Source organism: Panulirus ornatus, chromosome 36 (genome assembly GCF_036320965.1).
Source record: "Panulirus ornatus isolate Po-2019 chromosome 36, ASM3632096v1, whole genome shotgun sequence".
Taxonomy (NCBI): Eukaryota; Metazoa; Arthropoda; class Malacostraca; order Decapoda; family Palinuridae; genus Panulirus; species Panulirus ornatus.
This window is the reverse complement of record NC_092259.1, coordinates 9,116,367-9,260,545: the sequence shown is the minus strand read 5'-3', so window position 1 is coordinate 9,260,545 and position 144,179 is coordinate 9,116,367. Positions and strand designations below refer to the sequence as shown.

Below are 144,179 nucleotides of genomic sequence, written 5' to 3'. Positions count from 1 at the left end.
ATTTTAAAAAGTAAGGAAGTAGATGGATATGTTTGAAATGAAATGCTTAAGGAAATTATATGGTGTGAGTAGGGTTGAAATAATAAGCTGAGAGAGAGGTTTAGTAAGGAGTATGGTTAAGAGAACTGAAGAGGCTGTGTTGAAATAGTTTGGACATGCAAAAAGGATGAATAAGGAGAGGCTACCTAAGATGCTTATGTGCCAGAAGTCAAAGGGTACAAGCAGGGAAAGTGAATTGGATGTGGAGGCATGAAGCCAATGAGGTCATTGTTCATCTGCCTGTGGCACACACTCATTATGCATGAGAAGGTAATCAGTCCCCCTATTTTGATGAATATACATTTTGTCCTTTTGGTATCCATTTTATTTCATATGTCACATTTCTTTCATCCTTTTTCTTAGGTTGTTATTTAACTTATATAATTTTGGTCAAGATTATATTTAGCAACATGACAGATTTTAAAATGAACATCCAAACACCAAATCATAGTGTAAGATTATATTTAGCAACATGACAGATTTTAAAATGAGCATCCAAACACCAAATCATAGTGTCACCTCAAGTCAGGTATTCATCAAAGACTGAGCACTGGATTATTTCACTAACTGCATTACTCTCAACCCAAAAGTAGTAGTGCAAGCAATTTTCAGGGGACCTTTCCAATACACTTCCTTACTTAGATGAATAGTCATCTACCAAAAATAAAAGTTCCTTGGACTTTCTCAGTTGTAATAACTGCTTGACAGAAAGAGCTAAATGACAGAAGACTGTGTGACTGCATAGATTAAAGGCATGTCCATCATTGTTTGCCATTGCTGGATACCTCGCTTCTCACCCATTGCCATAAGGCTTTGTGAGGGACACTTTAGTCTGGCTTCTCTCACACAGCTAATCCAAAACAAACGTAATTATTACGCCCATATTGGTTAAGCTCACATGGTCACAAAAGCACTCAAGCCCCACCACCACGACAAGGCTGTCCCATGGGTGGGGATGTGAGGCCCAAGTAGATAAAGATCAATCTAATGATTGAATTTCTTATTTTATATGCTATATCAGTCAAACAAGACTTCTCTGCCTCTCTGAAAAGTCTGTCCAGACTACAAGATTTATGAAAGGCTGAATATTAACTTCAGGAATTGGTCTTTCAGTATCTGGCAAGGCACAATGTGTATATTTAAAATCCTAAGAGGAGAAATCAGCAGTAACAAGCATGTTGATGCAGAGTTTGAGAGTGGGCCAGATCACATCAAGCAGTTTTAAAGTATGAATGTTAAATTAAACAATATGGCCGAGGAAGACAAAGATTACCTTTACAATGAACAATACTAAAGGATAAAAAGTATCATGTAAACATATAATGATATTTATTGATAAAGTCAACTGATACTATTATCACATTTGTTCAGATATTTTGCCTGGATGTCCTTAGATACAGTAACAGAGGCAACCACAGCTGATCAGAAATAAATGATTTTTCACATGTAAACCTTTAAAACAATATACAATTTACTTACACTAAAAGGTGAATTAATAGTAAAGGCCTTAAATATACAATATCTTCTTAGCAGAAAAATATAAAGACCACAACTGAAGAACTTGGTTGAAGATATTGCCACCATTCAACCAATCAATAGCATCAGGTAACCTTTCGCACCTTCACTGGTCAGTACCTTCCAGCGTTGTTTTCATAACTATTGCCATGAAGAATTAACCTTCAGAGGTTTTCATAATCATTTTTCCCTTGGCCCTAAACCCTCAAACATGCAAAAAAAAAAAAAAAAAAAAAAAAAAAAAAAAAATATATATATATATAATAGCAATGGTTAATTAACATATGTAACTCAAAATGACATCACAAATAAATGTATCAGTAAAAAATCAATCAAACCTTTAGTCTCAATGATGTAAGCATCCTCTTTTAATATCTACTTTCATTGGTCAATAGTTTTCAGAAATGGAAATCAATCTAAATATGTTTCAGTCCACTTATAAAACTAAATATTGTGGATGCATGCAAGCAAAACAGTTACACAATGTTACAATTTGTTTACATCACCAAATTGGGTATTTCAGGCCTTAGCTCAATGCCAAATATCCTCCCAAACTTCTAATACCCAATTTTAAATTTTTCGTAACTAAAATCAAAGCTATTCATAGAATTATTTTAAAGCATTGGCAAAGCACCCTAAAACCCACATAATATATATATGTATATATATATGAATCGTGCCATCACTTCCACAAAAAAATATGTAATCATTCTTTATACAAGTGAAATGTGTCAGCATGCTGAGCCAAAGCTATCATTTCCACCCAAGTAATGCACATCTTAGTCATTTACACCCTACCTACTTGAGTGAAAAAGAAAAATATTTATCATGGGCAGTAAAACAGGTTCATTAGTGTTGTGATTAGAAAAACTATCAAAGTGACCCTATCACAATCATATTTGGATGGGCTGTTTGGTCAATTATACAAAGAGCTGCAATGAGGGACAGACTGCTTTAATATATCTAGATTAAATAGATTAAATACATGTGAATTAAGCATCTAAATTAGCCAAGGAGTGATGAATGATGAAAAGAAATCTCTCTTAGCAAATGCATAACTTCAAAAAAGTGTATTCTAAAGTAGGGGGTGACTTAGCAAAGGGATGGCCACAACTTAGGAATATTCGGTGGAGTTGATAAGCATCCCTGTTAGTGGGTAAGGTACGATCTAAAATGGTAAACATGTCCCATCCTCCTATACATCATATCTGATATTCGATATTATTACATCAATAATCAGATGGTTACACAAAGCTTCCATGTTGGTCACTTGGACAGAGGAGGAGATCAGGTAGGCTCACGTGTTGCGAATTTTGCCAGGCACATAATTTTTGTCAATGACTGGCTCCTGAATGAACATGTGTAGGCACTTTTCATTCTGCGCAAGAGGATGTCCTGCAATTCTGAAAGGCACACAAAAGGGAGGATAAGGTTAGTAATGGATATTCACAACATTTAATAAAGCCATCACTTGTAAATGCTTAAATCACTCTATTAGCAGTGCTTTTCAACAGGGGTTTTCCTGAAATCCAAGGGTTCCTTAAGCATTCTTCAAAATCACCAGAAATTGAAATATAAAATAGAGGCCCAGTAGTTCATAATTTATAACTGAAGCTCTTTAAACTTTACCTTGGCTAACAGTTGTCTCAGTTTTTATTCAAAACTAAAAGATTTTGCTAAAGAAAGAATGGATGGAGAAGATCTGGGTTACAGAAAATGTTAAATAATGCTTACAGGGGTCCTAAACCATTAAGGTTCAAAAACACTGCTATACATGCATTTCAATGAAGACTAATTAATTACTATTCACACATCTTATTAATATTCGCAATTTATTTATTAACAAATATGATTCATCCGGTGTCATTTAAAGGAAGCTCGAAATGGCTTTTTTAGTACTTATGCGAATAAACTCATATTCAAGAAAATCGAAAACTCCTGATTCAAGCTTACTGTATTCCATAAACTCATAAAAATCATGCATGGGTCAATAAAGAAAATACAAAATTCAATACAACTAACTTGGATACAATCCAAGATAAACTAACGTCTAGAAATGAAAAGTAGTTTTTTAACGTACTTGAAATGTGAAAAGGGGTTTATTCACTTCTGAAGTGACAGAAGGAAGATGACTACAGTATGGCGACCAAGTTCAAATTTTACTGAAAGTTCTGATACAGGATCACATGGAACTTGAGACACACAATGCTTATGTGTGTGTGAATATTTTTTTTCTTTTTTTTCATACTATTTGCCATTTCCCGCGATAGCGAGGTAGCGTTAAGAACAGAGGACTGGGCCTTTGAGGGAATATCCTCACTTGGCCCTCTTCTCTGTTCCTTCTTTTGGAGAGAGAAAAAAAAAAAAAAACGAGAGGGGAGGATTTCCATCCCCCCGCTCCCTTCCCTTTTAGTCGCCTTCTACGACACACAGGGAATACGTGGGAAGTATTCTTTCTCCCCTATCCCCAGGGAAATATATATATATATATATATATATATATATATATATATATAATTTTTTTTTTTATTTTGCTTTGTCGCTGTCTCCCGCGTTAGCGAGGTAGCGCAAGGAAACAGACGAAAGAATGGCCCAACCCACCCACATACACATGTACATACATACACGTCCACACACGCAAATATACATACCTATACATCTCAATATATACATATATATACACACACAGATATATACACGTACAATAATTCATACTGTCTGCCTTTATTCATTCCCATCGCCACCTCGCCACATATGCAATAACAACCCCCCCCTTAAGTGTGTGAGGTAGCGCAAGGAAAAGACAACAATGGCCACATTTGTTCACACTCAGTCTCTAGCTGTTATGTAATAATGCACCGAAACCACAGCTCCCTTTCCACATCCAGGCCCCACAGAGCTTTCCATGGTTTACCCCAGACGCTTCACATGCCCTGGTTCAATCCACTGACAGCACGTCGACCCCCATATACCACATCGTTCCAATTCACTCTATTCCTTGCATGCCTTTCACCCTCCAGCATGTTTAGGCCCCGATCACTTAAAATCTTTTTCACTCCATCTTTCCACCTCCAATTTGGTCTCCCACTTCTCCTCGTTCCCTCCACCTCTGACACATATATCCTCTTTGTCAATCTTTCCTCACTCATTCTCTCCATGTGACCAAACCATTTCAAAACACCCTCTTCTGCTCTCTCAACCACACTCTTTTTATTACCACACCTCTCTCTTACCCTATTATTACTTACTCGATCAAACCACCTCACCCCATATATTGTCCTCAAACATCTCATTTCCAGCACGTCCACCTTCCTCCGCACAACTCTATCCATAGCCCATGTCTCATAACCATATAACATTGTTGGAACCACTATTCCTTCAAACATACCCATATTTGCTTTCCGAGATGATGTTCTTGACTTCCACACATTCCTCAATGCTCCCAGAATTTTCGCCCCCTCCCCCACCCTATGATTCACTTCTGCTTCCATGGTTCCATCAGCTGCCAAATCCATATATGCCCCAATAGCAAACTGAGGTTCCTAGTTTATTATTGCACACTTAACCATTGCTGAAGTGGGCTGGCTACCCTTAGTTTCCCTGACAGGGTGACAAAATGATCAGAAAAAATAAGTAACCAACTACATACTGGAAAAGGTTAGTGATGAGTAATGTCTTGAGTCTGTCTCTCTACCTGTTCCCAATTGAAAATCCCTCAAGTGGGTGGCCACAGCATTAGTGCCTCCATAACTAGTGAACTCTAGTGATATGTGGTCTAATATATATGAAAAACTGGACACCTTGTCAAGCCAATTTTGTATGGTTTGTCTTATTTATAGTCACTAATATCTGAGAAATTCATATGTACCATAACTAAATATGTAGAAAACCTATTAAACTGATGTCCTGTTAACACAACAAAGAATTTATTTCTTTTAAAAGGCTACCATTACTGTATCGTATTATCCAAAACATTAAATCTCATCTTAAACTAAAAATTCCATGACAATACAGATTGAGGCTAAGTGCTTAGTATGTTTGGAGGTTATCCACATGCTTACTTTAAGGCCATATACAATGGAAAAGGTAACCATGAAAATGCTTTTTCAAATAAATGGACATGTAATCCAATTTTTCAAGCTGCAACAGGTGTTAATTCTTGAACTTGCTAAATACAAATTAGCAATGCATGGATATTGAACTTATATTTTCATCAAAAGATCGAATATTTCATGGATACTTCAAATACTTCCTGACAACCATATACTTTATGTCCTTCCTTTCCTTCATACTATTCGCCATTTCCCGCGATAGCGAGGTAGCGTTAAGAACAGAGGACTGGGCCTTTGAGGGAATATCCTCACCTGGCCCCCTTCTCTGTTCCTTCTTTTGGAAAAAAAAAAACAGTAAAAACATGACTGTCTAATACAACAGCCATTATCAGTATAGACCATCCAAAGGAAAATGCTCATTACTTGAAAAAATACTTGTTAAAGATTCTTTCTTTGTGACAAAAGATATTTAAGCTGTACTCGGGTCTTAAGCTTATGACACCCAATTACTGCCTAAATTTCATTCAACTCTTATAATTTTTATATAAAAATAATGCAAGTTACACTAGGATATTATAATTATATATACAAAATTATGAATTTATATCAAATCTACATATGCCTAATTCTGCCTGGTGTATAGTTCTTCTCGATAAATACTTCCTTGAGGAACATATGTAGGCACTTCTCATTCTGAGATAATGGATGACCTGCAACTCTGGGGAAAAGGAAAGTTGTCCACATGTTAATGTGTAAGAACTCAAAAGGTCATTACTTGAATTTCAAATCATAATTGTCTTCTTCAAAAGGTCTTTAGATCATTTCACATCCTCCAAACACTTGAAACAAGATATAATTTACAGCCTATCCCATCCCTACTGTAAATGAGGGAAATCTCACTCACCAAAAAGGTATCCACATTAACACCTATAAAGTTTTCTGTAAACCATAGCATGTTGTAAAGCAAAGAATTATAGCAGACAATCTCATCAAAGAATCTCTAAACTTACTTGTTGATGAAAACTTCAAGTCCCTTGCGTCGATCTTCAATAAATTCCTCTTCATAAATGCCATCATCTCCTCGGAATGGCAGCTGTCTCTTTAGTGCTTTACCAGGAAGTGGTGGGACCACAATCTGAGAGATTCAGATATCATATACAAGAACTTTTTTCCTATATTGACTTTAAAAGAGAAATTAAGAAAAATCAAGAAGCATCTTTGCCAAGGTCTCTGCAGGCCAAGGCTATGCTACATTTAAAGAAAAGTGATAACCTGCAAAAAGTGACTTTTCACTCATGATGTAACCTCAAGCACTCGGCTTCCAGTAACACCAAGGGCAGAGGAGGGTGTGAATAACGCATCTGACAACAACTAGTAAGAGAGGAGGAAGTAGAGATTTTTTTTCCCCCTTCTATTAATTAAGCCTGTTTTCACTCCTTACTCTTACATCATTCACAGACAAAGCACTGGTGGTAAATAACATGAATATATTTATAAATATATACTTTTAGCAATAAATATTAGTGTGTATCAGGTTGGTAGACAAGTGTGGGGATATTGGAGGATTTGTTCCTTAGTCTGAACATATAAAATTACTGTACTCTCTATTTCATGCACAGGTACAACACTGGTGTTGAATAACTATTTTTTAGAAATATTACACCATTAACTCTGCAAGTAAGAGTAAGGATAGCAAGTGGTTGGCACGCTTGGGAAGAATATTTGGAAATATTGTAGCTCGTTACATATCATCTTCTATCAAAGACCTCCATTACCCCACAGTGAAAATTTTGCACCACTTCATTGAATTTCTTCCACAAGCAAGAAGTTAGTGAGTATGACATGTGCTGACCTCCCTTCTTCACAGTAACCTTGCAAAATTCACTATGTCACTTACTATTTCATTTCTCATGTTATTATTTTACCCTCCTCACAAACTTGCATATACATATCATTTGTGTTCCTCCCCATCATTTAGGAAATCCTACAATCTGTGTGTTTTTAGTGGGATCACTGTGCATACTTGCAGATTGCCAACCATGCACTGAATACTCCTGGAGATAAGCAGATCCCTGTAGGCAACTAATTCAGGAAAAGTCAGCTGGACATTTAAACAAAGAAAGGGACACATCAACTGCTGTGGGTAATGTTCTCAAAGAGAACATTATTTGATGTGGACATATATTTAAGGGTAAAGGGTTGGTAATGAAGAAGTATGGAAAAGAAGGCATTAAAGTCATAGGTGTAAGATTAGAACTTTAGTAAATAATGAAGTAAAAACTGGAAAGTTGGAATGACATGAATGCCTCATCTGGGTGTCAGAAGACGGAGTTGCTGAAAATGTAGTAATCTCCCTCAGGACTTTTATGATGCAGAATAAGTGAATTTCATAAAAGAAGAGAGAAGAAAACTTGACTATTAGAAACCAAAGAAATAATTTAAGTATACTATGTTTAAAAGAACATGAAAAGTATTTATTGTCCAACACTAAATTGTACAGGGGCTCCTTGTTTAACATTCTTGATGCATTCTTGATGTCTTGCTCCATGTAAAGCTCCTATAAATGAGCGATCGGGGCTTGAACATACAGGAGGGTGAAAGACGTGCAAGGAGTCGAGTGAATTGGAATGATGTGGTATACCGGGGTCGACGTGCTGTCAATGGAATCAACCAGGGCATGTGAAGCATCTGGGGTAAACCATGGAAAGTTATGTGGAAAGGGAGCTGTGGTTTTGATGCATTACACAAGAGCTAGAGACTGAGTGTGAATGAATGTGGCCTTTGTTGTCTTTTCATAGTGCTACTTCGTGGGCATGCAGAAGGGGGATTGTGGTGCAATTTCATGTGTGGTGGGGTGGTGACGGGAATGGATGGGGGAAGCAAGTATGAGTGTGTACATTTGTATATATGTCTATGTCTGGGTATGTATATGCATGTATACGTTGAAATGTATAGGTATGTATATGCCAGTGTGTGGGCGTTCATGTAGATACATGTGTATGTGGGTGGGTTGGGCCATTCTTTCGTCTGTTTCCTTGTGCTACCTCACAAACACAGGAGACAGCGAATAAGTATAACAAGTAAATATAAATAAAATGAAGCAAATTATATCTTATACTTAATGTTATACAGTGATGGGAATATGTGTTCCTGGGAAACATTTCCAGAAAATTTTCCTCAAATATGCTGTTCTTTGCAATGTTTAATGACATTAAAGATTATCATAAATTTATATAGCTTTACTTATATCAACAGGACTTCACCCACCATAATGTTGCGTGGATAAATCTAGTTTTACATCATTACTTGATAAGTGGAAGATAGTGTAGAAGGTCCAACACCATAATCTTTATTTACATCAAAGAGGATGCATGGTCCGATGAATGCTATGCGAACACCACAATGTTTGCATTGGTAGGTAATTTAAAAAGTTGAGTATTTTAATGTGTTTATTAATCTCTCATTTGTGTGACTAATGGAAAAGCATGTGGTGTATGTTATAAATTAAAATACAGTAATGCATGATGTACATAAAATTTTGTGAATTGGTTGTACATTTTGTTTGTGAAAAAGAGACTGGGAAGTGTACTTAAGCTTGACACTTGATATTTATTTTCAAATTTTATCTTCAGCTACCAGAATGTCAGATGCATCTCCATGTGCGAGACAAATCTCCTTAGTTAGATTTTGATCCAATGACAGCTGTGAGAAAAAAGCTTACATAAAACAGGGTCTGTTCTTGATAATACAGCTTTAATTGATTACATTAAAGCTCAAGGTAATCATTGCTGCATTCATTTATAAACACAAGAATGCCATTTACATTAATTAAAAGTATAAAGTAATGAATTTGCAAAGTTTTAGTCTAATCCAGAGGGGCTATTTGAAAGGTAATAGCAAATAAATTTCACATCAAATTAAGCAGCATTCAAGACATTCTCTGGTAGCTTTTGAAGTGCTGAAAATATGATTATTTTCGAAGGGAAAAATTATTAAAAGACACTTTCACATTAAATATGCCCCCTTGAATTTATGATAAGGCTGAATTACAGAAACTAGCTATTTAAAAAAATTAATATGAGACATATTAAGATTGCTGCACTCAAGTGTGTGGAGTTTTGCTTACAAACAGAAAGTGGCACAGTATCATTTATAAAACAACTGGAGGAAAAAATTTCAAGGGCTAACAGAATGCATTCACACCCATGGAAGTTTGATACACAAGCCAGGCTGACTTGTTCATGCATTTCCTGCTTTGAAGCAAAGTAATCATTAGTCTGTTTTATAGTCCTGGGCTATGTTAACCTTGCTTTTCACAGGAAATGGCAACTGTCCTGGACTATGTTAACCCTGCTCTTTACAGGAAATGGCAACTGGTTTCTTATAGCCTCAGCCTATGCTATTCCAATCTGCCATGGAGAGATGCCACTGCTAGACCATAAGAAACGAGTGTAATTTCCATGCATGTTTTAGAAAGAACCTTAAGAGGTTCTGTAATCAGAACTTATTACCTGATGCACACCTGCTAACTTTATGAAAACTATTGATGGTCTTCTACAAAAACATAATACATCAAACTACACTTTACACTTATGCTTATGAAATGAAGCAATAAAAATCCCACCAGGCTAAAGCAATATACTTGTCAGTAATTTGGTTACCAAAGATCTTGCATCCTACAAATCAAAATAAGTCACATTCCCCTACCTTGCTGTCCCTTTCAAGCTCATTTCTTAACCATTCAAAATCGCTGTACCTCCTTCGCACACTTGACTCCTTCACCTTAAACACTGGAAGGTTGGTCTGGAATACAAGATACTATTTGTAAGAAAAAAATATATACATATATATATTTTTTTAATGCTGGGGGCTCCAGTCAAGGACAAAAGTCCACATTAAGGTTGAGCCTTAACTGAAATGTAGAGGTCAATGACAGGGTAGGAAAAAAAAAAATGTAGAGAGGTCACTGAAAGGGGTAAAAAAAAAAAAAAAAATGTAGAGAGGTCAATGAAAGGGTAAAGACAAAAAAAAAAAGAAAATGGAAAGTATTTAGAAATTTTGGAGGAAGTGAAATACATGTCTTAGTTACAGTGCTTTACACATGACAGGTACAGTTGCGAGCAAATGCAGCTTTCCTTCATCTGATCCTGATGCTACCTCACTAAAGTGGTAAATGTCTCTCAAGTATGGAAAAAATGTGTGTGTATATACAAGATGTTACTGTTGTTGATGTATATTCATAGGTTGTAACTACTGTTGGTTAGTTAGGATTTTTAATGTATGTATTGATCACTGTGAAGTGACTGAGGATTGGTAGCATGCATGTATAGTGCCACTATATAAAGGCAAGGGGGACACAGGTGTGTGTTCAAAACTACAGAGGTACAAGTTTGTTAATTGTACCTGATAAGTTGTATAGGAGAGTGGTGACTGAGAAGGTGAAGGCATGTACAGAGCATTAGACTGGGGAAGAACTGTGTGGTTTCAGAAGTGGTAAAGGATGTGTGGATCAGGTGTTTGCTTTAAAGAATGTGTGAGAAAGAAATGTATGTGGCATTTATGGATTTGGAGAAAGCACATGATAGGGTGGATAGATATACCTTGGGAAGGTCTTACAAATATGCGGTGTGGAAGGAAAGCTACTAGAAGCAGTGAGAAGTTTTTATTAGGAGTGTAATGAACATATTTGAGTAGGAAGGGAGAAAGACAAGTGATTTCCAGATGAAAGTGGGTCTGTGGCAGGGGTGTGTGATATCACTATGGTTGTTTCATATATTTATGAATGAAATGGTGAAGGAGGTAAATGCATGGGTCTTGGAGAGAGGGGTAAGTATGCAGTGTTTTGGGGACGAAGAAGCCTATGAAGCAAGTCAGTTGTTGTTTGCTGATGACAAGAAGCTGCAGATGGTGGTGTCTGGGCATGTGAAGGGTAGATGTGTTGGTAATGAAATGTCTAAGGACAGTATCTGGTGTTAGGTGGTTTATTGAGAATAAAAGGGTAAGAGCAAGGTGTGGTAATAAGGAACGTGTGGTTGAGAGATCTGAAGGTGTGCTAAAATGGTTTGGAAATAGGAAGAGAATGAGTAACGTGAGGTGGATCTATTTATCTTTTCCTACTTCCTTGTCTTACTTCTTACTAGACATTCATGCTGAAGCAATGCTATCCATTTTACACATCTTTCTCATTGCAAGGTAGGTAAAACAGCTGATACATCTCTTTCTTCATAACCAAACAAATCCAAAATGCATATCAAGTAAATATCTGTTTTGCATGTGATCCTTTTGTATATGGCACCTCAACTTATAGAGATGGTATGGATGTACTTATTTAAGTCATCCTTCTTTGTGTGAAGGTCAAGATAAAATATAACTAAAAAGTAGATACACTTGAACCATTTGTAAGGCTACAGGGCTTTGTGGGGGCTTCTAAATCAAACCCTCTATTCCCAGACCTGACCTTAAATGTACACTTCCAGAGGGCACATTATATTCTTAATGTTTATGATATGGAGAATCCCAAAATGGGACTTGAAAATCACGGCTTGCATAATATGCTAACACCATTAATGTCATATTTATAGTGACATACTACACATACTTAACAATGTTACCATATTGAAAAAAAATGAATCCTAAATTAGCAAACTTATCATGTATATTTATATATCATACTTTGTTGCTGTCTCGCACATTAGTGAGGTAGCACAAGGAAACAGACAAAAGATGGCCCAACCCACCCACATCCACATGTATATACATACATGCCCACACACGGACATATACATACAATCAATTATTTTCCTCATTCAAAACGTTTGGTAAGGAAAAAGAAAGCAACCATCAAAAGCAGGGTTGCATGACCATGAGAAGTGTTATGAAGCAACTGGCAACATAGGCTTTACTAGGTATGCCACAGCACTTTGTAGGCTTCTTCACCTTCTCTATACTCAGCTGCAACCTTATTGTTGACAGGATAAAAAGGAATATTTCCAAACTACTGAATAATGTCTGCACAAATGTTCCATATAATTATGATCTCTTTACTCTTATTCATCCCTTACTTATTTCTTAAATTTATTAAGTTGCCGTCATCCTTAAGAAATCATGAGAGGGGAATGATATTCCAGCATCAAAAGAATACAATGAGAAAATTCTTATGGGCTAAGAAATGTTGTTTCTATCTAGCAGCATGTATGTACAACATAGGCAATGTATCTGTGTATTGAGTTTTGGCCAAGTATCTAATATATTCTCATTTTCACTATCCCTGTTGTTTCTTACCTCTCTCTAACCCTCTACATCTGACCTATCACCATCAGAAAGCTCAATCAATTCACCCATATCAGTTTGCATCAATCTTCCCCAGAATTGTTGGTATCTTGCATTGCTGCAAGAATGCAGTGGTCTTACCCTAACTTCTAACATTTGATAAAATGATCTGTAAGGACTAAACATACAAATCTACAGTATGAAAACAATGTATGAGTGATGGCTGAATGGGAATTAGATCGTGGTTTCTAGTTTCATTGCATTATATATAACAGCTTGAGACATTGTGTGCAAATGGGGCCATTCTTCATCCATACATAATAGCTTGAGACACTGTGTACATATGAGGCCATTTTTCCTCCATCTATAATAGCTTGAGACATTGTGTCCAGATGAGGCCATTATTTCTCCATTCCTGATGCTGCCTCTGATACAGGAAAGGCAATAATGTATTCAAAATCTACAGACCATAAGATATATATTGTATTTACCTCTGCCTCCAGTGTTAGGGAAATATCCAAACAGAGTATTTCTGAAGTGCAATTGTCCAACTCTGGATTTGAGAGAATAAAAATGAAAAACAATACACTACAGCAATGTTATACAGGTACCCTTACATAGTAAATATTTCCTTCACTTTCTACATTTTACATTGCTCAGTTAATCATTTTACCCAGCAGAGGTTATTACAATCAAAACTTATAAGTCATGTGATTGATAAATTAGGAAGAAACTAGACCCAGCAGCAGTCTTATGGGAGCAATTCTCACTCGTCTTTTCGTTTCATATGTTTCCTCGACAATAAACATGCCTGAATATCTAAAAACTGTTGAATTTTACATGTATGGAGGTTTCTTTCCTCTTAAATGGTTATGTTATTCATTACTAGTTTCCTTTTACATTTTCACATCAGTTATTCACAAAAAGCATAAAATCACTGTCATAAAGGAGCATAGACTGCCTTGCACATTTCCTCCTTCCAATGTGGTACCTCACTTCCACATTATGAAACCAGTGGGAAAGTCATGATGCCTTATTATATTGATATATTGCCCCTCTGTCTCAGAAAGTCACTACTGTACTGAATTCTTGTGATAGTTTGGTTACATTTGATAGATTTTTAAAATTATACCTTTTTTTTTTTTTTTATTCTCAGCTTCAAGGCACACCCTAAACAACACCCACATTCATGACTTGCCTGAAGGTACAAAATCCTACCAGAATAATTCATATTTGCAGATGCAAAAGTCCTCAGGAAAGTCAAAAGTGGTTTACATCTGCTTTAAAGGGGACCTAAACTGACTCTAAAGTTGGTCTTAAACTTTTGTTGATGACATTCAACCCTAACAAATGTAAAAAGGATGGGACAAAGCAAAAGACAGCCTCATTATTACCTAGCCAGAAGTAAGATTCTGGGGTTACGTTCCTGGAAGACCCTGCAATTGCAAAACCGTGGTTTGCAAGGTACACAGCGTATGGGATATGGGGTTTAGAGACAGTGACCCTTGAGATACATGCCTATAATGTAAATTTCTTGGTTAAATACTATCAAGGTATAAATAAAAGACATGCCTAGGCCATAAATGTACAAAGGAATGAAGTACAACTACAGTAGCACTATGCCACTAAATGCTTGCCTTAGCAACGCTGCCTGGTTGTGATACTCCTGCCTTTCCCTAGAAATGATGGTTTGCCGGCTGGGGCCACAAGCAGCCCGCAGCCACTTCACACTTCCCCAGTGCAAAGATAAAAATTTTGATGATGCAATAGAAAACTGTGGACACAAAACTCGATGCAGTGGTTGGTATAATGGTATAGTCTAAATGCGTACATTGGAAACCGTGGTTTACAAACTCATGGCAGGCAAGGGACCTCGATATATTTACAAATATCTATTCGGTCCATGAGTGTGAAAATGGAAAGCTGGTGTATTCAGATAGAAGCAAATCACTCGCCATACATCAAGCATCAGAACCCCCACACTGTGGTTAACTTGTCGTACATAATCCCCATGCCCCTTTCTTTATATCCCTCAGGTATACTTTTATCCTGCATATTTTCTTAAAACTATTAAGAAAGCTATGAATCGTAAAATGGGTTTTCTTGGACCCAGTTATTCACAATCAACAATGGCAGCATAAAGGAAGACACATTTACAGTAAAAGTCTGAAGGTCAATTTCCGGAAATGCAAGATAATACAGCCTCGTATTTACCATGAGAACGGGAGGAAAGCTGTCAAATGATTATGTTATGTATAAGTTTAGTTAACATAAGAAAACTGTTAGCCAACAAATGGTCCTATGGCCAAAATTCGCAAATGTATACATTACCTTTAATTTTAGGAATAGCTGTTACAAACAAATGGAGAACATGGATGAAAATTAACAATTTGATACTTATGAAAATGATATACACAATTGCAAAATACGAAAACATACCCGCATCCGAACTTCGTAGTCTGTATATCTTTTGTTCCCGACGCCATGGGTGATGGGGTTCACAACATCAATTTCTAAAAAGTTGGCTGGGGCCGCATAAGCATCGTCCAAGGTTTGCTTCTTAGAGACGAGGCGACGAGTGGAGTCATTGGTCATGTCAGCCATGTTCACGGCAAGTCACAACACCGATTCCACCCACTGTCATGAATGCCATCAGAAGCATGGAGAAACATCAATGTGGAGTGGGTTTACCAATACATACCCTTTTACACCCTTGATGAAATATATTAAAATTCTCATTTATCACAAAACATTTCAAATAAATTTTTGATTATACCAGCTAAGAGAAAGTTTTACAATTTGAGACAATTAGAGTAAAGATTACTTGGTTTATCCATTATCTAACTCTCCCACCCGTATGATCCCGAGATGGCAGCACTTTCACCATCACAAACATTGGTAAAGAACTAGAAGACTGGCAGACTATGCTAAAATTGGCTAAATCGATGTTTTTCTAGTGCATGAATGTCCGCAATGACGTAATTGTGCTCTTTACTTCTACCAACGTGAGAAAGTATTGGTTAGATGTAGCAACCGCTTCTAATGTCACAGATAAGTCACACCCATTAAAGGTCTAGATTAACGTAGAGCATTGTAATGAGACATAATTCAAGACTGATTACGATGCAAATTACAGTTTGATTCCTAGAACTTCACCCAAAAGTGTATGAGCCAACCAGTGTCTCTGGTGATGATTAGTAAATGGTAATGCACTTACTTCAGTTAAGCATAAGTTTGGAATGAGTTGTCATGTATTGATTGACATTCCAACGAAAAAAGTTATTTTGTATCGAATTAATTGGCTAGCATATCTATGTTTAGTCAACTGTTTAAGACATGAGACGACTGAACAACTGTACGTAATACGAGAGTTACTCTGGATAGGGTATTTAAACAATAAAGTACTTTAAGACAAGTTGAAATATGTGGTCACGAAATGAAATATACCATTAAGTATTGAATCTCAGATCCCCTGCTATAGGTATATTTCATAATATATGCTCAAATGATACTGATGTTAAACTAGGTACCAAATAGTTGATGAATCCCCAGGGTAGTTGTACTTAGACCAGACATAGACATGTTCGTCGCATTCTTACAATACCCATCAGATATGTGAAGGAGGGTGTTGGTGTGGTTAATTATACTGTGCCTAACACAGGTGTATGTATGATACCTATAGTTACAGGCAGCACAGAGAGGAACCTTAAGGAGATTTAGAGATTCTAAACAATCAGGTGTCAGCTTAGTCTCATTACTAGTATAATGTATCATGGACATGAAAACGGAGCTCCGGTATCATTTGAGATATGAAAGTGGCATTTACTGCCCATCGGAATTCACCAAGTAAGAGGAAGATCATAGTATGCATATTAATGCACCTTGATATTCTACGAATATTCAGCAACGGTAGTATATAAAGCAATAACCAGAATTAGCAAATGGACCACCGACCACAGTGAATATATAATAAGATACATTTATTAAGTGTTTATTCCACTAATAAGTCATGGTCTAAATAAAAATATGGAATTTGTGAGAATTTTGATAATTAGACATGAGAGTGCGAGTGGAAAGAATGGTAATTAAACATTATCTGATGAGTCATCTGCCCTGCAATGGTAATAGGGGATACGATTGACTAGTTATAACAAGAAACTCTCTCTCTCTCTCTCTCTCTCTCTCTCTCTCTCTCTCTCTCTCTCTATATATATATATATATATATATATATATATATATATATATATATATATATATATATATATATATATATAGTTTAAGAGCAATAGATGAGTGGAATATGCTAAGTAATGATACTGAAAATGTTGACTATGAAAATTTTAACTTGAGACGGACGTGATCCTATGTGGCTCACACGTCTACGAATTGGGCCACATATAAGTAGGAAAATTGATTAAGCATAAACCAGGAAAGTAGTAATGTTTTAACTTGTGATATGTAGCTTCATGGTCTGGTTGCTTTTCTGACCATGACGCATATATGGGCTGCCTAGGGTTGAGCCCGTGAAGGTTACACTTCATGGTCGCAGCAGCCAGTCCACAGTTAACCCAGCTTTTCATCATTCCCCACGGTTGGTCGGTAAATTGGGTACCTAGATTTAACAGAAACCCATGTATTGCATGTTAGATCATTCTTCCTCTTTTTTTTTTCTATCTTCTGTTGAATATTTAACCACGTATGATAAAACGAAGTTTTGACCATTTGAAGAGTCTTAATTCTATTAACTTTGGCTATCATGGAGGATTTTATGGATTATGTGGCACAACGTTGAAGAGCAACCACTCAAGTCTGGATCCAAATCATCCATCACTTTCAGAGTAGACTGGAATGGGGAAAATAATAACAGACGAGGTACTTTTGATAACCAGTCATATTAGATGTTGGTCAGGGTCACCGGATACATTTCTGAAATGGACTCCCAAAGGACCATCCCGGCCAAGTTTGGTTTACATTAACCTTGTAGTTTCGAATGTAAAAGATGACGGACAGACAGACAACGAGTGGACATTAAGTGATGGCTAAGACTCAACAAGACCTTTGGTCGGGTGGGTTAAAAAGTTGTCGGATGGTACAAAAGGTCTTGGGGATGGTGCCCAACGTGTGTCGAATTCCCTCCCCCCAATACTTTACTAATATGTAATCCCGTACAAGTAAACACTGATGAACACACCCACTCAACAGAAATGTATAATACTTCATGGCCCAACCACTCCTACTGTTGACACAACTGCCCCGGGTACATCGACCTCCAGAACACCCTCAACAGGCTCGAAAACTGGACCACTGCCAACCACTTCACCAGCCAAAGACCTTAGTAATGCAAACTATTTTTTTTTATTTTCCACATATCAAAAACTCATTCAGATGCAGTGTTTCTACTATAATATGATGTCACTGCGTCACCCTCTTTACCGGAAAAAAAATCGATGTTTAGTGTCTCCTAACGAGGAAATTCTTCTATGATCGTGCCCTGCCTCAAGTCAATGTATTGCATGGTATTGCGAACCCAGTGTTTCTAGTGTTCACGGTATATCAAACTGTGGGAGGACGGTGCGCGTGTCCTAGTTGTAATGAGTGTTAGGGTTCTACCCGGGACCCTTCTGTGTCCAGTGCCATCTCATTTCTTACACAAGTGTTTGTGGCTGCTCTCGGTTTCAAGGGGAATTATTTTTATTTATATACATATACCTGCTTTTTTTTTTTTAAGTATCCGTGCATATTTTTCTGGACGGCCAACAGGAGGCAATCAGCATTCCAACTTGACAACCCTGCTGATTTTTGTAAGTGGAAAACATGAATAAAGAAAACAAAAGTCCGGATATACTGTCCACTGTCAACTTGTTCACAGCTGTGTCACAGGAATTTCCTAAAACTTAGTTGGAGGCATAGATAACAGGAGTACAACTGTTTCACAATTTGCTGCTCTGGCTTCAAAAAGTATATTTGGACAGCTTAGAAATGTTAGAGACAAGAAACACGGACCGTGATAGAAAACTTGCAGAAAATGTTTTAGTTTAAGAATTATTTTTCATTGTAAGTAAGAATATATAATTCAAAGAAAATGTTGATTATATATTGTACTTCCAAGTCAAGTGAAGGAGCGGTATGATAGGTTTAATGAAAGTGTTCATTGTGTATTTAAGAAGCAAAGTTGGAAACTCTTTTAAGTTTTTTTGTTACCAATCAAACAGAAATAAGGAACCTATAGAGAATTCAGACATTTTATACTTTGAATTAGTGGAAAGGAATGTATGAAGTATCACGAGAGGTTGAAAAAGCATAATTTGTACGGCCAAGAGAGGAGAGGGGAAAGGTACACAGCAGAAAAAAGATCTTTAAACTTTCAACGTGGTACAATATGACATAAGGACGAAACAATGAGATCATACGAACCTCTTATAGTTACTATGTGATCATTGTGAGACCTGCTGTTCACTGATGTAAATATCGTTTTTGTGCTGCTTGCACATTATAGTTTTTGCATGACAATAGATAGAGGGCATCAAGATAATTATTCTGAATATAGAAGCCTATCAAATCGGAAGAGGCAGAATCATGGAGCCGGGAGTAATACCCATGAAAATTTCAAAGAGGCATCAAAAAAGGTTATATTGAGATTCAGCGAAAAATTGAGAAAGACTTTAGTTTAAAACCAGGAGAAATAAGAGACATCTGAGGGCCATCAACTGGAAAATTTATAAGTAAATGGTGATGGCGAGACTTGATCAACTTCGGATCGCGTTTGTGTAGTTCACCAAGCATAACATGCGGTGAGGTCTACGCGTTGGTCCTGCCATCATGTCAAAACTTTTGCAGGTAGGCAGGTTGTCTGTCTCGCTCTCATTTTTACCACGACTAATATATGTAGTTAAGCCATACCTAACGAGACCCCTTTTAACAGTAAGGGCATCAGCTACCTTATCTGTCCCTGAGCTTTAGTCCAAAAACATTGGGCATTTATATAAAAAATCTAATCTTTAGTGATAAATACTTTTGTCTGACCAATTGCCATCGCGGCATGATATCGGTGGTGAGTTTATCAAAGTGTGGGTGAACATACAATGCTATCGTCTCCTATAGCGAGTCAGGCTCGTCTTTCTCAGTGTTTCCGTGCGGTGACGCTTTAGGGTCGGGATTTCCAGAGAAAAGCCGGCGTTTGCTCTGTTGTCACTTGCCATTATGGCAGCTGGCGAAAAGTTCGCTTTGCTCGCACCAACATTAATTACTTAGTCACCCGATCAACAGAATATCTTATTTCTGTGCCAATTCAGGCATCCAAGTAACCTAAATTATTTTTTTGGGTATCACCTCTTTGTAGGCCAGGGAACAAAATTAGTGGTCTTATCTGTTCTACTTTTTACTAATCATCCATCCATAGCATTTATAGGCTGATACCCAATCCTCAGATGATCATTCAGTCAAATGAAGGCTGCAGGGGCGAGATGAGGATCTAAGGCCCATCTTTCAACACCTAAGGAAGAGTTCAGGGAGAAGATAGCAGCCATCAATCTGACTACCAGAATAACTGGAGTCAGTGGGACGTTCTGTGGTATGCCATGTGACAAGATCTTTGAGTGCTGGTATGAGACAGCTGAGTCATAAAGTACTAGCAGACAGTTATATTGAAGGGGATGCGACCTGCTATCTTGTGGGAGATGCATAACAATCCTTCCTGCAGGCACATTGAGATGAAATTTAGTCTACTCTGTGAGCACTTTTGAATTGCGACAATAAAGTGAGTGGGGCATGTGCTTAGAAGGGACCATACGGGCGAGGTTGGTCTGATGGCCTGCACAGATTCAGTTGAACAAGAGAAAGTTTGAATGGACCGTCGGAAAAGGACCAAGGCCTGACGAATCTCTTTTACATCATCAACTGGACCAAGTGCTGCACCGGGGACAGTCCTGGTGGGACCTTAAACTACCAGCCTTGTTGATGTTAGTTGTAATGGTGTGTAGAGCGTGAGTCCAAAGAATTCATACCGGCAAAGATGATCAGTGGCTCGAACTGCGGCTGCCTATGGGTATCTTGAATGAAAGACCGCCTGACGTAGGAGTGCTCGGAAATGCATGGGAGTTTGAAATGGTGTTGTAGAAACTGGTGGAAGAGGTACTTCGACAGATGTACGAGATCGAAGATTTCTGAGGAGCCTCGTGCGGAGGAATGTTGCGAAGTGAGGAGCGAGTAGAAAGTGCTGAACTGTATATCCTGGAGCAGCTGCTTGATGTAATGTTTCTCCGTTGAATGACGAGCCCGAAGCAGAATGTGGTACATGCGGATTGGTTGTGGTGGTACCTAAGAACGTTCAGCGACTCTTGTGTCCGAGGGAGAGAGAGGAAGATGGAGAGAGGAATTCCTGCGTCATCCCTAGAGACGATGGTGTCATCCGCGCAGCAACGGAGATCGGTGTCGCCGAACCATCCTCAGGAGATGAAGGGTGTCATCCACTGTAGTAGAGAGGCGGTAATCGACACTTCGGAGGCCGAGACGGACGGATCGCAAGATGAGGGCGACGACAACCGGAAAATAGAAAAGTTCATCACCATCAACGACAGGATCCTTTGGGGATTTCGAGACCATGGCGAAGGAATAGACAATTCATATAGAGTAATTTAACTGCAAACAGCTATTGCAGATTTTGTCATGTGTAAAGTGTTGAAGTCAAATATCTTCGAAGGGGAGTGTTAACTACCTCCCACCGTGGATCCTATACCCGGCCGAGGGATAAGAGCACCAGTGTGGTAATTTTTTGATATCATTCCTGCTGCTTGAGGTGATAGGCTTGCAGAGCGAGCAGGACTTCATCACCCTTTTTTGTCCCCATGTTTTCTTGGGGCTTTCATACGGACGACGGTATATGAAAAGTGATACCAGTGGGGAAAAGGCGATTTTCCAGCTGGTGCTTGAATGGACGTGTAACTTTAGTCTTACCCTTGCAGACATTACAGCAGTGCCTGATTTCGCCAGGAGCCACAGTAAAATGCTGAGATTAGGAAAAGCCGGTGAGTGATTTTCCTTCCGAACTGCTGATTGTACAGCTGCTCTTTTTCATTCTGATAAAACATCGTGTGGCATATGTCTCAAATATGACTTCACTTCGACTTCAACGTACACTTGCTTCATCATGAAGATGAAAAAGTTGGACGTTCTCAGTTTCTTGGGAATTCCATGGTTAGGAGAATTATTATTATTATTATTATTATTATTATTATTATTATTATTATTATTATTATTATCATTATTATTATTATTTATATTATTATTGAAGACCAACATTTGAGTGTCCTTAGGGAAATTTTTATTATACGGAACATATGTTGACATCGTAATACTTTGTAGTAATATATATAGGTACTCATGAGGGCTGTTACTACCGTGCATATTTCTCGATTATTATGTCAACTGAACTCGGATTTCATTTTTTGTCCTTTTGTATACATTGAACGAAAAGTAGATGAATGCCTGCTGTACGCAAATGAGAACAGGAAATATAATGAAGGAAACTACATCTCATTCATTACGGCTCAGTGCTCATTATACAGCCAAACGTTTGCACACATTTAGTCTTCTGTCATTACTAAACTTTGTTGCGCTATGTTTGTGTTTATATGATTATTCTTTCATACAGCAAATTCTGGCCTAGAATAATATGGAGGAATCTCGGTAACATGAGAAGAGATAAGATATAATTCAAGATAAATGCAGAATCAGGAAAAAAAAGTGTTAAAGATAAATACGGGAAATATTTCCCTTATGACGCTGCATCCTTATGGACATGAAGAAGAAGGGACAAAATAAGGCACCCTAATATGTGAATCATTGAGAGAAAAAAAGAAAAACTAGGAAAATTACACACTATAGTCTGAAAGAAGCGCATGCGCTTTGCGCCATCCGGGGCTTTTTCACTCATCAATGAAACCGGTCAAGTACTCACAGTACAGAAATATTGCGTTAATACAAAGCCATTGCAGACTGTTACTGATTTTGCTTGCAAACATAGAACGTGATATAAAGGGGAATAAAGTAAATACGGAGTATTTCAAAGATAGATATCAATTAAATCATTTATTGTAACATTTGTTGATATAATTGTATACAATTGATATATTTGTGTTTAGAATTTATAGCTAACTTATCTTGAATTTATTTATTGTCACACTTTAGTCATATTTTATGCAGTAAAACTTATAAATAAGATAATTTTGTTGTATGGAATAATATGTTTGTCGGTAAGGTACTTGAGCCTTGTTTGTGGATCCGTCAGTTAGCGAAAACATGGCGGTGCAAGGTGATACGGGAACTAAAGATGAAATTAAAACTCAATTTACTACGATAGAAGGAGTGTACAGATTATTGCCGCTGTCAGAATATAGTAGACCTAACAGAGTAGCATATAATAACAGCGGAGGAAGTGGCACCATTCCTCCTGTTAGAGTGTCTTTCGTTAGTTTACCAGACCCAAGTGGGAGTGTTAGTTCGATAAACGGTGATAGAACCAAAATATGTTTTAATTATGGCAGAGAACTATTTGTATATACTTATAGAGGAATTAAAAAGGTATGTGCCGCCGTGTGTTGTCGCTGTGAGCCGTATGAGGGAGCTAAGTACATGTGTTAGTGGAGTTAGCCCATTTTCCAAGCGGGTTCCTGGAGCCAGTGTCACTACGGAGGCCAATGAGGTCAGTGTCACAGTGTCATTGACTTGGCATGGCCATTCACCAGTGCCTGGGAGTGAGGGTATTGCCAGGGCCGGGGTTTGGCACTGTGGTACTGGCCTCGCCACCAGGGCTAGAGTGCCACTGGGGACGTATGCTGGTCATGCTCCTGCCCCTTGACACCTGGGAAAATTAACAGCCTTTGCTCCTGGAGAAAATAAGTTTAAGTACTCATTATGCATTATGATTATTTCTAAGGGGATGATTGTTTTATAGTATGTCCGGAGTTATCAGATACACATGCAAGAATATGAGGAAATGTAAGTCAGTAATCATTAGAATGAAGTTGTGAGTAAAAGATTAGTACTTTGAATACCTGCAAACAGGAATCTTATTTTACACGAAAATGATTCATTTATATTTTGCTATCACGACTATATTGATGTTTGGAAAAAACATAATTATGCTAACAAGAAACTGGTCGTTGGTTCTAGGCAATTTGAAGTCCCATTGTACTTTGTATAGTATGTCACTCCATATTGCTGGGAAACGAGCAGCCAGTCAAATTATTTCAGATTCTATGTGACTCTTCAATCACATTCAACATATGTATCTCTTGCATTGATTTCAGAGGCTTGTTTACCTCCACAGTTGGACTGAGACCAAACTGCACCATTCCACCTCACGTTAGGCAGCTCTGTTTACCTATCACAGCCTAGTTAGTCAGGAATACTTTGTACATATTTGTCCATTATTGTCTGAAGTTCTTCACTGGGCAGTCCGTAATGTATTGAACATTTTCAATCCCTCCAGATTACTGAAAATGTTTTCTGTCCCAGTCAGACGAATTTTAGCAAAGTATAATTGGAAATATACATTCTGATGTTGGATTTCCACTCATTAAATAGGATTAATTGCATCATCGTATAATGTGTGTCTTTTTTTAGATTTAACACGAAATTTATCAATGTTCTGGTGTTGTGTACTTCAACTAGACAATATGAATGACAGCTTGTTTGTGCACGACACTCGGAACACCATTCCGTCATGGGGTTGCCACAGAAGAAAGCATAAAGTACGTAGTGTTTTGGGGAATTTACACAGTAGTTAACTGGTCATATTGAATTGCACAAGATATGACTGAAACTTTGAGAAATTCTCTTGTGAAATTCACTACGGAAAACAATGTATAACACAGTCATTGAATATTAATGTGTAATGCTTAGAAGGTCTTTCTCAGACCCTGTATATACTATGATATATTTATTATTTATTTTACTTGGTTGCTTTTTCCTATGTCAGTGAGGTAGTACCAGAAAACAAACAAAAAATGGCCCATCCACTCATTTACACACACACACACACACACACACATATATATATTTTTTTTTTTTTTTTTTTTTTTTTTTTTTTATACTTTGTCGCTGTCTCCCGCGTTTGCGAGGTAGCGCAAGGAAACAGACGAAAGAAATGGCCCAACCCCCTCCATACACATGTACATACACACGTCCACACACGCAAATATACATACCTACACAGCTTTCCATGGTTTACCCCAGACGCTTCACATGCCTTGATTCAATCCACTGACAGCACGTCAACCCCTGTATACCACATCGCTCCAATTCACTCTATTCCTTGCCCTCCTTTCACCCTCCTGCATGTTCAGGCCCCGATCACACAAAATCCTTTTCACTCCATCTTTCCACCTCCAATTTGGTCTCCCTCTTCTCCTCGTTCCCTCCACCTCCGACACATATATCCTCTTGGTCAATCTTTCCTCACTCATTCTCTCCATGTGCCCAAACCATTTCAAAACACCCTCTTCTGCTCTCTCAACCACGCTCTTTTTATTTCCACACATCTCTCTTACCCTTACGTTACTTACTCGATCAAACCACCTCACACCACACATTGTCCTCAAACATCTCATTTCCAGCACATCCATCCTCCTGCGCACAACTCTATCCACAGCCCACGCCTCGCAACCATACAACATTGTTGGAACTACTATTCCTTCAAACATACCCATTTTTGCTTTCCGGGATAATGTTCTCGACTTCCACACATTTTTCAAGGCTCCCAAAATTTTCGCCCCCTCCCCCACCCTATGATCCACTTCCGCTTCCATGGTTCCATCCGCTGACAGATCCACTCCCAGATATCTAAAACACTTCACTTCCTCCAGCCTCTCACCATTCAAACTCACCTCCCAATTGACTTGACCCTCAACCCTACTGTACCTAATAACCTTGCTCTTATTGACATTTACTCTTAACTTTCTTCTTCCACACACTTTACCAAACTCCGTCACCAGCTTCTGCAGTTTCTCACATGAATCCGCCACCAGCGCTCTATCATCAGCGAACAACAACTGACTCACTTCCCAAGCTCTCTCATCCCCAACAGACTTCATACTTGCCCCTCTTTCCAAAACTCTTGCATTTACCTCCCTAACAACCCCATCCATAAACAAATTAAACAACCATGGAGACATCACACACCCCTGCCGCAAACCTACATTCACTGAGAACCAATCACTTTCCTCTCTTCCTACACGTACACATGCCTTACATCCTCGATAAAAACTTTTCACTGCTTCTAACAACTTGCCTCCCACACCATATATTCTTAATACCTTCCACAGAGCATCTCTATCAACTCTATCATATGCCTTCTCCAGATCCATAAATGCTACATACAAATCCATTTGCTTTTCTAAGTATTTCTCACATACATTCTTCAAAGCAAACACCTGATCCACACATCCTCTACCACTTCTGAAACCACACTGCTCTTCCCCAATCTGATGCTCTGTACATGCCTTCACCCTCTCAATCAGTACCCTCCCATATAATTTACCAGGAATACTCAACAAACTTATACCTCTGTAATTTGAGCACTCACTCTTATCCCCTTTGCCTTTGTACAATGGCACTATGCAAGCATTCCGCCAATCCTCAGGCACCTCACCATGAGTCATACATACATTAAATAACCTTACCAACCAGTCAACAATACAGTCACCCCCTTTTTTAATAAATTCCACTGCAATACCATCCAAACCTGCTGCCTTGCCGGCTTTCATATATATATATATATATATATATATATATATATATATATATATATATATATATATATATATATTATTATACTTTGTCACTGTCTCCTTCGTTAGCAAGGTAGCACAAGGAAACAGACAAAAGAATGGCCCAACCCCCCACGTACACATGTATATACATATATGCACATATAATTACCTATACATTTCACTGCATACATACATATGCATACACAGACATATACATATATACACATGTACATATTCATACTTGCTGCCTTCATCCATTCCCGTCGCCACCCCGCCACACATGAAATGGCACACACACCATGTGCACGAGGTAGTCTTAGGGAAAGACAACAAAGGCCTCATTCGTTCACACTCAGTCTCTTGCTGTCGTGTTATGCACCGAAACAACAGATCCCTTTCCACATCTAGACCCAAAAAAGCTTTCCATGGTTTACTCCAGATGCATCACATGCTCTGTTTCAATCCATTGACAGCATGTCGAACCCAGTATACCATATTGTTCCAATTTACTCTATTCCTTGCACGCCTTTCTACCTCCTGTATGTTCAGGCCCTGATTGCTCAAAATCGTTTTTACTCCATCTTTCCACCTCCAACTTGGTCTCCCACTTCTCATTCCCTCCACCTTTGACATATATATCCTATTTGTCAATCTTTCCTCACTCATTCTCTCCATGTGACCAAACCATTTTTACACACCCTCTTCTGCTTTCTCAACCACACTTTTTATTTCATCATTCTCTCCATGTGACCAAACCACTTTTACACACCCTCTTCTGCTTTCTCAACCATACTCTTTTTATTTCTACACATCTCTCTTACCCTTTCATTATTTACTCGATCAGACCACCTCACACCACATATTGTCCTCAGACATCTCATTTCCAACACATCCACCCTCCTCGGTACGACCCTATCTATAGGCCATGCCTTGCAACCATATAGAATTGTTGAAACAACTATTCCTTCAAACATACCCAATTTTGCTCTCTGAGTTAATGTTCTCTACTTCCACACAATTTTCATCACTCTCAGAACCTTCACCCCCTTCCGTCACCCTATGACTTACTTTCACTTCCCTTCCTCCAATTTTTGTCCATTTAAACTTACATCCCAGTTAACTTGTCTATCAGCCTTCCTAAACTTAATAACCTTGCTCTGATTCACAAGTACTCTTAACAGTTGTTCTCACACTTGTTCATTGTTTTCTGTTTTAGAAGCAGGAACAAATGTAGAAAAGGCCTCATTCATCTGCTTCTGGCACTACCTCACTAACATGGGAAACTGTAAACAAGTATGAAAAAATATATATTGGATGTATAGGTGTTTCTGTTCTTGGCTTGCTTAAGGTTTTATGTCGCATATGTATGCAGAGTTAAGTGCGTTTGAGTGGTATCTTCTTTATGGTAGTTGCATCATGGGCATAAAGGGTTCCTGGGTATGATGAAATGTTATTCGTAGTGTTGTGGTCATGGGTGATGTACATAATGTAAGCAGGATAATGTGATTTGAGCATGTCTGAGGTGTGTGGTGTCTCGTGTGTATGTCTGGTGGGTTGAAGTTTGAATTCAGTCTTGGTTAAAAGTCAATTTTAGTTTTGCATCTTTATCAACTTTTGATATGATGATTTTTTTTTTACTGTTAGAGAATACTATAACAGTTGTGGGGCATGTATGTGAGCATAAGCTGTATCCTGTTGAATCAAATACCGATTGATTATTACAGGAGTAGGAAAAACGAGTTCAGAATCAAAAGAACCTTGAAAAATCACTTAACCTCCCTAGCCATCAATATTTATTGTAATGCTTATTTTCAAGTGGGAATACAGCATTTATATCCATGATGGAGTACCATGCAGATGGCTCTGAACGTCAGCAAACAAACAACAAAGCAAATATGAATTTTGATGAGGTTCAGTATATTTGTACTAGCTATTATTATGGTTATTAGGTGATGTCATCTTGGATTCTGTTGAGTTTTTGCAAGTGTATAACTGTACTTGTACATTAAATGAACCCCACATTTACCTGTATATACATACCCCACATTACAAATACCTTATTTGAAGTAATTTCGGAAATTTACTGATAACTAGGAGTTGCATTCAACTAAGAAAGCACAGGACAGGATCCTGCAAAGTATATGGTACCTGACTGGCAAGGATATGGTGGTTATGAACTGATAAAGTTGTGCAGTTTGATCTCAGACACCTGTACTGGTAAAAGTGAGCCACAAACATATATGCAAAGTATCCATTGATTATATTCGGGAATGCATAAAAAAATTGTAGTTAAGTGTTGTAATTTTGATGTCAGTACTGTTTATTTAGTAGCAGTTTGATAAAATGTAGATGAAATCAGTTTGTAGATTTGATGAAATTTGGAGTAAATGGACTGGGTAGAAGTAGATTGTTTCAGTGGTTAGGATGTTGCAGATAATGTGATTGGCACCCATTCTGATAGAGTAACATTACAATCAGTTTTGTAGAAATGTTTAACTCATGCAGAACCGAATGAAAGTTGACTGGGCTTGGAAAAAAGTAAGGGAGAATTGGGTTAAAGTAGGCAGTGTTGTTTGATATAAGCTTGGTTGGTTGTCAGATCTAGCTTGATTCGATTTTAATTATTATGCCTTACATTGCAAAGCCTTCATCCTTTACCTACTCTGGAACATACAAGTGAAATTCAAGTACAAGAGTTATACTTATTAGCTTATATTGTACTATTTATGGACCCTTTTGTTGATATTTTCTATGTTTAACAGATGCTGCAAAATGTTCATTAGTGAAGTGTGGTAATAGCAAATCTTTGTGCTAGTATTTTGGAATGTAGATTTGGTTTTTGAACAATAATCACATTCAGCAACAGTGTACAATGCCTCATTGTTGGGTCACCAGCTGCTGATGTATAGCTATGAATTTTTTGATGTGAAAGTGAACTTAACATAATCATCAAGAATGTTACAACCTTCACGTGTCTCTTTAGCTCTATGTGATTATAAACAAAGCTTTTGACCTCAAAAACTTTGATTTTTAGCATTAAGTTCTGAGAGAATTTTTTCTATAGCTATTATGATATGTGCTTTTCATTTTTTATGACTAAATACTGGGTATAATTTAGTCTGTAGTATGGTTCTCGGAGATCTTGTCATTTTTTGTGTTTAAATGATTTTAATGGGTTATCATAATTACCTATTTGTATCTGCTAATTATTAGAATATTGCCAAATGGCATGTGAGAAGATAGTATGAGTTAAGTGATTTTCAAGATGGTATTATTGAATTTCTGTTTTTTCTTGAAAGTCCATGTTTATTTACTTATGATCTTCAAACCTACACTTTTTATTGTCATTTGTTACTTAACACACACACACCCCCCCCCCCCCCAAAAAAAAAAAAAAAAAAAAAAAAAAAAAAAATTTGCTCAGACGAACAGAGAGAAGAACAAAAAGTCAGAGATTGGACCATTCAAAGGTGATGGTTATGTAAATGATCATAGAAGAATATGTCAGATGTTAGTTATCCAGTATAACCCAATGTTTAGTACAAGAGAGGATGAAGAAATAGATGATAAAATGATTAATGATTACAGTGAGTGTGTGCTCACAGATGTAATTTATCAGAAACAGATATAGTTGAATCAGTTGATTAACTTAAAAGAAAACTCAGCTTTTCTAGCAATCTTTCTAAAGAAGAATAAAGAAACAGTAGTTGCTGAGACAGTGCATAAACCAAACAAGTGTTGCATATATACACAATATGGCATACATAACACTAGTATGCAGAGGAGGAACCAAACTATTGTTGAAACAATGCACACCGATTAGCCTAACTTTGCGCATGATCGAAGTATCTGAAAGTGTAATAAAAATATATAATGGAACCTCTTATTTCAGCATGGTTTTGTGTCTGGTTCAAGTAGGCAGACACAATTACTAGCCCTTTATATAGTGACATCTTCAGAAATTTGATGGACAGAAAGAATGCAGTCTGTTTCTTAATTTTGCCAGAGCATTTTCTAAAATAGACTACAGAGCATTTATAAAGACAGTAGCAAGTCAAAATATAAAACGAAAAAAGAGAAATATGGATCAAAGAATTTTTAACTGAGAAAATTCTAAGCAGTTGTAAATGCAGACATACTTGAAGATGCACTGTCCAGCATACTGCACAGTACAATTGTAACTGCAGTTCTCTTTGTAATTGTGATCTCAGACATAGATAAGGAAGTAAGAGAGAGTGTAGTCAGATGTTTTGCAGATGACAGGAGAGTAAGTAAAGCAATAGAGAGCATGAAAAAAAAATCAAGAGACCTGGATGGTATCCACAGATGGGCAGATGAGATGAGAACTTAATGGAATTTGATGATGAGAAATTTGAACATGTAATTGTCGGACAGCTAATGCTATCATAGAACTTTCATAGAGAGGCCCTACAGAAAAATGAATAGAGAATGAAGCAAACATCAAAGATTTGGGAGTAATTATCCATGAAAAACCTTAATTCTAGAAACATATTGAAAAGATGTTTTCAAGACAAGTGATCAGTTGATTGACAGAATATTTGCAACAAGAGACATGGTGAAAATGTATGATATATATATATATATATATATATATATATATATATATATATATATATATATATATATATATATTTTTATACTATTCGCTATTTCCCACATTAGCGAGGTAGCGTTAAGAACAGAGGACTGAGCCACTGAGGGAACACCCCCACCCGGCCCCCTTCTCCACTCCCTCTCCTGGAAAATAAAGGAAGTAAAGATGAATTCTTCTGTGTTGTATGGTTATCAGTAAAACAGATTGGCTTTAACAAGAATGAGAGAATTCAGAAACACTGTACAGGCTAGATGAATGGAACATTCAGATTATGTTGCATGACTAAAAGAATTAGAGCTGTACACCTAGACATCAGAAGGAGAGAAGATATGATTAAATATGCGTGGAACTAAATAGAGGGACTAAAAACAATGTTCTGATTATGAAAGCAACCAATGATGATACAAAATCGTTAAGTAAAGAGTAATTCTTGGAAACATACTAGAAATGCATAAGAGAACATACATGAATGCCCAGCAAGGAAGTTGGAAAAAAAATTTTATGTGGTACTGGGTGAGGTAAAAAATTTAAGTGGAGTGACGATGAAAACATTAAAAATTAGATTACACACAGTTGAAGACTACCTAATTAACCTAGAATAGATAGCTATGCCAGAGAAGTAGCCGATGAAAGAATATGATTATACAACCACTAAAACAAGTAAAGGGGATGTGGTGAGGCAGGTAAGAGAAATGTCATTCGTGAACATACAAGTGGTGAGCACAACTTGCTAGCCTTGCCACCATGACAAATTCTTGTCATAGGTACTCATAGGTAGGTAATCATATCTTTGTGCTCCGTTAGGTGTGGTAACCAGACTTTTAGAGGCATGATCCAGTTTTGGTCTATGTGTGAACAGCTTACCAAACATTTCAACATCCATATGCATGAATGTGATTTTAACATATGCCAGCAGACACTTTTCTTGCAGGTATCAGAAACATTATGAGTTGTCCAGTGGAAAGCTTCAAGAAATCCCTAGACAGTTCCCTACAAATTGTATCAGATCTTTTAGAATTGTGTGTGGGATGGTGTGCATACATAAGCCTGTAGATTCATGTTTCAAACAGCCTGACTGATTAGAGAGGTACCAAAGAAGCTGAGTTCCAGACTGAGTTGTAGGGTTAGAGATGAGCCTCCAGTATGAACATAAGGTATAGATATTATATGATATTTTGCTTTGAATTTGGGTCTTTTCAAGAATGACTTGCCAGAACATTATGAATAAGATAGGAGTAGTTTGGATACACTAGAGCTTTCCTCATAGATTTATGTAGTGCTGGGATACATGCTCTCAAATCAATCAGAATCAGTGCCTGATATGCCTCTAGCTATACAGTAGAGTGGCAGCCCTTTAGGGTCACTTGTCTTTTTGGGAAGGAAGGTAGAGAGATGTGGTGGGTATTGAAACAGAAAGAGATTGGAGGGGATTGATAGAAAAGAGCAGGATAGTATGTTTATGTGTGTGTAAGACAGAGAAAAAAATTTATGACTTTCTGGCTACCTGAAACTCTTGAGCATGGTAGGATCTTGGGTCCAGGACTTGCCTGTGTCATTTCACTCATTAATGGTCCCTTACCTCTTAGCAGAATGGAGACCTTTGGCATGAATTATAAACGAGGACAATTATTGGCTCTCATGTTGTCACATTCTTATATTTAAGATACTTTATTAATTTTGATTCAAAGTCTGCATATAGTGTAATTCAGCATTGATGTTTGTTAGGTCTGTAGGAGATAAGAATATCATAAAAATGGCCAGTTAAATTTTATCCACAGAGCTTGCAGTTATGCAAAGATACATTTATTATATCTGTCGTCTTTTTCAAGGGCTCTTCTCTGTTCCCACAGCTGAGTCTGCAACTAAACTTCCCTGGTGAGTACTTAATCAGTTAAACTGTTGGAGGCAGAAGCCCCATGCCTGTGTATTCACTGCCAGTGCTTTGATCAGGTTTATTTAGGAGAAACTTGTCTGGTTCTTTCTCGAAGGCATTTACAGGTCTCATATTGGGGCTGCACATACTGTACATTATATGCTGGTAGTAAACTTAAGATTCTTGGACCCTAGATGTTAATGTTGTGATCTCTGATTTTTACATGTGGCACCTCTTTGTGTATTTTCACTTTCTACCATATCTCATAATCCTAAATCTTTGTGCAGATTTATGGATGGTCTTTCCTGTATTTTACATATTATTTAGTATCTTAGATTTTAGAGAAATTACCATAGTTTGCGTGTTTTTAACTTGTTCCAGTAGCTGTTGTGTTTTAACTGAATCATTGGAGGCAGTTAACTTCCTATACAATTTTCCAATTCAGCAGTTTTGCCAGCCTTAAAAGGTGATGTTAGCACTGAACATTATTCCATTTGGGAGCTCTGCACATTATTAGAATTGATTTTGAATTTTTTATTCTACAAGTTTTTAGCAAAATTTTTTTTATGCTGTATTCATCATAGGTAAAGTATTCTTTCATAATCATAACTTGATGCTTAATAGTCCCTTTTAAGCTATGGTGAGGTTTGACTGTCTTTCATACTCCATTCTGTATTTTATTTCCTATTATTTTCTGTAGCACACCAACTCTCTCATTGCAACAAATAATACTGAATTGACATTTAGAATTTAATCACTGAAATTCATATTGCCATTACATTTTGTTGTACTTTAGTATTTTTGGAAAGTTACATTTGTCTCTAGAAAATATATATATATATATATATATATATATATATATATATATATATATATATATATATATATATATATATATATATATTGCTTTTTTTCATATTGTTCGCTGTTTCACACGTTATCAAGATAGTACCAGGAACAGATGAAGAAATGGCCTCGTTCACTCACATCCACTTCTTAGCTTCACACGTCCTGGTTCAGCCCATTGATAGCACATTGCTTCCTGTATACCACAATTCACTCTATTCCGTGCATGTCTCACACCCTCTCTTGCATGTTGAGGCCCCAAATGTTATATGAATTCAGTCAAGCTAGACTATATGAATTCAGTCAAGCCAGACTTATATGAAGTCAGTCAAGCTAGACTTTACATGAACTCAGTCAAGCCAGATTTATTTCACCTCATCCTTCCACCTCACATTAACCATACACTCTACGTTCCCAATAGCCACACACCCCCTTTTCCCACCATCTTCACTTTCCCACTGGCTTTGTAGTTCCTCCTATCAGCCTTATGCTCTGTCCTCACCTCCATGATGACTTGGACATTAAAGATATTGAATACTGTGAAATACTTGAATATCTAGAGAGATTAAATCTGAACAAATCATATGGTCCAGAAGATATCTCCCCAAGAATACTGAAAGAGCTTGTTAGTTACCAATTAGTCTTCCCTATCACCAAAATATTCAAGAAATCATTGCAGAAAGGGGAAGCCCCTGACTGGAAACTAGCTAATGTAACACCAGTTTTCAAAGGTAGTGAAGGAAATATGCTCTGAACTACTACCCTATTAACCAAACTTTAGTTCTAGAAAGATGTGAAAAACAGTATTTAGAGATAAAATCATTCAATTCGTAGAAGAATAGAAATAAATAATTGACCAACAACATGGTTTCTTGAATGCAATACCAAGTTTAATGAATTAATTGACTTTTTTATCATATTTATAACAATGAGACTCAAAAATACCCTGCTATGTTATATACTTGGACTTCATAAAGCCTTTGTTACTGTACCATATAAGGGATTATAAAGTAGAATTAAAACTCATGGCATAGATCAAATTTGTGTGTAGATAGCGGGATTGGCTTTCATATCAAAAACTGAGTGTTATTAAATGGGAGAAGCAACTGAATGGTTTTATGTCTGTTAGGAGTTTAACAAGATTCATTTCTAAAACCCATACTTTTCGTCATATGCACAAATGATTTAGAATCTCAAAAATTATGGACAACACAAAATTGGGAAGTATAACCAACTCAAACGAAGAATGTTTGAAGATTCAGAAGGAATTAGAGAAAGTGATAGAGGGGACAGAGACTTTAAGATGGATTTCCATATAGGCAGATGCAAAGTTTACAGTTTGGAGCCAGAATTATCAGGCTTGGGTACAAAATGCTTGGTAAACCTCCACAAGAAGTAAGAGAAGAAAAGACCATGGAAAGATTATCAGTATTACCACAAATATGGCAGAAAAATCCTAGCTGCATACAATATAGCCATTAGGTTGTTAAGTTTGATTGTTAGAAATGTAAACTCACCCACAATGCCCTAGCTTAGACCTTGTTTAAAGTATGCCATCCGGTTTTGGTCACCCTATATGACCTGATAGTAGTGTTCAAAATCCTGAATTATTTTCATGACATATATGAAAATGTCTTTACCTTAGATGGAGACTCATTGACCAGAAGTAATGGTATGCGGATTAAAAGGAAGATGTAGTAACAATGTGGGAAAAAGATTTTTCACATTTAGAATGGTGAAGCATGGAAATAAACTTCTTCCTGACGTTGTAAATGCAAAGACTGTAATTACCTTCAAATTGAGGCTAGAGAAATATTTCACTGACATCCCTTAATAATGAAATTATATCCTCATTAATTATTCTTTGTTTTGTCAAAATCCAACTGCAGAGCAGAATGTCATCAAACTGATAGGGAACTTTTTCAGTCTTCTCTTCCCTATAGAATTTCTGTGCCATTAGTTTACCACAATACTTAGGAGAAAGTTCCGTATAATGATTTATTTTGTTGTTGATGTCTAACGTTGTTATTTAAGGAGTATTGAGGGTAGCACTATTCCTTGTGGTGCCATATATAGATAATTTTCCTTAGACTTGGTTTATTTGCTGCTACTTTGAATTTTTTTTTTTGTTTGGACCTCTTTAATCAGTCTTCCTACCTTACAAGTACCTGTAATGCTATGTTTAGCTACTTTCTTTTGCGAAATTCTGAGGTTTATTTTCTCTAATGCCTTTGCAAATTCAGCATTGTCCATTTTTTTTTTCTTGTTGCATTAAACTTTCATTGACCTCTGTGTCATTGTAATGAGCTAATAACTGGGTTTGCATGCTTTTTCCTGGTACAAATCCATGTTAACCTTGGTTTATGTAGCTTTTTTTTATCGTGTTCTATTATGTGTCCTTTTATTAGTTTTTCAAAGACTTTTATTACATGTGAAATCATGGTAACTGGTGTGCATTGTTTGGGTAAGAACAAAGATCCTTCTTTGTGTATTGCTTTTACAAGTGCCATTTTGTGAATGTCTGCAAATTTACTGTCATTCAGACTTTGCCTCAACAATAATACATCGGCTTTGTTATTACTGTCTTTCTCTTCTTAAGGAATATGTCTGGTTTCTATCAGGTACCTTAAGCTAAATTTTCTCATAGCTGGTCTATTTCTTTGATTATATGAGGTGCCCAGTGTGACAAGGGTGAGCCCACCATGGTCCAGAGAATTAGTTTTTCAGTGGAATCAGAATGCCTGTTTACTTTCTGTCATATTACACAGTCCTGTTCATGGCAGTCTACCCCTTACTGCCTGGAAATTTTCAGTGTTTTAGATGGGTGGTGGATAAATGACAAGGACGAGCCTGCCTCGGCCAGCAACCAGCTCTCTGTTGCAGTTATAGTCATCAGACAGCAGAAATTAGCTTTGAAAATGATTCAACCATAGTGGGAGATTTTAACATGGTATTATCTAGGAGGGGAGAATCCCTTTCCAGTAGCTGGGAGGCATGGGCTTAACTTAAGTCTTTGATATTGCCCTGATACAATTAGTTGAGAAGCCGAGTTGTGACAAGACTATATTAGATTTAGTTTTGGCTACAAATTAGGATTTTGTTAACAATGTTAAGTATGAGAAATGTTTGGTACAAGTGATCACTAGTAGATTACTCAAGTTAACCAGCAACATTGCATGTAATACTAGATTTTAGACTTGCATATTTTAAAGATTGCATTGATCTTGTCAGGCAAAGTTGGGATAGTATCATTAATGAAAATTATATGTATGTAGCTTGTGAGAGCATCCATAAAACATTCAGAGCACTGGAGGGAACATATGTGCCAATGCATAGTAGATGTCATTTTCTTATGCAAAACCAGTTCTCTAAGAAAGCAGCACAAAAGGAGCCCAGAGAGACCTATAACAAACATTATGGAGCAGACTATGTAAGTCTGCTTTGAGGAATTGCTTAGACAAATTATGTAAGTCTGCTTAGAGAAATTAAGAGCCTAGTATGTCAAAGTAAACATCAGGACAAAGGGTATATTGCTGAAAATAGCAAAAGAAACCCTAAGGGGCTGTATTGTTATGTCGGAAGCAAGAGAGTTGCTACCAAGTCAATTGGTCCATTGATAATGGAGAAATGATGACTTGGTTTTAGAGAATGAAGACATGGCTAAGATTTTGAATGATTTTTTTTTTTTTTTTTTTTTTGCACTTGCTTTTACAATTGAAGGCACAGTTCAAGCCCTGAAGCCAGTTCCATTTCTAGAAAAAGAAAGTGTTTTGTGATATTTTGATTTAAGATTTGAAAATTTGCTATCAGTACCATATGGAATAAAAGTATATGAAACAGCTGGTCCAGATAAGTTTTATCTGAGGACAGTGAAAGAGGGGGAAATTGAGGTAGTAGAAACCCTTGAATGCTCTTTTCAATAATTCACTTGTTATAGGGAAAGTTCCAGAGGAAAGGAAGCTGCTAATGTAATAACCTTTTTCAAAAAAAATGTCATAAATCACTTCCCAGAAATTACCATCCATTAGTGTACTGTCTGTGGTTGGTAAAATTATGGAAATGATCATGTGGGATAAAACTGTAAACCATTTAGAGGACCACCATTCATTAAAAAATTCTTAAGATGATTGTCATCGAAATTGCTCATTTCTGACAAATCTTAATTTTTTTGATGATACAGTCAACATATGATGAGAGTAAAGTAGTTGATGTCATCTATCTGACATTTCCAAAAAGCATTCAATACAGTCCCACATCAAAGGTTGCTGACAAAAGTCAAGTTACATGGGATAGATGAGGCTGTACTTTGTTGGTTTGGAAATTGGTTGATTGGCCATAAACAAGAGTTGTGGCTGTTGGTCAAGCTTCAGAATGGTTGGATGTGATTTGATGTAACAAATGTTTTACCATAAGGATCAGTCTTAGGACCAGTCCTCTTTCTCACATACATTAATGATATTGATAATGAGCTGCATTGTAAGATATCAAAATTTGCAGAACATACTTTTTTTTTAATACTTGTAAATTGTTTCTTGTATTAGTAAGGTAGCAACAGGAACAAAGAAAAGCCCTCATTCATTCACATCCATTCTCTTGCTGTCATGTGTAATGCACTGTAACCAGACAATACTAAGTTCGGAAATTAATCTACAACAGAAACTGAGCGTCTGCAACCTAAAATGGACGTAGACAAACATGAACCAGGCTCATTGGTGGCAAATGAATTTTGATATCGATAAGTGCAAAGGTTTATATATCAGCAGTAAGAATGGAAAGGCAATCTACATTATAAATTCTCTCGAACTACAAAGAGCAAATGAGAAAAAAGACTTTGGTGTAATAATCTCTGGTGATGTAAAGTCATGTAAGCAGTTCACAGGAGCCGTTGAAAGGTGAAAAGAATTCTTAGATTCATTGGTATGGCCACCAAATTTAAGTTTAGGTTAATTGTCCTCATTCATTACAAATCACTGGTGTGTCCCCAGTTTGAATGTTGCATTTAGTTTTGACAGATTCTCTGGTGCATCCCCAGAAAGAATATTATGTATAGTTTTGGTAACCTTACTTGAAAAAAAAAAATAGAATGAAGAGAATACAGAGCCAAGCTACCAAGATACCTGAACTGAGAAACAAATTATTTGAGAGCCATGTACATGACTTCAGTCTATTTAGTTTAGAAAAGTGAAGGTTAAGAAAGGATCTACTACTGGCATTCATAATTATCAAAGACTTTAGTAACCTTGATCTAACAAGCTACTTAAGGATAGTATCTGCTTCACATGCAGTAATGGTTACATACTGATGATCAAACTTTTATCCTGAATGAGGCGGAGTAATTCACTTCTGATCCGTGACTGACATTATTTGTATCTCATTAGTTACATGAATAGTTTAAAGTATTCTTATATATTAAATGTCTTACACTCTGATCTATAAGTTTCATGTCTTTTCCTGTATTGCAATCAGGCTCAAAGGGACCCAGTAATCTGTTGCTGTTTGAATTCCTATGTATTATGAGTTCTGATTGTGGTGTGCAGTCTGATGTGTCATACTACAGTTGGAAGAGCCAGAGGAATGTAAATCAATGGAAAAAGGTCAAAGCAAAGTAGAAAAAAATGATCTTTATACATCAGCTATAAGACCAAGCAACCTTTTGCTTCCCTCCTTGTGAGTCATGGTTGTACTTTTAGTACTTTTCATGAATATCATTGCATTACATGAGAGGGTTGATGATGAAGCAGCCATCAGTGTGGAGGTTTTTCCAGATGATGGTGGAGTATCAGTTGATATCATGGCTATTTACGTTTTAAAAAACTTTGATCTATGTTTACTTGAGACTGATTTGGCAAGCTATGACCTGTGTATGCTTTCAACTTAAATTTGATGGGCTATCCCTTTTTGAACATAATGCCTCCTATCATCTTCCAAGTTCACAATATCTAAGTCTTGTTACAGCAGTTCATCATTCTATTTCTCATTGCATTTTTGCTGAATACTGATTTGTATGTTGTTGTTTTGTCTTTTGGTTATGTATGTGATTAGTAAATGGGTTCCCTTCAATGTTCTATATAACTATCTGTTCATTTGTTTCCTGTCCTCTTAGGGATTACATTGTTTCTACATTTGTAATCATTGTTTTTTTATCCGTTTCTTTTTTTCTTGCCACATTCATTCATTAACTTTTCCCTTTTCATGCTCTCCTATTCATTCATGTTTTCCTCTCAAGTTGTCCTCCATTTTGCACTTTTTTCATTCTGAACATACAGGTGGGTGTGAGGTGTGCAAGGGTTAGAGCAAATTAGAGTAGTGTGGTATTACATACGGTGTCATGTACTTAGTAACCTGAACCAGGTTTTTTTTTTTAAAGTTAGGACCACCAGGTTCCTTTCCATAAACATATTTCATATCTGTCCCTTCTCTCATTTTGGTTTTATTCAGACATCCCAGTCTGAGCCTTTGAGGAGGATAGACACTCCTGGTGTGGCTCCTTTTGTTCCAACTTTAGAATTTAGAATACAAGAGGGAAGGGTTGCCAGCCCTCCTGCTCATGCCTCTCCTTATACCTTCTGTGACACACTGGGAGTACATGAGGAGTATTCTTTCTCTCCTCTATATCTCAGACACGTGTTCCCTTCAGGAACTCCATCAAGAGCATGGTCATGACAGTGTCCTCAACTGGTGAACCCCAGTGTCGCTTCTTAGCCTTTAATCCTCACCCTTAACAGGCCAGTGGCAGATGGCAATTCTAGCACTGTGTTTTCAGAGGCTTCCTCCTAATGTTCCTATCAACTACTTCTGTACTTAATGTACTTATCTACTACTTCAACCTGATGCTCCTGTCTAATGTTCTTACCTACCACTTCTGTACATTGCTCTTACCATTTTGCCAAAAGAAGCAGTGCTAGGGATAGGATTAGGGCTAGCACATAGTGCTCACCACAGGAAAATCTAGAATTACAGGGAATGACCTGTATGAGTTAAGCGTAGTTAAATGTTATGTGTGACAGGAAGATATTGTATGTTTGTGAAAAGAATTCTCCCCTCTCCTTAGGGGAGTGTGTGCATGTGTGTGGGGGTGGGTTGGGCCATTTCTTTCGTCTGTTTCCTTGCGCTACCTCGCAGGCGCAGGAGACAGCGACAAAGCAAAATAAATAAATATAAATATATATATATATATATATATATATATATATATATATATATTTATATAGGGGAGAAAGAATACTTCCCACGTATTCCCTGCGTGTCGTAGAAGGCGACTAAAAGGGAAGGGAGCGGGGGGCTGGAAATCCTCCCCTCTCGTTTTTTTTTAATTTTCCAAAAGAAGGAACAGAGAAGGGGGCCAGGTGAGGATATTCCCTCAAAGGCCCAGTCCTCTGCTCTTAACGCTACCTCGCTATCGCAGGAAATGGCGAATAGTATAGAAAAAATATATATATATGTATATGTGTATATATATATATATATATATATATATATATATTTTTTTTTTTTTTTTTTTATGCTTTGTCGCTGTCTCCCGCGTTTGCGAGGTAGCGCAAGGAAACAGACGAAAGAAATGGCCCAACCCCCCCCCATACACATGTACATACACACGTCCACACACGCAAATATACATACCTACACAGCTTTCCATGGTTTACCCCGGACGCCCCACATGCCCTGGTTCAATCCACTGACAGCACGTCAACCCCTGTATACCACATCACTCCAATTCGCTCTATTTCTTGCCCTCCTTTCACCCTCCTGCATGTTCAGGCCCCGATCACACAAAATCCTTTTCACTCCATCTTTCCACCTCCAATTTGGTCTCCCTCTTCTCCTCGTTCCCTCCACCTCCGACACATATATCCTCTTGGTCAATCTTTCCTCACTCATTCTCTCCATGTGCCCAAACCATTTCAAAACACCCTCTTCTGCTCTCTCAACCACGCTCTTTTTATTTCCACACATCTCTCTTACCCTTATATATATATATATATATATATATATATATATATATTTTTTTTTTTTTCATACTATTCGCCATTTCCCGCATTAGCGAGGTAGCGTTAAGAACAGAGGACTGGGCCTTTGAGGGAATATCCTCATATGGCCCCCTTCTCTGTTCCTTCTTTTGGAAAATTTAAAAAAAAAATGAGAGGGGAGGATTTCCAGCCCCCCGCTCCCTTCCCTTTTAGTCGCCTTCTACGACATGCAGGGAATACGTGGGAAGTATTCTTTCTCCCCTATATATATTTATCTATTTATTCTATATATATGTATATATATATATGTATATCGCTACCTCGCTAATGCGGGAAATGGCGAATAGTATGAAAGAAAAAGAAAGAATATATATATATATATATATATATATATATATATATATATATATATATATATATATATATATCCCTGGGGATAGGGGATTAAGAATACTTCCCACGTAATCCCTGCGTGTCGTAGAAGGCGACTAAAAGGGGAGGGAGCGGGGGGCTGGAAATCCTCCCCTCTCGTTTTTTTATTTTATTTTTCCAAAAGAAGGAACAGAGGGGGCCAGGTGAAGATATTCCAAAAAAGGCCCAGTCCTCTGTTCCTAACGCTACCTCGCTAACGCGGGAAATGGCGAATAGTTTAAAAGAAAAGAAAGATATATATATATATATATATATATATATATATATATATATATATATGTATATATATATATATATATATATATATATATATATATATATATATATTGAGTGGGAGATGTATAAAAGAAAGAGACAGGAGGTCAAGAGAAAGGTGCAAGAGGTGAAAAAAAGGGCAAATGAGAGTTGGGGTGAGAGAGTATCATTAAATTTTAGGGAGAATAAAAAGATGTTCTGGAAGGAGGTAAATAAAGTGCGTAAGACAAGGGAGCAAATGGGAACTTCAGTGAAGGGCGCAAATGGGGAGGTGATAACAAGTAGTGGTGATGTGAGAAGGAGATGGAGTGAGTATTTTGAAGGTTTGTTGAATGTGTTTGATGATAGAGTGGCAGATATAGGGTGTTTTGGTCGAGGTGGTGTGCAAAGTGAGAGGGTTAGGGAAAATGATTTGGTAAACAGAGAAGAGGTTGTAAAAGCTTTGCGGAAGATGAAAGCCGGCAAGGCAGCAGGTATGGATGGTATTGCAGTGGAATTTATTAAAAAAGGGGGTGACTGTATTGTTGACTGGTTGGTAAGGTTATTTAATGTATGTATGACTCATGGTGAGGTGCCTGAGGATTGGCGGAATGCATGCATAGTGCCATTGTACAAAGGCAAAGGGGATAAGAGTGAGTGCTCAAATTACAGAGGTATAAGTTTGTTGAGTATTCCTGGTAAATTATATGGGAGGATATTGAATGAGAGGGTGAAGGCATGTACAGAGCATCAGACTGGGGAAGAGCAGTGTGGTTTCAGAAGTGGTAGAGGATGTGTGGATCAGGTGTTTGCTTTGAAGAATGTATGTGAGAAATACTTAGAAAAGCAAATGGATTTGTATGTAGCAGTTATGGATCTGGAGAAGGCATATGATAGAGTTGATAGAGATGCTCTGTGGAAGGTATTAAGAATATATGGTGTGGGAGGCAAGTTGTTAGAAGCAGTGAAAAGTTTTTATCGAGGATGTAAGGCATGTGTACGTGTAGGAAGAGAGGAAAGTGATTGGTTCTCAGTGAATGTAGGTTTGCGGCAGGGGTGTGTGATGTCTCCATGGTTGTTTAATTTGTTTATGGATGGGGTGGTTAGGGAGGTGAATGCAATAGTTTGGGAAAGAGGGGCAAGTATGAAGTCTGTTGGGGATGAGAGAGCTTGGGAAGTGAGTCAGTTGTTGTTCGCTGATGATACAGCGCTGGTGGCTGATTCATGTGAGAAACTGCAGAAGCTGGTGACTGAGTTTGGTAAAGTGTGTGAAAGAAGAAAGTTAAGAGTAAATGTGAATAAGAGCAAGGTTATTAGGTACAGTAGGGTTGAGGGTCAAGTCAATTGGGAGGTGAGTTTGAATGGAGAAAAACTGGAGGAAGTAAAGTGTTTTAGATATCTGGGAGTGGATCTGGCAGCGGATGGAACCATGGAAGCGGAAGTGGATCATAGGGTGGGGGAGGGGGCGAAAATTCTGGGAGCCTTGAAGAATGTGTGGAAGTCGAGAACATTATCTCGGAAAGCAAAAATGGGTATGTTTGAAGGAATAGTGGTTCCAACAATGTTGTATGGTTGCGAGGTGTGGGCTATGGATAGAGTTGTGCGCAGGAGGATGGATGTGCTGGAAATGAGATGTTTGAGGACAATGTGTAGTGTGAGGTGGTTTGAGTAACGTAAGGGTAAGAGAGATGTGTGGAAATAAAAAGAGCGTGGTTGAGAGAGCAGAAGAGGGTGTTTTGAAGTGGTTTGGGCACATGGAGAGAATGAGTGAGGAAAAATTGACCAAGAGGATATACGTGTCGGAGGTGGAGGGAACGAGGAGAAGAGGGAGCCCAAGTTGGAGGTGGAAAGATGGAGTGAAAAAGATTTTGTGTGATCGGGGCCTGAACATGCAGGAGGGTGAAAGGAGGGCAAGGAATAGAGTGAATTGGAGCGATGTGGTATACCGGGGTTGACGTGCTGTCAGTGGATTGAATCAAGGCATGTGAAGCGTCTGGGGTAAACCATGGAAAGCTGTGTAGGTATGTATATTTGCGTGTGTGGACGTATGTATATACATGTGTATGGGGGGGGTTGGGCCATTTCTTTCGTCTGTTTCCTTGCGCTACCTCGCAAACACGGGAGACAGCGACAAAGCAAAAAAAAAAAATATATATATATATATATATATATATATATATATATATATATATATATATATATATATATGTGTGTGTGTGTGTGTGTGTGTGTCGGAGGTGGAGGGAACAAGGAGAAGTGGGAGACCAAATTGGAGGTGGAAAGATGGAATGAAAAAGATTTTGTGTGATCAGGGCCTGAACATGCAGGAGGGTGAAAGGAGGGCAAGGAATAGAGTGAATTGGATCGATGTGGTATACCGGGGTTGACGTGCTGTCAGTGGATTGAATCAGGGCATGTAAAGCGTCTGGGGTAAACCATGGAAAGTTGTGTGGGGCCTGGATGTGGAAAGGGAGCTGTGGTTTCAGGCATTATTGCATGACAGCTAGAGACTGAGTGTGAACGAATGGGGCCTTTGTTGTCTTTTCCTAGCGCTACCTCGCACACATGATGGGGGAGGGGGATGGTATTCCATGTGTGGCGAGGTGGCGATGGGAATGAATAAAGGCAGACAGTGTGAATTGTGTGCATGGGTATATATGTATGTGTCTGTGTGTGTATATATATATGTACATTGAGATGTATAGGTATGTATATTTGCGTGTGTGGACGTGTATGTATATACATGTGTATGTGGGTGGGTTGGACCATTTCTTTCGTCTGTTTCCTTGCGCTACCTCGCAAACCATAAAAAATATATATATATATATATATATATATATATATATATATATATATATGTGAGAAATACTTAGAAAAGCAAATGGATTTGTATGTAGCATTTATGGATCTGGAGAAGGCATATGATAGAGTTGATAGAGATGCTCTGTGGAAGGTATTAAGAATATATGGTGTGGGAGGAAAGTTGTTAGAAGCAGTGAAAAGTTTTTATCGAGGATGTAAGGCATGTGTACGTGTAGGAAGAGAGGAAAGTGATTGGTTCTCAGTGAATGTAGGTTTGCGGCAGGGATGTGTGATGTCTCCATGGTTGTTTAATTTGTTTATGGATGGGGTTGTAAGGGAGGTAAATGCAAGAGTCCTGGAAAGAGGGGCAAGTATGAAGTCTGTTGGGGATGAGAGAGCTTGGGAAGTGAGTCAGTTGTTGTTCACTGATGATACAGCGCTGGTGGCTGATTCATGTGAGAAACTGCAGAAGCTGGTGACTGAGTTTGGTAAAGTGTGTGGAAGAAGAAAGTTGAGAGTAAATGTGAATAAGAGCAAGGTTATTAGGTACAGTAGGGGTGAGGGTCAAGTCAATTGGGAGGTGAGTTTGAATGGAGAAAAACTGGAGGAAGTGAAGTGTTTTAGATATCTGGGAGTGGATCTGTCAGCGGATGGAACCATGGAAGCGGAAGTGGATCATAGGGTGGGGGAGGGGGCGAAAATTTTGGGAGCCTTGAAAAATGTGTGGAAGTCGAGAACATTATCTCGGAAAGCAAAAATGGGTATGTTTGAGGGAATAGTGGTTCCAACAATGTTGTATGGTTGCGAGGCGTGGGCTATGGATAGAGATGTGCGCAGGAGGATGGATGTGCTGGAAATGAGATGTTTGAGGACAATGTGTGGTGTGAGGTGGTTTGATCGAGTAAGTAACGTAAGGGTGAGAGAGATGTGTGGAAATAAAAAGAGCGTGGTTGAGAGAGCAGAAGAGGGTGTTTTGAAATGGTTTGGGCACATGGAGAGAATGAGTGAGGAGAGATTGACCAAGAGGATATATGTGTCGGAGGTGGAGGGAACGAGGAGAAGAGGGAGACCAAATTGGAGGTGGAAAGATGGAGTGAAAAAGATTTTGTGTGATCGGGGCCTGAACATGCAGGAGGGTGAAAGGAGGGCAAGAAATAGAGTGAATTGGAGTCATGTGGTATACAGGGGTTGACGTGATGTCAGTGGATTGAAGCAAGGCATGTGAAGCGTCTGGGGTAAACCATGGAAAGCTGTGTAGGTATGTATATTTGCGTGTGTGGACGAGTGTATGTACATGTGTATGGGGGGGGGGGGGGTTGGGCCATTTCTTTCGTCTGTTTCCTTGCGCTACCTCGCAAACGCGGGAGACAGCGACAAAGTATAAAAAAAAAAAAAAAAAATATATATATATATATATATATATATTTATACACACATATATATGTATATATTATCCCTGGGGATAGGGGATTAAGAATACTTCCCATGTATTCCCTGCGTGTCGTAGAAGGCGACTAAAAGGGGAGGGGGCGGGGGGCTGGAAATCCTCCCCTCTCTTTTTTTTTAATTTTCCAAAAGAAGGAACAGAGGGGGCCAGGTGAGGATATTCCAAAAAAGGCCCAGTCCTCTGTTCTTAACGCTACCTCGCTAACGCGGGAAATGGCGAATAGTTTAGAAGAATATGTATATATATTGAAAAGGATCACAATTTTGTGCATGATCAAGTATATTCTTAAGAGTCCACGGGGAAAATGAAACACGATAAGTTCCCAAGTGCACTTTCGTGTAATAATCACATCATCAGGGGAGAACACAAGAGAGAAATATAACAGTCAGTTGATATACAACAAAGAGACGTAGCTAGAACGCCATATGTTAAACATGTGTTGCCTTCATCCATTTCTGTTGCCACCCCACCCCGCAGGAAAAAGCTTTGCCATCCCCTGTGTCAGCGAGGTATCACCAGGAAAACAGACAAAAAAAAAAGGCATCATTTGCTCACACTCAGTCTGGCTGTCATGTGTAATGCGCCAAAACCACAGCTCCCTATCCACATCCAGGCCCCACAGACCTTTCCATTTCCCTGCTCTTGGAAGCAGCACAGCCTAGGAGCTACAGGATCTACTGGAAAAAAATGTTTTTGAATAACTAAGGCTCTTGAAAGAAAGTGGTCGTATGGCATAATAGATGAAGAGATATACAATAAAATGAAGACTAAAATCATCTTATCAAAAATATTGGTGATTCTTGTTTGTCTGTTCCTCTGTATCTCCTCATTTTCTGTTAATACTTTATTGAACATGGCTATTTTTGTGTTGCGTTGTGTGTAATTGTGTTTAGAGATGGGATGTGTATTGCTAGTGATTCACTAGCAATATCTGATTCCCTTCAAACTTTCTGTTGATATAAACTGCCACATCAGCCTGATTAAGTTTGTCTCCTTCAACTATAAATATTATATATTCTTCAAAATTAGCTATTTTATTTTTATTTTATTTTATCTTTTCCTTTCCATATTTCAGTTAGGTTGTTAAGTGTGATTTCACTGTCCCTTTTATAGAAAATATTTTATCTTAATTCTGGAATTGTCCATGCTTATTTATTATATTCATTGTTCCTTGCATAATATTGTTTTACATTCTCTTGTTTAGTAATTTTCTTGCCAGCTCTATCAGCATCTTTGATGAAAAATGGTTGTATTTGTCTTATTTACTGATCCCAGTTTGTCACTCTTATGCCTTCATTTGTTCTGTTTCTTGTGTTTTCTCTCTGTATTATGGAACTTAACTATCAGTATAACCCAGGACAACATGGTTTCAAGCCAGATAGATCTTATCTCTCTCTCAGTTGGTTGACCACTATGATCAGATTTTTTGTGGGTCTGGAGAGCAGACAAAATGCTGATGTCGTGTACATGGACTTTGTAAATGCATTTTATGAATGTGAATGTGGTGTCATAGCACATAAAATGTGTACGACGGGAATAACTGGAAAAACTTAGGAGATAGAAATACAACATTTTAACTAACAAATCACAATGCTTAGTTGTAAACAGGCCATTTCCAGTGCCTCCACAGTTCAGATGAACTGTACCCAAAAGAACTGGATATATTTGCACCCCCACCTGTTCCTCATTCATTTTCATATCCTTTGAAGATGATACTACATATAGAAATTACATCCTTAGAAGGTGCTGAAAGGCTACAAGGAGACATAAATGAGCTTTTCATAGGGCTGCCAAAAATAACTTGCTTTTTAGCAGAGATTAATTTCAACTCTACTGTGGGGAAAATGAAGAAATCAAAAACAGTTTGAAATAATGAATGGTTATAGACATTGTTATAAACTAATTGAATAACATGAAAGACCTTGGAGTGATAATGTGTAACATCCTAACCTTCAACAAATACAAAAAAAAGCAACAGTTCCCTTTTCCACAAGGATGGTAGGATGGATATAGCGAACTTTCTAGACAAGAGAAGAAAAACCAATGGTGATTCTTTTTAAGTTGATAATTCTCTCACAAATTGAAAATTCTTGTTTTCTAATATGACCCTACAAGGCAGGCAAAATTGTACACTAGGAAAGTTTCAAAGATTTTCCACTTCCTATGTACATACAACATGGTAAAGAAACTAAATTGCTGGGAATGGCAGAAATCATGAAGTCTTTACTCCCAAGAGTGCTGATGGGAGAGGTATGTCATTATTACTTGGAAAACTTAGATGGCATGCTTCCCAACTTATACTCAGAAATTTCTTTCTAGCATGACAGGCATGGAAGATTGTAGAATTCTGCCCCAGAAATCCAAATTCTCAAAAAGAGAGAACACTTTAAACATCCATGGCCCAAGACACTTCAGCAATCATCAGTAATGCCATGGAAAAATTTAAGAGTGCCCTGGACAATTTTTCACAAAGTGCACCAGACCAGCTAGGATATGGGATCATTGTAGATCTGTGCTGCAGCTTCCAAGAGCTTGGTTGACCAATGACCCAACCCAGCAGCTTGGGCCCAGCCTGGGATGTGGGGTCACATTTTGTATTGGCATTTACGTTGCTCTAATATAACTCTTGTTCAGCAAGAAGGATAAGTTTCTATTGAATTCATTTGATGTATGCTAATGTTTTCATTTGTGTGTTGCAAAATTGTCTTCTTGGAACCTCCCTTGTTCATTTAAGCATCTCTGGTTGATGATAAATAAGGCTGGAATCAGTGTTCTGCTGAGTGAAGTACATAATCTCTGGTTGATGATGAATAAGGGTGGAATCAGTGTTCTGCTGAGTGAAGTACATAATTACTTCAGAATATGTATAGGGCTACAGATCTCTTGTGGGTAGCCTGTAGGTTAAGATGGGCATGTTAGTGTTAAAGATTTTGCTGCCATGCCTGTGAGATTATATGGAGAGTCAACATTTGTGCTTTACTAATATTTTATGCTACAAGACTTTTGCATTTTTACAGGCAGCAGACTTAAGCAAACCCATAGACAAGAGAGCGTATAACAAAGAAGATGTGCCTACATGTCATGACTTCAATACGACAACAGCAAATGCAGATGGAGTCTCACTCCTAGTAGGACTATTAGGGGGTCAGGTACAGCTCATAGACCCCATCACAAAAGAAGTTAATAAAGCCTATAATGCAGGGGAGGTCAGTAGTGTATACATTGATTATTTTCTTTGATTGTATGATTGTCCTTATGTGTAGATGCACATATGATTATTAACATATAACTGTGTGTGATTTTTGCATGTCAGTAAATTAGGTGAGTGAATATAATTAGTTCATTCAATATCAACATATACATACACATACACATGCATATATATACATGAACATGTTCATACTTGCCTGCTTTCATCCATTCCCAGTACGACCCTGCCCCACAGGGAACAGCATTGCTCCCCAGTGCTTCAGTGAGGTAGTGCCAGGAAAACAGACAAAGAACGGCCCCTCCACTCATATACACATATATATACATCATTGCGGGAGACAGCGACAAAGTATAATAAATAAATAATATATATGAAATGACAACCCTCTCTCCCTTATGTGCACGAGGTAGCACTAGGAAAAGACAACAAAGGCCACATTCATTTACACTCAGTCTCTCACTGTCATATATAATGCACCAAAACTATTTATTTTTTATACTTTGTCGCTGTCTTCTGCATTAGCGAGGTAGTGCAAGGAAACAGACGAAAGAACGGCCCAACCCACCCACATACACATGTATATACATACACAGACAAATACATATATACACATGTACATATTCATACTTGGTGCCCTCAGCCATTCCCGTTGCTACCCCGCCACACATGAAATGGCACCCCCTCCCCCCCACACGTGTGCTAGGTAGCGCTATGAAAAGACAGCAAAGGCCACATTTGATCACACTCAGTCTCTAGCTGTCATATGTAATGCACCAAAACCACAGCTCCCTTTCCACATCTAGGCCCCACAGAACTTTCCATGGTTCACCCAGTCACTTCACAAGCCCTGGTTCAATCCATTGACAGCACATCGACCCCGGTATACTACATCATTCCAATTCACTCTATTTCTTGTACGCCTTTCACCCTCCTGCAAGTTCGGGCCCCGATCGCTCAAAATCTTTTTCACTCCATCCTTCCACCTCCAATTTGGTCTCCCACTTGTTCCCTCCACCTTTGACACATATATCCTCTTTGTCAATCTTTCCTCACTCATTCTCTCCATGTGACCAAACCATTTCAATACACCCTCTTCTGCTTTCTCAACCACTCTCTTTTTATTACCACACATCTCTCTTACCCTTTCATTACTTACTCGATCAAACCCCCTCACACCACATATTGTCCTCAACCATCTCATTTCCAACACATCCACCCTCCTCCGCACAACCCTATCAATAGCCCATGCCTTGCAGTCATATAACATTGTTGGAACCACTATTCCTTCAAACATACCCATTTTTGCTTTCCGAGATAATGTTCTCGCCTTCCACACATTCTTTAGTGCTCCCAGAACCTTCGCCCCCTCCCCCACATATACACAGATACGCACATATATACACTTGTACATATTCATACTTGCTTGCCTTCATCCATTTCTGGCGCTACCCCACCCCACAGAAAACAGCATCGTAACCCCCTGCTTCTGCCAGGGTAGCGCCAGGAAAACAGACAAAAAATGCTTGTCCGTTGTTCATGAGTCCGTCGTATTGAATCAGTTGTGTGTACTACTTAATTCTCAAATGATGACTTATAACAGCCATAGATGTTCTCTTTCAGAGCAGCAGCTGGCATGCATGGCTGCTTTGATTATTGATGTACTGTTATATCATTATTGGGCACTCTTTCCAAGTTATTATTATTTGTAAAATTTTGGCTGATGCTGCCAATGATTTTATGAATCATGATAAATTACAATAAAAAAGAATGTGAAATTTTACAAAAAAGATTTGTGGGACAAATGTTTGTAAGTGATATACAGCATTGTTTGTATTGTTTTGCATAAAACAGTATGATATAATTCCTTTCAATCAATATGTTGTTGCTCATATAAACAAAGATGTGAAGTTGAAGGCAGACATTTTAGAATGCAATAAGTTTTTTGTTATTCAGTTTCATTATGCATTTTTATTTCTTATGCATGAAAATTATGAAATTTTTCCATGTTTTTTAGTATACGATAGCTCTCCTATGCTCACACTTATGAAATATAAAAGATATCCAATTTAGAATGGAATTACGAAGAAAAATCAAAACTTAAGTTATTTTGCTTTATATATGATTGTAGTGGCATTTTTAAACTTTTATAAGTAAATGTACCATATCATGTTCCATTTTTATGACTTATTATAGTCAAAACACAGTACAGTAGCCTTGTAATTTTTTTTTTTTTTGCACCTCTAATATTTAAGGCACATCATGATGAACACTTAATTACAGAATAATTTAACTGTTGGAAATAATCCAAAGAATAACAAAACAAATTTTTAAAGTTTTTTAATATCTTGAAGTTATTGATACCAGCACTGAAAACTGGTATCACTAGTTTTAACTTTAACTGATACCATTTAAAGATCCACCTGGCATATTGTACTATTAGTATTCAGCTGAAGCCTGTACTGTTCCCAGGCAGACATACGAAAAATTCTGCTCTCCTCAGTATCCCTGTGTGCATCATTAAAGGTGCATAATCATTGCCCTGCATGTTGAGCATGTGTGGCAATCCCACCAAAAATACTTATATTGTTAGATGACCTAAGTGATGAGGGGGATCACTTATTTAACAAGAAGTGTGAAGAAATAGATGACTCAGAGAGTAATATTAGCAGGATTACATGAAAAGGGAGACAATACCTGCGTCACCCATCGCTCTAATGCTTGGCCCTTATTTGTGTATGTTAACTTCAGCATTATACAGTGGCCATTCAAAATATATTAGCTCAGTTTTATTTCCATTTCCTTTACACTTACATGTATTTCTTTCATTTTATAATTGGAAATAGAACATGTGAATGACACACACCACCAAAACCTTTCCTCCAAAATTCCTCTGGGGGATTAGTGTCATACCACAGCTGTAAGTAGTTTTTGAAAATTGATATTGAAAAACTTTCTCTCTTTGAGGTAGTGTTCCAAGGGCATATTTTACTGGTTTTATTACTCTGCCCTGAGAACTAGTGAAGATACTCAGGCAGTCAACACCAATTAATAGTTTAGACAAAAAATCCTGTTCACTGAATCCTTTATAAGAAAGTTGTAATTTCATTTTGTAATCACCTTACAAATTATTAGTGAATATCCTGTAACTTTTACTGAAAAAGGTTTTACTGTTATGTACTATATAATTTTACCTTATGATTGCTAGTGTTAAACTAGCATTGTTATTTTTCTAAATAAAGTTTTATCATCATTGGTTTTGTTCAGTTCACTACTATTGCTGCAGATATGATTCTTGTAATGCTAGGATGAGGAATCTAATATTTGATATTATATCTTTCATGGTATCTTTGTATCAAAGTATGATACATGAATCTTCTACTTATGCTTTCTCATTTTTCCAGAGATTAATAGACAAGACAAAAGTGACTTGTGTTCGATGGATACCGGGCTCTCCTAACCAGTTCCTGGCTTCCCATAGCAGTGGACATATGTACACATATAATGAAGAACTTATGTGTGGTGTCGATAGACCCCATTACCAGCTCTTCAAACAGGGCGAGGGCTACTCCGTCTATACGTGTAAAACCAAAAGTACTAGAAACCCACTTTATAGATGGGTAGTTGGTGAGGGAAGCATTAATGAGTTTGCTTTCTCACCATGCTCAAAATACTTGGCTGTGGTGTCCCAAGACGGTAACTTGAAAGTCTTTAACTTTGATACTATGGACTTAGTGGGTAGTGCTAGAAGTTACTATGGGGGCTTATTATGTGTTTGCTGGTCACCAGATGGTCGTTATGTTGTGACAGGTGGTGAGGATGACCTCATTACAGTTTGGTCATTTCATGAAAAGAGAGTTGTGGCCAGAGGGCAGGGACACAAAAGCTGGGTCACAGTGGTTGCATTTGATTCATATACAACTTTATATAGTGATATGGATGGTTTTGATGTGTGTAATGAAGATACAACCAAACATAATAGCATAGGTAATGATGTAAGAGGTAGTAAAGCAAACAATAGTGCTTCAAATTCGAGACCTAATTCAAACAGGAACTCTTTAGCCTCAGATGGACTGGGGCTATCTGTAACAAGTTATCGGCTTGGTTCAGTTGGTCAGGACACATTGCTGTGTTTGTGGGACCTCAAGGACGATGTTTTAACACAGCCTTACTTGCGGCCAAGATCAAGTACAGTTGTAAGTGGTAGTGGAAAGGGGAGTGGTACCGTGGGAACAGGTGCACTTCAGACTGGACAGCCCACAGCAAATGCCAAATGCAATAGTGTGAAAGAATCCTCTGTTGGTAGTGATTCTTCCCACCACTCTCATTCAACCAATTCATTAACTGCCAAATTGGCTAACCTCAACTTTGGTGAGAAGAAAGATAAAGAAAAGGGTGATAAGGACCATAAACGAAGCCTCAGCTTAGCATCGAAAAATTCAACACAAAACTGTAAAGGATCTGTAAATAAAAATCAAGTTGGAGGATCAACATTGCCGCCCGATGAGTCCCACAAGCCTATGGGTACTTCCCTCTGTCCACGGTTAGATGAGTGTCCTCTGTTAGAGCCCATGATATGCAAAAAAATTGGGCATGAACGGCTCTCTGGTCTTGTCTTTAGAGAAGACTGTGTGATTACCTCCTGTCAGGATGGCTGTGTACTCACCTGGTGTCGACCAGGGAAGCAGGTGAGGTACTTGTCTGTTTCCATATTATAGCCAGTATTGTTTGGTTGTTCTCTAGGTATACATCTGCAGTGATGGGTGATATCAGTAGAGATACCAGAAATTTCTGTAGGGAATAATTTTACAGGGAAGAATTCATATGGGAATGTGAATCCAAATTGAGATTTTTAGCAATTGATCAGAATAATTCCTTCTATGTAATACAAGTCATAGGACAGTAATTAGAAAATTCACCAACTTAATTGGATAATGAATTAATGGTTTGATGCTGACCTGGAAACAGATATTACATAGCATATCTAAATTAATTTTGTTTCTTAGATGACTGTGTTTTTGTAGAGGAAGGGAGATCTGTTTGCATGTTGAAGAACTGGATGTTGCAGATGGGTTTAGATATTTTAGGGAATATGTTTAATATGGAATGTAATTTGGAAAGTTGACATTGAATATAGAGTCATGCAATGGAGAAATATATGGGTGCATTTAAAACTCAGTTGAGTGGCAAAATAAATTGTGTATAGAAGAATCTAGCATAAAAAGGAGTACTGATCCCATCACTGGTATATGGATGTATCACCCAAATGCATATAGGTCAGAATAGGTCAAAGATAAGAACAGTAGAAATGGGTAACTTTTAAAGTTTATTTTAGATTAGGTGGCACTTCTGCTGAAGGAGATATGGCAGTGTATGAAGTAATATAAAGAAGTGAGCCCCAGACTGATGTGGGCAAAAGTAAAAGTACATTGCAAGAGATGGATTGTTGTTAGTGTTTATATATCTAGTAATGAGAGGAGTGAGAAAGAGTGACAGATATTTTGAGTGGAGCAGAGTGTGTGTGTCAGCAATTTTAATGGGAGGAATTATATGTAAGTGATGAATTATATGAACCCAAAAGTGGATGATGTTGCAGTTGAAGATATGATTAGGGTAATTGGGGGAACCAAGAAAAAGGGAAACAGTGAACACCTTTTGGACTTGTATATGGAAAATGGACTGGTGATTAGGAATTCCTGGTTTGAAAAGAGGAACATATATGATTATACATGGGTTGATAGGGTAAGTGGTGTGCGGGCAATATTAGATTGTTTACTAATTGATAGGTGTGCTAAAAAAAGACTTTTGAATGTGAATGTGCTGAGAGTGGTGGCAGAGGGGATGTGTGATAATTACTTGATGGAGGCGAGGGTGAAAGGTGTTGAGGCATTGGGAAAAAAGGGAACTCTGTGGATGGGTGGAGGTAGCAGAAATGAGTGACATTGGAAAAGAGGATTATGTGATGTTATACTCGGAGAAATTGGATGAAGGTTGGCAAATGGAGAAAGTAAAGGAAACTACTGAAGTTGGTGAAGAATGGGAGTTATTAAGGGATGCAGTGCTTATATATGTGAGACAAGTGTGTATGTGTCAGGTGGGATGTGGGCATGTTAGAAACAGAGGTGAGTGGTGGGATGAGAAAATTGAATTGTTAGTGAAAGATAGAACATAGGTATATGGGCATTACTTGCAAGGAGGGAATGCGAATAATTGGCAGATGTACAAGAGAAAGCAGTAGGAAGTCAAGAGGAAGGTGCAGTAGTGGATGTTTGGATCAGGTGTTTGTTTTGAAGAATTTGTTCAAGAAATGCTTAAAAAACTAGAAGGATCTGTATGTGGCTTTTGTTGTCACGAAGAAAGTGCATGATTGGGGTAAAAGAGATATTTAGTGGAAGGTGTTTTGAATATATTTTGTGGAAGAAAAGCTACAAGAAAAGTGAGCTATTATAAAGAGAGAGTAAGGCATGTTTGTGAGTGAGAAGAGAGGAGGGAGTTTGGTTTTGGGTGAGGGTGGGTCTTTGGCAAGTGTGTGTGATGTAAGTATGACCGTGTAATCTGCTTAGGGATGGGATGGTGAGGGAGGGAAGGTGAGTCAGGTACTGTTTGATAATGACATATCTCTGGTTACAGAAATTGCTGAAGCTGGTGTCTGGTTTTGGTGGAATGTGTGGAAAGAGAAAGTTGATAATTAAGGTGAACACAATTAAAGCTATTAAGTTTATCATAGGAAGAGATAGGTTGGATGTAATGTGAGTTTGAATGGAGAGAACATGGAGGAAATGGAATATTTCAGAGACTTGGGAGTGCATATATTAGTGGATGGAACCATGGAAACTGAAGTAAGCCATAGGGTGGATGAGAAGACTAAGATTTCGGGTGCTTAGAAGAGTGTATGGAAAAAGAGATTACTACCTGTGATGGTGAAGATGGGTATGTTTTCCCAGCTGTGTTGTATGTATGTGAGATGTGGCTCTGTATAAAAGAGTATGGAAGAGGATGCATGTGTTGGATATAAAATATTTGAGGACAGCATGTGGTGTGAGGACAGTTAAGTAAAAAATGATGAGAAAATTTGGTTGTAAGATAATGTGTGAGAGAGATGAAGAGGATGTGCTGAAATGGTTTGGTTATATGGGATGAGTGATGAGTTAGTGAGAAAGAGGTTATTATTTTCAAAAGTGGAGGGAACAAGGAAAAGTAGAAAACCAAAGAGGAACTGGAATGATGGTGTGAAAGATGCTTTTGAGTTATCAGGGTCTGAACTTTCAGGAGGGTATGTAGTGCTTATGGGATAGAGTGAATATGAATGATGTATTGTCAGTTGGGTGAACTAGAATTATGAAGTGGTTAGGGGAGACCACTGAAAGGTCTGTGTGGCTTGTCCATGGATAAGGAGCATTGGTTTCTGTGTATTGTACATGACAGTTATATAGTGAATATGAGCAAATGATGCCATTTTTCTGTCTATTCTTGGTTCTTCCTCTGTGTTTGAAATGCCAAACAAGTACAAAAAAAATGTGGCACGTATGAGATAGCCATGATTGGGCCATTCTTTTGTCTGTGGTATGCATAAGAAGTAAATGTATAGTAGACAAATCTGGATGAAAGTTAGTAAGAAATGATAAAGCTTTTAAGAGATCAGTAAAGCATTGAAAGATCTGATTGGATATGGAGCAAGAAATGTGTCTGTTGGTTCAGTAAGAACAGAGCTAAGGAGAGATAAAGAAATGGTTGTATGACAGAGGAAGAAATTTTGTACAAAGGAGGAATTGATTATTTTAAGAGCAATAATCTTCTTAATGAACAGAAAAGCACGGGGCCTAGTTGGAATAATAAGTGGGATGTTGGAGAGTAGATGTGAAACTGCTATGCCATCTAAGGATTGATAAGATTGTTGGTGTGAAACAAGTGAGTTTAAGAAAGTAAGAGGGTTTATAGATCGGATTTTTGTACTTAAACAGATAGTTGGGAAAGTTTTACAGATTAAGGATGAGCATGCAGCTTTTATTGATTTAGAAAAAGACATAAAGTTAATTGGAAGATACTATGGAAAGTTTTGATTTCTTCATGTTATGCATGGAAGACATGTAGATGATATAAGGAGCTTTTATAGTGAAAATAGTGCATACGTAAGTATAGGTTTGTGTGAATGATTTGAAGTATATGTTGGAGGAAATCAGGTTTTAATGTCACTTTGGTAATTTAATGTGTTTATAGAGTGAGCACTGTGTGAAATAATGAAATAAGTTCAAGGTGGGATGACTGCGATGTGATACCATTGGAAAAGTAGATTGCAAGCTGCCACAACTGATGTATGTGGATGATCATGTGTTAGTAAATTCAGAGCAAGAGCTGGATAGGGTGTTGGACTCATTTAGTGATGTGTGTTGGGGAATGATGTTTAGAGTGAATATGAATAAATGTAAGACTAGTTTTTGAAAAGGAAGGGACTTTTAGAATTGGCTTGCATAAAATGAAAGTGAATTGGAAGTATCGGATGAGTTTAGATTTAAGGAGTGAAGCTTATTAAGGATGGTAATGGGAAGGTTGGAGTTGAAAGTAGTTTTATGAAAGAGAGAAAAATTGAGGATACACTGAAGGCTCTTTTGAATGGAAAAAATGGAAGAGTAGAACACGCAAGAAGTTTGCATGAGGGATTGCTTGTCGCAGTGGTGATGGATGGCTGTGAAACCAAAGTTTATATAGGTAAGGGTAGGTAGAAAATGAGAGCAGTAGAGATATTTGATTTCTGAAGTATAGTTTGAATTAGGTAAATAAGTAAAATCAAGAATGAAGATGAGAAGGTTATGATGTTTGAAGAAATCATTAGAAAGTTGTATGGTTTAAAGTCTTTTAGATTGGTAAAATCATGTAGAATATGTAGATGATAGGCTGATCAGAGAGACATTTTGAAGATATAAGATACAATGGGTAAGAGGTAGACCATGAAAGACATGGATAGATGTAATGAGAGAATGATATTTCAGATGAAGATGATAGAGGAATGATTGGGAGTTGGATATAATGGGAGCATTTTATATATGTAGGTTTTGGCAATAGAGGCTTTGGAGTCAGTTGACAAATCATCTATGTAAAGTGAAGGAAATGATCCTTTTACAAGAAGTCCATGTTTCACTTTTAACACACAAGGCATGGTTTTAGATTGTGTCTGAGTGATGTGGAAGCTTTGTACACCTTAATTACCCCATTAATCTGAGAGTGGAGTAACGATAATTGATTGATAGAGAGACATTTTGATTTTTTCAATACATTGAATAGAGGTATCCATTGAAAGCTACCTTGCTCATGTGGGAAATGGTGAACATGTATGAAAATAAATTCTGGTTTTTGGAAGAGTTTGAGATGAACAGTCAATTAGGTTATGATATGACATGAGGACTATGGTAAAATCATGTTGCCAGTACTTAGATACACTTATTATAGGGTATTGGTAGCAAATATGAAATTCGGGTCTTATATTAAGTGCTGGAAATTGGTAAAGATTGACTTCTTACATTTCAATACCAGACAAGTTTCTTTTGAGTATACCATATTTAAAGATGAAGCTGTGAAATTTGATGTATTCATAAGCTGTCATTATAGCATGGGAAATTAGGATTATTCTTACTATATTCTTATATCTCACTTTGTAATTACATCTGCAGACTATAATAGCAATTTCTTTTTTAGCCTGGTAGCAATCAACACTCAACTCCCAGTCCAACAACTGCTGTGGCCATGGGTGGAGGTCCAGTGGCCTCGGGTGGGACAGTTGTGTAGCCTCAGGAAATGATGGCATATGTTGCTGATCTCTGGACAACCTTTACAACATCCTGGTCATCCCAAATTCCTAGTGCAGAGCTTAGCACAGCGTGGGTGTGTGTTGCCGTGATACTGTGGTATTATTGTTTGTCTTTACTAGAGGAATTCTATGATGGCCAGTCAGTTCAAAGGTGGTTTTATTCACCGTGAGCTTTGCCCAAAGGGCTTGAAACTGCCCTCTATAGGCATGTCTCAAGAGTGATGTCATTACAAAGACAACACAGCCTCATCTGACTGAATGTGGGACTTGCAAAAGTTTATCAGCAAAGCAAGTGACAGTGAATGAATTGTCTTGATTTGCTATTAATAGGTGCCTAAGCTGGTGTATTAAGTTTTACCAGCCCTTCTTCTGTACTCCTTGAATAATGCTCTTGATTTTAGGAAGTGAAATTTTTAAATGGAATTATTTTTCCAAAAGTGGATAGTCATACGTATCTTATATGTATCTTTTGAACCATGAATGTGACTGATTTTTTTTTTTTCATTCCATAATTAGTACTTGAAAGAGTGTATCTATAAAGTGTATGAATACCTTCATTCATTGTTGTCACTAAGATATGTAATTGTTATGATATATTTTTTCCCCTGCTCTGTGGAGTGTGATTTACTCTTTTAGCAAACACATTCTTGCATATGATTTATCCAATATCTTCTTTTTCTACAGTTAACTTTATTAAAGTACTTTCATATTCACTTCTTTCCATCCTTGCTTTTCTGACTTGCAAATCAGTTGACCTATTTTTTCCTTTTCTTCCCATGATCCCTGACTACTGTCATGTTTATGGTCAGTCAACTGTTTATTTTGATGTGCAAAGATATGCAGTGACTGAAGTACTTTTAGGGGATTTGACAAATGCTACCTTGCTTTAAATGTGGGCAGTGTCTTTTTGGATATGCATAGATTAGTAGAATTGTGCTTTCTCTGATAGGTAGTGTAGTTTGTCGTTGACATCAAGAATCAGAACACTTGATGATAAAAAGTGAATGCAAAACATATGAATTGTTGTTACAGTCAGCTCCATTATAAAATTCTGATCTTGAAAAGTAGACTTTGTTGAAATTATTTCTTATATACTTAATTTCTTCCCCCATCTTTGTAGGGTAGCATCAGGAACAAATGAATGGTAGTGTCATAAGAATACTTCCATTTAAGGTGGCTTGTATGAAATATTGAAACAAAAGTCTACTAATTGAAGCCAAGCCCCACAGAATTTTCCATAGTTTACCTTTACCTTTTCTTCTCTAATTCAGTCTTTTGGCAGCTTGTCACCCTGTGTACCATATCAATCCAATTTTTATTAATTGTATCCCATGCCCATGTATCACCTTCCTTAATGTTCAGGCCCCAGATACCCCAAACTTTCTGTCATTCCATCCTTCCATCCCCTCAGTCTCTCCTTTCCCTTCCCTTCCTTCCCCCACTTTTACATCAATCCTTTATTGGTCCTTATCTCATTCTTGTGATCTCCATATGTCCAAACCATTTTAGCGCACATAGTCAACAAAATTTGCCTTGTTTTGTACCAAGTAGGCAAACATATTATGTAGAAGTTGTCTTTAGAAATATTAGGTAGGAGCCTCTGAAAACACTGGGCTGGAGTTCATATCTGTTAAGGGTAAGGCATTGAATGCTAAAAAGTAGCTCTGGAGTTCACCAGTTATAGAGACTTTTGCTGTGACCATTCCCTTAAGGGAGTTCCTAAAGAGTACAGGCATCAGAGATGTAGATAGGTAGATAGATAGATAGTCAACTCTTTAGTCAGACAGCATTTGCTATCTCACTTTTCTCTTGCATTAATTACTCATATGATTAACCCACATCATACCACATAATGTCTTCAAGAATATCATCTCCAGCGCATCCACCTTCCTCCTTTCTTTTGTTTTGAGGTCCAAGACTCACATCAGTATAACACTTGTATGGACAACTGTACTTTCAGAGATACCCATCTTTACCTTAGCAGTTGCTGAACTCTCATTCCAAATGCCCCTTAATGCCCTCAGGACCTCAGCCAACTCTTCCATCATTTGACTCGCTTCATTCCATGTTTCCATCTGCTGCCAAGTTGTATCCCAGGTACCTAATGCACTCCAGGTCCTTCATCATTCAAACTTGCACACAAAACCATCTTTTCTCATTTCCTTGCTATGCCTCATTACTGTACTTTTTTCTCATTCACTCATCATTATCCTTTCAGACTTGCACCCAAACTTTCTCTTCAACCTCAAGAGCTTCTTCTTCTTCTTCTTCTTCTTCTTCTTCTTCTTCTTCTTCTTCTTCTTCTTCTTCTTCTTCTTCTTTTTTTCCCCCCCAGCAAACAGCAGCTGATTTGCTTGCTGGGCAACCCTACCATCAGCATACCATAGATCTGTCCCTCATTGTAAGACTCTTGCATTTATTTCTATCTTCACCTTGTCCATACACAGGTTAAACAGTTATGGTGACATTACACATCCATCACTGGGAACATGAGAATACGTGTCATAAGTGGAAGGAACAAGGAAAATTGGAAAATCAAGGAAGAGATATAAGGAGTGAAAGAGGCTCTGAAGGTTTAGGGCCTGGACATGCAGGAGGGTGTTAGGCATGCAAGGATTAAAGTAAATTAGAGTAGTGTGGTTGACACTTGGCAGAACCAGGGCATCTGAATTGGTCAGAGGAAACTAAGGAAAGGTCTGTAAGATGTGGTTGTAGATATGGGACTATGGTTTCAGTGCATTATACATGACAGTGAGAGAGTAAGTGAAACCATAATGATAATGAGCATTACCAAACTTTGCCTGCATTTGGTAACACCATGGGTGGAAAGTCACCTGTGGTGAGGCTGTATCATTAGGAGTACAGATGTGTCAAAGAATCCCTCTCTCCAAAGGAGTCCATATTTCCATGCTGCTGGAAGTACTGCAGCCTTTGGCTGCAGGAACCTGTTGAAAAGGTCATAGATAATGCCAGGATTGTCTTTGAGAGAGGTCCTGGGGTTATTATTAGATAAAAAAGAATATACAGTTTATAGCATAAGTGAAGGGGGCTTAAGGGGATGTGGTAACAAATAAGAAAGAAATGAAGAGGAAATGGCATGAATATTTTGTGGGATTGATGAATGTGTTAAATGATATAGTGGCAGATGTCAAGATGTTTTGTATATGGCAGTATGCAAAGCAAGAGAGTCAAGGCAAGTGGTTTAGTGAAAAGAGAAGAGATAGTGAAAGCCATGCATAAGATGAACTTTGGTGAGAGTGTTTGAGGCTGTGGTTCAATTTCTAGAGAGAGTTGACATTGTTTTTGATTAGTTGGTTAGGATTTTCCATGTATGTGAGGCACAAGGTGAGGTGCCTGAGGATTGGCAAAATGTCCATATAATGCCATTTTATAAAGGCAAATGGGACAAAAGTAATTGTTCAGGCTACAGAGGGATAAATTTCTTCAGTAAAGCTTTAAGTTTTAATGGAGAGAGGGTTGTGGCTTGCACAGAGCATCAGTCTGAAGAGGGACAGCATGGTGTAGGGAGTGGTAGAGGATGTCTTGATTCGGTGTTTGATATGAAAAAATTGAGAAATTATACTTGGAGAAATGGAGGGATTTGTATGTGCCATTTGTGGATCTGGAGAATGCATGTAAGGTTGATGGAGATCCATTGTGGAAGATGGAATGTACGTACTGCATGGGAGGAAAGCTGCTTGAAGCAGAGAGGAGTTTTATGAGGAGATTAAGGCTTAGGGGAGTTTTATAAGGAGATTAGAGCATGGATGATTTTTATGAGGAGATTAAAGCATGTGTGTAATTTCCCATTTGTAATTACCTGTGTACACCATATGGGGAGGGAGCTTTATACTCGTGTAGCCCCTGTTTTTAACACTCTCTACTGTCATACAACTTCCTCAATTTATGTAAGCTGTCTGCATTAACCATGTCCTCAATCATGTTTTGTGAGTAGGAAGAGAAGAGGGTGTCATTTAGGATAAAAAGTTCCTCAACAGTGCTGTACCATTTTTGTCTGCTGATGGTGATTCAGCCTCGTTGAAGGTGACTTTTTACTCACATTGTAACCAATTGCAGTGGGAGCCTGGAAATGCCCACTTCCTGATGCATTTCTGCATAAACTTTGCTCTTCTGTTTCAATGTTTCCCTCAGTCATCCCCAGTAACATTCCTCTTGACACAGTGCACTTATCCCTTTGAACTCACTTCACCCTCTGTGTAATACAATCATCCTTTCAGAAATTCCACTGTACATGCTAAATATGTTCTTTACAGTTTATTTATCTGTTTTAACATTCCACTCACAAACAGTGTACTCGTTTCTCTAAAAAGTCCTTTTTACATGTTATGTCTGCTCCATATGACACTGCTTACATGCAACACATTCATCTGCTTTGATGTTTAAAAAATCACACTTTATACACAGTAGAGTCATCCCTTCAAACAACATACAGACACATATGTAACATATTCATTGTCCTCCAACATCCCTTATGACATTAGTTATTTTGATTTTCTCATTACTTGCACTACCTTGTTTCATATCTGTTCTTTTGGGTTGCTCCTGTGTACTTTGGGCAACTAAAGATTGATTTCTGTCTTATGAATAGATATACACGTGGTCTCGTACCTTGAGTTATGGCTAGTTTATGTAGGACTGCTCTGAATTTTTTTTCATACACTGCTGCTTGTCTACACCTGCACTATTCTGAAAAATATTCTGGGAGGTCTTGTTAACTTCACCAATATTGACAGTAGCTGAAAGAAAATGTGTGGAAAAGGAAAACTCTGTTAAAGCAATAAAGTTTAATTGGTTTTACAAATGGGATTTACATGGCTGGTTACCTCTTAAAGGTTATTACTCTGAAACATTTGAAATTGATTGTCTTTTTGGTGGATAATTTTCGTATATTTTAGATTTTTGTTTGCTCATCCAATAATTTGTTGCATTAGCTTTTCGTGAAAGTATGAATGTTATATGCACTCTTCATAATATGCAAGAAAATTTTTGATGAAATTTATAACTGCTACTAGTAGCTACTTGTATATATAGTAAATGAATGTTGAATATTTTTTTTTTAAACACCTGCAGTTTTTATTTTAGTTTTTTGATAAATTTTTTTGATCATGTTAAATGATCCAGCTGCAATTGGATGGACTCATTTAGAATGACTAAGAACTTGTTGATTGAGTTGTATTGGTTTAGTAAAACTGATAATCATATGAGGACATCTGGTTGATGAGAAACTTCACGGCTAATCTCTTTTGGTTCATTAATAACAGAGCAGTCACCATTGGTTTATTTCCAAATTCATGATGGAGCTTTGTTGGTTTTGTACAAGATAATTGATCTGTTTATCATAAGCTGTTGGATGTTGAACCGTGGTATGGTTTACTAACAAATGAAGGAGTTATACTGCTGATGTATTCCCAAAATCCTTGATAATATAGTCAAGTCTGGGAGGCCATAAGTCTTGGTTTCATACTACATGTTATATGATATCATTCAGGGTAATTTTCTTATTACATACCTCTTTTTAGAATTTCAGCTACTTTTTTTTCTCATTATATGCAGATGTTTCATTTTTTGAAATAATATTCTTTACCCATTAGAAACATTTTAGGAATAGACACTTTTTTTTCTTTCTTTTTTACCTCTATTGTAAAGCAGGTGCTAAGTGTTTGAGTTTGGTTAACACCCAAACATAGGGTCATCAAAGGCATCAAGGGCTTGCTTGAATGATGGAGCCCTGTAGATTTTTTTTATATTGCTTTTAGTATTCGAATATAATAACTCGTTTTTAAGGTTATATCTCATGTCTGTATCTCCCGGCATATTGGAGGATGTGAAGACTACATTTAGAAACTTCTTGTGCCCTGCAAGGTTTTGGGAGATAACTTGCACATAAGAGCCCTGCATTACATCTTAGGCTTATGGAAAGTAAATCTCACATTTACACTACATTTCAAGATAAGGATTATGGAAGAAATATTTTGCAGTGATAATTTTGAATTTTAGTGGAGGCTTATGAAAGATGTATTTTGCATCGACAAACTTCATTCTTATTTTGCGGTTGTTGAACATGATATACAGTGACAAAGTGATGTATCAAAGAGACTCAGATTGACTCATTATGCTTACCCACAATTATGTTTCCAGTAACACCCTGCAGTCTCAGGGAGAGTTATGGATCATATTTTTACAATAATACTTTCTTTTGTTTGCTGGAGGGTATAGAACTTGCTTCATGTGAATCATTTACCTTACACTACCTCTCATGTCTTTAGAGGGCTCTGGAAAATATCACATTGTCACATTTCTGTTGGAGTTTCTTGGGACTTACATCTTAAACTGATATTTTTTGGTGTCTGCTGGAGGATTGTATAAGATATGGCTCAAACTGATGCTGTTCTAGAGTGTTGGAAGACATGATATCCCTATAATTATTTGCAGCTTTAATGTTCACTTTAAATTTAGTTCAGTGCTCTGTGTTTAACTTTCACATCATATTTTGCTGAGTGATTGCTGTGTGTAATTGTGGGAATTTTGCATCTTAAGATTATTGTATGGTACTTCTTAGTATGTTGGTAATACTGAACATTTATAAGATTTTATTATAACATTTTCCATAGTGGAAGATAGATTTGTTTATTATATAAATAAAGTAAATTTATGTGTATCACTTTGCTTGACATTCTTTCCACTGAGCATTGTGAAATTTGGTTAGTTAGGCGTTGAGATTTTTTAAATCATTGCTTTTGAGTTTAATTCACACATATTTTAGTAGATATTGATATAGATATTGAATAATTTTCCTTTCATTTTTGCCATAGATAGCATGCTTCATAGATGTATAGGGTGATGCAGTCTTCATTATTCAAACTTTTGATTCACTGAAATTATCACTGCCTTAGGACCTTAAGTTTTTAGTTTGAATTTTAGCTGGGAACAGCTTTTTTGTAGTTTGTTCATTAGATTGGAAATTTTCTTACTGATGTTTAAGTGATTTGGTTTTCTTACTGATCATCACTATATAATACACAAACAAACCCTAGATCTGAGGATGCTGGCATTGCCTCATACTGGCCATGTTGCCAGATACTTTAAAGTAGACCAGCACCTATTGTTCGCTTTGTAACATTATGTAGCAGTGTGCTTTAAGTGTGTACTTAATGGAAATTTTTTCATAGTTAAAACTGGTGAAGAAATGTTTAAATAACATGCTTATCATAATAGTACCCTTAAGCAAAGTTCAGTGGGAATTCTCTCTGCTGCTCCCATGTGAATCATATGCAGTCCTTTTGATAAACTGTTCTCTATTGCTGTTTCAGAATGCTTATACATACTAGTTTTTCTGTATTTTGGAAGCATATTCTATGTTTTTGCAAGTAAACTTTGTTTTTCGGTCAATAGCTGCTGCTGCTTTTGTTTTTCTTTTTATAACGTCCCAAAATTTAAAGTTGTAGACCTCTGCACAGTATTTTTTATTTTGAAAAATGATCCTCTTACAACTTAATTATGTTTTGCATTTTTGTGGATTCATGTATTAGTTGATATGTATGTTCTTGTTAAAACTCTTGATTAGTAGACATATATAAATGATTTATGAAAAAAATGATAATGATAATTAATACCTGATATTGTCACAACACATACCAAATTTCACATTTTCTGTTACTTTTGTGAATGGTTTGAAAAGCAGTACTTTTTTTCAATTTTTATGAGATATTTTATGAGCATTTCAAACTTTCATAAAGGACAGAAAAACCCCGTTATCAGTATCCATGTCTGAGCGGATACATGTACTCAATATTCCCAAGCGTTCCTGTAGTCTTCCAGCTTCCATAATTTTAGGTAGTTCTGTTCTAAGTAGTCATCTATCAAGAAAACCAAGGTCCAGAGAACTTTCATATATTTGTTCCGTAACTTCAGCTTCTTTAGTCCATCATCATTAACTAAGCATTTGTTGGAATTTCTTGATATATACCTTTTGATGGTTCTGTATTTGTAATTGCTTGTAAGCACCCATCTATATAGAGCATATATTCACATCAAACAGCAATATTAGAACATTGTCGGAAGAATTCATCCTGTTGATAAAACTGTTTTACAAATGAAGCATTGGCTTTCTTCCTGCAGTTCACTCTTCATACATGTTACTGTTGTTATGAAACGTTTTATATATTTTTTGTCTTAAAGTTTGTGATTAGTATCTTCTAGATACATATTCAGATTTTAGTGGTGTATTATTTTTCTCGTAGCAGGGCGTCATGCAGGATCTTTTTTCAAACATTTGTTGTCACTATAGTATATCATCATTAATATACTTCTGTTTTTAGAGTTGGGAAAGTGGTGTTGATCTTGCTGCATTCTTTTAAGCCTCTGAATAATTTTTCATGTCTTATACTTGCTGTATGTCAGAACAAGGGAGGTGTGCTTTTTTCACAGTATCCTATGAAGCTTTTAGAAATAAACTTTTTATTTATTGGGTCAAAGTGACTTGATCATATTGTGAATTTTTTTTTTTACCTGTGAGCCATCATTTGAATTGATATTACTGTGCTGAACGTTTTGTGCATACTGATCATGAAGTTACTTTCCCAGGACTAAGATTTATCAAGTTCCTATACAAAAATGTTAATATTGAAACTCCTTTCCATAACTTAAAGTAGCTTGGCACAGATCTTACCACAAGTATGATGTAGATATTTTTTATAAAGTGCCACATAGAATACATAAGGCTTCTCTTGTGTAGATGTATTGGTTGGATCCTTTCCCTGAGACACAAGCCTCTGCAACATTTGTTTCCATTTTCATTGAATTCATAGTGATCAGCATTGGCCACTGTGGGTCAGTTTTGATTTTCTTGAAGATTTTTTCCCATAGTAGAGTATGCAGATGTATTCTTTGTCATATTAGTAATGATTCTCTTTAGATTCAGTATATTTTATGTTTCTATGACTTGAACTGTGAGATAATATATTTTGTATATTTAATGATACACACCCTTGTCTGTGTTAAAGACTGAACTGTATTTAATTTGTCACCTATACATGTTTTTGTACATGGAAGCAATAAATACCTTGTGTCTGTTTTCTCTTGAAGAGATATATACAGCTAGCGAATGGATGTGAGCGTATGTAGCCTTTCTTTGTCTGTTCCTGGCATTACCTCACTAACATAGGAAAAGGCTAACAGCAAATACTAGATCATGCACACCACTATGAACTATTGCTGTCAATGGACGGAACCAGAGCATGTGAAATGTTTGGGGGTAAACCATGGAAAGGTCAATGGGGTATGAATGTGGATATGGAGCTGTGGTTTTTGGTGCATTACATATGACAGCCAGAGACCGAGTGTGAGCAGATGTGGCGTTTTTTTTGTCTGTTTCCTGGCACTACCTGGCTGACACGGGATGACGATGCTGTTTCCTGTGGGGCGGGATGGCGATGGGAATGGATGGAGGTGAGTAAGTGTGAATATATACATGTATATACATGGCTTGCAAAAAAGATGCTTGTGGCATGAGAAGCATGGATGTGGGCAGATTAGAAAGGGTAGTGAGTGGTGGGATGAAGAAGTAAGATTATTAGTGAAAGAGAAGAGAGAGGCATTTGGACATTTTTTGCAGGGAAATAATGCAAATGACTGGGAGATGTATAAAAGAAAGAGGCAGGAGGTCAAGAGAAAGGTGCAAGAGGTGAAAAAGGGCAAGTGAGAGTTGGGGTGAGAGAGTATCATTAAATTTTAGGGAGAATAAAAATGTTTTGGAAGGAGGTAAATAAAGTGTGTAAGACAAGAGAACAAATGGGAACTTCAGTGAAGGGGGCTAATGGGGAGGTGATAACAAGTAGTGGTGATGTGAGAAGGAGATGGAGTTAGTATTTTGAAGGTTTGTTGAATGTGTTTGATGATAGAGTGGCAGATATAGGGTGTTGTTTGATGATAGAGTGGCAGATATAGGGTGTTTTGGTCGAGGTGGTGTGCAAAGTGAGAGGGTTAGGGAGAATGATTTGGTAAACAGAGAAGAGGTAGTAAAAGCCTTGCAGAAGATGAAAGCCAGTAAGGCAGCAGGTTTGGATGGTATTGCAGTGGAATTTATTAAAAAAAGGGGGTGACTGTATTGTTGACTGGTTGGTAAGGTATTTAATTTATGTATGACTCATGGTGAGGTGCCTGAGGATTGGCAGAATGCTTGCATGGTGCCATTGTGCAAAGGCAAAGGGGATAAGAGTGAGGGGGTTCCACCCCCCCCAAGCCCTCCCCTTTTAGTCGTCTTCTACGACACTCAGGGAATATGTGGGAAGTATTCTTTCTCCCCTCTCCCACCTTGCCACACATGAAATAACAACCCCCTCCCCCCTCATATGTATGATGTATGCTAGGAAAAGACAACAAAGGCCACATTCGTTCACACTCAGTCTCTAGCAGTCATGTAATAATGCACCGAAACCACAGCTCCCTTTCCACATCCAGGCCCCACAGAACTTTCCATGGTTTACCCCTTAAGCTTCACATGCCCTGGTTCAATCCATTAACAGCACGTCGACCCCGGTATACCACATCGTTCCAATTCATTCTATTCCTTGCACGCCTTTTTCACCCTGCTGCATGTTCAGGCCCCGATCACTCAGAATCTTTTTCACTCCATCTTTCCACCTCCAATTTAGTCTCCCACTTCTCCTCGTTCCCTCCACCTCTGACACATACATCCTCTTGGTCAATCTTTCCTCACTCATTCTCTCCATGTGACCAAACCATTTCAAAACACCCTCTTCTGCTTTGTCAACCACACTCTTTTTATTACCACACATCTCTCTTACCCTATTATTACTTACTCCCTGGGGATAGGGGAGAAAGAATACTTCCCACGTTTTCCCTGCATGTTGTAGAAGGCGACTAAAAGGGGAGGGAGTGGGGGGCTGGAAATCCTCCCCTCTCATTTTTTTTTTTTTCTTTTTTTTGATTTTCCAAAAGAAGGAACAGAGAAGGGGACCAGGTGAGGGTATTCCCTCAAAGGCCCAGTCCTCTGTTCTTAACTCTACCTCGCTAACGCGGGAAATGGCGAATAGTATGAAATATGTATATGTATGTATGTGTGTATGTATTTTGCCATTCTTCGTCTGTTTCCTGGCGCTACCTCAGTGACGCGGGAAACAGTGATTAAGTGTAGTAAATAATTCAATTTTTTACATATTCGCTAATTCCCATGTTAGTGAGGTAGTGCTAAGAACAGAGGACTAAGCTTCTGAGGGAATATCCTTACTCGGCCCCTCTCTCTGTCCCCCACTGTGTGTGCAATGTGCATTTTGATGTACCAAATTCTCCTTATTTTTATTGAAGTGATATTTCTAAGCATAACTGTCCTTGGGTGTGTGAGCAAATTCTATATGCTGAAATGATAATATATTATTTCCTTTGTTCATTACAGTTTGTCCTTAGTTCCAATGAATATCGATTTTAGTTAAATGATTCTCGTGAGAGCTTTTAAGTACTTTTCCTGCATTTATTTGCTTCCAGTGACAGTTCTGAAGATTATTTCTAATAACTGATTTTATGAGTTTTTAAAGGTGGAGTATTTCAGCCGTTTGGTTCCAGTAAGACCTTGGAAGATTGTTTCTGAAATTCATATGGTTCCCACTCAAGCTCAGAAGGTAGTTTGTTTGTCAAGGTTTGCTACTGGATTCATAGTATGATTCACTAATGCTAATTGCAAAGCCCTTAAAAAAAGTGTTGCTGGCAAGGTTTTGCTTCTTACACCACATCATGGTGGATTAAATTACTTTCCTCAGTTGATTTTAGGTTATATCATGTGAAGGTACTTCATAATGCTAAAACTATGTGGTAATCAGGAGTGTAAAGAAGTGGTCAGACTTTTTTTTAAAGCTTAAATGCAATTATTTAAACTACTGAAAAGGATGACATATTTCTTTTGAATCAAAGTTTACATTCGTATAAAGTATCACAGAAAATAGTTTTGAATATGCATGTGTCAAGTACTTATTAACCATGATTATTATAAAGTATCTTATGGAAAATAGTTTTTGAACATACATATGTTGAATTTAACTATAAATCTTTTCTCTCCAGTTGCCTTACAACTTATGATTTTTGTTGCTAGTTATAACTTTTTTTTTTCTTAGACTTGCAACAAAACGAAGGTAGTAATGTTTGCATGCAAGAAATGGGAATGAAAAGGAAGTTAGGAATATCTTGGAAATAAACCCAACTGCAACCACTACCAGTGAGGTGAGGAGCATAACCTTCTCAGGCTGTATATGATTTACATATGCATTTCATTTCATTTTTTTTTTTTTACAGGGGTGTCTATCATATTTGAACATCAGATTAGTTCTTTTCTTTTCTGATTGATTAACTATACTTTTTGTCTTCGTGAAAAAGACATAGATTATCAAAATCATGATCAGATATCAGCAGTGCCTGTGCCATCTACTTTTATTCTCTAAAAATGCAAAAGATTTCATGTACAATTCAAGTGGCTTTTACAAGTTTATTGAGTCACAGTTATGAATTTCATTGGAATTAAATTTCCTAAACCATTGGTATATTTTTTTTATACTATTTGCCATATCCTGCATTAGCGAGGTAGTGTTAAGAACAGAGGACTGAGCCTTTGAGGGAATATCCTTACTTGGCCCCCTTCTCTGTTCCTTCTTTTGGAAAATTAAAAACGAGAGGAGAGGATCCCCTCCCCCCTCCTCTCTCTCTCTCTCTCTCTCTCTCTCTCTCTCTCTCTCTCTCTCTCTCTCTCTCTCTCTCTCTCTCTCTCTCTCTCTCTCCCCCCCCCCCCCAACCCACCCACCCACCTTTTAGTCGCCTTCTACGGCACACAGGGAATATGTGGGAAGTATTCTTTCTCCCAATCCCCAGCGATAGCATATAGATCACTAATGGTTTCCCTGTCCTTGCATCTAAGAAATATGACATTTTTGGTATATCCTGAACTAAGATACTGCAGAGCCCGTATAGAATGATTTTGTGAATAACCAAGTTTTGGGGGGCAAAATAGGAGCTAAATATGGAGGAATATTAGAAAATTTTTTATGGCATGATCTTGGTTAGTTGCTGATTTGCCCACGTTTCTATATATACTGTCATGGCAAATAGCACTTGGGATGTGAGCAGTGATGTAAATCCTCACTAGCTTTCCAGGTTGTATGTTTGGGAAATGAATGCCACTATTAACAGTGGATGCGTAAAGATTAGTTACAGTGAATATTACAGTATGGATTTTTTTGTCATATTTCTGTCAAACCAGTACCTCATTTTAAACAGTTTGGTCCGTGCAGAATCTTGATGTACTCTTATATAATGCATCATCATAAACTAGTTTTGAGATCAGTGGCAGTGCTTGAAATATTCCTGTAGAACTGGATATAGTAGCTTAACTAATGCATGAGTAAATTCAGTTACATTACTTTTTTTTTCTCATGCAGTTAATCTGACAAGTTGAATTTTCCTCAAGTTAAAAAGGCTTTGGAGAGTATAATATGTGCAACATGGAAGTTGCAGCACCATTAAGGACTGTAAAATGAAAGTGGGTATTGTTGTCTAAAGAAGTAATCTTTAACATGCTAATCCTGCCAAATAAATGAGCAAATCATAGAAGGGTAACTGTAGCAGATGACAGTGTTGTTTAGAAGCGGAAAGGCTAAGTGAGAATAAGATGACAATGTTGACAAGTTAGTAAAGATTAGGTGGTTAACTTAAAACATGTGCATGGCTTAAGAAGGTATCTCTAGGAAATGAGTGACTTGAGTAATTCCAGCAGATGAATATAACCTTGATGAATGATCCTGCCAGATAAGTGAATCCAGGGTAGTTAAGACCTGCAAGTATGTGAAGCTAGGAAGCATGACCGTGTTTTGAGAATCTGTAGGACTCATTTTAGGATATAATGTGAATGAGTTTGCTTATGTGAAAAAAAATGAAACAGCTTTGCTAGAAGAAAGGTAACTGACATTATGTGTTGGGTATAAAAGTAACAGTGGTGCATTGCAATTTGTTACAAGGTTACAAGATCACTTTGGTTTTATCTTCTTTCTTTATTGACTAGGAATCAAACACATGAAACATGAATTTTTTTGTTTTTAGTTGGACTTTGGATTATAGTCATCTGGTGTGTATGTATGTGTGTGGTATTTTTTAAGCTGGAATTGAAGTCCCTCCACCTGTATCAGGGATTGACAGATAGGAGTCATAGATCTCCATAATTTTCATTTCTGTGAAAGAGGCAAGATTACTCAGTCTTACGAATAATTTAGCATTGTTTTCTCAATAGTAAATATGTCATGCTTTCAGTTCTGTTTTTAGCAAAGTCTATTGCCAGTTTTTGATTTGATTAAAAGTGAAGTACAATGAAATAAAGGTACTTGATGATTGGGACATTCCTTATTAGTACACAGTGAAATTTCCTAATTTATGAGAAAAAAGTGAATCACGTTTGATTGTTCTTCATTGTATGTGTAGGCTAAAGATTCTACAAAAATGACTTCATTATAAAAAGGTATCTGTGATAGCAGTGTAATGTAATCTGTTATCAGAACTTACACTGGAGGCTCGATTTGTTTGTGAAATTTTGTCTGTTAACTCATTCTCATGCCTTTTGTAGATGAGTAAATCTTTTCATTGCTTTGCTCCGTCTCTTGCTAGTATTCCATTCCTTTCACCTGAAGCATGTTGATGCATGCATAAAGCATCTTTATACACTTTTGCCAATATTGCTTTCATGTATTTATTATTTAAAGACCCTGTAATAACAAATTACTTATCAACATGCTTTGTTTCTTCTTGTAACACAAGTGTAGCTGTTCCTCATTACGTAATTTATTCAAAATGAAGCAATTAAAACATGAAAAGTATAATGGATTTGTAAAGGGTTAATTGTAAAAATTGAATAGGAAATTAAGTAGAATTATTAGGACAAGAAGACTATGGAAGTAGCATTATGTATTTCGGTTTGAATTTGAGTTTTTGGCAGACCTCAGCCAGTGGGAGAAATTTGAATCCAAGATAAATGGATAGTGCTAAGCTTAAAGACCTATGGCACATGTGAGAATAAGCCTGTAGAGTTTTGGTAGCCATATATAAAATCATACACGAAAGATATTTCCAATGAGTGAATCCAAATTTTTTAAAACTGGTTTTCCCCTTGTGGTCAAGACTAATCCTTCTTCCTGCTTTGTCATTTTTTGTTCTTTTTATAGAGCAATTAAACTGGTTAGTTATCATTTGTTTTGCCTTAGAAAACAGAGTTAGAGACATGTATTGCCTCTTCATCTTGACAATCAAATAGCCTGCAGGTTTAAGCTTGATGCTATTATTTGCCTCAGAGAATGTGTCTGTTTACCTGTCATTGTCTCCATTCCCATTTGTGTGGGCATAATGATCTGCATACAGGCATATGCCTATTTTGGGAACTAGGTTTGCATAACAGATCCCCAGTCTTAATCCTACAGTCTAGCAAATGGTAGGAACACCCAATACCTTGGAATGTTGCAAAGGAGGTGTTTGATTATTGACATTGAGTCAGGGTCTTGAATCTCGTGATATCAAAATTCAAAAAGCTTACTCTTCCACCTCTTCCTGCTTACTACAGGGTCCCTTATCATAATTTTAGTGCAGTATGATCACATCCACACTCCAGCTCCATTCAGTGATCTGTCATATGTACATCAACTAAGGGACACAGTTATTACCTTTCCATTAGTTATGTTGATCTGCTGTTCACATGTATTGTTCTAGATCACATCATCGTTTTAACAGTATCTAGAAGAAGGAATTATACCTAATAGTACTGGTACCAAACCATTTATCTGGAAAGCTTGGGACTGGAGGTGACTTGAGTTTCAGGATTTTCTGATTTTCTGGAACATGACCTGATATGTACATAAAATATAAAATAAATGATGAAAAATAAAGAAAGGAATTGTATTGAAGAGATACAAATTAATAACCTTCTAAAGTATGGGTCTGTTTGATGTACGAAGCCTGCCATATTCAAAACTAGTCAGTTTCAAAATTATCCAGATAAATGGTTTGGTACTTGTATTAGCCTCTGTTTTATTGTGCTAAAAGACTTCTGAAACTTTAAATCCAAAATACACTTGCAGAGTTCTTGCAAAGTAATTTGAGCGAATCTCCTTTTGGATTTCTTATGGAATAACATGCATAGGTGTGTGGTAACTCAGGTACCTGGAGAGGCTTATCAACAGATGACCTCGCTTATGTATATGTAGTGATTTTCTGAATGTGTGTAGTTGAAACATTTAGTAAGGAAACATTTCAAGCTACAGTAATAAGTTTTTTCAAAGCCATGAAAATTATTTTCTCATATTATATACAAATATTGTTAATCTGACTTTTTTGTATGTGTAACTTGCTGACCATTTTCTGAGAATGAAGTATTAGGTGGGATTTTTTTTTTTTTTTTGTTATGTCTTTTGGTGCACCTGTCCTAGATGATCATCCATTCTTGGACTTTTAATGTACTTCCTGAACTTCAAGGGTTTCAGTTGTGAAAGTATTTTAGGATAATGTATGACTTCTTTCTTTTATACATAAGGGTAGCGATGCAAGACTTCCAGCTAATGCCACTGTTACTTCACATCAAACACTCATCATTATTAACATCTCTTTTGTATATGCTCTTCCTTTTTTTTTTTTCATAATTCTATACTACCTAAATGTAGTAAATATCAGATGCCATTACTTTCTTGAGTGTCAATCTTTTTTTCATATTTTTCTATTCTAAATGATTGGTTTCAGCTTGATTTACAAGTACACTCAAGATTTTTTATGGAGTAACAAGGGATATTGCTATAATACTACTTCAGTATTTTTAATGTACAGATAGATAGGGAGAAATTAAAACAGGACAGTTTAAAAGTTTGAGCATTTCAGTTTGAAGAATTTTTAGCAGCTTGTAATCAAATGTGTTCATTGATGAGCATTCATATACATACGTTGTGGCCTCATGATTGTTTACCTAGAAAAACCTGCACTTAATAAACCCATTACCTAACGTAACCACAGACATTCACATCTTCCCATACTGAATGCATTCAACAGCATAATTTGAAGCCCTACAAATATTGTAAGCCTGTCTCCTGCCTTGGAAACCTTTACACAATTCCTTACATTGAACAGCTGTATTTAGACAAATTTGATTTTACAAATAGGAAATTCTTGTGCCATTTTAACTTTAGTTGAGGTATTCTCTTTTGAATTGAAAAGTAATAAGCTAATGTCTGTGTAATCAGTATTATACTCCTGTTTGCATGCTTCATTCTTAACCTAATGTTTGTTTCATTTGATATTACTTTTTCATAGGTAATTTAGTTTGTCAGAATATTAATTTGGCATTATTATTGTCTTTTGCTGGTTATTAGAACTTCGTAAAAGAAAAAGCTCTTAGTCATAGTAACTTACATAGTGAAGAATTTTTCTTCATGAAGTAATTCGTCTGTCATAACCTTTTACTGTAATTTAAACTGTTCAGTTGGTGACATTATAATTTCTTCAGAGTTTGTAGTAATAATTCATGATACTCTATGCATTTAACAAGTTACATATAATGGTAAGAAGAAACTAATATGTCTGTGATGTTTTTGAGTAAACATAAAGATCATCACTGAGTAGTTTAAAATGTAAATGTACTACTGTTGTGATAATCCAGGACCTGGATAGCAGAAGTCCAGCAAATATTATCTGGACTTACTAATATTCAAATGTTTGAATTAATGGTATTCCATTCTTTGGGGTTGACCTTGTCAGAATCACGTCCATTGTTCAAGATGGCATTGTGATAACTTTTTGGTTGAAAAGAGCCATAATACATAATATCAACTTGTAACTGATATCAAACAAATTGGAGCTTTTTGAATAACATTTGAAATAACATTCACATAAATATTGAGCTAATTAAAGAAACAGGTTGAGATGAGAAACACTAAAGAGATAGCACAGCTTACATTTTTAAGGTGTATGTAACTTTTGAAAAGTATATATATGAAAAGAAAATATTAATATATTACAAGTTTAACTTGAAAATAATATTACTTTCAGAAGGGTGAGTATGTCCAGTGCTGTGATTGGTACAAACATTTTGTTGTTTAACCAGATGCTGTGTTATAGGAAAGTGGTTGATAAAAACTATCAAAATTAGGTCTTGAGACTTAAAGGAAGTGGGTATGCTGTAGGTGCCTCATCATTTGCAGCTTAAAAGGGCACTTATATTGTATTATATCTGTAAGTTATACAATGCTTGTTCATATTTTGTGTATATAGTCTGGCTATGAATAGGTGTACAGTCAAAGTTTTCTTGTAAATCATTGAGTGATAAATTATGAATAATTACAATTCAAAGACTATTTCTCTGTATCATATATTTGGATAGACAAATAAATTGTTGAAACTTTATTTGGTTATCAATCATGAGTTACAGAGTTTTGTTTTCTCAGGCTAGATGGTAAGGCAAGGATTATGGGCTCATACCATTTAGTCAAGGCCCGGTAAAAAATCTCGACTTTTTTCATACTTATTTGCTGTTTAACTGTTAGCGAGGTAATGTCGGAAACAGATTTAGAAAAGGCCTCATTCGTTCACATCCATACTCAGAACTAGGCCCCATAGACCTTTCTGTAGTTTCTCCCAGCTGCTTCATGTGCCCTGATCAGTCTATTGATAGCACGTTGTCTCCTGTGTACCAGATCGTTCTAATTCACCATAACATTCATGCCTTTCACATGTGCATTTTCAGGCCAGGAGCTCAAAATATATTTTCCATTTCAATCTGCCATCTTCACTTTCATCTCTCCTTTCTCTTAGTCCCACCCACCTCTGACACAAACCTTTTCAGACACTGGCTTTCTCATTGTTACTGTAATTACCACACCTATCTCTTACTCGTATATTATTCAATCAACCTTCCTCATTCCTATGAGTCCACGGGGAAAATGAAACACGATAAGTTCCCAAGTGCACTTTCGTGTAATAATCACATCATCAGGGGAGACACAAGAGAGAAATATAAGTTAGTTGATATACATCGAAGAGACGAAGCTAGGACACCATTTAGTAAACATGTATGTATATACATGTGTATGTGGGTGGGTTGGGCCATTCTTTCGTCTGTTTCCTTGCGCTACCTCGCTAACGCAGGAGACAGTGATAAAGCAAAATATATAAATAAGTAAATATATATATAAACATATATATTGCCATTGTACAAAGGCAAAGGGGATAAGAGTGAGTGCTCAAATTACAGAGGTATAAGTTTGTTGAGTATTCCTGGTAAATTATATGGGAGGGTATTGATTGAGAGGGTGAAGGCATGTACAGAGCATCAGATTGGGGAAGAGCAGTGTGGTTTCAGAAGTGGTAGAGGATGTGTGGATCAGGTGTTTGCTTGGAAGAATGTATGTGAGAAATACTTAGAAAAGCAAATGGATTTGTATGTAGCATTTATGGATCTGGAGAAGGCATATGATAGAGTTGATAGAGATGCTCTGTGGAAGGTATTAAGAATATATGGTGTGGGAGGAAAGTTGTTAGAAGCAGTGAAAAGTTTTTATCGAGGATGTAAGGCATGTGTACGTGTAGGAAGAGAGGAAAGTGATTGGTTCTCAGTGAATGTAGGTGTGCGGCAGGGGTGTGTGATGTCTCCATGGTTGTTTAATTTGTTTATGGATGGGGTTGTTAGGGAGGTAAATGCAAGAGTTCTGGAAAGAGGGGCAAGTATGAAGTCTGTTGGGGATGAGAGAGCTTGGGAAGTGAGTCAGTTGTTGTTCGCTGATGATACAGCGCTGGTGGCTGATTCATGTGAGAAACTGCAGAAGCTGGTGACTGAGTTTGGAAAAGTGTGTGGAAGAAGAAAGTTAAGAGTAAATGTGAATAAGAGCAAGGTTATTAGGTACAGTAGGGTTGAGGGTCAAGTCAATTGGGAGGTGAGTTTGAATGGAGAAAAACTGGAGGAAGTGAAGTGTTTTAGATATCTGGGAGTGGATCTGGCAGCGGATGGAACCATGGAAGCGGAAGTGGATCATAGGGTGGGGGAGGGGGCGAAAATCCTGGGGGCCTTGAAGAATGTGTGGAAGTCGAGAACATTATCTCGGAAAGCAAAAATGGGTATGTTTGAAGGAATAGTGGTTCCAACAATGTTGTATGGTTGCGAGGCGTGGGCTATGGATAGAGTTGTGCGCAGGAGGATGGATGTGCTGGAAATGAGATGTTTGAGGACAATGTGTGGTGTGAGGTGGTTTGATCGAGTGAGTAACGTAAGGGTAAGAGAGATGTGTGGAAATAAAAAGAGCGTGGTTGAGAGAGCAGAAGAGGGTGTTTTGAAGTGGTTTGGGCACATGGAGAGGATGAGTGAGGAAAGATTGACCAAGAGGATATATGTGTCGGAGGTGGAGGGAACAAGGAGAAGAGGGAGACCAAATTGGAGGTGGAAAGATGGAGTGAGAAAGATTTTGTGTGATCGGAGCCTGAACATGTAGGAGGGTGAAAGGAGGGCAAGGAATAGAGTGAATTGGAGCGATGTGGTATACCGGGGTTGACGTGCTGTCAGTGGATTGAAGCAGGGCATGTGAAGCGTCTGGGGTAAACCATGGAAAACTGTGTAGGTATGTATATTTGCGTGTGTGGACGTATGTATATACATGTGTATGGGGGGGGGGGGTTGGGCCATTTCTTTCGTCTGTTTCCTTGCGCTACCTCGCAAACGCGGGAGACAGCGACAAAGTATAATAAAATAAAATAAATAAATATATATATATGTGTGTATATGAGTGGATGGGCCATTCTTCATCTGTTTCCTGATGCTACCTTGCTGATGCAGAAACAGGGATTAAGTATAATGATTTATGACACATACGTTCCTGGGGATAGGGGAGAAAGAATACAAGAAATTTGCCCATGTTACAGAGGGCAACTGAGGGTGGAGAGGATCTTCCCCTCCTCTTTCTTTTTTTTTTTTTTTTCTTCCCCCTCTCCCAAAGAAGGAACAGAGGAAAGAGCCATATAAGGATCTTTTACCTTCTGAGGCTCAGTCATGTTCTGAACACCATCTTGCTTAAGTGGTAATAGCAAACATGTATGAAAGACAGAAGATGTATATTACTTAAAATAATCTCTGGATCAATTTCTATGAAAAGAATCCTGGTGATACCCAGGACATCTTTCGAAAGGCTCCTGGAGCCCAAGGCTGCACTACATCCAGTAGCAGGGGAAAGTAAACTCCTCTGAAGTAAGTTCTTTGACAAGACTGTGACTTCTCTTGTACAGTGCAACCTCTTAAAAGCATAGGCTGGTGTTGGTGACTGGGACCATGGAAGTTGAAGTGAACCATAGGTTAGGTGAGTCACCAGAGGTTTTGGGCACATTGAGGAATGTGTGGAGAGGTTGCTGTCATTAAGGGCAGAGATGGGTGTGTTCGATGGTTGGTAATGTATGGACACAAGGAGTGGGCCTTCAACAAATATGCATAAAGAAGAGTGTGGATTTGTTAAAAATGAAATGCTTGAAGAGGGTTGATTACTATTACTACCTGCATGGGTATCAGTAGGGTTAGTGACATCTGCTTAGTGAGCCAGCACTTTAATATTTGTCAAGTTGCACTCCTCTGACCCTGGTAGCTGTCTTTTCTTTCTGCCTCACTAACATGTGGCCTACTAGCTTTCTGTCCACAAATATACAATCACTCCTTGTCATATGTAGCACTTGACAACGCTTAACTCATGCTGCTCATTCTAACTCAAATTTTCCTGCAGTGAATGCCTTGTTCTAGCTCTGCCTTAAATGGTAGAGCAGTAGATAGAAGCAGAAGGTAGGAGCATTAGGTAGAAGCAGTAGGTAGGAACATTAGATAGAAGCCTCTGGAAATACTGCACTTGCTGTCTGCCAGTGTCTTGTTAAGTTTGAGGCACTTTAGGCTAAGAGGTGGCACTGGAGTTTTTTAGTTATGGAGAGACTGTTGCCATGGCCACCCCTTTGAGGGAGTTCCAATTGGAACAGGCATCAAAGATATAGATAGGTAGAAGAGGGGTGATGAAATAAGAAATGAAAAGCTAAGGAAGAGGTATACTGAAATGGTTTGGACATGAGAGGATGACTATGAAGGTATAAATGTCAGGGGTGCAAAAAACAAGGAAAAGGGGGGGAAACCACAGAGGAGGTGGAAGGATGGAGTGAAAGATGAAACTAAATGTGCAAGAAGGTAGAGGATTGCCAGGTAAAGAGGGAACTGGAGGGATGTGTCATACAGGGGATGATGTGCTGTCATTGGGTTGAACCAGGGCACTTGAAGCATTTGGGAAGCCAAGGGAAGGTCTTTGGTACCTGGTTGTGGATACACAAAGGAGAGTTCTTGTGCTGTGTGATGATAATGACATGAATAAAGAATATATAACACCTATAATATTGACAGATAAACAAAATCTTGGTTGATGATTTCCACAGAAATAATACTCAGTTTATGAGATTTTACTTTGGATTTATTATATTTCAGGTATTAATTAAATTTATTTAAAAAATAAATGCAAAATTGGTCAGTCATGTAAGCTATAAATGCTTACAAGCCCATAATAAACATTTTTGAAACCGAGGGTCCATAGATTAATGATTTGTTGGAACCAAATGTACACACGATAAAGAAAAAAGTGTCTAACCAGTTTTAATGTAAAATGATATGTCACTATGGACACAAGGATTTTGAGAAATGCCCATTGGTCTGCCCTCACATTAGTAGCCCTACTTTTGTAATGTTACATCCGTTGCTCATAACATTTCCTGTCAGTTGCTATAATGAATATTACATTGCCTTCATATTACGATGGAAATAACTATGCAGTGGGGCTTCCATATTTATTATGAGAAATTCATCTTACATTCGCTCTTACTAACCCTACCAAGACAACTTGAATTGTACAAATTGATCATTTTGAAATTCATCAGACTCATCAGGGATAACCTTTTTTTTTTACCATGTGTACGTCTGTCAAAGACACAAGTCGAAGGGAGCTTCCCACATCACTAAACCATACAGTTTTAAAACAAACTGTTTTGTTACAGAGATGGCAAGGTGGTTTGTTGTATATATAGGCTTTAGGCCTGTTACCTGCCAAGGTCATTATGGCTGCTGGCATAAAATTATAACCACCATTCGAAAAATCTTGAACACCTTTAGTGTTAAAGAATTATGAAATCATTTAAACTTACTATAAGTAAGTCAAATAAGCACAATATACATTAATATATACATAGGTTAAAAACCCACTCTCCATAACACTGAAGAATACAGTGTAATCATGAATATTCATTACTAGGTATTGCTGTCATGGACAGTAACATTATCTTCCTTCTCAAATGATGTATTGTATCTGTCACATACTGTAAAGCATTATGGTTTAAGGTAAAATGACAGTGAGCACCAGCAACTTAGCAGCAATAATGTGCAGCTAGAGATGTTAGCTACTGGAAGGTGGTTGATTTTCCTCTGTTGTTCCCAACACATCTCTCTCCACTTCAGCCAGACTTATGTTCTGTGACCGCAGTGCTTTCTGTAAATATTTGAAACGGGAAGTTCATTAATAACTCATCAAAAAAAGCCCTTCTCATGAAGGAAAGATACAATTATTACTAGTCCAAACAAACCTTAGCTGGATGAATAGAAAGGTCAACAAAATATAAGTAAAATGCTCACAAATGGTTGTCACAAGATCCAGTTTCAACCACTATATCACTTCACAATATGTAGTTCATAGTTTTTTTATTGTAAATGTGATGAACTAGATGGGACTAGCAGAAAATTATTTTTCTAGTGCTGCCTTGGAATCGCACCAGTGGTTCCAATAATGCATGCAGAATCCTTCCCTTGTCTTGTTTGCTGACAGATTTTACAAGGTTAGCACCTTTGAAAATATCTTTCCCAATGCTTGGCTACTAAAACAATGCCTGTTTGTGGTCCACCATCTTCTAATGCCTCAAATGTCTACTGTGTCAACTTATGCACCATCATAAAAACAGCTGCAATATTTTTGCTGGCATACTAAATCTTGATCTCGCTTGATTTTAAGATCATTTATCTGTAGAGTCTAGACCTTTTCTCCAGATACTGAACCATCCTGTCTCCTGCTTTGAAAACTTACTTTTGGCCTATGTTAATACTGTCAAATTTTTTTTGAGAGTTTCATCTGCTTGTTGTACTAAATGATGTCAGAATTCTTGTCAAAGTGTTTTGCAAGCAATTCACTTCTAATGAAGTTTGTCAAAGTGTTTGACAAGCAATTTACTTCTAATGAAGTGTCTGGGCCCATGTAATGATCAAGTGTCTGTTCTGTGGACATTCTAGCACAGAAAGTTAACAACTTCTGAGATGTTTCCCACAATGAAGTCCTTGACAGGCTCCTCTAACACTGGAATGTAGATTTCCTAAGAGAAAAAAGAAGTCTCGGAAAATCAGATCCTTGGGAACCAGTGATGAAACCACCATCTTTACATGTACAGTTCTACTTCAATACTCTGGTTCATGAGTTGTCTGTCGACAGTATACCCTGTGGCACAATAATCAATCATTATTACAGTTTGTTCTTGAACTTACCCCTGCATTGTTATGAATTTGTAATACAAAACTATGTTTATTTATCTTGGCTGAAGTCTGGATCATCTTCCTCAAGCTGAACCTTGTTTGAGGACTTACAGATGACTGAGGATCATCCCTATAATTGAGTCACCTTAGCTACAATGCTAGCCTGTTTTAGAATTAGGTGGAAGCACTTCTAAATGGTGCCACTGTTGCGACTGTTGGCTTTTCAGGGATGAGGAAAACAGCCTCTGGTGCTCTAAGGTTGTTTCCTTGTACAGTACCCAAAGGTTTCAATTATGCATATATATATTCATTTATTATCCCTGGGGATAGGGGAGAAAGAATACTTCCCACGTATTCACTGCGTGTCATAGAAGGCGACTAAAAGGAGAGGAAGCGGGAGGCTGGAAATCCTCCCCTCTCCTTTTTTAATTTTCCAAAAGAGGAACAGAGAAGGGGCCAAGTGAGGATATTCCTTTAAAGGCTCCGTCCTCTGTTTTTAACGCTACCTCGCTAATGTGGGATATGGCAAATAGTATGAAAAAAAAAAAATAATGCCAAGAAACAAAGAAAGACATAAAGTAATAAATGGTTACTGTGGCTGGGTTCTTTTACTCCAGCTTACAGCAATGCTCACTAAACCAAGATAGCCACATAGCCAGAGAGTAACTCCCTCAAACTCCTGCCCTACGTCAATATACCTAAATCCAAAATGTCAATCTCATGCTAGTTCTCTGGAGTCAAGAAGCATGGGCGCTTATCAGAAGCAGTTCATTCATTAGCAAAAATATATCAGGAATACCTTTTAAAACCCAAAAAGATTAACTGTGCAAACAGAATAAACATACAAGTAATATCAGTAAGACCAAAAATAAAAGAATTACTCATCTAATTTCTTACCTTCACACATGACTGATATGCTGTGAAAATGCTGTTACAATCATTGTCTTCCTCAGCTAAGCCTTTTAAAAATTTTTCGGCAAACCACTTGTTGAAGCATTTGTCATATGTTTGCTTCAAATCACAGCATTCCTCTCCAACACTATTCATTTTATGACTTTATCTGGAAATAAAATAATATGCATTCACTAAAAATTTCGTCCAGGCCAATAAATTTTAGTAAAATGCCTTATCATCCAATAGTATATCATATAACAAGAAACGTGGGGTTAAGACAAAAGAGGTGATGCATTTGTAAAAAAAAAAAAAAAAAAAAAAAAAAAATGAAAAAATGAAAAAAAAAAATGTAAGCCTTGCTAAACCTCCCTAGCAATCAAAATTTATCTTCACGTTCAACACTGAAAAATAAATACACGAGTCATCTATGATTAAGCACCAGTAAATTACATGTTACCAAATGTCAACAAACATGACATTGCATCTAATCATATAATCCCCAGCATCTGATAAATTTAATGGTATATTTCCACAATCCTTTTGGCCACTAGTTGAGGTTTTTAGAGGTTTCGTTAACATTTAATATGCAGTTCTGGTACCTTATTGTTATATTAGTTAACCCCATATTTTCCTTGATACAAAGGCCTCACTATTTTGCCTTTTTCAATATAATTTAATGAAATATATTCACAAAAAACTCCATGACTGTGTTCTCTGCACTAGTATCACAAGACAAAATTACTCACTTTTCAATGTCAGTAGCAATATCAAGGAAAATGGGTAAATTACTGCAGTTCATGGAAGGCCTAGAAAAGATTTTTTTTTTCTAGCGCAGGGATTTTGCTCCACTATCCTTTAAAACTCTCTCTCGATGTTAATTGTTATTGGTAAGGTCATGTGGGATTAAGTAATACTTCAATATTGAAAAATAAGGAAATCAAAGAATATGAACTTTTACTTTTTTCACTGCATTTATAAAGAAGTTTTTGATATTATTACGGATTCTTATATAAAATGTAAATTTCCCCTTTTATCTCTGCCATGCTTTTCATTTCCTTTGCAGTGTAAATATAAATATAGAAATTTGACCCAATGTAGGTCACATTTCATGTATATTAATTTTAGCCCTGAATATAAGTGTACATCTAAATTCACCCACTTGCAAAACTTGCTGATGCATGAGGTCTTTCACTTGAACGTATAAATATGAAGATAGGCATTTCTGTACTAAAGGTTGTGTTATTACTGTCTCATTCTCTCTATATACTGACATATGAATAAAATATAGCTCTGTGGGATCCAAACAAATGTCAGGTGAATGTTGTTTATCATATGCCTGCAGGACTGTTGCTTTTCTTGTGTCTTCACACAGAGCATGAGAACATCAGAGAATTACGAATCACATTCAAACGCCATAGGTGTCTCTCCTGTTCATTTACCATTTGCATACTTTTAAAGTTTTGCATCATTTGATCTGTCTACTATTGATTTTCAGTGTTTTAACCCAAAAATTTCCCTCTTGTCTCTAAGCCCTTCCCATATTACAATAAGTTAAAATAGATGGAGATAGATGTTCTACACCCTAAATCCCACACTCTCGGTTTTACAAAGTACGAGGAATATATTGGTGACAGTTTAGCTTTATTATATCTTCAAAGCTGACGTCCGTTTTCTGGGCAATGAACTATTTTCCTAGTCTCCATACAATATATTACCCTGCAAACGAAAGTCTGTTTGTTCCACAAACTTGTGGTGGTGCTAATCAACGAAGTTTACCTAATTTACTGCCATTGCAAAAAGAGTCTGTTGTATTTCAGTTTGATTCATGACACAGGTAAATTAAAAGGGGGAAGTGTAAATCTACCTAGTTATCATTTCAAATGTTTTGAAGTTTATATCCATAATGGTTGTGACCACCTCACTGTTATTGTAGGTTATGTGTACATCATGGTGTTTAGCAAGGTACCACCAAGGCAGACTGCCGAGCACCTCAGTAAATTCAAGCTTGGTCTGGACCATTACTTGTGGCTTGCTGAGTCCTGACACCCATAGGCACCTCACAGGCAAAGCTCCGCTACGATCTTGTAAGTTTTCTCTTCTTTTAGAATTATACCATTTACCTTTTCATCAGAGTGTATTCAGTTTTTCTAAGCAAAACGAATGTCACGAGATATTTTGATACCTATGGTGAACTTAGTTTATCCCCCAAGTCAATTCTTTAACTAACAAGTCTCATCCACAGTGTACACCTTCCTAGTGTCTTGTTTACATCAAAGGACCACAAGGATAAAACTTCTTTCAAGGACCATATATATAGATATATATATATATATATATATATATATATATATATATATATATATATATATATATATATATATACATATATATATATATTTCTTTCATACTATTCGCCATTTCCCGCATCAGCGAGGTAGCGTTAAGAACAGAGGACTGGGCCTTAGAGGGAATATCCTCACCTGGCTCCCTTCTCTGTTCCTTCTTTTGGAAAAGTAAAAAAAAAAAAAAAAAAAAAAAAAAAAAAAAAAACGAGAGGGGAGGATTTCCAGCCACCCGCTCCCTCCCCTTTTAGTCGCCTTCTACGACACGCAGGGAATACGTGGGAAGTATTCTTTCTCCCCTATCCCCAGGGATAATATATATATATATATATACCTGTGGTGTCACTTTCTGTATGTATTTTGTATCAAATTCACTGATTGGATAATGTGTTGTTTATTATTTGGTACATTATTTTCATTACATTTTGAGTACTTGTCATTTACATGGAAATAGATGTCCCGATATAGCGCACAAACTTTTTTGGCAAATATCTTGTGCAATATCCCGACTCTACTGTATTTATTATTATGTTTTGATAAACTTCCTGACATTTATTTAACGCGAAATATCTCGATCTCTCACCCTCACTACAACTTTACTACTATATCTTCTACATAAAATGTTTAGTCCGTCCCCTTGTAGAAAGGGGTTTAAACCGTATTTCCCATGAATCTTTGCAGAACTTGCTGCACATGTCTGTACTCAGTTTGTCTGTGCGTCTGGCTATCTTTACATATCCAGTAAACAAATTATACCCTTAAATAGGGGAAAAAAAAAAATAGAGAGACTGTATCATGTCCTTTCTGTTTGTCTGTCTTTGCATATTAAAATAGTTCTGAGATATGTTGCAGTTGTGATTACAGTGATAGGTTGATTGTAGATCCCTGATTGATGGTGAAGAAACCTTCCACCAGGGTAGATATGGGAGAGGGGGATGTCATCTATGTTTTTACGTCCAGTGCATTACTGGTGATTATGACGGGTACCCCAATGCTAGTGGTTAACAGACAGGAGTCACTGTTACCTGCTTATCGATGCTGTGAAAGCAAATCCTCTCCATAAAACACAATATGTCCACCAGTATCATATTATGTCTTATGCAGGAAAACACCATCCAAAAGTGGCATCTTATAAGGTGAAACTCCAGCCAAAAGTGACGAAATTCATTGTTGCATTTTGTCAGTCTACTTTTTAATGTATTTAGAGCAATATTCAAACACACACACACAAAAAAAAAAAAAATAATGAAAGCATCCCAATCTCACTGTTTAGAGATCTTTATCAACTAGTGGCTCACTGCTGTGGCATACATCATCAATAGGAACTGCGTTTATTCCACCAAATATGCCAGTCAACAAGTAATTGATTGTTCTGTACATTGCTCAGACTGTACAGCAGAGCATAACCCTACCCTAAGAAATGTTAAAACCTTAGCATAAGGCTGAGATCGTGAAGATCCATAAGTATGTCAATGGCCACCATAGGACCTTGTTTTACTGGACAGGCCAACTCTGCTAACTGGTTAATAAAAAAAAATCAAATTGCTTGATTTTATTAAAAATTGCATATGCACCAGATCACAAATTCCAATGATGGATGATTGTAATGCTTGTCATCAAATAAAGTAGAAGAAAATCTGTCATGAAAACTACCCTAAGAATTATTATGAAGACAGGCAATTATTAACAATAGTTCCATGCATTGAGGAAAATTTTTATATTCTTTGCATTACCATCTCCTATATAACAACTTAAATAATACTTAAAATATGAACACACAATACTATAGCACCAGGTGTATCACATTACCTTCATTTATGCTAAGAATCGCTATTGTCATGTATTTCACCATATCTCTAATCTCCTTTGTGGGTGATGGACAGACATTGGAAGTATGATATATATAAAAAGTTACAACTTGGGGAGACATACAAATTTCAAATGCTTTAAGGAAGCATTTATTACCAAACTGTAAAATCAATACTTTGCATGATATATTGGACAAGAACATTTGTTATTAATCCTTTTAAAAAGGTGAGTTATTAAATAACCTACAAAGCAAGATGCATATGTTTAAAGGTTTCAAAAAATAATCAATAACATGGTATAATCAAGTATTAACAGACTGAAACAAAAGTAGACATATAAGCTTGGTAATGATATTTAGAATGGAAGAGAAACACAGTTAGCTATGGAAAGAAAGATTAAAAAGGGAATATAAGAATCACTAGAAGCAACTGACAGAGTATGGGTTCTGGAGCCTGGACTAGAAGAAACAGAAGGCATAATTGCTACATACAGGAAGGCTCTTCAAAGCTTACTTTCAGAACCTTTACCAGCAATGGACTTAGATCTATGGGGGTGTTCATCACTCAAAGAGGGGTAGTACAAGAACAGAACACTAAAAAAAGTCTTCCCCTAAGCTTAGAAATAGCTGGGGATTAAGGATGCTCTACCCTCAGCCTACATGTAATTAAGTCAAAGTCTCCAGTTATGGACAAATATCTACAACAAGGCCATGCCCTAACTAAAATATAAAAGAGGTTAATGAGAGAGAGAAATAAGAAGTGAAGAAGAAAAATATTTTAGTTAGGGCATGGCCTCATTGTAGATACTTGTCCATAACTAGTTAGGATAAATAAGTCTTGCTAACATTACTTAGTTTAAAAGATCTTGTCAACTTCTGGGTAAAAAGACAATTTGAGAAGGGGAAGGATTGTATAAGCTCTAATTGTTCTATTCTGTGTATTCTAAATTCTATTTTAAAAGACTTTGGGAAAGGATAGGTAAACTAATACATAAGGTGGCAACCTCCAGTTATACTTTAGGCAGGTTTCCATGAATGATGTTTAGTAATGGGAAGGCCTCAAAACACAATTTGGTGAAATATCTCCAGTCCATGTCTCTATGGGAAGCTTCTGGAGCCACTCAATTCAACTCAAGAGGAGAGAAAGTATACTGTCCTCAAGTCCCTTCCTCAATGCCCAAGTCATAAGAAAGAAGAAAAAAGTTCCATTTGAGTTAAAAAAGAAAAAATCACCCAAAGCCATGCTCTGGCAGTGTTTTTGTCTACCACAACTCCAGCTACAGTCAAAAGGCAAAAAAGTTTGGAGGTAACTGCCTGATGCCTTCCCCCAGATATTGGACCTATGGTTCAAATCAGAGTTGGTCTATGAGAATCAAGTGTTCTGGTCCCTACATCTCTAGCTTTCCCTCCAAGGGCACATTTACTAAAACCTTAACAAAGAAAAGGTAATCCCAAACGAAAAGGCATGAAAACAAGAAAGGTGGTGAGATTTATAAAGCAAAAACAACTATTGGCACCACAAAGGCTACGGGTAAATCTAGCAGTTCAGTAAAGCTTCATCATTGTCAAAAAAAACAGAACAGTGTAATTAAAACTGTTAAAGATACTCAGACAACAATGAAAGGAAAATGATCCATGCAAAGGAAGCAGAACCAGAGCTATCTCACTGATCATGTTGCTGTGACATCAATCAAACAAATTCTAAGGAACATGAGAAACTCAATCCACCACCTCTGGGAGGCTGGTGATGTCGGAGCCATGGCAGTAACTGACTGGCCAAGGGGACCTCATGAATAAGCAACTAGCTTACACCAAAACACAAAAACCTGTTGAAAGATGTGGAGAGTTCCAACCAAAATAGTAAGGCTTTAGGGGGGTTTAACCTGCAATCCAAGAGATCTCTTGTTGTTCATGGGATTCCCACTCTGGGAAAGAAATGTAAGGACTGTTATAGATTAAGATATGAGTCATGTATCTGTTAAAAAATAAGATATAAAGAAGCTTTGAAAATATGTTACATCAGCTAAAGAGGAAAAACAAGTGTTTAACATAGAAATTATCTACTTCAGTAAACAGGTTACACTAAATGTTAAGGTCAAATAGAAAATAAACTAAATAAACAGGTTTTAAGTATGGTAAACTGCACATTTTAAACATGCAAGTTTCTGAAAAAAATCGTTATAGTCCAATTTACCTACAAAATAATGACCAAATAAACATTATCAAGCAATGTAAAAAAAAATCATATAAATAAAAACTGTTCATAAATAAGAAAACATTTGTAATGATTGTAGCATTCATAAATTTCAGTATTCTTAATTTTATTACAAAATATTCACTCATAAAGGGATAACTTGAAGTAGGTTTACTATAAATTCCCAAGATATTTTTTTCCTTGTTTTTAAAATCATAAGATTCTTTTGATATTAAAACTCAGTTCAGTGCCTTCAAAACAACTTTACTGTTTAATGGGTTTAAACCTTAAAGAAGTGAAACATCATTATAGATTATTTTAGTAAAGAAAATGTTCTTTGTTACTAAACAGTAACATCTATACAAATGAATACGAAATTGATGACTTAGGTTATATTTGTACTTTTACATCGCTTAAGATATCAGCCCAACACAATGAGCTCTCTGTACTAAATTTCAATAATCAACAAGTAATATAACATGCTTTACTATGTAAACCAATCACCATTTTATTTGAATTCAAAAATATTTTTTCCATCCATAAATAAAGCTAAAAATCAATTAGAACCAATAATCATCACTAGGTGCTGCAAAACTGTTTTGCAAAACAAAATTATCCCACAGATTTGACTAGAACAAGCAGTTAATCACTACAAGTTATTGAGTTACTGTTTCATGTGTTTAAAGGATGGTAACTTCTGCAGAATCTTTTACTGATATTTTGGCACTACTTCTCCAAAGGTCATGTTTTTAACATAACAGGAATGCCCAAAGAATCTACTAAAAACACCTGAGTGCAAACTTGCTAAATGTGTATGTAAAGCAACAGGCAACCACTTGTTATTTAGCTATTAAGAACACTGTACTCCATGAAATAACCTTTAGACAGGCATGCAGTTTTCAGGAAAAAGAATTTTAAAGGCAATATCCGTTATGAAGCATACTTGCTAAAGACAGTGAGATGCCAAGGGACAATTATAGCTTGGAGTCCAGTCAACAAACAAATTCACCTTACTGCTCATACAGCTGAACCCATCACCAGTTTATGCATCACCTGGGTACTTACAAAATACAGATAAAAAAAAATGATTTTCTTATAGAGCTGAAAACAGGGTTCTGCCCATAAAGGATTATCTGTAAACCACTCTCTCATCTTGTCTGTCACTCCCAAACCATATACCTTATAACCCAACCACAACAAGCATGAATCTTCTGATTCTGCTGAACTCTAACAATAATATCTAATAATCAAGATGACCTGGCCTATAACTTAAGCACAAATGCTTTCCAGGCAGCACTGACTCTGTAGTCAGCCTTTGTAAGGTCTTTATTGCCAAAATCCACTTTTATATGCAATGGGTCAGCCAGTAAACTTTAAAGACCTTTGGCACTTACAAACAAAAGAAAAAAAAATTAATGTTGCATTAGAATATGGTATCTATGAAAATTAAAAATTCATGGAAAAGTAGGAAGCAAAAGATAAGAAAGATATATGAGATGATAACTTGTGGAAGGAAAGGCATTCTGAAAATTTCTAACATACCTCTGCCCTAGTTATGAGGTATGAAAGTAACAATACAATCTTTTTTTTTTTTTTTTTTTTTTTTTTTTTTGCCGCTGTCTCTCGCGTTTACGAGGTAGCACAAGGAGACAGACGAAAGAAATGGCCCAACCCACCCCCATACACATGTATATACATACGTCCACACACACAAATATACATACCTACACAGCTTTCCATGGTTTACCCCAGACACTTCACATGCCCTGATTCAATCCACTGACAGCAGTCAACCCCGGTATACCACATCGATCCAATTCACTCTATTCCTTGCCCTCCTTTCACCCTCCTGCATGTTCAGGCCCCGATCACACAAAATCTTTTTCACTCCATCTTTCCACCTCCAATTTGGTCTCCCACTTTTCCTCGTTCCCTCCACCTCCGACACATATATCCTCTTGGTCAATATTTCCTCACTCATTCTCTCCATGTGCCCAAACCATTTCAAAACACCCTCTTCTGCTCTCTCAAACACGCTCTTTTTATTCTACACATCTCTCTTACCCTTACGTTACTCAATCAAACCACCTCACACCACACATTGTCCTCAAACATCTCATTTCCAGCACATCCATCCTCCTGCGCACAACTCTATCCATAGCCCACGCCTCGCAACCATACAACATTGTTGGAACCACTATTCCTTCAAACATACCCATTTTTGCTTTCTGAGATAATGTTCTCGACTTCCACACATTCTTCAAGGCTCCCAGAATTTTCGCCCCCGCCCCCACCCTATGATTCACTTCCGCTTCCATGGTTCCATCCGCTGCCAGATCCACTCCACAATACAATATAAATATATATATTTTTTCCTACATATTTGCCATTTCCTGCAAACAGATGACTGAACCTTAGAGGGAAAATTCCTCACTTGGCTCCTTTCTCTGTTCCATCCTTTGGAAAGTAATATAGGAGGAGAGAATTTCTAGCCCCTTGCTCCCACCCCTCATAGTCGTCTTCTACAACATGGAGGGAATGTATTCTTTCTTCATTATTCCCAGGGATAAAATTAAAATTATAATTATACGTAAAAAAAATTAGTATGTAAGGTAAAAGGCCTCATGAAATCTTTTCCTCTTTCAAAAATGCTTTTACTTCTTCCTTACAGAATGTGAATAGATGCAAGGGAAAACAAAGTATGATGGTACAAGAGAAAACAATGCAAGATAAAAACCCAATGAGGAAGTAAGCATGTGGATGGTGTGCTGTGCTATGTGGTTGATTCCACTGAGATATGCTGCATCCTATGATTCTATATTCTGGATGGTCCAAGCTTCCAGAAATCTAAATGGAATATGACAGGTGAACAAATATGTGTTTAAAACTAATTACTTTTACTCACATCTTTTCATTACTGTTACTAACATGAAAGTTTCCCCTTTAATATAACAAACTATTCAGTTATTCAGAGATTACTCTCCTTTTCTAAATAATTTTTCAACAATGACATATGAATTATAACAAAGTGTACAAACGAAGTAGAAATCAACCATCCAGCTTTTATAAAGTTTCAATAGTGATATAATTAAACTAAAATGAAAATTTGTACAAACCTAACATTAAGAATAAGCTTCACCCATTACTGGGTTAAATTCTACTACAGTACCTTAAATTGTGCACTAGAAAAAGCAACATAAAATCTTACAAAGTGTTTTTCAAAGAGCAATATATATTCTTATATTATTCACAATTCATCCTTTGCTAATCCATTAAAGCCAACCTCCAGCTCTAGCCCTTTACCCTCCAAAGTAGATTCCATCGCAGGAGGAGCATGATTTACAACATGAATTATGGGAGATTCTTCAGTGTCACTTATGTAGCCTTCTTCACCAGTATAATGTGTTGGATATACAAATAATGGAGAAACGGAGAAGGCATTTAAATTCCGGACAGGAAACCTTTCCATCCACTCTGTCTGTAAATTAAAGTGGGAAAAGACGTTAGACAGGAGAGACAATGAACATTTATAGCATGGCATTACATCATAGTATACAGTGAATGCTTCAGATGTACCATTCTCTACAATTTAGGATATCATATCCATGATCAACTAAAGTACATAAACGTCTCAGTCTTAAATGTGGGAAAATTAAATAGATCCTCAAGAGGCTTAATATTTTAATCAAACTTAACTTGGGTACTTGTCATTAAATATCTTGTCCAACAGCACCACCGTGGGCAATACATTGTTTTATATAGTAAGCTTAAGAGACTAAAGAGCTACAGTAAATAAAAGGTTATTAGTAGTTAGCAATTCACTTACACAGAGCAGCTATGTACCTAAATCCAACAGTAACTCATTTCAGGTCTCTTCTCTTTACCTATAGAAAATCAACCAATTAGGTAGGAAATTAAGCAATGTGTATCCTCACTGCACCCTGTCTACAATCGGGGAAGTCTCTTTTAGTGGTTAAAAATTATTTTTAATTGAATAAAAAATGACAAGGTAAGAGACAGGTGTGGTAGTAATAGGAATACATATGAGAGATCCAAAGAGGATGTGCTGAAATGGTTTTAACAAAAGGAAAAGATGAGTAAAGAGAGGGTGACTACAAAGGTATACATATTAGAAGTGGAGGAAGCAAGAAGGGGAAACCAATGAGGTGTTTGGATGGAGAAAGGTGCTTTGAGTGACTGGGGCCTAAACATCCAAAGGGTATGAGGTATGATCAGGACAGAGCAAATTGGAGCAATGTGGAACAGAGTGGGTGATATGCTGTCAATGGGCTGAACCAGGGAATATAAAGCAGGTATGAAAGGTCTGTAGGCTTGGCTGAGGAAAAGGGGGCTCCAATTTTGATGTATTATACATGACATATAGAGAGTGGATGCAAACAAATGATGTTTTTCATCTGTCCCTGGTGATACCTTGCTACACAGGAAATGGGACACAAAGCATGAGATAAAACTTTGATAAAAAGGTATTTCCAAAGCTAAGTTGTAGTCTGCAAATATATCAACACATTCTCTGTAAAAAGATTCTAAGACTCATACTTTGTTATGTAAGAGTAGACATAAGACAGTAAATGTATTTGGCTTTTTAATACAAACTGTCGATAGAAAGGGTACAAATGCCATGCCAATGAAACTTCTACCAAAAGCAATAAACACTATACTCTCTGTCAATGTATCAAAGTTTGTGTTAACTTGGGATCCAAAATCATGTTTTTTTATGTATATCCTCTTGAGGTTATAGCACAGGCCTTTTCCAAATAAAACAAGGTAAACAATGTCTATATGATGCTTTGAAGTGCCTTTAAAAAGCTATGAAAGGGTTGTGTGAACTATCAAAAGATAACATTTCAGAACAGATTTAACACATCCTAGAAATATCAGGCAGAGCAGATTCATAACATGATAAAAAAATGTGAGTGATGTTTGGCAAGTTTAAAAATGAACCAAGTTTCTTGACTAATGCGAAAGGAAGCTGGTGGACATAAAACTTATAACTACATTCATCAAAAAGACAGTTTATTAAAAATGATGTTACTATGAATCAACCACTTTCTTACAGCATTCTAACATGTATGTTTTCAGCATATCAGCATACATTTTCCTTTTAAGAAATAAGAAAGCCCAAAATTAATGTTTATCTGACTCGTTACAATTTACAAAAACACAACATATCTTTACCTCTGGGTGTTTATTGAACATAATTGGAATATATTCATCTACAGGCACCATCTGTCCAAGAGGCTGACCATCAAGTAGTTTTTTTGCACCCCGTAGGGTTATCACATAACAAAGTGTCCAGTAGGAGTAGCTCACATGTACTAGTGTGTCAGATTCTTCAACCTGTTTTAAAAGTAATGGCATATTACTAATATTTTTTTTAGTACAGTTACATCTTTCACATCAATGTCTATTTGGTAGAAATTAGAAAATAAATTCCAAGGTCCAACATCCTTCATCTGCATGGGCCTTCATCAACTGTGATCCCTTGACCCAAGCCAACGTAATGCATACTGCTTCATGTTGCTAACAACGTTCTACCCTTACCATGAAGCAAAATGTCTCATAAAGAACACTGAATCCCAGTTTAATTCTAGAGGTGAGTATAGATGGTCAAGTAATATCATGCCAATAGTAATGGGACACTTTCAAGTCTAGTTTTTAAGCTAATGTTCGTAACCTTAGTCATTTGCCTTAAGTAATTTGTAGCAATCACCTCAGCACAATGTGAGGTTTTAAGAATAAATATTGAATTACTTTAAATTTGTTGCATCCTAGTGAATTATGGTTAAAAAAAAAAATTAAATCTCTGTATCATAAATAAATAGTTAAGAATTGCAACAACTAATTGCAAAGCCATGCAGAGTTTTGTATAGGCATCAATAATAATCAGGTTCTTTCCTTATAAGGGTGTATCCTGAATGCCTGACAGCTAGTTTGTACAATATCACAAGGACTGTACAGGGAGTAAGTTAATGAAAAGGTTTTGAGCCAAGCCATTTTTCTCATAAGAACTCATGTCAAAGGATAGTTACATATTTTTTTTCCCTAACTTGGGAATATTTCTATAATTTGCTTTAATAAATGACTAAATAAGTTGATATAAATTACAGTAAATTAAAAATAAGTTGATATAAATTACATAATTGCTATTTTAGTACAAGGAACATGGACAGTTACTAGGTACATTTGTTAATATCATCATTATACACACCTAGAGTGTCACATTAAAATAAAGTAATAATGATATGTTTATAACATAAGAACATGGGTCTTGTACCAGGCCTCCTTAACATCTATGTATGGACTGACCAGTGTACAAGAAATGCTTATGCTGTAGCATCTGGTAACAATGCACTGGTATGCCACTAAAAGCATTAAGGGCTGTAAATTTTGCCTTGAGGAAGAGGCATAATATTTAAAAAACTTACCCAGGGCTCATCTGAACTTTTCAGCTTTTTTCGACCAAGATAAATAAGATCCCAGTCAACTAGTATATTTGCCTGGTGCAACATATGCTTCACCTTTTCCCTAAAGTAAGGTTCAAACCGAATATCATCTTCAAACAGTAAAACCTGAAATGAACAAATACAGAAAATAAGCAAAGATCATCCACAGCCTGCTTTTACTGCCAAATATAAAAACTACAGTTGTGAACAACTAAAGAAACTGAAACTAATATGTGGGACACTGAAATAAAATACATCATAATTTACACTTGGAAAAGCTTGAAAGGCATCGTTACAAATCTGTATATAACAAACTGGATAACTATGTACAATGCATACATAATATGTCAGACTGTGAAAGTCATGTAAGCTAACAGGCTCAGACCCAAAATATTGCAGCATGTTTACAAACTCAGCTATGGAGGCTGACAAGCCTCTAAAAACAGTGCGAATTACTTTATCTATGAGGTAGCTTTCAAGAAGTAAGACTGGACAAGATGATAGCAAGTTAGTAGTGGCCATCATAAAACATGTACAAAAAAATGGCTTCATAATATAAAATCAGAATCAAGTAAAATTATTTTTAAGTGCCACAAATTTTGGACACATCTGAATATGTCTGATCTCAAACTTTACAATACAGCAAGATTAACTTCTTATATATTACAAAATAATGATGGTGATCATCATAATCATGTCTTGCAAATTTTGTTCAGAAAGTCTAACTAATACATCCCCTCCCTGACATATGTCTGAGTTCTCTTCTGACTGACTGGTCAGATTTCGAAATGGAATTAAGTTGGATGCACGTCAGCATGGCATGAAAAATTCATATACCTGTACAGCATTCTTTCAACTTAATTTCTATCATGATTATCTTGTTTTCAATTAACAAGCTATCTTATATAATTCGATAGTTTCTTTTTACCTTTTATTCAAGATTCATTAGCTCATATTTCATAAGCAGTTATGATGTACCTTAATATTCAATGTTTTAGCAAAAGTATCACAGTCAAATACATAACTGAGAATTGTGCTAACTGCCAATGAATGTCAGAAACAGACTACATACAAAGAAGCCTTCATGGCACCATCCACCCTCCAAGCAAGCAGTCTCCCATGCAGTACCCATCAGCAGACCAGTTTAATGCTGGACACTACAAGTTGTGGGGAGGGTTGATTGAGTAAGAAATGAAAGAGTATGAGAGAGGTTTGGTAAGAAGAAAAGTAGTTGAAATAGAACTGAGGAGTATGAACTAAAATGGTTCAGACATATGGAGAGAATGAGTGAGGAAAGTTTGACAAAGAAGAGATATATATATATATATATATATTTTTTTTTTTTGCCGCTGTCTCCCGCGTTTGCGAGGTATATATATATATATATATATATATATATATATATATATATATATATTATCCCTGGGGATAGGGGATTAAGAATACTTCCCACGTATTCCCTGCGTGTCGTAGAAGGCGACTAAAAGGGGAGGGAGCGGGGGGCTGGAAATCCTCCCCTCTCGTTTTTTTTTTTTTTTCTTTTTTCAATTTTCCAAAAGAAGGAACAGAGAATTGGGCCAGGTGAGGGTATTCCCTCAAAGGCCCAGTCCTCTGTTCTTAACGCTACCTCGCTAATGCGGGTAATGGCGAATAGTTTGAAAAGAAAAAATATATATATATATATATATATAAATTTTTTTCTTTTTTTTTAAAATTTTCCAAAAGAAGGAACAGAGGGGGCCAGGTGAGGATATTCTAAAAAAGGCCCAGTCCTCTGTTCTTAACGCTACCTCGCTAACGCAGGAAATGGCGAATAGTTTAAAAGAAAAGAAAAAAAAATATATATATATATATATATATATATATATATATATATATATATATATATATATATATATATATATATATATATATATATGGATCATAGGGTGGGGGAGGGGGCGAAAATTCTGGGAGCCTTGAAGAATGTGTGGAAGTCGAGAACATTATCTTGGAAAGCAAAAATGGGTATGTTTGAAGGAATAGTGGTTCCAACAATGTTGTATGGTTGCGAGGCGTGGGCTATGGATAGAGTTGTGCGCAGGAGGATGGATGTGCTGGAAATGAGATGTTTGAGGACAATGTGTGGTGTGAGGTGGTTTGATCGAGTAAGTAACGTAAGGGTAAGAGAGATGTGTGGAAATAAAAAGAGCGTGGTTGAGAGAGCAGAAGAGGGTGTTTTGAAATGGTTTGGGCACATGGAGAGAATGAGTGAGGAAAGATTGACCAAGAGGATATATGTGTCGGAGGTGGAGGGAACGAGGAGAAGAGGGAGACCAAATTGGAGGTGGAAAGATGGAGTGAAAAAGATTTTGTGTGATCGGGGCCTGAACATGCAGGAGGGTGAAAGGAGGGCAAGGAATAGAGTGAATTGGAGCGATGTGGTATACCGGGGTTGACGTGCTGTCAGTGGATTGAATCAAGGCATGTGAAGCGTCTGGGGTAAACCATGGAAAGCTGTGTAGGTATGTATATTTGCGTGTGTGGACGTATGTATATACATGTGTATGGGGGTGGGTTGGGCCATTTCTTTCGTCTGTTTCCTTGCGCTACCTCGCAAACGCGGGAGACAGCGGCAAAAAAAAAAAAAAAATATATATATATATATATATGTCAGAAATGGCTGAGACATGGAGCAAGGGAGAGAATGATTTAGAGATCAAAGGATAGAGGAAAATAATTTTGAGTGCTCTGGGCCTGAAAATGCAGGAGGGTTTACGGTGTGCACAAGACAGGGTGAATTGGAGCAATGTGGTTTACAGAGGTGATATGCTGTCTCTGGGCTATACCAGGGAATTTGAGGCAGTCAGGGAAAATTGTGGAAAGGCCTATGGGACCTAGATGTACCTATTTGTACTATATGTGGAGTTTTACACTCATATGGCCCTATCTCTTGGACTTTCTTTACTATCATACAACCTCTTTGATTTTATGTATGCTGTCTGCATTAACCATGTCCACAATCAATGTTTCATTCATCCACCATTCTTATACTCTGAAAGTATTTTTTAGTATCCTTTCTTAAAGGGCTGAGGTTTCAGTGCATTACACATAACAGCTTGAGAGTTGATGTAGGCAAATGAGGACATTTCTTCATCTGTTCCTGGGACTACCCCACTAACAGGAAACAATAAAGAATGAAGAAAATATACTACTATCCTTCTCAGCTACTAAGTATAGGGAGGTGAGGTTTTCTTGGTTTCTGCAGATATTTTTATGTATCTTACCATTTAAATTGATCAACCCTATATTTTCACTGACATACATAACCCCCCTGACTGGATTTACCCTCTCGACTGCATCTTGACCAAATTTTCAAAGCTACCTTACCTAAACCCACACTTTATAGTATTATAAACTGGACAGATCGGGCGTTTGGTTTTAATCCTGTACATTTACTAGATTTACACACCATATTTTCCCCATAATGGTGCATGAAAAGAGTACATAGCTATCCCACCCTGCACTGCCACCCTCAGCCATGGCCTGTTTGAAAATTGAGCCCTGAATAACCTTCACTGCTACTGCCTTATTGAAAATTGCAGAATAAAATTTTATGGTCCCATCATGCTCTGCTACTCTTAATAAATTCTATAAACACAACAGTAGCATCACAAAAAAATTAACATTCAGATTTGATATCAATGCGTTGCTAATTTGGTGATTGTCCAAAAGACAGGAATAAAAGCAAGCGGTGAAGGTTTTCTGTTCATTTCTATTTACTTAGGGGTCTTATTGGGAGAGGGAGAGGTTGAATGAGACTGAAAAAATGTGTCTGCAGAGAAGCACCATGATAAAATATTGAACTGCTACTTGATGTTAATATTTCCTCTAGGACTGCTACTTTAGCAAGTAAATATGTTTCTTATAAACATACCTTTTTGTAGCCGTTGCTGACAATGTCTTTCCAGATGAAATAATGACTAAGGAAGCAACCAATCTCACCAAAGGTCATGTCTCTCTTTCCCCACGGGTCCTTGTAGTTGGTCATCTGCTTTACACCTAGCTGTTTTAAGTAACTTTCATTTAACTGTTTCCCATCCACTGCTTCAAATAATTTCACATCAAATCCCAGTTCATCAAAGCTTTGGTACATTCGTTCACGTCTTTCTGGTCGCCGTCCTAGACTAATAAGATAAACCTGATCAAAGTTTGCTTTATCTTTCTTGGGCAATGGAGGGACATATTTCATGAGCAGTGGAGACACTGGCAGTGGTGGATGTTCGACTAGAACTTCTAGTTTAATACTCAGGAGCTGTTTATAATCCAATTCTAGGCGCTGGTCATCATCCAACGGAGGTGGAATAAATCCATACACTTCAGAGTTGCACACATGCATATCAATGCCAACAGTTCTAGCAGAAATGGCAAAAGTGATTATGTCATCATTTGGTCCATCATAACCATTTACATTCCCTGGGTTGAAGGTGAGAGCATCTGAGGCAACCCTTCTCAAGTCAACAAGGACACAAGAATGAACCATTGGGACAATAAAGCATCCCCTTTGCTTTCGATCCAGTATAGGTAAGTAGTCCTCTGAACGCATATACCAGTAATCTTCTGTCATTCCACCCCAGAAATTGCTGTAAGTAGCAAGAGAATTTAATTTTGGTGCCACTATGGCTTTTTCTTCATTTACCAGTACATAAAGGATGTCACTTTTTGTTATAAAAACATCCATGTCTAGGAACCAGATATAGTCGGCCCACATCTGTCTGGCAAACGACAGAGCTTCCTCTTTCATCTCGATAATGTTATTAAACCTTTGGTCGCTCCACTCCGTCGCTTTAAAATCACCTGGATAATATTTGGGCGAGTTCTTGTCTAATTTGACATTACATGAATGATACTTGTGTTCGTTATGTTTTAACCACTCCTCTAATATGGCAATAGTTTGATCCGAATTATGATCAGACCGTATAAAGAGCGACAACCTTTTCTTTGGGTATTCCAAACGCTCGAAGAGTGTCAAGAAGTATGGCAGGGTATGCTCTTTGTTTCTCGCTAAAAGTACCACTGAAATCGTCGGCGCTTTGGTTTCATTTTGATGTGCTGCTCCCTGGGTCCTTATGTCACTTGTCAGGAGGAATACTACAAGTATGGCACGAAAAAGCGTTGGAAAATGAAACATTTTCGACGCGGGTGATTCGAGGATGCTCTCCCTCTTTTCTCAATGTAAACACCAGAGTGGGCGGAGGGCTCGTGGAGGCTGTCTGGCTGGGGACTCTGTCCCGGGAGGTGGGCTGCCTGCCTGGCACTAGTGGGAGGTAGGGGGGGAGCAGTCTGGCACGGGGGACGCGGCTGCATGTTGAATTATCAAGTCCCCAGAGCTGCCAACATCACGACCCCCCCTCACACCTGCACTCCTCACTTACAGTTTTTGAGCGGTGAATATTTCATTTTTCTTTCCAGTGGGTGGAGATATACAGTAACTTCACGAAAGACCAAATTGATACAATAAGTTGCTATGCAAATAGCGTGCCACACACGTGACAGTTCTCATAGCTGACATCTGTAGACTTTATCATTTTATGGCACCAATGTTCACAAGTGTCTGTGTACACGAGGAAATCGTTGAGTACAGACGCACTTGTAACATTTTGAAAACGTGTACAGAAGCTAGAAATAGATTAAAATTGTTGAAATTTACGAACTTTAACACTAGTGTCAAGACGATATATCAGTGAGGATGATTATGTATTGAAATTGTTTTAATCGTGACAGGAAACCGTCAGGATCTTCGTCCTTTACGAATATGGCTGAAGTTTGGTTACCAGCTGAGCAAAATGCTGACTCTTTATGCCACCAGCTTAGCAAAATGCCGAATCTTTATGCTAGAAACACGTATAGTTGGATAATGTGGCTACACAAGTTGTTTGTAGGTGTCTGTTAGATGCTGAGTGCCGTGCATATTAAGCATTTCTTTAAACAGTTTGGTACTACACTTTCTACAGGACATTATATATAATAGGTATTACCGTTTATGCTCATAGTACACGTGGAATAGGATATGCCTGTCACTGAAGGATAGAATCATTGACAATATTATTGCATGAGCAAGTTCCAGCAGTAGGTGGCGTTACGCAACAATATAAACTTGTTGCTGGGATAGTGCAATTTTAAACGACATTGCATTTATGATTTTCTGAGACCGTAATGCGTAGATTGAAGGCATGACCTTTTTTTTTTTGTGAAGTGAGTTTTAGAATAAGAACAACGCAGTGAAAAGGAATAACAGCTACCACCTCTCTCTCTAATCAAGTAGAAAATGATGACAAATGCAGGCTTCGACAGGCTGATGAGCTGTGTGAATTGGCTCCTGTAAATTACGCTATACTCCCAGCCTGCCAAAGAACTGTTTGAAGAAGCTTACCATTAATTAAGATCGTGATAATTTCTTTTATAATCTCTTTCGTAAATTATTCAGTATTTGCATGTAGTTTTGCGAGTTAGTGCCAGGAGACACCAAGAAAGGTCCATCCTTTCATCTACACACACACACACACACACACACACACACACACACATATATATATATATATATATATATATATATATATATATATATATATATATATATATATATATATATATTATCCCTGGGGATAGGGGATTAAGAATACTTCCCACGTATTCCTGCGTGTCGTAGAAGGCGACTAAAAGGGGAGGGAGCGGGGGGCTGGAAATCCTCCCCTCTCGTTTTTTTTTTTTTTTTTTTCCCAAAAGAAGGAACAGAGAATTGGGCCAGGTGAGGGTATTCCCTCAAAGGCCCAGTCCTCTGTTCTTAACGCTACCTCGCTAATGCGGGAAATGGCGAATAGTTTGAAAGAAAAAGAAAAGAAAGATATATATATATATATATATATATATATATATATATATATATATATATATATATATATATATATATATCCCTGGGATAGGGGAGAAAGAATACTTCCCACGTATTCCCTGCGTGTCGTAGAAGGCGACTAAAAGGGGGAGGGGGGGGGGGGGGGGGCTGGAAATCCTCCCCTCTCGTTTTTCTTTTTTTTATTTTCCAAAAGAAGGAACAGAGAACGGGGCCGGGTGAGGATGTTCCCTCAGAGGCCCAGTTCTCTGTTCTTGGCGCTACCTTGCTAGCGCGGGAAATGGCGTATAGTATGAAAGATATATATATATATATATATATATATATATATATATATATATATATATATATATATATATATATATATATATATAAACGCACATATACATATCACATATGCACAACACATACTCAGACATGTGTACATATTCATGCTTGCATCATGGGGTGAAGGAGTGTTAGTCATCCAAGGCAGATTTAGAAGAGAAACAGGAACCAAAGAGAGTTGCTTTGTCTGCGGGAGTGACAGCTATAGTACCGTCGGAACGGTAAAGCGAAGGAAAGGTGTATGTGTGTGTGTGTGTGTGTGTGTGTAAAGTTGCTAACATTAACCATGGCCATGACTCTCATTAATGGGTGATCATTTTCAGGTATACTGTTACAGGCACAAGTTTGTCGTGTGTGCTTGCGATGCCATTTTTATCGCAGGTCTGTCCGTGTGGTGCAGTGAACTCTTAGGTGGATCTGTGTGTTGTGTAAAACGTGATTAACTGCATCTTCCCAGATAATTTGAGTGAGTAACTTCGAATTCCCGCTTTTAGTTTGGAAAATGTTATATAATTTTTTGACCAGGTGTGTGTAGGTTTTAGGCGTCAGACCTCTGTGGCCCTTAGAATACACTTCCTGAGTGAGAATTCTGATCTGGAAGTGCATGAAGTTGACACGCTGGTTAGAAATTAAATATCTCCTTGGGAGGAGTCCAGAATAAGAATTAAGACCAATTGGCTCATTGTAAGGGAAAGGAACTCGGCGGAGAGTGAGGTACACCAGCGATATCGTAACGTTATTACTGATGATTTTTCATATGTCCACTTCTACATATCTCCAAGACAGGTGAATGTGTGGGTGCAAGTGTGTGGTCGAACAAATGTTCCATTAGGTACAGGCTACCGAACCATACATGTTTTCTGTGCGGAATTATTTGGAACTCAAGGAGGTCGTCCCGATCCCTTGGGAGCTAGGGTCCTGCCTTTCCTAGCCCATCTACGTCTCAACTCCACGTACAGCACCCACCTACAACCTTACATCACATACAGCACCCACCTACAACCTTATATCATATACAGCACCCTACTACAACCTTATATCAACAGAAATTTCCCATTAAGATGTAAAGCATGTCAAACAAACTTAACAATAACCAACCTTATTCAGTGCAAGAACTCTTAAGAAATAAAGAAAAGTTTAGTGAATTATTTTAAGAAAAAGAAAATAGACTTCACCATATACAATCTCCTTGGTGATGACACGAATACAATCAACAAATTATCTTTCTCAAGGCTGTGGAAATAATCAAGATGATATGAGGTGGTTCGTCGAGTCGACTCTGTGGCGGGGCAAACTTCACTGCATGGCTGCTTCTGCTTTGTGCTCACTATGTGGTGGGCGGATCTATTTGCTCATTGTTCTGCTGGCCTGGAGGAGAGTTGGTTCGGCTTGGAGCTGGTTCTGTTATGGTGTCGAGCTGACCAATTGTCTATGTTAATATTTCATAGCTATGTATGTACTGCATGCCAGGGTAAAGACCTATCTCTAATCTGTCATAACTTTACGCTGTCCTTGTGGCGATTGCACCAGTAGATGTTGTGTCGACTGGGTGGTGTTTGCTGCCACGTTGACACAATACCTGCTTACCAATTTTTATTACGATATGTATATTTTATATCTTTCATTGTCATTCATATACTTATTACTTTTTTCCCCTTTATGTTAGTGCTTATAGGATCATTATGTAGGGACTTTGCAGTCAGAAATAAAAAAGGGTGCAGGCCAAATGACCTTCCTCATAGGTCGCTGGCCGTTGAACCCATCAACAACAATATTGGCAAAATACATGAAAGGTGAACATATGATAATGCTTTACCGAGGACAGCACTTTGATTATATACAAATACTTATTTCCAGTTTTCAGGTGTGGACGAAAATTACAACATCAAGCGTTTACAAAATGCACTTGTCAACAGAAATGGAGTGTTATGATGAAAGTATGTACAGTATATAATTTTTGTAGTAGAAATTATATGTGTTTGTGGGTTCAGTGAAGATAAATGATTCGTTGCATAATCACCCAGGTGCAGCTATAGCTCATTCTTTTCAATTGAGGAAGCTTTTGCATATTTTGCAGTCCTTTGACTAGTAAGGAACTTATACCTTACGAGAGATCAGTAATTGGAATTTCATTTGCCGCACTGAGTAGAGCTGGTCTCTTCAGCAGTGTGTCTCCATAGAGGTAAGTGCTGCATCGGATACTCATTGCTGCACTGTAAAAGAAACATGGGGGTAGCCTGGGATGGTAGAATGGTAAGTTTATAATTGGTTCTCTTGTTCGACTGCAAATTAGTTGTATCAGGAGGACAGGTTTGTAGAATGTGCTGATGTTGAATTATAGCTATAATCCGTAAACAAAATTGTTAAACAGGAGCATTAATTTATGTCATGTATATAGAGCAGGGACCCCTTAAAGTATCTCAGTAAAAGAAAAGGGACCTGTGTCTCAAGAAGAAAACGCTGGAAGGACTTTCGAAGGAATACAGTATTAATTATGGTGTAGACGTAAAAATATCATACTTGATTTGTGCACCAGTTTTGGTCCTGCATGAAAGTGGAGGTATTAATTGACTTGAAAAAATGCTGTAGACTGTAAAAATGACGTACTTGATTTATGTAAGGTCTCGTATGGATTAACACGCACCAGCTTTGGTCCTGCATGACAGTGAAGGTATTCATTGACTTAAAAAAATGCTGACTGAAACCTTAAGAATAGTATATGGTTGCCTCGAAAGCCAGTAAAGTGCTCAACAAGCAGAAAGAGCTAAGTGGGTATACAAAACATCGAGGGCAGAATACTTGCAATCAGTCCTATGATACGACAGAAACTTCTGTCTGGTGATTAAGTTAATGTTTTCTGTACAGGGTGTAATTAGAAGGGAACTAACAGATCTCTTTTAAGCAAATAGATTTGTGGAAATAGGCAGAAGGATAAACATTCCATCACATGAAATATGTAAAGTAGAACATGCGTCCTTTCTTCGTCTGTTCCTGGCGTTCCCACGCCAAAGCAGGAAACGACGATCGAGAATGAAAATAAGAACATGTGTATGGAGAAGGAGACAAGATCAGTGGAGTGCAAGAAGTCGTCATTGCTTGATCAAAGCTAAACTGTATAGTTGTTGGCGTTTTGACATATCTGTAGATGTTAATCATATTATTCCTTAAATGTTAGCGTAAGTCTGTTTAATCGACTCCGAAAAATGATCTAGTTAAACTGATGATCATCTTTTCAACAAGCAATTTGATGATATAATCAGAAATGGTAATGTTTAAAGAAAACACATGGTAACTCCCTTTACCACGTCCACACTATTGAGCCAGTGGTCAGTGTTAAGGTAGCTTCAAAAGGCAAAGTACACGAGACCTACTTGTCGCCGGGTTTGCTAGTGACAGCATTTTTTAGATGATTTTGTTAAATGCAGACTGAACCTGTTACTGCGCTTAGGAAATGACGAGAGGTCCTGTGAGTTTTGTCTTGGAACAATTTGCTGTGAGTGATTTTGGGTGTTACTGTATTATTTCAAAGTGGTATACAGTTATGCATTCTTTTATTTCATGATGTTAAACATTTATGCATTAGGCCATTAATTCCTAATTATACTAATGATATATGGTTTTGTATGTTGGTTAGCCATACTGCCGTCTTTTGAGTATAAATTTATAATCGTAATTTATCATATATATATATATATATATATATATATATATATATATATATATATATATATATATATATATATATATATATTCGCCCTCATGGTTTAGGGGTTGAGTCTTATCTAAGTGTTTAATAATGTTATGTCAGTTGTTTCAGGATTCGAGTAGTGCAGAAAACTGTTGTTTCTATATTCATAAAATTTTTCCTATGTAGCTGTAAGTTGGCGATAGAAATTCAAATTATCAATCAGACAAATCTTGACGTTCAGGTATTAAAATCTGGATAGCCTTGCTTTTTTTTTTATAGAGAAGTTCCGCATATCCAGGGAAATTCTGAATTCGTATTAAAATGCTCCTGACCATTGTTATAGTGTCATTGGCTGTCTTCAAATCCTGTACGGAGTGTGTTCTGCCAGACGATATTCCAAGTTTAACCCTATTAGTGATTATTTTGGGATTGAGTAACTGTTGTTTGCAAATGATCATACATTATTCATATCAAGATTATGAAGCGCAATGCGTAGTCTGGTGACGTGTGGCTGGTGTCAACTTCCGTTGTGCGCGCACACACACACACACACACACATGTACAAATTTGTTTGATAGTTGAATGGTCAAGTGCTGTCGCCCCACGGGATGTCACAGTCATTGAAGCAAGGAAGGAGAGGACAGAGGTCCGCTAAGGTAAGGATAACCTAAGATTTTTTTCTTTTTTTTTTTTTGTCAAGGATGTTGGATGAGAGTCTCTTCTCTACTCAGAAGATACCCACAAGTAACTGTAAGGTAAATCGTTTTAGTTCAGTTGATAGTATTCAGTCCTGGGGGAAAAAAATAAGGAAGTTTTGAACCGGACTTCATTGATGATTGTTATGAATACATATAAAAGCAGTCATTGCCAAAGGCACAGACACAAAACTTGTCAGGTTGAAAACGTTTGGATCCGCATTGCGAGATATTCCTAGTATGTTTCAGAAAGCTTACGCCACCGTCAGGTTTTGAAATACGCCCCTTTTTATTCTTTTTTTTTTCTGTCGCTTCGACATACCTCTTTCTAAAAGAAATTTCCAGACACATGAAAAATATTTAAAAACAGATCTCCCCAACAAGATAGTTTGTCACATTCCTGAACGTTCAAAGTCATCTGTTAACAGCTGAACGCCATCATAGGATTAGTTTTACTAGTCACTGTTGTGACCTTCCACTTCTGTTTTTACCTCAGCTGTGAACTTTCAGCCGAAATTCAATAAACCAGATATTATTATCATCATTACTGTTATTTATGTGTTTGCATCTTACCAGAACAGACAAACCCACATGATATCACGCTTCATTCCCAGCCCAACACTGGCTGACTTCTGCCTCTGCCAGTATTGGACTCATGTACACTGACACTCGACCTTTGCCAGCGATTGCACCCTGAGAACTTACACCTGACTTTTGCCAGTAATGGCATACCAAATACACACACACACGCACACGACCTGGGCCAGTAATGACACCTTCAAGACGGGGTCGTCGTTGACATGTGTCTATGTTAGGCTAAGTCTTGGCGGATCTTTACATTACGTACACACACTTATCAAATTCCAACAACGTTCATTACGAGTCATTAGAAATACTAAACTCAAGTAAGTCTTCATGTTGGGTAAGTGTGGTTTGTTTAATGCACACATGGCATCTCGTCTAGCAGGAAACCTTATTACGATATGAACCGGATCTATACCCATTTAACGCAGATGATATAACTTTTGATAGTCAGAAGTATATATCAACTAATTTTCAGTAATGTTCACTGGGTTTAGCTAGGGTTTTCTTGAAAATTACTCTGCAACTCTCATTTTTCTTCAGCGTAGATCGAATGTGTGCCAATTCAACCTACCGCGTACCACATGCGTGTAGGCCCGAACGAATGTTGTTCATGGGGGCTCACATACCAGGAACTGCCACGGTCACTCACCTTTCACACAAGTGAACGCATATGAGGGCAAACACCCCTTTTGTAACGTGGAATGTTTTATCGCATGATAGTATAAAAGTTTTTCGTTTTTAGAAGTGTCGGGGCTCTTTGTATATATATATATATATATATATATATATATATATATATATATATATATATATATATATATATATATATATATATAATTTAAAAATTGGAATGCAGACAACACGACACCAGAAAAAAAATTCTAACAAAATATACCTTAACATACTCTACAGATGCTGGTGAAGGCTTTCACCTGAAGACGAGGTTAGACGATGCAATGACGGTCTAGAAAAATACTTCAAAGTAAGATTGATAGAGTCATTCCTGCAGCAGGAACCAATTAAACATTCAATTTCACCCGTATCAGTGAAATAATAATAATAAAAAACTCCGTAAGTGGCTGAGAAGAAAACGGTGCATATGCTCGGCTTGTATCATGAATTTTCATTCATCCAATGTTAAAATAAAAAGCTCCTGCTGCCCTACATGATTCAAGTTGGGCGTCACGATGTGGCTGAACCAGTTTACGAGTGGGAGGCGAGATAAGCGTACACAGGCACGGACCGCACCACTTGTTACTAACACCGCCGAACAACGCTTCGTACACATGCATGCATTTTTCTTTTCCTTCATATATATATATATATATATATATATATATATATATATATATATATATGTGTGTGTGTGTGTGTGTGTGTGGTGTGAGGTGGTTTGATCGAGTAAGTAATGTAAGGGTAAGAGAGATGTGTGGAAGTAAAAAGAGCGTGGTTGAGAGAGCAGAAGAGGGTGTTTTGAAGTGGTTTGGGCACATTGAGAGAATGAGTGAGGAAAGATTGACCAAGAGAATATATGTGTCGGAGGTGGAGGGAACGAGGAGAAGTGGGAGACCAAATTGGAGGTGGAAAGATGGAGTGAAAAAGATTTTGTGTGATCGGGGCCTGAACATGCAGGAGGGTGAAAGGAGGGCAAGGAATAGAGTGAATTGGAGCGATGTGGTATACAGGGGTTGACGTGCTGTCAGTGGATTGAATCAAGGCATGTGAAGCGTCTGGGGTAAACCATGGAAAGCTGTGTAGGTATGTATATTTGCGTGTGTGGATGTGTGTATGTACATGTGTATGGGGGGGGGGCCATTTCTTTCGTCTGTTTCCTTGCGCTACCTCGCAAACGCGGGAGACAGCGACAAAGTATAAAAAAAAAAAAAAAAAAATATATGTATATATATATATATATATATATATATATATATATGCCTCTGGCACTGACTGCTTATATATATATATATATATATATATATATATATATATATATATATATATATATATATATATATATTCATAATACTCATTGAAATCCTATTCAAAGTTTCCTATCTTCATTTTTTTTTCCAAAGGACTGAATATTATCAACTGCACCAAACCGATTTACCTTAGTTACTTGTGTGTACCTTCTGAGGAGGAAGTAAAGTGTTTTAGATATCTGGGAGTGGATCTGGCAGTGGATGGAACCATTGAAGTGGGGGAGGGGGCGAAAATCCTGGGAGCCTTGAAGAATGTGTGGAAGTCGAGAACATTATCTCGGAAAGCAAAAATTGGTATGTTTGAAGGAATAGTGGTTCCAACAATGTTGTATGGTTGCGAGGCGTGGGCTATGGATAGAGTTGTGCGCAGGAGGGTGGATGTGCTGGAAATGAGATGTTTGAGGACAATGTGTGGTGTGAGGTGGTTTGATCGAGTAAGTAATGTAAGGGTAAGAGAGATGTGTGGAAATAAAAAGAGCGTGGTTGAGAGAGCAGAAGAGGGTGTTTTGAAATGGTTTGGGCACATGGAGAGAATGAGTGAGGAAAGATTGACCAAGAGGATATATGTGTCGGAGGTGGAGGGAACGAGGAGAAGTGGGAGACCAAATTGGAGGTGGAAAGATGGAATGAAAAAGATTTTGAGTGATCGGGGCCTGAACATGCAGGAGGGTGAAAGGCGGGCAAGGAATAGAGTGAATTGGATCGATGTGGTATACCGGGGTTGACGTGCTGTCAGTGGATTGAATCAGGGCATGTGAAGCGTCTGGGGTAAACCATGGAAAGTTGTGTGGGGCCTGGATGTGGAAAGGGAGCTGTGGTTTCGGGCATTATTGCATGACAGCTAGAGACTGAGTGTGAACAAATGGGGCCTTTGTTGTCTTTTCCTAGCGCTACCTCGCACACATGAGGGGGGAGGGGGATGGTATTCCATGTGTGACGAGGTGGCGATGGGAATGAATAAAGGCAGACAGTGTGAATTGTGTGCATGGGTATATATGTATGTGTCTGTGTGTGTATATATATATGTGTACATTGAGATGTATAGGTATGTATATTTGCGTGTGTGGACGTGTATGTATATATACATGTGTATGGGGGTGGGTTGGGCCATTTCTTTCATCTGTTTCCTTGCGCTACCTCGCAAACGCGGGAGACAGCGACAAAAAAAAAATATATATATATATATATATATATATATATATATATATATATATATATGGCTAATATATTTCGATATCGATAAGTGCAAAGTTTTACATGCTGGTAACAAGAAATAAGGCAAGCTACAATATGAATTCTCTTTAATGTAATAGGTAAACGAAGACAAAGACTTGGGCGTAATAATCTCTGGTGACGTAAAACCAAGTAATCAGTGCATATAAACAGTGAAAGGAACGAACTAGATTTTTTGGGATTCATATTTACAACCTTCGAATTTAACGATTCATTGTTTCGTCCCCATCTTGAATATTGTGTTCAGTTTTGGCCACCTTACCTAAAGAAACAAACGTAGACGTCATGGAGAATGTGCAACGTCGAGCTTAAAGGATTATTTCCAGGCTGAGAAACAAATCCAACGAGGGCAGATTCAACGACTTGAATCTATGCATAAAGCTTAGAAAAGAAAAGGCTAATGGGTGATTTAATACCATTATTCAGTATTATCAAATATATCCAGGCCACCGGAAGTTTCAGGTCGTCTGCATTTGTTTCCAAATATTGAGGTTTGAAAACATATCCCCAAAACGCAAAGAGCTGTCGATCGCGGAGAAAAAGTGTGGTTATTGCTTTACACAAGTCAGGATTGAAGGGACTCAATATTGCTCGACAAACAGGACATCCTCTTCCAACAGTTTGTGGAATTGAAAGACGTTTAAATGAACGTGGAACCGTGGAAAATGATGGGCAATTAGGGAAGCCTGCTTTGTTTACCCCCCCCCCCCCCCGTATTTCTCGTAAACTTTGCTGTATTGTAGAATCAAAGCTAACATTTTCAGTGAGTTTTAGAACTGAGATTGTCTCAAAGAATACTGTTCAAAGGAAATTGCACGTGGAAAATTTCATCAATGTGTGGAAAAAAAGTAAGCGGATCCGTAGTGAAAAAAAAAAAAGTCTGGCTCGATGGAGTAAAGTGTACAAACAGAGATCTGTTGATCAGCTTTGGAAGAGAGTATTTCATAATGATGAATGCAATGTTGAAATAGGCGTGGAGAATCGTGTGCTTATTGGGAGACGACGTGGTGAAGAGTGAACTCCTCGGGGTCGTGGGGTACGACCGAGTTTGATGATCTGGGGCTGCATAACATGGGAGGGTGTAGGTACTTTGTTGTGGAAAAGAATGTCAGTGTTGTAAAGTACATTGAAATTGTTAAAAACTTCAGCACGTTATAACTCGGCATTTTCCGAACGATGATTACATGTACCAAGTTGGCAATGCCCCTGTACATAGGGCCCGTGTTGACAGGGAATACTTGGAAGAAAATCAGTTACATGACATTGACTGGCCAGTCCAGAGTCCTGACCTCAATATTACTGAGAATGTATGGCACTAAACATAGCGTCAACTTCAAAAACAGTCTGAAAACATTATCAGTCGTGTGTTACTTTAGGATACTGTTCGTCACATTTGGACTGAAATGTCACTTAAGATTTATTCAGAACCTCTACTAATCTATTCCATACCGTTTGAAACAAGTCATTAGAGCTGAGGGAAACATCACAAAGTACTAGGTAAGTAAAATCTTCATTATACAAGTTGTAACACTGATTTGAAAACCATGGTGCATTTGCAAACAATCAGACTATAGTCTGACAAACAGTGCTGGCGGCCATCTAGAAATGATCTCCACTCTTGCTATGGCACAATTATTTTCATAACCTACGGTATCTACCGCCTATTTGTTTACGATCGGACGCGTATTGTTCATCGTATTACATGGAGCATATTTTTTTTTTTTCTCTCTCTGTTGAATTAATTAAGAGCTCTTACCACTAAGTACCTTATCATGTGGGAGGCGGGGATAAACAGATCGCCATTGGCGAATGAACTATTTACTCTGAGATAAGTGAGCTGACACAATGTCAGCCCTAAATAATTCCCTGGGGCTGAGTGACAGGCTGGTCGACGGAATTTTGTTTTAACTTTCGACCTTATTCCCCCTCCGGCTCTCCGTGGCTTGCACAGCGCCCTTATTATATTAATTGAACCAGCTTTCGTAGTTTTAATTTTACAAAGTCTCACGGCATGTTGGTGGCTCATGTAACAGAAACTCGTGTAATTTTACTTGTATGTAATCTGTCTTATTTTGAACATTATGTACGAACTGTAGCTAATGCTGGTGCTTCGTTGACGAAGCAGAATGAGTTCTGATATCCATTGATCGTGGATTTGATATCTACTGAAGGCTTAAGGTGTATCTATTTCTTATTTTTTCGCGTGCTTGCTTTTCACGTCTTAGTTAGGCATTGTCAGGAACAGACGACTGAACCTGTGAGAGGAAAGGTTATTGCTACGCTAATTCTCTTCCGTATTATGTATTTGGTTGTAGGTCAGGGTTGGTGCTAACATTGTAACCGGAGTCTACATTATGTAGGTCACCACCAACGACCTTCCGTTACACTCAAGTATTTTCATTGTTTATTCTTTTGCTTATAACTGCCCCGAAACCGATTTATGTAAGTGTTCTGGTGTTGCCACAGGATCTCTTTCTAAAGGTTTCTGAAATCTAAACTGCGCTACTTACTGTAGCAGGGAAATGTGCACTCCTTTGGCGTGAGAAGTTCTTTGACAATACTGTACTCCCAGTGATATTGCCCGTTAACACCCACGCTAGGGCTATGACCAGATGATAGAAATATATACTGGAACCTTGTTCACATTTGATACGTATCAGTTCAGTTAGTTGGTCATTTACTAATGGCTAGAGAGATATTCGTGCTGTCACCTGGCTGATTGATACTTCAAGCAGACAGATGGACTGTTCGGTTAAAGCGGGCCACTTTCCGGATAGGTTTTGTTGCCGCGTACGCGATCGCTTAGATTTTTATCTAGCGGGCACCTGGTTATCCATTGGTTATAGGCTGTTCATATGTATTGTCTTTGAGCATTGTCATTGATTAATCTTAGGGCAGTCAGTACGTAACTGAGTGTCCATCAGGAAGCCCAATTCTCGGCTACTGTGGTTCAGCAGCAAAGCCTATCTTAGCATAAGCCGTCAACCGACTATTTTTTTTCTTTTGCTTAAAAGATTAATCATCCAGGCAAGTAGTAAGTGTATTGTAAGTGGACACCTCATTCCAAACTTCAGATACGCTTGAACAGCTTTATCTTGCAGTCAGTGTTTGTCATTGTTGGATGAATAATGAGTTGTTTTATGAACTGGTATAGAGTAGTGAGACTCCAGTCAGAGTTGATAGTAAATACTTTGCTTTTGGACATGTAGTTCGAGCAGTAATCCCCGTTGCGGTGTCCCTCGGCCATGGGTACACGTGTATATTTGTGCAACACACTACCGATGCTAAAGTTTTTTGCTCGTCGTACACGTACTCTAGCGATACATCTATTTCAGACATTGATCTCATTTTTCATGGAAACGCTCACGAAGCATATGAATTGCCTGCTCCACGCACTGGTGTTTTGTTGATATGACCGCAAACAATATTTGAGGTTCTATCCGGTGATTCAGACACCCCGATGTCTGTTATACAAGGACGAAATATTTCACAAATCATGATGACAAGCTGTATCAGTACACAGAAATACTGAATACATTAGAGAATGGAAGAATAGCGAAAAGTTCAGAAACTGATATCTTGAGGGTGACAATGAAGTAAATGAAACGCTTTATGTTGGTAAATGGGATTCACTGGCCATGCCAAACCACATAGCCTGAGTCACACTGCTGTTCACGAGAGAGAGAGAGAGAGAGAGAGAGAGAGAGAGAGAGAGAGAGAGAGAGAGGATAACAAATATGTTTGTTACGAGAGCGTCATCCATAGGGCCGTAGGTAACACATCAGCCATATAATCAAGTTAACTGAACTAAGGACTTTATTTTTATCGCTGAAGTGCGTTTTTTGAATAGTTATGATTACATACGGTATTTATGAAGTATGGGAAGAAAGTTATACCCTCGTATGGAAAATTGAGTTAAGAATTCAACCGTGTGAGGTATATCTAGTCGAGTCGTGTGTAAGATAGAGAATCTGTATTTGTGGACTGAATGCCAGCAGCTCACGAGTCTGAAACAAAGGAAAGATAGCAACCTGGACAGCTGCTGTCGTGCTGGTTCACTTTGTGCCGTCACCAACCCGCTCACTATACATACTACATCCCTGATCGCTGCCTGCTTGCAGTCTAGTACCTGTGATCATCAACGCAGACAGACAAGGGACTGGGGTAGTGGGGGGGATGTAATAAATGAACAGCAAGCAGTGGATGGTGCTGGCCGCACTCCCACGCCAGCAGCTGTGGTTACATCTGTAGCTCCTTTCACTTCCCCCCCCAACAACCGACAACACCTGTTGTCGGTTACACAGCAGCACATGGCACATAATAAGGGAAAGTAGATATTGTGTCCCGTGAATAGCATGTTTGGAGTTCTAATTTTCGGTACTGTATTTAGCTGAACAGATATATCTTTTAACCTTAAAGATACATTTAAGTGTCGTCGTATGTGTCCTATAGAGACATTGTTTAGTGTTACCAATCCTGAGTTCGTGTTGAAATACATCGGCACCCACTTATTTCTTGCTTGGCAACACCTTTGGTACATTGTCATGTGTTTGATTCGGCTGATTTGCGTTTGTAGCCACACCGCCTCATCTCTAAGCCCAGAACCTTATTTGTTTTCGTGTGACATTTCGGTTTTCAATACCACATTTCCAGTCAAGATCTCTTGAATGATCTCTCTCCAACCTGTTGACGTTATTTGTATTTGATTTAAACTTATACAGTCACAGAGGACAACATCCTCATCTACAACCCCCATACTTCTCTTTCCTCTCCCCTATCACAAGCCAAATCTTTCCTATTAACACAAGGTGTCAGTTCGTGAACAACGCTGAGGACGTGATTCGTCTCTTCACAGCCTAAAATGAATTGTAAAGTATTCTGCACTCCCTAGCTACTATTGACACAAGCTGTGCTTATTGAACCACATCGTGTCTGAAGCCGTGAAAAGGGATCATACGCTTCTAAACGCGTTTGTGCTACAGTGGCTGTCAGCACCCCAGTCACAAGCCTCGTCCATACTCTAAGCGTAGCTCCTCCACCATCGCACATACCAAGAGCCACATGTACACTGCTTGAGTGATGCTGCAAGTTATATATTGTACAGAAGCAAGACGAAGGAGTAACTCACCGACCACAAAGACTCGGTACACCCAGAGGTGGGTGTCATAAGGACAGATTTCTCATTCATCTTTTTTCTTTTTTGTGTGGGTTGAGGGGGTTTGGGAGAGTTGGAAGGATGTTGAATTCTGGAATAGTGTTTGATTTTTCGGCATTAGACATAGTATTAAAACACAAAATGTTAGTACATTACATACAATAACGTCGTTATCAAACTAATGGTTCGAAAGGATAACGTACAATCACTGCTGTTATGTAATGTGTAGGTGGTACCGGACGGCGCCTGCTTGAGATTACGGGTGATTGTAGCATTGGAGTGCAGTCTCGTCGAAGAATTTTTCACTCAAAAGGAGTCAATGTTTTCCCAGCCACATATCGTAGCGCAGCACTGAAGCAGCAGGGACCCTTGAAGAAGGGAGTCATGGGGTTGTAGAATCATAAAATGATAATAGTGAAAATGATAATTATAATGAAAATGATATAGATGTCAGTGTGTTTGATCTGTGAATACAACGAAAGTTTTACGTTGGTGTGGGGCACCCATCTTGTAACCGCTTTTCTGTCTTAGTTTCTTGAACTTCCTGTTGTTGCTTCCATTTACTGCTTCTTCACTCCACTTGCTCAGCTGTCCATTATTCTTTTGCTGTAGTAGTAGTTTCTAACGTCCTCTCTAACTTTTGCTTAGTTTCTGGTTGTGTACACTATCAGAAATTCATTGAAGAACTTAAAAGTTGAGCTCCTGACACTCCCCATCCTTCTCTGTAACGTCTGTGGCTGCCTTTACTTTAAGTACATCTGATTTATGTTGTCCGCCGTTGGCCTTGTACAAAATCTCTGTGTACCCTGAAGTCGGGTGACCAGAACAGCTGTATAGATGCGTAGTGCGAGTTGGGGTTTGATCAGTTAGAAATAATTTTCCGAACATTTCATTGTCCTCTTTTAGTTCGTCAGTAATGACATTCCCGTACAGTTTACTCTCAAGCAATACCTATGACGACAGGGTGTCTGATAACAATTCCTACTGTGGCAGCCTCCAAGTCCCTCTCATAGGAAGTTTCCCGTCATTGCCTACGTTTTAAGAAACGAGAGCATTGACTTGTTTCATTTTATTGTGCCATACATTTTCATTCTGCATTTGGTTAAGTTTCACGACAGGTTTGTTTACTGGCATGTAAGGAAGTGTTGCCGTGCGTTCTTCCTGAGTGTTATTGTATCAAGGTTCTTGTTATATCCTCTCATTATGGTACCCCCGTACATTGAAGTTGGGCCTGTGTTAACATTATCTTGAACCCTCAGGATCGTTCCAGTGCTTCGCTGTTTAACTCCTTACTTTGCTATGCTTAGTTATTTTCGTCGAACAAGGTGACAAAGCGTGTTCATAACGTGGATCGAATTTAGTTTGTTAGCATCATATCGAAAATATCTTGATCAATGTCGTTAGAGGTAGTTTTAACATTACCTAGGACATAATTTGGCTCATGATGTTTTTCTGACGAGATTTTTGTGATGGTGAGATGGGCAATGTATCGATTCGTGTTGTGTGTTTCACCGGATGGTTCTTGTCCCCTGCTGCATCCTGTGTCATGACAGTCCACGTTAGGTTTAGACAGAAACGTTGAACTACGATTTATTGCACTGAGTCAGCCATTCGGCTGAAAATACACGGTTATTACAGCTATTGCAGAAGTGGAAGTCATGATGATTCGTTATCATACGAGCACTTAGGTTGAGCTGGATGTTTCCACTCTAAAGATAAGCATAAAGGTGAGGTACATCTAGATAGACAGGGTGGGCCCTAACTGAAATATGGAGAGGTTAGTGGAAAGGAATGAGAAGAGACAAAGGATATTATTTACGGATTTTGGAAGAAGTGTAAAGCAAGTACTTCAAAAAGTGCCAGCCGCCAGTGAGTGGTCAAGATGATGGACAAGTTTAGCGAAATGAGGGCCTCTTGGTAGGTGGTTGTAGAAGGGCCCAGGATGAGTATACATGCCTCTTTCTGCACTCTTTCTTCCTAGTTCTTCTGTGTAGTTATTAGGTAGGAGGACCAGGTTTGGGGGAGGCGGAGGAAGGTAGAATGAAGGTGGTGTAAACATTCCTGAGCTCAGTTGGTGGGACGCTTAGCGGGTGTATGTGTGTGTGTTTTGTGTATGTATGTGTTTTATTACTATTTGGGTGTTACGGGGAGAGAGTTTTACATTCGTGTTGTGTATGTGTGTGTACAAATTTAGTACACAGGTGATGTGTATGTTGATTTCGCATTAAGGTTAGGAACTGTAAAAAAAAAAAAAGTGAGGGAAGCTGTATGCGTATTCCTAAACCCCACGCAGCAGCAGTCGGACATAATTGGGCGGTGGAGGCGGATAAAAACATCATGTACCGACCTTGCACTTGGGACCATGCACGGGATTGGGGGTGGTGTGTGGTTGAGGGTAGTGGGGTTAGTGATGAGCCATCCCCATACATGGGTTCGTGTGACGGCCTTAACCACAAGGGTGCCGCCCCCCTACATGCGTAGCTCACCATCACGTACCTGGCATCTCTTGGTCACACACGTTATCAGTCCGTTATCACCAGTTTGTTACGGGTGATAAGATTATAGCGTGGCATAGCTGGTTTTGATAAGGCTTGGGCCAAATTCCAGTCCTTTGCTTAAGTGCCGGATGGCATGCAGACGTACGGAAATTTTTGATGTCAGACATTTCAACAGATGACATTATTGATAGTCTCTACCATGAATTTGCATGAGAATTAATTCCAAGTTTAATTTCCACGTTTTAGAGAGGTTTAAGGAGGTATTTTTTTTTTCTGTCTCCATTGAAGTACAGTCCGGGAACATGCTTTGTCGGGCGTGAAAGCGATATCCATCCCGTTGGCAAATTTACATTTTGCCACCTTTCAGCAATATGAATATCTAGGGTTACTGCTGAAAACCTCTAAGGCTGATTGGGATGTCTGAATATATATATATATATATATATATATATATATATATATATATATATATATATATATATATTATCCCTGGGGATAGGGGATTAAGAAAACTTCCCACGTGTTCCCTGCGTGTCGTAGAAGGCGACTAAAAGGGAAGGGAGCGGGGGGCTGGAAATCCTCCCCTCTCTTTTTTTTTCTTTTTTAATTTTCCAAAAGAAGGAACAGAGGGGGCCAGGTGAGGATATTCCAAAAAAGGCCCAGTCCTCTGTTCTTAACGCTACCTCGCTAACGCGGGAAATGGCGAATAGTTTAAAAGAAAGAAAAGAATATGGGGTTGTTAGGGAGGTGAATGCAAGAGTTTTGGAAAGAGGGGCAAGTATGAAGTCTGTTGGGATGAGAGAGCTTGGGAAGTGAGTCAGTTGTTGTTCGCTGATGATACAGCACTGGTGGCTGATTCATGTGAGAAACTGCAGAAGCTGGTGACTGAGTTTGGTAAAGGGTGTGAAAGAAGAAAGTTAAGAGTGAATGTGAATAAGAGCAAGGTTATTAGGTACAGTAGGGTTGAGGGTCAAGTCAATTGGGAGGTAAGTTTGAATGGAGAAAAACTGGAGGAAGTAAAGTGTTTTAGATATCTGGGAGTGGATCTGGCAGCGGATGGAACCATGGAAGCGGAAGTGGATCATAGGGTGGGGGAGGGGGCGAAAATTCTGGGAGCCTTGAAGAATGTGTGGAAGTCGAGAACATTATCTCGGAAAGCAAAAATGGGTATGTATGAAGGAATAGTGGTTCCAACAATGTTGTATGGTTGCGAGGCGTGGGCTATGGATAGAGTTGTGCGCAGGAGGATGGATGTGCTGGAAATGAGATGTTTGAGGACAATGTGTGGTGTGAGGTGGTTTGATCGAGTAAGTAACGTAAGGGTAAGAGAGATGTGTGGAAAAAAAAGAGCGTGGTTGAGAGAGCAGAAGAGGGTGTTTTGAAATGGTTTGGGCACATGGAGAGAATGAGTGAGGAAAGATTGACCAAGAGGATATATGTGTCGGAGGTGGAGGGAACGAGGAGAAGAGGGAGACCAAATTGGAGGTGGAAAGATGGAGTGAAAAAGATTTTGTGTGATCGGGGCCTGAACATGCAGGAGGGTGAAAGGAGGGTAAGGAATAGAGTGAATTGGATCGATGTGGTATACCGGGGTTGACGTGCTGTCAGTGGATTGAATCAAGGCATGTGAAGCGTCTGTGGTAAACCATGGAAAGCTGTGTAGGTATGTATATTTGCGTGTGTGGACGTATGTATATACATGTGTATGGGGGTGGGTTGGGCCATTTCTTTCTTCTGTTTCTTGCCTTGCCAAACTGCGCCACCCCGCCCCACAGGAAGCAGCATCGCTACCCCCTGCCTCAGGAATGCATGAGTAAGCGGTATTAATTGAAAATCCTGTGTTGAAACAAATGTTATCTCTCGATTCAAGAGTGAGGCGATGGTTTGCTTGGCGTACCATGGCAACGATGTTGGGTTGTCGCGAGGTTAATGCCGGTGGGAAGGGAAGCGCCGCGCGTGCGTCGCTTATCCTAAATCCTGTTTTGTCATTCTGGCCGACTGGAGCAGCGCAGATCACTTTCACTGGCCGCTTCGTCCTCTGGTCGTAGGTGAGCATTATATCATTTTACAGGCATGTACGATGAAGTTGGTTGTTACGATTTCTCTCTAAATGGCAGTTCAGCAGTTATGAACCTTGGCATTAAATCCAGCGCGATACTTTAATTTTCATATTTACGGCACAGAAAGTAGAGAGCATAAGAGAGTATGTGATATGGTTAATAATGTTTAGGATTTCATCTTGTTTGACGTGACTAATACGTTCAGTGATACTGTAAAAAGGGTGTAAAGTTGTATTCCATAAAATCAAAATGACTATTCGAATACTATGTACTCGAATACCCTTCGTCTCACGTTGGTGAGCAACTGAGTCTACACTGGTCATTTCCCATCAGGCTCACACAGCCAGCAGATGGCACTTTACCGAACCTAACTGTACACTGCACAGGTATAAGAATACGAACAAAGTGCATATGAACGCGCACCTTCATAGAACATACAAACCTCCAACAGCCAGGATAGAACCCGGGACCCCTGTGCATTATTTTGACTATGTCTTCGTGATGACTGTAGAAGATGGCGATCATTTATATGGCAGGTTTTCTTCGAAGAACTATCTAGAAATCCATGAAATCATGAGTCCTTCATTTCCACCTCACTCTCTTCTACAGCCAGAGAGGATCATGTCCTCGCATATCGATGGCTCGGTCATATTTCTCGAGCTGTATGATCGATGACTACGTCATACGTCTGGACAGTGCGAATGATGTACGAATGGAGCGGCACTATAGACCCCCCCGAGTAATACTAGTGCATCTGGAGCGTTGTGATTGACGTCACACGTCTGGGGTGGTAACACTGACGCGATAGTAGGATCGACGCCTGTTAAACGCTTAGTTTGGTACGATCGCTGTCTCACTCATACGTCTCAGTCATGCGTTTGAAGCGGTACGATAGACACTTCAGTCAGTCAGGCGTCTAAAGCGGTGCAATCAACACGTCAGTTGTAACTCATAAGCTGGCATATCCGTATGTCTGGAGCGGTACGTTCGATGTTTATGTAGTTGGATTGGTACGACGCTGGTGCTGTGATTAGCAAGACATTATCTTACCGCTCACGGCTAAGTAAGGGTTCTGATGTGAATCACGATTTGTATAATGTTCAGACAGTCGCAGCCAAAGTAACTAAGGAGATAGAGCTGAAGATGCCTGGAGATATAGCTCTGAATATCATTCTAGATTGTTGACTCGGGGGGGGGGGGGGGCGAGATAGCAGAGTTCAAGGAATTAGGAAATGTTTGTTGGTTTCAGTCTGTTCAAACGATTTGATTCCTTGCGATAAGGGTATACAATATGCTGTATAAAGTGAACTATTTGTAAGGTACGGTTGCTGTAAGATCTTAATGTAATTTATAAGATTTTTGTGTGATGTATATTTTACCGTATTACAATAAGTACATAATCTTTAGGTTATTATTTTTATTGATTATAGATATGGTTCACAAAGTCCTGTTGTTTGTTTTCATCATATCGTTAGTTAGTCACTTTCTGTCAGTCTGTATTTTCCATTTTTATGTTTCGTATCCCCTTGGAGGTGGTATTTCGTAATATATAACATCAGTATACTATAATGCCGAATGACACATGTTACACGGAAAATTGTGAGCTGCATGGTTCAGTCGTTCCCCGTAAACAACATCAATGTAAAGATATTTCTCATACATTGTCTAAGTTGGTAGATAACAGTTATGAAAAAAGTATTGCAGTGTCGCAGGCCTGTGTCAAACTGAATATTGAGCCATGGAATGATGTAACAAAGTTTATCGAAGCAAAGTCCAAAGAGTCTGCTTACAGATAGCTAATTTTCATTGCCTGTCTAGGTGCCATGTATCACGAATTAGTGGATCAGATGTAAGGAAATAAAGCTAGGATTCATAGAGACTATTTTTAGCAATATACTTAGCAATGGCTGCCACGCCCAAGAATCGTCATTGTGAGTCTTTAACTGTCGCCATGGGCTGACGCACGAAAAGTAATGTAAATCACAATAGCACGGAGACTCGTGTTGTATGTGTCCATTTGATTACTCTTTTTGGGTTAAAAAGAGTTTTACATTGATGTTGCCCCGTCTCTAAAGCCTATACACATGTATCATGTCTTTAATCTTATGATTACACACACACACACACACAAACACACACACACACACACACTCTACAGAGACCCGTGTGTGTTTGTTTATCGTGAGCATAAATATATATATATATATATATATATATATATATATATATATATATATATATATATATATATTCTTTTTTTTGAAGCATTTACATGTAACAGCGTGAAAATATCACATGATTGTACCTGTATAAAAACACTCATTTGGTCAACATGATTAACTGAATTTTTTTTCAGACCTCAACACAGAAATTGTTAGTAGTGCTTCAAAGCACAAGATGAATCTATAAGTTGTGCCAGTCGTGCTTGGAAAAGGAAGTATTTTCAGTAAGAGATTATAGGGGAATCATCGGTTGAAACGCAGTCAACGAGCCAGAAGACTGGAAAGCCGATGTAGTCATCGACATGGCATCCAAACACAGGCGGCCTAGTGTTTGACGTGATCCATTTTGTCTGTGTGACGGTGACGCTTCGCCAACAGTAACATGGAATTAGATGAATTGTAAAGATTCGAACGTCTGCAGGGAAGACGCCAACCGGACAAAATGACGAGGGATGACCTAGACGAGAATTCCGTTGACAGCGAACAGTTCTTGGTTTCTATCCACCACGAACGGCCGAATGGATGTATCATAATAGACGCTGACCAAACCCAAGAGAATGGAGGTGAGTCCCTCGAACGCAAGCCTGACAGGTATACATACATGTATTTAATGTATCTAATGTTATAAATACCGACACATCTCCTTGTCAGTGTTCATGGTGACTGGGTACATCGTTGTCTTGCACTAAGTTTCCAGACTCGGGAGACATTCATTATAAACGTTCCGTCTTCACTCATTTCGGTCTGCCCATTTAGTCTTTGTATTCAGAGGACATTTTTAGGGAAGCTTGACATTTTAACCATCTGTAGTTAATCGGACATATATTACATTTGCATGATGTCAGTTTATTATAGGGCCTATTGCTGTAGTACTTTAAATTTTTAGAGCTCCCTTGTGACATTTTTAAAATTTTAATGTTTAATTCTTCTGTAGACTTTATCTCTTACAGAAAGAAAGCCAGTTTGCATAGTGGGATGGAGACCATTATAAAACTTCGTGTTCTAAGTTTTGTGATATTTGTCCCTTGCATCAGGTTTCAACTTGGAGACACAGTTTTCTCATTCTCTGATAGTAAAAGAATAGGGCGGTATTTCCACCGGAATTGTTAACTGTTATCATGGTGAACAGGTTTTTGCGTGGGGAGCGCGGAGCGACAGCGGCCCACGACTTACGGCAGCGTGGAGGATGTGGACACCGAGTCTTTGCTTAGCAAGAGCGACGTCGTCGCTCCCACCACCACGCTCATCCGATTTTGGATACTCTTCGTCTTCTCTGTGTTATGCTGGACACATGTGAGTTTTCATGCTTTTTTTTCATATATTTAATGACAGGTTTTCAACAGAAGGCCTTATCATCAACTTAACAAACGAGGAGACATAGATCTCAAGGCGAGGAGGATAGGAATATAAAGGAAGCTGTTAAATACAGTGAGGGAAACATGAAACGTTAAAGAACATTCAGTGTGCGCGAGGGAGCGTCGACTTTTTGCTTCCTCCAAACATCCCACTTCTAAGATTCAGGTCTTACGGCAAGTGAGGAGGTATGATTAATTTCACTTTTTTACCCTTATGTCAACAGAGAAGGTATGATTAGGGCAGTTTGGTTATGAAGAAAAATGATTAAATTAATCACTACGACGATTAGGAAATGATACGCTAACAAAGTCAGCTTACGTTTGAGAGCAGATTCGCACTTGCGCACCACGCATTATCCACAGGAGGTGCACATTATCCACAGGGTTTGCAGTGGGAGACGTGGGGTCCCATCAGCGAGAGTGTGCATGCAGCCATCCCGGGATGGGGGCCGTCCACAGTGGCCATGATGTCCAACTGGGGCACCATAATGTTCACGATCTTCATACTGCCCATGTGCTGGGTCACGATGCGGTGTGGCCTCCGAGCCGCAGTGATAATCGCAGCCTCCTTTATGTTCGTGGGCACCGCCCTCCGCTGTATCCCCACGACCACGACTATCTTCACTGTGTGAGTCCTTTCTCGTGTCTGCCCTCACTATTGAGGGAGCTGTAGAATGATTCTGTGACGACCATGAGGATAACGTGTTAAACATGTGTGCCATATGTGTGGTATCTTCGTGTATGTATCTGGCCTCTGCATGGATCATTTTTATTGACAGCATGTGCCACCTGTGTGCTATACTGATGGGTATATCCAGTACGATCCTGCTCGCGGCCCCATTGCTCATCGCGGCGAACTGGTTTCCGCTGAACGAGCGGACCACTGCTGTTGGTAAGTCTCATGGTCTCCTCTCGCCTCAAATTGACGTTTTTTTTTTTTTTCTCTCTCTCTCTCTCTCTCTTTAAGCATTTTCTTTATGCTAATAGGATCGGTGAAGGCTCGTAGTATTTCGGAGAAAACAGCCAGGATTATGTTCCCTTTTGAAATTACAGATACACGTACAAAATGACCGTGTATATTGGCTAGGCTACATGGGCTACTTGCTGCATACGCTATATTATGAAAAACCTGGTTTTCTTCAAAGAAGGTTCAATGCATCTGAAAAGTTAATAATCTTGTTTAGAGATTGGACACAAAACTCTCAATTGATATATGAGAAATATAGTATACGTAAAAAAAGAATGTGAATCATCGTAAAACTTAAGTATTGTGCTGTGAAGTGTAAGCAGTGTCCATGTGCCAGATCAGTTGACGACACGTATTATTTTAAAAAGTGAAAAACAGTTTATTTACTTTGTGAGTGATAACTCATTCATACGAACTTCAGTGAGTGATTATCACTCGGCTTTTCATCCAATGATTCACATCCCTTATTTCACTTCTTGCCTGAGACTGATTGTGTTTAGGATTTCATCACTGAAGTAGAGAATGTTACCATGTCTCATGATTCACATGCCAATGTTTTTTAGTCACATCGCGGGACTTGCATGAGGTTATCACATCTGCAGCATTAAACTACGATATCTAGATATGAAGGACAGGGAATTTATTGCTATTTTTTTTTTTTCCCTCCCCGCCGTTGAACCGTCAGCCGTGATGATGGGTGCTAGCGAGTTGGGTGGCGTGGGCAGCTACCTGGAGCCACTGCTGGTGCATTTACCCTCCCAGCAGACCACAACCTCAGACATAAGGGAAGAAGTCATGACCCTCATGTACATAGGTACGGTACACAGGATTCGGTAATACCTCAGAATTTCAGGAACGATATTGACTTCCACTGTAGTCTGATAAGAGATTTGTATGTGTGAAATAGATCTTGTATGGCTGATGCATTTGATTGTAATGGAGAATACACAGTGCTTTGAAATTAAGCCTACTGTATGCTCCTGTGATATAGATATTGAAATCGTTTAGAGCCATTAACAAAGACCTATGGGAGGGTGGTAAGATAAAAGGGTAATCAGTTAAACGGTTTAATCAGTTAAACGGTTTTCAGTGTCGAAATTAAGGTCAGGCTCGGGTGTATCTCACAGCTTGCCTCACCTGATGTTTCCATACCTAAAGTGAATTGATATAGATAACATGATTTATAGAGTCAATATGTAAGTGAGCGTTGTGGACGTGCAAACTATTAACTTCTTTTAAGGTTTGTTGTAGTCTTGTATGCTTATCTTGTTTGACCTGTTACATTTTGCTCTGTGCTTAGGTTGGTACAGATAAACTTAAAGAAATCCAGCTGGAAGAACTTTATATAAGATACCAGGCACAGATAAACTTAAAAAATCCAGTTTTAAGGACTTTTTATAAGCCTCATACTCCATAGACTAAGTAAAATCTAACTCAAAATTTATCCTAGCATTTGATTAGATCCCGGATTCCTTAGAATAAATTTATACTCAATTTTATTTTGTAACTAGAAGACTGATTTTTTTTTTTTCATCCATGCTGAAATAACGTTCACATGCATTTGTCCAGACCTGGGGATGACAAGTGTTCTTCTGCTGACGGTGTTGCTGTACTTCCCTTCCAAACCACCCCACCCGCCGTCCCTCACCTCCTCCAGTGAACGGCTCAGCTTCATCCCAGGCTTGAAGTCCCTTGCCAAGTAAGAAGTGTGTCAACACTCGACTCGTCAGTCACGTTAATAATGCAGTTTGTTTCCCAAAGTTCAAGTTGTTGTTCAGATGTTTTCATTGAACTTGTATCATTATGGAGTAGACGTAGGGTGATATATGATTATTATTATTATCAAAAGCTAACAAGACAATTTTTAAAACGATTATTTGCAGAAATAAAATCAGCCGTACACGTGATACCTTATTTCGTATAAACATTTATAATGAGTGAAAGTTTGGGAGATAAAAGATGTAAACAGATTCTGAACCCGTGCCTTATGTTCAGTTGCAGATTTAATCTCATCATAGTTTACTTGATTATAGATTCAGAGCTTAGATAGATTCTAGAATCTATATAGAGATTCTATATATAGAATCAAACAAACTGACAGTTTGTTTGACGTTTCCTTGTCAGTAGTGTTTTCTTACTCTGAGAACCATGAAGGTCAGATATATATATATATATATATATATATATATATATATATATATATATATATATATATATATAGAGAGAGAGAGAGAGAGAGAGAGAGAGAGAGAGAGAGAGAGAGAGAGGCTTGTGTTATGTGCAAGTTGTGCTGGAAATAGTAAAGTTACTAGTACAGTTATTAACCACATTGATACGACGACAGCAGTTATTTATTTACTTACAAGAAGTGTAAAGTTTTAATTGGTTTATTTATATTAACCATGCTTAAAGAGACTTGCACGTTTATCTCGGCAGAAATAAACGATTTTTGGTCCTGTTGGTGGCGTATGGCATAGCTATTGGGCCTCCCATAGCGTGGATCACCATCATCAACTACTCTCTCCTCCCACTGGGCCTCCATCAGGTACGTACACACATTACCAGTGAGATTCCCAACTCCCTCGGCACACTGGATTCCAACCCAATTCTAGCTAAGGAGTTTAAGCCTTCGTTTCATCGGTTAACTAGGATTAGACCCAGGCATTCTATTGTCATCGCAGCCGTTCGTCCACCCCTAGGGGTTGGTCGATGAAATGGGTACCTGCTCAGAGTAGGTTATATATATATATATATATATATATATATATATATATATATATATATATATATATATATATATATATATATATATATGGTACAGAGAGAGTTAATCTTCAGTTGGCGTTGTAAGAAGGGTCATACGACATGTATTTAGAATTGCTACTTTGATTAGGCTGTTTATTTGTGATACAAATCTTTGAAACTGAAATAACCCAGGACAAGATATCTTCCACTGGAAATACGTACCTTCATGTATATATGTGTGATATTATCAGTTTTCTTTTGCTGTATGAACTATGTATAACAGGAGAATGATGAGTGCTTGTCCCTTTTTTGACCTCTTCTCCTCTTCTTTGGCTCTAGAACGAGTCTATGTGGATCGGCATCAGCGCTGTGATCGCGTCCAGTCTCTCGCCCGTGATATCTGGCCGCATCAACGACAATATGCAGGGCCACATTAAGACCCTTGTAACCATCCTGATGTTGGCTACCGCTGGCTGCTTCTACTGGTTCCTTCTCCTGACCTATGAGATTCTGCCCCTCGTAAAATGTAAATCACTTGCTGCTTCGTTTTCTTATGTCCTTTTTTTTTCTGTTATATGCAACATATATTTAAACAGATTTTAGGATTTTAATTGACAAATTGTGACGAACTTTCTCACTCATTGTCTGTAACATCTGAAATATGTATGTGTGAGGTAACGTCACTTGGCATCATGTGTGTTCATGTTGTACTCATTATTCTCATTTCTTTAGAATCATCATTTTGGACCCCTCATTAGTAGGTTCAGTATGAGAGGAGTAATTTCCTCTTAATTCAGTGAGAAGGAAAACTGAAGGGAATAATTCTTAGGAATTTCTCCAGGAAAGTAAAACTGTCGAAACTAGTTCGGAGGAATTGATTCCAAGCCTCTGCTTAGTTTTTTTTCTTACATTGTTACCCCCTTTTTTACCCATTTGTCATAAGGTAGTTAGCACAGGAGTGTCATGCAGTACATCATATCATCCTTCCTGTGCTTGATGCATTAAGTTGGCTGAAGCAGCATGTAGCTCCCCACATTTCACCCACTGACCATCACTGGCGTCCGCTGACGGAGACCCGCCAGAAATAAAAAGAAATATATCTAAGAATTTTGTACAGAGAAGTAACCAAACACATTCATGAAAACAGGTTTTCTACGAGCTGTTTCCCCACCTGATCATACAGTTGTTAAATCTTAGTGGCCAGACAGGTTGGGTCTGCTGTCTCATGAAACCATCTGGCATTGGATTTTAGTTTAGTTGCAGAAGTGACTTTTCTGGTGCTGCAGATTCACCAGACAACCCTGCAATACTGCATGCGCGTTTCCTACCCACTGGTACACATAGGTGGTACCTCTTTCGCTATATATAACCCACAGTACGATAACACAACTGTGTGGTAAACTTTTAAGAGGTCAAAATGTTAGGTCTTTGACGCCGGCAGGTGTGGAGACGGTCAACATGGGCCGAGTGTTGGGGAAGACCTAGCGCATGCATGTAGTCATAGGTAGGCAGGTTAACGTTCCCACAAAAGAAGACGAGAAATATGGTGAATTTGTCACGGGAAGACTGATGTTCAAGGGAACGGAAGTAGTTGACAGTTTGAATAGCGATGAGGGTAAATGACCATCCCATGTAGATTCCATTAGTGACGATGTTGACAAAAGACGTTCGTTTCATTCATTGAGTAAAATCCCCATAAGGTGAATTAGACTTGGTGTCACATTGTTCAAAACAGTTAGAGCAACGTCTTGATCTTTATTATACATTGAAAGACACACTTGAAATACCACCAATGAATAATATGAATTCATTAATGCAGACTCCTCGTAATTAGATTCAACACAGTAACTGACTATTACTTGTCTGACGTACGGTACAGGGCAGGTCTACGTGTCTGTGATCGGCGGGACGGCCTTCAACTTCGCCACTATACCGCTGTTATTCGAGGTTGCCATCGACCTGGCCTACCCCGTGCCGGAGATTCTCGTGTCCGGCGTCATCACGGCCGCAGACAACATCGCCAGCGTCTCCTTCCTGCTGGTGTTTTTTATTCCTGATGTCGGTAAGGGATAGTGAAGCAGTGTTTGTTATGGTGCCTTGCTTTATGGTCTGTTATGAGTGTATCTTCTCCATCAAAGGGTCTGCGTGTTTAGAGAGTCTGCTCGCTTCTCATGCGTGTCAATAACCCCTACATGGGACCTTCACTCAAGGGCTGTGCTTCATTCAGTAATACAGACAGGATAGATTCCCTTGAAGAGAGAAGTTCTCTAACGAGGCTGTTCTCGCTTTCGTCAGCTCATGATGACACAACCTCACCAAAGTTGACTTTTTGGTTTCAGAGGTGGTAGAGGATGTGTGCTTCAGATGTTTGCCTTAAAGAACGTGTGAAAAATATTGAGAGAAAAAGATGGATTTATATGTGACACTTATGGACCTAGAGAAAAATATGATAAGGTTGATGGAGACGCCTTGTGGGAGGTCTTAAGAATGTACGGTGTGAGAGGAGAGCTGTTTAAAGCAGTGAAATGTTTTTATCAAGGTTGTAAAGCATGTGTACGAAGAGGAAGAGAGGAGAGTGAATAGTTGGAAGTGGAAGGATAGTCTGCGGTAGGGGTGTGTGTTATCACCATGGTTTAATTTGTTTATGGATGGGATGGTGAGGGAGGTAATTGCGAGTCTTGGACAAAGGGGCGAGTAATGGAGTCTGTTTTGGATGAGAGGGTCTGGGTAGTGAATCAGTTGTTTTTCGATGATACCTCACTAGTGGCAGATTCGAGTGTGAAACTACAGAAGCTGGTGACTGAATTTGGAATAGGATGTGAGAGGAGGAAGTTTAGCAGGGTTGAGGGACAGGTTTGTTGGGGTGTGAGTTTGAAAGGAGAAAGCATGGAAGAAGTAGAGTGTTTTAGATACCAGGGAGTGAAGATGGCAGCAAATGCAACCATGGAAGCGGAACTGAGTTATAGTAGGGTGGGTGAGGGGGGCAAAGGTTCTGGGAGCGCTGAAGAATATGTGGACGGAGAGGACTTTATGTGAGAAGGAAAAAGTGGGGATGTTTGAAGGTATAGTACTCCCAACAGTATTATATGGATGCGAGGCATGGACTACAGAAAAGGTTGGGCGGTGAAGGGTGGATCTGTTGGAAATGAAATGTTTAAGGACAATATGTGGTGTGAGGTGGTTTGATCGAGTAAGTAATTAAAGTTTTGAGAGAGGTGAAGAGGATGTGCTGATTGGGTTTGGACATATGGAAAGAATGAGTGAGGAAAGGTTGACGAAGTGGGTATATGTATTAGATGTGGAGGTAACAAGGAGAAGCGGGAAACCAAATTGTAGATGGATGGACTGAAAAAGATTTTGAGCGATCGGCACCTGAACATGTAGGAGGGTGAAAGGCGTGCATAGGATAGAGTGATTTGGAACGAAGTGGTATACTGGGGTCGACGTGCTATCAGTGGATTGAGCCAGGGCATTTGGATGGAGAACTTTGGTTGCGGTGCATTACACATGGCAGTTGGAGAATGGATGTGAGCGGATGCGGCCTTTCTTCGTCTGTTCCTGGCGCTACTTCGCTGACCCGGGTAACGATTGTTGATCAATATATATGGATAGATAGATAGTTCCAGCCATATGTTTCTCATGTTCATGCTTGTAGTGGAGGTGTATAGTTTATTGCTATTGCAGGCTACAAGTGGATGTCGTACACGCTGGTGCTGTCTACCTCCCTCACACTCGTGCCGATCCTGTTCATACCCTTCGACTACACCAGGTCCAAGATCGACACTTTCAAGGGCTGATCCTCATCGACCCACGCTGCCAACCATCACCCAGCCGTCCTCCCGCTGGGTCCCACACGGAATCCTTCGAAAGTAGCCAGTGGGGTTCCTCAGGGCTCAGCACTGGGACCACTACAGGCTCTGATCGACGTACATGATTTTCCAGACGACCAGAATTGTTGTCTGAATAAATTTGCTGGTGAAAGTCATACAAACTATCAGGGACTGCAGATTGTAACGAGGGTAATTATGCAATATGCAGGGGTGGTCGAACAAATGGTTAGTGAAAATTTAATGATAGGAAATGCAAAATCATGAACATGGGATGTGATTTGTACAGGCCAGACGGGGGAGTACCATAAAGGGTTAAATGAATGTCATCAAGCCAAGCGTGTTACCAGAGCAGCACGTGAGAAAGACCACGAGAGACACATTCTATATTTTGCTCTGTATCGACATTACCTTCAAGCATGCGGACTGTGAGATTTATAGGAAGTTGTACGTGACATGAAAGCGCCCTAAACTGGAAACTCGCGCAATAGCCTGGTAACTTAATATGAGAAGCCGCATGGAACTGCTGGAATGGTTGCCATGGAATGGAACAGGAGTGATGTCAAAAAAGCAGTGAGACTCGGAAAGAGAAGAGACGCCCTCGCTCTGTCCACACTGGAAGAAAGATGATTAAGGGGAGAGTTAGGGCTTGATTCCCAGGCGAACGTTCATATAGAACAGTTCTTCTGTGCTAAGATATAAGAGTCCAGATCAAGAGGACACAACTGGAAGCAAGAAAGGAAAAGTGCATGGAAGTATGTTTTTTTTTTTCTTTTAGGAAAGAGAAGAATGGACTCCTGAATCATAATGAGCCAAAGAAAGTATATGCGGCTTCCATTGCAGAGTTAAAAAAGTGTAAAAGAAAAGAAATTGGAGATAGATGGTGCCCAACGTGTGAGAAGTTCTCACCCCAAATGGGTGCCGTAAAGACATTATTTTTTTTTTTTATCGTTTCTGAACTGTTCGCTGTAACAGTTACGGTGGAGAAACCCTCGTGATCTGTAACATTTAGGAATTAAGTAGTATCGTGTTTGTCTTTTTTTTCTTCTTTTTTGTCGATGGGTTGGAAAGGAGGCAATCTGTCGAATGCAGAATATACTAGTCAGCTGGCATTTAGCTTATATGAAAGTACTGATGGCATGTTACAAAACAACAATTTCACGTAGCCATTAGCTATTTCGTTGTTGCTAAGCTTCAGAACCATATATAGTATATACTTATAACTGTAGAGTCAGATTATATTAGTATTTAATTTAAGACATCCTGTAGCGCATCGTATGGTGCTTAAGGTAAGCCAAATTTTAATTACGTACTAATTGACAAAGCATATCTTCTGCGTAAGCTGTATTTACATGTTTATTAAATATATGTACACTGAGTAAACAAATATCTCATATTTTACACACTGACAGGAGTAACGCCAGCGTTTGTGTGTAACTGTAAGAAAATGGAAATAAATCTCGCAAAGTGCGTTATAACCCTGAGTGCTCGACCCTTAACTATAATGGCTTGGCCTTTGATTTCAGTCCTTAATGGTCGGGGTAAGAAGCCAGGCTTGGCATCATAGGACCTCAGCGTTATGCTCTGGGGTTTAAAGGCACGCTAAAATATTTCACGTATTACCATGATGACATGACCCGTCTCCTTACATGGAACCTACAAAGACAGTGTGTGTAGGGCGATCTCTGTGAGGTTAAATAGAACTTAAGTCACCGATCTCTCTGCTATAAGTGATGAAAAAAAATGCTTTTCCCCCTATAGTTACAAGATTAACAATGAGAACAAATGAGAATGGAAGCACATTGCTGTTTTAATGATAATTTTTCTTATGAGAATCGGGATGAAGTGGGGTATTTCGTCTCTCACTTGTCTTATTATGCAACCCCAGCCAGGGCCGCTAATACGGGGCTCAAGTGTACGGTCAGGGCTGCTGTCAATAATGGTTGACCGTTGCGGGAAAAGTTTACCATACTAATTATCCTCGCAGCTGGTAACTTTATTTGCAGAATAACGACGTTAAAAGCGGATTATATATATATATATATATATATATATATATATATATATATATATATATATATATATATATATATATTTATTATTATTATACTTTGTCGCTGTCTCCCGCGTTAGCGAAGTAACGCAAGGAAACTGACGAAAAATGGCCCAACCCACCCACATACACATGTATATACATACACGTCCACACACATATACATACCTATACATCTCGACGTATACATATATATACACACACAGACATATACATATATACACATGTACATAATTCATACTGTCTGCCCTTATTCATTCTCGTCGCCACCATGCCATACATGAAATGACAACCCCCTCCCCCCGCATGTGCGCGAGGTAGCGCTAGGAAAAGACAACAAAGGCCACATTCGTTCACACACAGTCTAGCTGTTATGTATAATGCACCGAAACCACAGCTCCTTTTCCACATCCAGGCCCCACGAAACTTTCCATGGTTTACCCCAGACGCTTCACATGCCCTGGTTCAATCCATTGACCACGTCGACCCCGGTATACCACATCGTTCCAATTCACTCTATTCCTTGCATGCCTTTTCCCCTCCTGCAATTCATGCTCCGATCACTCAAAATCTTTTTCACTCCATCTTTCCACCTCCAATTTGGTCTCCCACTTCTCGTTTCCTCCACCTCTGATACATGTATCCTCTATGTCAATCTTTTCTCACTCACTCTTTCCATGTGGCCAAACCATTTCAATACACACTCCTCTTCTCTCTCAACCACACTTTTTATTACCACACATCTCTCTTACCCTTTCATTACTTACTCGATCAAACCACCTCACACCACATATTGTCCTCAAACATCTCGTTTCCAAGAAATCCCCCCTCCTCCGCATAACCCTATAGCCCATACTTCACAACCATATAACATTGTTGGAACCACTATTCCTTCAAATATACCCATTTTTACTCTTCGAGATAACGTTCTCGCCTTCCACATATTCTTAAACGCTCCCTGAACCTTCGCCCTGTTCCCCACCCTGTAACTCTTCCGCTCCCATGGTTCCATTCGCTGCCAAATCCACTCCCAGATATCTAAGACACTTCACTCCCTCCAGTTTTTCTCCATTCAAACTTACCTCCCAAGACTTGTCCCTCAGCCTTACTGAACCTAATAACTTTGCTCTTATTCACATTTACTCTCAGCTTTCTCCTCTCACATGCTACCAGACTCAGTCACCAACTGCAGTTTCTCACCCGAATCAGCCACCAGCGCTGTATCATCAGCGAGCAACATTTGACTCACTACCCAAGCCCTCTCTCCAAAACTCTTGTATTCACCTTCCTAACAACCCCATTAATAAACAAATTAAATAACCTTGGAGACATCACGCACCCCTGCCGCAAACCGACATTCTCTGGGAACCAATCACTTTTCTCTCTTCCTACTCGGAAATATGCCTTACATCCTCGATAAAAACTTTTCACTGCTTCTAGCAACTTACCTCCCACACCATATACTCTTAGTACCTTCCGCAGAGCATCTCTATCACCTCTATCACATGCCTTCTCCAGATCCATAAATGCTACATACAAATCCGTCTGGTTTTCTAAGTATTTCTTACATACATTCTTGAAAGCAAACATTTGATCCACACATTCTCTACCACTTCCGAAACCACACTGCTCTTCCTCAATCTGATGCTCTGTACATGCCTTGATCCTCTCAATCAATACCCTCCCATACAATTTCCCAGCGATACTCAACAAACTTATATCCCTGTAATTTGAGCACTCACCTTTATCCCATTTGCATTTGTACAATGGCACTATGCAAGCATTCTGCCAGTCCTAAGGCACTTCACCATGAACAATACATGCATTGAATATCCTCACCAACCAGTCAACAACACAGTCACCCTCTTTTTTGAGGTGATAACAAGTAGTGGTGATGTGAGAAGGAGATGGAGTGAGTATTTTGAAGGTTTGTTGAATGTGTTTGATGATAGAGTGGCAGATATAGGGTGTTTTGGTCGAGGTGGTGTGCAAAGTGAGAGGGTTAGGGAAAATGATTTGGTAAACAGAGAAGAGGTAGTAAAAGCTTTGCGGAAGATGAAAGCCGGCAAGGCAGCAGGTTTGGATGGTATTGCAGTGGAATTTATTAAAAAAGGGGGTGACTGTATTGTTGACTGGTTGGTAAGGTTATTTAATGTATGTATGACTCACGGTGAGGTGCCTGAGGATTGGCGGAATGCGTGCATAGTGCCATTGTACAAAGGCAAAGGGGATAAGAGTGAGTGCTCAAATTACAGAGGTATAAGTTTGTTGAGTATTCCTGGTAAATTATATGGGAGGGTATTGATTGAGAGGGTGAAGGCATGTACAGAGCATCAGATTGGGGAAGAGCAGTGTGGTTTCAGAAGTGGTAGAGGATGTGTGGATCAGGTGTTTGCTTTGAAGAATGTATGTGAGAAATACTTAGAAAAGCAAATGGATTTGTATGTAGCATTTATGGATCTGGAGAAGGCATATGATAGAGTTGATAGAGATGCTCTGTGGAAGGTATTAAGAATATATGGTGTGGGAGGCAAGTTGTTAGAAGCAGTGAAAAGTTTTTATCAAGGATGTAAGGCATGTGTACGTGTAGGAAGAGAGGAAAGTGATTGGTTCTCAGTGAATGTAGGTTTGCGGCAGGGGTGTGTGATGTCTCCATGGTTGTTTAATTTGTTTATGGATGGGGTTGTTAGGGAGGTGAATGCAAGATTTTTGGAAAGAGGGGCCAGTATGAAGTCAGTTGGGGATGAGAGAACTTGGGAAGTGAGTCAGTTGTTGTTCGCTGATGATACAGCGCTGGTGGCTGATTCATGTGAGAAACTGCAGAAGCTGGTGACTGAGTTTGGTAAAGTGTGTGGAAGAAGAAAGTTAAGAGTAAATGTGAATAAGAGCAAGGTTATTAGGTACAGTAGGGTTGAGGGTCAAGTCAATTGGGAGGTGAGTTTGAATGGAGAAAAACTGGAGGAAGTGAAGTGGTTTAGATGTCTTGGAGTGGATCTGGCAGCGGATGGAACCATGGAAGCGGAAGTGGATCATATGGTGGGGGAGGGGGCGAAAATTCTGGGAGCCTTGAAGAATGTGTGGAAGTCGAGAACATTATCTCGGAAAGCAAAAATGGGTATGTTCGAAGGAATAGTGGTTCCAACAATGTTGTATGGTTGCGAGGCGTGGGCTATGGATAGAGTTGTGCGCAGGAGGATGGATGTGCTGGAAATGAGATGTTTGAGGACAATGTGTGGTGTGAGGTGGTTTGATCGAGTAAGTAACGTAAGGGTAAGAGAGATGTGTGGAAAAAAAAAGAGCGTGGTTGAGAGAGCAGAAGAGGGTGTTTTGAAATGGTTTGGGCACATGGAGAGAATGAGTGAGGAAAGATTGACCAAGAGGATATATGTGTCGGAGGTGGAGGGAACGAGGAGAAGAGGGAGACCAAATTGGAGGTGGAAAGATGGAGTGAAAAAGATTTTGTGTGATCGGGGCCTGAACATGCAGGAGGGTGAAAGGAGGGCAAGGAATAGAGTGAATTGGAGCGATGTGGTATACCGGGGTTGACGTGCTGTCAGTGGATTGAATCGGGGCATGTGAAGCGTCTGGGGTAAACCATGGAAAGCTGTGTAGGTATGTATATTTGCGTGTGTGGACGTATGTATATACATGTGTATGGGGGTGGGTTGGGCCATTTCTTTCGTCTGTTTCCTTGCGCTACCTCGCAAACGCGGGAGACAGCGACAAAAAAAAAAAAATATATATATATATATATATATATATATATATATATATATCAACTAATACATATTCCGGGCAGTGACGTTGGAATGGTCGATATATATTTTAAGTCCAATAGGAAAAAAAATAGAAAGCCTGTGACGTAATACATCAGAGCGAAGGTATTAATCTAAAAGGGAGCGTAGGTAATGAAGAGAGCTGTGCTTTTTAAAACATTCATTCACATAATTCAAACAGTTACAAGTACATGATATAGCCTATCTTTGATATGGTTTGGTGAGAGCCATACTCTATACAGCCTCCAACTTTTAACATCCCACGAAAATTAATTTACCTGTTTCAGCGTTTCATACGCAGATATTTTAAACCATGCAACAATGGAATATATATATATATATATATATATATATATATATATATATATATATATATATATATATATAATAGGATTGGGAAATATGAATAATGAATGATTATGGTGTATATCATGAGGTAAACATTTATAATACTGCCTTTATAATACTGTCAAACCCAGGATTTAGTGTGGGAGTAAGTTTGACTGTTGATGTATTTCGCGTATATGCCGGGAGGAGGTGATGCTAAGCATGATAATACGTAGTAATTGTTAACATAAGGCTGACGCACGCGCCATGGCGGCTCCTCGCGTAATTGAGGATTCGGTTGTTTTTGAGTTTACCTGATAACTCGTATGCCTTCAACTTTACAAAAGCTGTCATTTATGTAATCACTGTCTATTAATCTCATGTATATCTAGAGCCATTGTTACTAATCCAGAAACATCCTTATATAATATAAAGAGGAATGTGTACTTTGTGAAAGTGCTGCTCTATCAACTGGCTGTTAAATGTTAGATATTTGTTTCGTTATCTAATTCGATACACTACCTGTAGATCTATGACATATTGCAGCAGTTATAAATAATCTTATGATTTACATATGAAAACTTAAAGGATTGAATATATCTAGTCGAAATAAAGAAAATTGTATTCTAATAATCTGGAGCTTCTTATCATCATCCCTTGATGCGTTATGAGGGAGAACCTAAAAATTAACTACGAATACCTGTCACCTGCGTGCGCAGCTGATGAGGTCATGGAAAGATCCTCTACGGCGCACTATTTATGTCTTGATGCTTCACGCTGACATCACCGGCTGCGCACGCAGGAAACGGATTACTAAGGGCAGCCATAGTCACTGCTAAAACCACTACATGCGAATGATGGCAACTAAATACAGTTATATGCAAGTTCATTAATCGATGTGTACTCTTATGAAAAGGGCAGCTATTTTCTTTTGTACCATGGGATAGGTTATATTCATCTTTTCCACATCTTTCTCTTATTGGTTTTAAGAGACGCAAACTTTTCCATCTACATGAACTTAATGCAAATGATCAAGGGATTTAGAGCAGTGATATTGATGTGTTTAGAAATATCAACAGACAAGAGATTATGTCAGACATTGCCATGGTTACTTAGGAGGTGGGTGGAGTAGCGTGAGACTGGGCCGCACCCGCACCGCCAGCACGTATGGGTGGAACCGCGGCGTGGGAGCCGACCCCTCATCTGGAGGTGAAGGCGACGACGATGAAACTGGTGGCAGGTTAGGCGACGCCGGGGATGAGGATGCGGTCGTGGAGGGTACAGATAGCTGCGGGTGGGTGGCTGGGAGTGGCGAGGGCCGAACAATAGCTGACGGAGAAGAATACGATAAAGGAGAAGGTGAAGACGATGTGGAAGATGACGACGTTGGTAGGGGAGAGTGTGGGGAGGGAGGAGAGGAAGGGAGGGTCAAGTAATGGTAGCGCAACGACGTGTCAAGGGTGATGCAGGTGTCGTGTGGGGAGAGGGGCGAGCCCCGCTGGCTGCCCACACACCTGCCCCCGCCGCTCCTCGGGTTGTTGTTATTATTACTGTTATCATTATTATTGTTGTTCGTCGAGTCGTTTGGCTGGTAGAGGGAGTCGTCCTGCCGCTTCTGCCACTCCAGGACTGAGTTGAGGAGCTTGATGTACTTAATGGTCAGCCTCAGGATTTCGTTCTTCGAAAGCTTCTTATCGGGAGGGTGGGTTGGGACGAGGCGCCGTAGCTCGGCAAAAGCTCCACTGACGTTCTGCTGGCGCCAGCGTTCCCGAGTGTTGGTGAAGACCTTCCTGATGGTGCGGGGCGGCAGGCCCGCCTCCCGCCCTTCTCCTGTTCCCGCCTCACCCACGCCCACCTCCACCACCACACCGCCTTCGCTCTCCCCGCCCTCACATCCAGACCCTGTAAAGGGTAGAATATTGTTAGTTTTGTTAATGGCATCATGGATGGTTGGAAAAACACGTCAAAAAATATTGCACATCATTATTTCGGAAGAATAGAATTTTCTGAGACCACGAACATGAAAATTATATCACGTTTTTGTTTAAAGCTATCCGATTAAGGATTTTCTCATTTATTTTAAGCTTCAATCAAATTTCCACAAACTTTTTTTTCCACGGTTTTAGTCAGTTTTTAATAACTGGATATCACATCAATATTTCCCCCAAAACAACGTAATCTCTTACTACACTCCAAGATTAAGAGCATTGTTTTCATTTTGCCGTAAACTTTTTCTCCATGCGTAGGTTTGTCATTTATTTTTCTTTGGAGATGCTAGAAGTAAAACGTTGGATCGTCAGTCCAATTATATATGTTGTAAAACAATTCAGTTTAAGTACACACAGACGAAGGATTTCTCAGTACTTATTAGCTTTTTTTTTATACCACAGAAAATATTAATTCTAACATCCGTTATTGGTACATATTTTTTATTTCCTGGAAATATGTTTAACATTTATAATCAAAGACTATAGTCTTTGATTTCTAAATAAAGGTTCACATTCTGGCCAATCAGACGAAGGTGCTGCCGGTCTCCACCAATCAGGTGACATTTCACGAGGAACGAGTCATTCCAACTTTCCTCCCGGGTATCACTCCCACCTAGCCATAACTTTAAAGGTCCTTGCAGAATTTTACCTTTGCTGTAGTAGACATTTTAACCCGCGGGAAAGTGATAATGACGGCGACATGCAAGAATGTAAAACGCACCCGAAGCCTTTGTGGTCAGACGCTTGTTGCGCAAGTTGATATGTTGTGAACTATGTGGAAATTTACGGAAGAACGTTCGATGACAAGCTCATTCAGGTTCTAAGTGAAAACATGGCGCCGATAGTGTTTTTGTGCTGGAAACATCTACCCTTTCATAAAGGTAAATGAGCTCATTACCGAATTTAAGATCATGTTCATAACATAATTTTGGTTTTGGTTATTTGGAAAGCTATGTGATATGAATAGTATTCACTGGTTAGTCAACACCTACACGATTGAGACAGTTTGGTGCTACTGTACTTTCCACACGAGACATAATTTCTATGAAATATTGCTTACCTTTCCCATGGACCCCTTTTGGAAGTAGTATACTTTGTATTGACCAGTTCAAGTTTCTGTATAGATATATATATAGAGATATAGAATTTAAATCGCAGCTCTTTCCTCAAGTTTAAACAATAGCAGTGTCAAAATTTACGATCCTCGTGAAGGAATTACACCATTGTAAAGTACTAGTAAGCAAGATAATGTGTGCATGTGATCACAAGTAAGCTTACTTGTTTGATGACAGGCTGATTGCTTTGAAGTAAAAGTAGTATTAGGTTACTGTCATGAACATTATAAGCTGTGAAATTGGGGTAAACATCACAACCGTCAGAGTTCTTTGAAGGGAAAAATGTCCATACAGTAAGCCTTCATATCAAGATGGCTCCTCCAAGGGACCAGCCTAAGGAGGTTTGTTGGATGTTTCGTTATCACTACTGGTAGAACACTGATGCCATATTACAACCACGTATCGGAGTGGACGCAAATTTTTTCTCAATACAAGCAGTGATTCACAAGCAGATCTAGCCGAGCGGTGGTGGGTTCCACGCACGTTTAGTTTATATTTTGACTGATTATA

The 144,179-nt window shown here is 38.3% G+C and overlaps 6 protein-coding genes across 16 annotated transcripts in view; 3 read left to right on the top strand and 3 right to left on the bottom strand.

Moving 5' to 3' along the window:
* Positions 1–1,933: 1,933 nt before the first annotated feature.
* Snx3 (sorting nexin 3) lies at positions 1,934–15,541 on the bottom strand. Its single transcript, XM_071683299.1, has 4 exons — positions 15,315–15,541; positions 10,314–10,409; positions 6,617–6,741; positions 1,934–2,957 (listed from the first exon to the last, which is right to left on the bottom strand). The coding sequence occupies exons 1-4, from the start codon at positions 15,477–15,479 to the stop codon at positions 2,852–2,854; spliced, it is 492 nt and encodes a 163-aa protein (XP_071539400.1). The 5' UTR covers positions 15,480–15,541; the 3' UTR covers positions 1,934–2,851.
* Positions 15,542–22,822: 7,281 nt separating this feature from the next.
* On the top strand, positions 22,823–78,315 carry LOC139760308 (WD repeat-containing protein 20). Of its 3 annotated transcripts, none has more exons than XM_071683296.1 (4): positions 22,823–22,920; positions 49,879–50,067; positions 53,474–54,757; positions 59,760–78,315. In XM_071683296.1, the coding sequence occupies exons 3-4, from the start codon at positions 53,561–53,563 to the stop codon at positions 59,847–59,849; spliced, it is 1,287 nt and encodes a 428-aa protein (XP_071539397.1). In that variant the 5' UTR covers positions 22,823–22,920; positions 49,879–50,067; positions 53,474–53,560; the 3' UTR covers positions 59,850–78,315. The 3 variants fall into 3 exon arrangements, with proteins under 3 accessions (XP_071539397.1, XP_071539399.1, XP_071539396.1); XM_071683298.1 differs by lacking the exon at positions 22,823–22,920 and adding an exon at positions 23,162–23,185; XM_071683295.1 differs by lacking the exon at positions 22,823–22,920 and adding an exon at positions 23,172–23,454.
* A 14,968-nt stretch (positions 78,316–93,283) lies between these two features.
* On the bottom strand, positions 93,284–103,480 carry LOC139760307 (glycosyltransferase 25 family member). Its single transcript, XM_071683294.1, has 4 exons — positions 102,099–103,480; positions 98,165–98,308; positions 96,915–97,076; positions 93,284–95,196 (listed from the first exon to the last, which is right to left on the bottom strand). The coding sequence occupies exons 1-4, from the start codon at positions 103,350–103,352 to the stop codon at positions 94,966–94,968; spliced, it is 1,791 nt and encodes a 596-aa protein (XP_071539395.1). The 5' UTR covers positions 103,353–103,480; the 3' UTR covers positions 93,284–94,965.
* Positions 103,481–108,773: 5,293 nt separating this feature from the next.
* Positions 108,774–135,915, top strand: LOC139760305 (solute carrier family 49 member 4 homolog). Of its 8 annotated transcripts, none has more exons than XM_071683291.1 (11): positions 108,774–108,891; positions 125,651–126,079; positions 126,646–126,809; positions 127,255–127,499; positions 127,651–127,763; positions 128,524–128,652; positions 129,408–129,537; positions 130,275–130,383; positions 130,923–131,109; positions 132,463–132,645; positions 134,268–135,915. In XM_071683291.1, exons 2-11 carry the CDS (start codon positions 125,959–125,961, stop codon positions 134,378–134,380), a joined length of 1,494 nt encoding a protein of 497 aa, XP_071539392.1. In that variant the 5' UTR covers positions 108,774–108,891; positions 125,651–125,958; the 3' UTR covers positions 134,381–135,915. The 8 variants fall into 8 exon arrangements, with proteins under 8 accessions (XP_071539392.1, XP_071539391.1, XP_071539393.1 ...); XM_071683290.1 differs by lacking the exon at positions 108,774–108,891 and adding an exon at positions 109,687–109,742; XM_071683292.1 differs by lacking the exon at positions 108,774–108,891 and adding an exon at positions 116,597–116,615.
* Positions 135,916–140,193: 4,278 nt separating this feature from the next.
* The window catches only part of LOC139760301 (uncharacterized), a 10,927-nt gene continuing 6,941 nt past the window's right edge, over positions 140,194–144,179 (bottom strand). Inside the window, exon 3 of the mRNA XM_071683284.1 lies at positions 140,194–142,468. Within this exon, the coding sequence (XP_071539385.1) occupies positions 141,675–142,468 (794 nt within the window). The 3' untranslated portion in view covers positions 140,194–141,674. The remainder of the gene's footprint in view (positions 142,469–144,179) is intronic.
* LOC139760298 (F-box only protein 30-like) overlaps positions 143,180–144,179 on the top strand; it is an 80,649-nt gene continuing 79,649 nt past the window's right edge. Inside the window, exon 1 of one of the 2 annotated variants that reach the window (XM_071683276.1) lies at positions 143,180–143,435. In XM_071683276.1, the coding sequence (XP_071539377.1) occupies positions 143,387–143,435 (49 nt within the window). In that variant the 5' untranslated portion in view covers positions 143,180–143,386. The remainder of the gene's footprint in view (positions 143,436–144,179) is intronic. The other variant, XM_071683280.1, reaches the window with a different exon arrangement.

Bases quoted from the DNA above. Each gene is read 5' to 3' on its own strand.
- Snx3 (XM_071683299.1), bottom strand. From the start codon at position 15,479: ATGGCTGACATGACCAATGACTCCACTCGTCGCCTCGTCTCTAAGAAG. The intron at 10,410-15,314 runs GTATGTTTTCGT...CTTGTATTCCAG, and splicing joins ACTACGAAGTTCGGATGCGG to ACCAACCTTCCAGTGTTTAA. The intron at 6,742-10,313 runs GTAGGGGAATGT...TGAATCTCTCAG, and splicing joins AGCTTGAAAGGGACAGCAAG to ATTGTGGTCCCACCACTTCC.
- LOC139760308 (XM_071683295.1), top strand. From the start codon at position 23,173: ATGGCGGTGCAAGGTGATACGGGAACTAAAGATGAAATTAAAACTCAA. The intron at 50,068-53,473 runs GTCAGTAGTGTA...TCATTTTTCCAG, and splicing joins AAGCCTATAATGCAGGGGAG to AGATTAATAGACAAGACAAA. The intron at 54,758-59,759 runs GTGAGGTACTTG...TTTCTTTTTTAG, and splicing joins GGTGTCGACCAGGGAAGCAG to CCTGGTAGCAATCAACACTC.
- LOC139760307 (XM_071683294.1), bottom strand. From the start codon at position 103,352: ATGTTTCATTTTCCAACGCTTTTTCGTGCCATACTTGTAGTATTCCTC. The intron at 97,077-98,164 runs GTAAGTTTTTTA...CTTTTAAAACAG, and splicing joins AAAGTTCAGATGAGCCCTGG to GTTGAAGAATCTGACACACT. The intron at 95,197-96,914 runs GTAAAGATATGT...TTTAATTTACAG, and splicing joins TGTTCAATAAACACCCAGAG to ACAGAGTGGATGGAAAGGTT.
- LOC139760305 (XM_071683286.1), top strand. The intron at 126,080-126,645 runs GTGAGTCCCTCG...CATGGTGAACAG, and splicing joins CCAAACCCAAGAGAATGGAG to GTTTTTGCGTGGGGAGCGCG. The intron at 126,810-127,254 runs GTGAGTTTTCAT...CATTATCCACAG, and splicing joins CTGTGTTATGCTGGACACAT to GGTTTGCAGTGGGAGACGTG.